The sequence below is a fragment of the Glycine max genome, chromosome 7, assembly GCF_000004515.6.
Source record: "Glycine max cultivar Williams 82 chromosome 7, Glycine_max_v4.0, whole genome shotgun sequence".
NCBI lineage: Eukaryota > Viridiplantae > Streptophyta > Magnoliopsida > Fabales > Fabaceae > Glycine > Glycine max.
In genome coordinates, this window is record NC_038243.2 from 2,200,371 (window position 1) to 2,310,485 (window position 110,115).

Sequence of the window (110,115 nt, forward strand, 5' to 3'; positions counted from 1 at the left end):
TAAGAACTATATGAATTATATTTTATATCACTTTCCCTCAATCGAACTAATAGTATGTTTGAATGGAGTAATTCAATAGGAAAATTTATTTTTTCAAGAAATTTAAAATGATTCATGATAAAATAGTTTGTTTGGATAGAGTATTTGAAAGAAGATTTAATTTTTGGTATTTTTATGAATCATTTTGATTAACTAAAACAGTGGAATTTCAAATTCTCTCAAAAAATATAGAATTTGAAATTCTTTTTTCGGAGATGCTCACTCTAACTCACGTTCTTGCTCACGACTTTTTCTCGCTCAACACTAACAATTACGGGTGACCAAAGTTTTTACGGCCGATATCGACATAAGTTGTTTTTCATTGATGTTGGTTGAGATTTTTTCGGTCAGAATTTTTTTATATGATGTCAACCAAAGCTATTTTTTGTCGATATCGGCTAAGATTTCTTTTAGATGATGTTGGTTAGGGTTATTTTCTAACTAACGTCAGTCATGAGAAATTTTTGCTAACGTCGGCCAAAGATTTTTCAGTTCATGTTGACCAATGATTTTTTTTGTCGACGTTGACTAGATTTTTTTTACTAACATCGGTCATGACTAACTTTTGAGTAGACACCTGTTAGGGTTTTTTAGCCGACATCAGCTAGGTTTTTCTAGCCAACATCAGTCAAAGCTATTTTTTAGCCAATATCGGATAGGGTTATTTTTTAGCCGATGTTAGCTAGGGTGTTTTGGCTGATGTCAACTAAACTTTTTTTGCCGACGTTAGTTAGAATTTTTTTGCTGACATCGGCTAGGGTTTTCTGGCTGACATCAGCCAAAACTATTTCTTAACCACATTAGCTAAGTTTTTTAGTTGATGTTGGCTAGGGTTTTTTTTGCTAACACCAACTAGGTATTTTTTCCTGACATCGGACATGACTATTTTTAGTCAACATCAACTAAGTTCTTAGAGTCGACATCTACTAGAGTTTTTTCAGTGGACATCAGTTAAAGTTATTTTTTAGCCAACATCAGCCAATGCTATTTTATAACCGATGTTGGGTAGGGTTTTTTGTCCGACATAGGTCAGGACTATTTTTTAGCCTACTTTGACTAGGGATTTTTCAGCCGACATCGAGTAGGTTTTATTGGTCGGCATCGACCAAGCTATTTTTTAGTCGATATTGGGTAGATTTTTTTGTCAATGTCTACTAGGATTTTTTAGGCCGACGTTGGCTAAAAATAGCCTTGGTCATTGTCATTCGAAAAGACCTTAGCCGATGTCAGCCAAACAAATCCTAGCTGACGTTGGTAAAAAAATTTAGTCAACATAGGCTGAAAAATAGACTCAACCAACATTAGCCAAAACATATCCCCGACTGACGTCAACTGACAAATATTTCAGGCATATTTTTACAAAAAAATCCTATTTGATGTCAATCGAAGAATAGCTTTGGTTGATGTCGATTTTAAAACATCACTGATTGTGGTCAGGTAAAACAACCCTAGTTAAAATTATCAATATTTTGTATTTATAAATTATTAAAAATTGAAAATATTTTTTAATTAATATTTCAAAATTAGATTGTGTTTACTTTCTAAAAAGTTTAATATTAAAATTTCATCGATTTAAAATATAAAATTAAAATTTTGCATATGGAGGAAATTGAATTGCTTTATCCAAACAAAGAATTTACAATGGAAGAAATTTGAATTGATTTATCCAAACCAAGTATTTGAAAAATGAAAGAAATTAAAATCAAAACAATTCAAATTTTAGACATTTTAAATTCTTTGAAATTTCTGATCCCAACACAAGATAAATGTTTTTCTCGTGCTTGATTGTGATGGTCATTTCCCACCGATAAGGTTGGAATAACAATATTTGTTGAAATTTTAAGTCGCTTTAACTTAGAAATGTGGTTCTAGCAAGTGTTAATTTACCTTCCTTTGACAATTCATATAATATTTAAGATTGCTAATGAATGAGAAACAAAGTACTTTCGTTTTGCATTTTTTTTTCACAAGAAGTCAAAGAACCTTTTTTTTGGAAGGCAAAAAACTTGTATTAATAGAAAACAATTACAAGTTGTAAAAAAATTAATGGAAGTATTTGATAAATTTAGACTTTATTTGGTAGAGATAAAAAAAAGAAGTAAAAATAGGTAATAAAATAATAAGTAATAGAATTGTTTAACAGAAAAGAAATAGAAAATATAAGAGAAAAGATTGAGAGATCAAATATGAATGAAAATTAATAAATAAAGTAATACAAAATGAATTTCATTATTTTTAAACTTATTTATTCCTCATTAGATGATGTTGGATTATTTTCCTCTATTTAACTTTAATTTTGTTCTTTAAAATACACAAGGCAAGGTGTAAATGAATATTTTCTTTCCTATAACGTGTTCGGAAGAAAAGATAGAAATAATATTAAAAAAATTTTACTTTTTTATGGAACCTACTCTTATTTTTAAGTTGTAATTTAATTAAAAAAATTCATTCACTAAATAAATAAATAAGTCATTCTGTGCGAAAAAGACAAACGAGTTGAAATTACTTTAGAATTTATTTTAATTTAATTCATTAACATTATAAGAATCTAAGTATGCGATGATATCTATCTATGCAGTGATAATTTTGGACAATTTTGCCTAGGTTTGGTTTCGGTAAGAGCAGTGTTAATCTCTGAACCTCAAGGTTAGAATTGGACAAGCAATCTCTAATAAAAATATAAATATTTAGATTCTGTGATTTGAGTGTATTTAGCGTGAAGATTGATTTCACAATTAGGCTGAGAAAACCTCACTACTCTGAAAGCTCCAATTTGGAGGAGGCGTCGCCTGAAGAGTCCTCTCTCCGCCTTCGTCCGTCGTCGTCGATCATCGCTTATGACTGTACCGTCTCTCTGTTTCTGTCTCTGGTTTATTCGATTCGATTCGATTCTGTGAATCCATTGAAATATAGAATTCTCTCTCTCTCTCTCTCTCTCTCTTTGATTATCGCTGATTTTGATTGACGGCCTCGCTCTGTGTAAGGTTTTTGCATCTCAAACTCGATTTTTTTTTGGACGCAAACGATAGTGTTTGTGAATGATAATGACGATGATGGAATTGAAATTTCTGACCAGTGTTGAATTGCCTGATGTATGTGTTTTTGAAAATAAACGGAGAATCTGCATGGAAATGATAGTTAAAGTGTAATAGATTATGAGGAAGAAGCTGAGGTTTGATGAATTGATTAAGGGAATTGGAGTAGAGTTAGTTACTTGAGATGATACAATAAGTGCAAATTGACCTAATGTATTTATATGATAAAATAAGTGCAAATGAGTTCTGTGGAAACTCTTCCAAATGTGCCCCATGTCTTTTGAATCTATAGCAGTTTTTATTGATTAACTTTAGAGGTTTTGGAAATTGGAAGGAGCAAGGATGCCAAAACTTTATGCTTGTAGTTCGTTTGTGTGCTCATAGTTGTTACTAGCAAGCCATAGCCACAATGGAGATATAATGTCTCTGGTATGTATATGTGCCCCCTTTACATCCTCTTAAAATCTGATTTGATTCAAACATTCTTGTACACGTGCTTCAGGTAATTTGAAATTGATGGATTCCAACAATTGGAGACCTAATCAAGGTACTAACCCCACTATGGATACAAGTGATTGGAGAGCTCAACTACCAATTGATTCACGCCAAAGAATTGTCAACAAAATGTAAGCTTCAATTTCAATACTGTATCCTTGAGGTTATTTGAATAGTTCTTTTACCAGTTGTTGCTTATCAAAAATAAAATTAATAAATGAATATTTAATCCCAGTTGTATGATTTCATCAACTTTTTACAGCTAATCATATTGTGTCTTTTAAGGATTGGCCAATATTATTAACACCTCCATCCTTGCATTATCTAATTATGAAACTGTTGATCTTCATTTTGTAGAATGAAGACACTAAAAAAACATCTTGCTGTTTCTGGTCCTGATGGATTGCATGAACTTCGGAAGATTGCTCAAAGGTTTGAAGACAAGATTTTTACTGCTGCAACAAGCCAGGTACTTTCATTGTTAAAATTGAGGAGCCTCCATTTCATTTATTGTTACCTTTTGCAAATATATACGATAAAAAAGATTGATGGTTTGACACAGCACTGGTGTTCTCTCTTTTCAGACTGATTACCTACGGAAAATATCTTTGAAGATGCTTACAATGGAGACTAAATCCCAAAACACCTTGGCTAACAATATGCCACCAAATCAAGTTGGCCCTAGCCATAAACCTCCTGATCAAGGTTAGCATTTAATAGCCTTTTGTTTGGTGATTATATTCTGATGTAGTGATGTGGTACCAAAGTGTCTCAAATCTTAATTATTTATGTATAAATATTGGGAACGGTGCATTCAGCTCTCCTAAACTTTGGGGCATTTGCAAAGTTCTACTACAATCTTTAAAGATGTCTCAATCAATTATCCCCTAAACTTTAGTTGTTGCTCTAACAAATTCCTTTGTTTAACCTTTATTAAATCCTTAACAGAGGTGCCATGTGGCAAATTTGAAGCCCTCCATTTCTATGTAATTTGTGCCCTTTATTAATGTATTTAAATTTATTTTTCTATGTACAAAATTACAACATACAAAGTTTGATAGCAAGATGTAGACCAATATGGTCAGCTCCTCAATTTGTATGACTTGCTGGAGGATCTCCATCTTCTTGTCAATGCTTCTCCACTTCACAATGAGAGTAAAATCCTCTTTCTCTTTCTATAACCGTACACCAGCTAGCAGGTTCATCCAATGCCACCTTGTGTAACTGAAGAATGTACCAGCAAATACAAATGATCACATAAGAAGCTAAAAAGCTAGTAATTATAACAAATTTTTGCTGAAACATGATGTTTTAGTTGTGACTAATTGTAGGGATTCAAGGCATGTAGATAAAACTTGATAAATCAGTTTTTGATGATGAGAAAAGGGAAAGTTAACTTTAATTTGACAATTTGGATCGATCAGTGTGGAAGATGTTCTCATTATAGTTATTTATTTATTATTTATTTGTTTTCAAATTTTGTACTACTTTTAGTTATGGAAATTACTGAAATTAGATAAAATTGAACTTAAATAATAAATCACAGCGATAGAAGGTTGAGATTTTGCCGCATGGAAATTTTGTTAAGTATCAAATGGAACTTACAAGTAGTTATCTATTGTTGTAATAGTAGTTAAAGTTTAAGAACTAATTGGGATGACTTTAAATTTCATGGTGTCACTTTACAATACCCCAAAGTTCAAGGGAGCCAAATACACTTTAGCCTTATACATTTGATTAAATTGTCATTCTGTTATTTTAGTAATTATTCTGATTTTCTGAACTGTTCATGTTTGTAAGCTGATGCTATTGAGACTATATAATATCCTTTTGCTTGAAATATATTAAGTGAATCAAGTTTTGACTTTATTGGCCATTCATATTATCCTTGTCATTTGTCTCCTTGTCCTTTGTCTTTTGAATTATTGTGTTGACCTTTTCCGTTTATTAAAATCCTAACATATTGATGGTATATTGTAATCATTATTTTATTTACTTCTCACCCAGGCAAATAAATTTTTTCATAGGACTTGTTTTGCAGTCTCAAGTTCATAATCTTGGGCAACAACATTCTATTCCTTTGCCTGGTCAGCTCCAGCCACATCAGCAGCTTCTATCTCAAAATGTTCAAAATAATGTTGCGTCGCAACCTAACCTTCCACCTGTATCTAGTCTAGCCCAGACTCCCAGCCAAAATATTGTCCAGAACTCCAATATACAAAATATAACTGGGCCAAATTCAGTTGGGACCACTATTAGCCAAAATTCCAACTTACAGAATATGTTTCCTGGTTCTCAGAGACAAATGCCAGGAAGGCAGCAGATTGTTCCCCCACAGAATTCACAGCAATATCTTTACCAACAGCAGTTTAAGCAGAAGCTCCAGCTTCAATCTCAGATGCAGCAGCAACAACAAAACCTTCTGCACCAAATCAGTTGCAATCTTTTCAGCAATCTATTATGCAAACTTCATCTTGTTATGCAGCCATCCATGATGCAAACATCTTCTCTATCTAGCATACCACAGAATCAGCAGTCTACTAATGTTCAACAGCCAATGCAGTCCATGCCACAGCAGCATTCACAAGTTATCAGGCATCAGCAACAAACAGCAGTCACTCATCAGCCAAGCTTACCTTCACAACAGCAACAACAACTTATGGGGCATCAGCCAAATACAACAAACATGCAACATGCACAGATGCTTGGGCAACAGAACAATGTTGGTGATATACAGCAACGAAAGTAAGTCAATTTCCCTTCACCGGTAAGGTTGGAATAACAATATTTGTTGAAATTTTAAGTCGCTTTAACTTAGAAATGTGGTTCTCGCAAGTGTTGATTTACCTTCCTTTGACAATTAATATAATATTTAAGATTGCCAATGAATGAGAAACACGAGCAAAGTAAGTACAAATACTTCATCAGGAAGGCTACAGTACGTGGAATGAACAAAAAAAAGTGAAGTTTGTTTTGCATGTTGAGCCTTACTTTCGTTTTGATTGTTTTATTAATTGAAAGATTTCTTTGACCAGAAGAAAAGGTACAATATGTAACCTCTCCCACTTCTTTTTTGATTCATATGTAACCTCCCATTTGCTTTTAAATAATGTATAAGGATGCTTGTTGCCTATAATTCTCGTAATTAAAGGGCCCGTTATTTCATGTCATAACCCATGATTAGCATTCCCACTTTCATGTTATTTCTTTGTTTAAAGAAGTATTGAACATTTCAACTATATCTTCTTTTCCCTAGCTCTGGGCTAAAGTTTCATAAAGGGTGCGTAAGATAAAGTTTTAAAAATGGTAAAATGTCGACTAGTAACCAATTTGACTAGGAATGTAGTATAATTGGCTGCACAAATAAGGATGCTTTATTGAAAGACAGTGATTGATATCACGTCGTTTGCTTCTTGACGATGATATACCAACACTAATTTTTTTTTTCAATAATTTTAATAAAATGTATTTCTTAAATTTTATTTTGGGAGGGGGGTCCTTTATTATTAGCTATTTAAACTCAAAGCATCATTCTTTAATCTTGTCGAACTCCAAGGTATGTTTTTAAAGTGATACATAAGATTATATTTCTTTCGTTTAAACTTTAACATTTCATTTTTTTTACATGTATTATTAATTTATTAGTTTTTATTTAAAAAAATTCAATTAAGAAAGTTATTATATTTATTAAGTGTGGTATTTTAATAAATGATTGAATATTATAAGTAATTTGATTTTTTTTCAATATGTTAATATGAAAATTGTATTTATATATAATATTTTTACATTTTCTTTTACAGTAAAGAGAGAATATATATATATATATATAAAGTAAGTTTATTGATTTAATACATAAAATGAAATTTTAAATTATTAGAAAATATTATATAAATACTACTAACTTTGTTGACATTGTTCTTTATTTTAATGGTGAAGTATAATAATTGGGATTTGCGAATGTGGATAGGTGCTTGTAATCGATCATTGCATAGCCGATTTGCTTTACTTGGATTCTTTTCCAACATTCACGCGGCTGCGAGGGCTGTAATCCTCAGGTGCCTAAATAATGTCATGTACGTGTAAAACTTAATTATGTGTATTTTATAGAGATTTTAGGTACAATTAATTTTTTAATCACAATACTATTTTGCAAACGACTATTGGTGTTAATTGATAACGCCCCCCATAAATTGTACCGAGTCAGAAAAGTAATAAAATAAAAGTAAAGGACTACTTTTTAAAGAGTGAATTTAATATATATTGTTTCACTAAGTCAAATTAATTGGATATAATTCAAATTGAAGAAGATTCTAAAATATAGGTTTGTTATCTTTGTCTTTAAACTTGTATGAATTTTTTTTAATTCTTAATCTAAATTTTGACCGATAAATTTCTTAAAATTTTTTCCATTATCACTTCTAGTTTCTCTTGTCAAGTAAGTTAAATTAATCAAAGACATAATTACAACGTATTAAGTGGAGTTTGTTAGGATAATCATGTTTAATTCTTTTCTATAAAAAAAATTTTAAAATTTTTCATTAATTAGTTTAACGTCTTCATTTTATTTTTCACTTGAACTTAAAATTATTAGCTATATATTATAAATGTGAAATCCCTTAGAGAAATATAAAGATAACTCAAATAAAATTTTACTTTCCCAAGAAAGTTTTCTCTTTACATAGAAAGTGGAATGATAATCCCTCCCATATTAATTTTAAAGTACTGATACGATTAGATTGCGGACTATATATGGTAACCAAAAACCGCGTCCTGTGGATTGGACTTCCGTTTACTGAACTTAAGACGTACGTTAGCAGATAATGTTGAGTTGTTCAGGAAATGGTATTTCTCTTGTTTTCTTTCTCCAGATTTCCTTGACACAATATCCTCTTCTCTCTATTGGAGAACATCTTTAACTTCATATGCATGAGACATGAATATATAGGCCCTCCTAAAGTTTTGCCATAAAAACACAACACACTTAACATTCATATATATATATATATATATATATATATATATATATATATATATATATATATATATATATATATATATATATATATATATACATATATATATATATATATATATATATGCATCCCAATTACAATTGCACCACCAATGTTGTGATTGGGAAGCTACCATCACTATCACGCTAATTGGCCATAATTTTGAAATTAACACAACTCTCCGTCTCAATATTAACCTCATTCCATCGCTTATTTCAATTTTTGTTGTCGTTATTTCATAGACTTTGTTCTCTCCCTGCCATGCAGACAATTTTTGGTTCCCAAAAGGTTCGTTTTTTTTTTTTAGATTAAAATTACATCTATTTTTTATTTTGTCCTATAGAAAGGGTTTTGATTGCGTTGTTCCTATGTTTACGTAGAGTGTTTGAATTTTAACTTTCTCTTTCCTCTTATTACTTTCCTGTTCTTTTCTTAATCATGATTATGGTTAATATATATGGGAAAATGTTTTTGTTTATCGTAGGATTCTTCCCAGCTAAGGGATCACAAAATAATGCAAATAACTCAACCATATAATTAGCAGCCGAAAGAACGCGCAGGATTGACCCTAGTACTGATTTCAATTACTATGAGGGTGGATGGGATATTACCAATACACATTATTTCCTGGTGTGAACCTCTTTTAGTGAGTAAAGTGCAACTTGCATCGGATGTAGTTTCTCTAATATGCAACTTGCACTTTAGTGAGTAAAGTGCCAAAGTCTTAACTATTGGTAAGATTGAATGGTAAATTATGATATCTTATTTAAACTAGGATGTAGCTCCTCCAAAGGGGTATTTTATACTCTAGAGAGTGAAGTGTGCTAATGTTAACAAGTATAATGGGTACGTTACTATTACAAAATGTCATTTAATTAATTCACCTTAGATTTTAAAAAATACAGTTAGGAAATTAAAAAGAAAAAAACTGCCCACTCCCAAATGCATGTCCTCTTTCTCTCGTATGTGATTTCCTACATATGTCTCTTAGGTTTTTAGTAAGTATATTAACTCACACAAATAATATAAAATAACAGTTTAAGTATTGTATCCACAGAAATTTATATAATTTACATAATATTCCATAAAATAATAATACTTACTAACTACGGTTATCAAAATGATGGTGATTTTATTTGGATTGGGAAAATGTAAATAACAATAGCATAAATAAACAAATTATTTTTAACATTTTTACAAATACATAGAGTGTGATAAAAAGATATAAAATAACAAGAAACAAAAGAGTTGAGCTTGATTTCACTAAACTAACTTCTCATGCAAACAAAGGTCATTCTTCTAATTCAAAATCCAATTATTATCATCAACTCACAAAAATATCTTACTCTCAATCCATTGGATGAAAAGAGCCTAAATCCCTCAATTAAACTATCAATCCCTTGAATTAGATTAGTCAAGTAACTTGCTTTAAGAATAAGAATTAAAAGATGACTAGCAAATCTTGTTTTATTCCTAGACACAAAACTCATTAGTTGTTCTATCCTATCTCTAAGTTTAAATGTATTTTTCAATGAACATTCAAACCACAAAATCAAACAACAAGTGATCAAGTCAATACAAGCATTAAGCATAAAAGAAAACACATAATAATAAATAATAAACATAGATGAATGTAAACATAAGAGTGAATTTAATTATATCAATTCCAACAAAGAGTAAACCTAATTACATAACTATAAGACGAAAAAAAGATGCAAAAAATGAAAAAAAAATTATGCACAAAATGATAAGAGTTGGTAGGAAAGTTATAGAGAGCGATTGACAGCTTCTCAATCCCTCACAATGTCCTAGTAGTTCCCCAAACTAAAACTCTCAAAATCGTAGGATCTTTTATCCTTTGTTTCCGCCTCACTTAAGTCACATCAACACTCTCATGTCCGGCTTCATTTTTCTTACGTCTAGCCTTAGGTGGATAACAAGCAAATGTGTTTTTCTAACACTCTCAGGCCTAGCCTCAAATCATTCGAGCCTGGCCTCAGCTAGCAAAGAGAAAAATGATGGCTTTATTTTAAAATATGCTCCCAAAGATATGAGATTTGAACTCTCAAAGTTATTTTTTTCAAAATCTTCCATTCTTCTTCTTTTCCTACAATAAAACATCAAAAGCTAATAAAATTTCTTAAAAATTATGGACATTAAACTTTCTCTTAATTAGTAGTTATATTAGCATAAAAGTGATTAAAACAAAATTCTAAGTAATGAAAAATATAAGATAAATACTAAAATATGTAAGCATATAAAGTATTTATCAACGCCCATCTTTGTTGCATACTCCAATCTCTCTACTTTAGAAACAGCACAAGTAATTTTTGAAGTTAAAAACAAAAGAGGACAATTTTGTGGTCGGAACTCAGAAAGTACATGGAAATTGGAATTATATTACAAAAAGGTTGAAAAATGCAAGATTGTGCAAAACAGAACCGAAGTTAGAATCCAAGCAGTAAAGACTGCCTTTTTATAATAAAAAAAACTAAGTTGAAAACCTGTCACAAAAAATAGCAGAAGTTACATTTTAATAGCTTAAACATTTAAATTAATAACCATATGCAAGCCACTCACCCCAACGTATGGAAGAAAACACACCATTTGTACGATAAGCGTTATTATAATTCCTAAAAATAACCCTAATTATTGAAGAATCAAAATGGACTTATAGAAATATTTGTAAATTATTAAGGAAAGATAAAAAAAATATGAGGGATATAAATTGAAAGTATGGTGATGATTATATTTATAATTTAACGTGAAACTTAATTAAAAACTTAAAAGTATTGGGATTAAAATAACAATAAGTAGTTAAGTTCAAAAATTAAAATGATAATAAGTTAAGTTTAGAGACTAAATGAAAAACTTTTAAACACATAAATGATACATGATAACTGTCAACTATTACGACATCATGAGATATTACATAAACACATATGTTAAGATTAATGGAGATGAGTTAACGACAAAATCAATCAGTTAAACTTTTTACACATTCAAAAATTAAATTTAAAATTTTTTATTTTTTAAAAATTAATTTATCAATAACATACTCATTACTAAAAAAAACACATTCTACAACGAGGGATCTACTATAGTTATGCAAAAAAAATCTTTAAAAAAAATGGTGATATTTTTCTAATTAATAAGAGTTGTTAATGATGATTTTTGGAATAAAATAAAGAAAATTTAACATTGTAAATAAAAAAATAACAAATTTTTTAAATCAAATACAAAATCACACTAAGAAGGCAATGACTTTTGACACTTTTTCTTTCATACAATCTTACAATACTACACAAGATTACTAAGGCTCTTTACAGTATTTTTAAACTCTGAAAATCCTTGCCAATAAATTGTATCCTACTTAATTAACACGTATTAAAAATAAATATGGTGTAAAAAAAGTTTGGATCGCTGGATTCTTTTTGGATACGATATTAAACCAAGACTATTTATAATTAAATTGTTTTTGCATTAAATATATTACAAAATTGTGTAATAAAAGATTTAAAATGTAAGATTCCTTAACTCCAGTTGATCTAAGTCTTATTACCAAAGTTCAAACGCGAGGAATATATTATAATTATTGAATTCAGCAAAAAAAAATATAATTATTGGATAACCACTAAAAAATATTACAAGTCAACGGATCTAAATCAATTAATTAAATAGGATGTATAAAATTATACAAAAGGGACCACAAGAAGCATTATTGGTAAACGTACAAGAATAAAGTGTCCTTTGGTGTTAATGATTTGGCATCAAAATCTAGTACAGGTTCGTTTTGCTGACAACATATTACAATTATTCGGTTTGTAGTTAATGATTTTCCCGCTATCATGGATAGAATCTTCTAAAATTATGTAATACAGGAATAGTATTAAAATTTTCAATTATATTTACTTCCATTTTCTACGTAAATTTTTATATCAACAAACAAATCCTAAAGTAAAATATGAAAAAAAAAAGTATATGATGGATCATGGATGAAGTAAGAATTACGTATTAAATATCTATTTATTTTCTTTTTTTTACTGAAATCTATTTATTTTCTTTTTTTTAGGGAAATCTATTTATTTTCTTTTATTTTCTAATTAACTAAATAAATGAAGAGAAATATTCATAACTTTTATATTTTTTTAGTTTTTTATTTTTTTCACAGTCTAAATTATCAAAAAAATAATTTAATTTCGAGTCGTTTGCTCTTCTCTGATACTTTTTCTTTCTATGAATGTTTCCAAATATCTCTATTGAAAATCAAAGAATCATACCTATAACCTTTGTCAAAGCAAGGAGAGGTTAGCCATTCTTTGCCCTCTAAGCATCCTCCACAAGTTTATGGTATTGGTTATAGACAATCCAAACAACTTCAAATCTTTTGGGAACACCATTCCCCATTGAACATTTGCCAAAGGCCTTATTACGTTTTTTTTTTTTTAATATGATTTGATTCCCCCCATAGATCCTATGCCAAGTGAATTCCATTTAGTGATATGCAGATCCATTAGCCCACACTAGTAATCCAAAGTTTTAGCAAAAGCCTCTACTTTGGAAGAAGAAAAAAGACTACCTCTCTGCTCATTTGGAGGGATATATAGTCTTATTAAAATCTTATATTAAAAGATAGGGACGAGAAATGCTCTAATGTTGCAAAGATACTTCCGGAAAGAGAAACAAGCTAGTTGTTGGTGTAGGACTCATAAGACCCAGTATCAGACCCTTCTTGTTTCGAGTATAATCACAAAGGTGACAAAAACTGATTAATATGCGATACTGAAAATTATTGTTGTTATCACTCCTTGTAATAAGCACCCAAAGGCCCTCTCATATGCCCAATTTGCTCCACAATAGGAACAAGAGTGTACCCCAACTACTTTCAGAAAATGTTTTTTTTCATATTGGGCATGGATTTCCATTATAAGCAGAAAAAGGTAGAATATTTTCTGACCAAATCTCACAAATGTCTTTTAGCTCTGTTAATATTAGCACCCCGCATGTTCCAAGAAAAAGCATTGTAATATCACATAATTCTTTCATCATGATGATATGGATAGAAAAAATCGATAGCAAATATTGTAATGCTATTTGGTGGATGTTTTCATTGCGACAGCCTAATAACACAAAGCATCATTAACTCTTACTATAATGTCATTAGTGAATCTATAACAAACATTAACATACATGATCTATATATTAACCCAAAGCAAATTATTCTTTATTTTCCTTTTAAAATTGTTATTACTTAATAATATATTTTTTATTGGTAAAAATAGAAGACATGTATTAAAAGATTTACAATAACTCATATATCATGCTTAATCAACCAAGTTAGACCCTTTAGTATTATTTATAATATTATGGCATACATTTAATTATATATATCCATATCCTATATATTAATGTAGCATTTGTGCTAAATTATCATTAAATTATGTAATATAATAAATTTATTGATTTTTATAATAATTATTTTTAAAAATATATCAAAGATGATTTTTAATTAATTGATAATATAAAAAAATTTAAACTTAGAGTGCATGTCTAGTAAATTAATAGAAGTATTTGATAAATTTAGGCTTTGTTTGGTAGAGATAAAAAAAAGAGTAAAATCAGGTGATAAAATAATAAGTAATAGAATTGTTTAGTAGAAAAGAAATAGAAAAGATAAGAAAAAAGATGGAGGGATCAGATATGAATGAAAATAAATAAATAAAGTAATACAAAATGAATTTCATTATTTTTAAACTTATTTCTTCCTCATTAGATGATGTTGGGTTATTTTCCTCTATTTAACTTTAATTTTGTTTTTTAAAATACACAAGGCAAGGTGTAAATGGATATTTTCTTTCCTATAACGTGTTTGGAAGAAAACATAGAAATAATATTAAAAAAATTGTACTTTTTTATGGAACCTACTCTTACTTTTAAGTTCTAATTTAATTCAAAAAAAAATTCATTTACTAAATAAATAAATAAGTCATTCTGTGGGAAAAAGTCAAACGAGTTGAAATTACTTTAGAATTTATTTTAATTTAATTCATTAACATTATAAGAATCTAAGTATGCGATGATATCTATCTATGGAGTGATAATTTTGGACAATTTTGCCTAGGTTTGGTTTCGGTAAGAGCAGTGTTAATCTCTGAACCTGAAGGTTAGAATTGGACAAGCCCTCTCTAATAAATATAAATATTTAGATTCTGTGATTTGAGTGTATTTAGCGTGAAGATTGATTTCACAATTAGGCCGCTGAAAGCTCCGACTTGGAGGAGGCGTCGCCGGACGAGTCCTCTCTCCGCCTTCGTCCGTCGTCGTCGATCATCGCTTATGACTGTACAGTCTCTCTGTTTCTGTCTCTGGTTTATTCGATTCGATTCTGTGAATCCATAGAAATATAGAATTCTCTCTCTCTCTTTGATTATCGCTGATTTTGATTGACGGCCTCGCTCTGTGTAAGGTTTTTGCATCTCAAACTCGATTTATTTTCGACGCAAACGATAGTGTTTGTGAATGATAATGACGATGATGGAATTGAAATTTCTGACCAGTGTTGAATTGCCTGATGTATGTGTTTTTTAAAATAAACGGAGAATCTGCATGGAAATGATAGTTAAAGTGTAATAGATTATGAGGAAGAAGCTGAGGCCTGATGAATTGATTAAGGGAATTGGAGTAGAGTTAGTTACTTGAGATGATACAATAAGTGCAAATTGACCTAATGTATTTATATGATAAAATAAGTGCAAATGAGTTCTGTGGAAACTCTTCCAAATGTGCCCCATGTCTTTTGAATCTATAGCAGTTTTTATTGATTAACTTTAGAGGTTTTGGAAATTGGAAGGAGCAAGGATGCCAAAACTTTATGCTTGTAGTTCGTTTGTGTGCTCATAGTTGTTACTAGCAAGCCATAGCCACAATGGAGATATAATGTCTCTGGTATGTTTATGTGCCCCCTTTACATCCTCTTAAAATCTGATTTGATTCGAACATTCTTGTACATGTGCTTCAGGTGATTTGAAATTGATGGATTCCAACAATTGGAGACCTAATCAAGGTACTAACCCCACTATGGATACAAGTGATTGGAGAGCTCAACTACCAATTGATTCACGCCAAAGAATTGTCAACAAAATGTAAGCTTCAATTTCAATACTGTATCCTTGAGGTTATTTGAATAGTTCTTTTACCAGTTGTTGCTTATCAAAAATAAAATTAATAAATGAATATTTAATCCCAGTTGTATGATTTCGTCAACTTTTTACAGCTAATCATATTGTGTCTTTTAAGGATTGGCCGATATTATTAACACCTCCATCCTTGCATTATCTAATTATGAAACTGTTGATCTTCATTTTGTAGAATGGAGACATTAAAAAAACATCTTCCTGTTTCTGGTCCTGATGGATTGCATGAACTTCGGAAGATTGCTCAAAGGTTTGAAGACAAGATTTTTACTGCTGCAACAAGCCAGGTACTTTCATTGTTAAAATTGAGGAGCCTCCATTTCATTTATTGTTACCTTTTGCAAATATATACAATAAAAAAGATTGATGGTTTGACACAGCACTGGTGTTCTCTCTTTTCAGCCTGATTACCTACGGAAAATATCTTTGAAGATGCTTACAATGGAGACTAAATCCCAAAACACCTTGGCTAACAATATGCCACCAAATCAAGTCGGCCCTAGCAATAAACCTCCTGATCAAGGTTAGCATTTAATAGCCTTTCGTTTGGTGATTATATTCTGATGTGGTACCAAAGTGTCTCAAATCCTAATTATTTATGTATAAATATTGGGAACAGTGCATTCAGCTCTCCTAAAGTTTGGGGCATTTGCAAAGTACTACTACAATCTTTAAAGATGTCTCAATCAATTATCCCCTAAACTTTAGTCATTGCTCTAACAAATTCTTCTGCTTAACCTTTCTTAAATCCTTAACAGAGGTGCCATGTGGCAAATTTGAAGCCCTCCATTTCTATGTAATTTGTGCCCTTTATTAATATATTTAAATTCTATTTTTCTAACGTACAAAATTACAACATACAAAGTTTGATAGCAAGATGTAGACCAATATGGTCAGCTCCTCAATTTGTATGACTTGCTGGAGGATCTCCATCTTCTTGTCAATGCTTCTCCACTTCACAATGAGAGTAAAATCCCCTTTCTCTTTCTATAACCGTACACCAGCTAGCAGGTTCATCCAACACCTTGTGTCACTGAAGAATGTACCAGCAAATACAAATGATCACATAAGAAGCTAAAAAGCAAGTAATTATAACAAAATTTTGCTGCAACATGATGTTTTAGTTGTGACAAATTGTAGGGATTCAAGGCATGTAGATAAAACTTGATAAATCAGTTTTCGATGATGAGAAATGGGAAAGTTAACTTTAATTTGACAATTTGGATCAATCAGTGTGGAAGATGTTCTCATTATAGTTATTTATTTATTATTTATTTGTTTTCAAATTTTGTACTACTTTTAGTTATGGAAATTACTGAAATTAGATAAAATTGAACTTAAATAATAAATCACAGAGATAGAAGGTTGAGATTTTGCCGCATGGAAATTTTGTTAAGTATCAAATGGAACTTACAAGTAGTTATCTATTGTTGTAGTAGTAGTTAAAGTTTAAGAACTAATTGGGATGACTTTAAATTTCATGGTGTCACTTTACAATGCCCCAAAGTTCAAGGGAGCCAAATACACTTTAGCCTTATACATTTGATTAAATTGTCATTCTGTTATTTTAGTAATTATTCTGATTTTCTGAACTGTTCATGTTTGTAAGCTGATGCTATTGAGACTATATAATATCCTTTTGCTTGAAATATATTAAGTGAATCAAGTTTTGACTTTATTGGCCATTCATATTATCCTTGTCATTTGTCTCCTTGTCCTTTGTCTTTTGAATTATTGTGTTGACCTTTTCCGTTTATTAAAATCCTAACATATTGATGGTATATTGTAATCATTATTTTATTTACTTCTCACCCAGGCAAATAAATTTTTTCATAGGACTTGTTTTGCAGTCTCAAGTTCATAATCTTGGGCAACAACATTCTATTCCTTTGCCTGGTCAGCTCCAGCCACATCAGCAGCTTCTATCTCAAAATGTTCAAAATAATGTTGCGTCGCAACCTAACCTTCCACCTGTATCTAGTCTAGCCCAGACTCCCAGCCAAAATATTGTCCAGAACTCCAATATACAGAATATAACTGGGCCAAATTCAGTTGGGACCACTATTAGCCAAAATTCCAACTTACAGAATATGTTTCCTGGTTCTCAGAGACAAATGCCAGGAAGGCAGCAGATTGTTCCCCCACAGAATTCACAGCAATATCTTTACCAACAGCAGTTTAAGCAGAAGCTCCAGCTTCAATCTCAGATGCAGCAGCAACAACAAAACCTTCTGCAACCAAATCAGTTGCAATCTTCTCAGCAATCTATTATGCAAACTTCATCTGTTATGCAGCCATCCATGATGCAAACATCTTCTCTATCTAGCATACCACAGAATCAGCAGTCTACTAATGTTCAACAGCCAATGCAGTCCATGCCACAGCAGCATTCACAAGTTATCAGGCATCAGCAACAAACAGCAGTCACTCATCAGCCAAGCTTACCTTCACAACAGCAACAACAACTTATGGGGCATCAGCCAAATACAACAAACATGCAACATGCACAGATGCTTGGGCAACAGAACAATGTTGGTGATATACAGCAACCACAGAGGATGCTCTCACAACAGAGTAATCTTACAAACCTGCAACAGAGACAGCAGTTAATAAATCAGCAAAACAACCCAGCAAATATACATCAACAACAATTTGGAAATAATGGCCCTGGGTTACAGCAGCAACATTTGCTCGGACATGAATCTGGCAATGCTGACATGCAAACAAGTCATCACTCTACACACATGTTGCAGCAACCAAAGGTTCCAATGCAGCAACAATCACAACAAAATACATCAAATTTGTTGCTACCTCATTCACAGCAACCACAGCCACTGGGTTCACAACAGCAATTAATGCCACAGATTCACACTCAGTCTGCACAGTTGCAACAGCAATTGGGTTTGCAGCAGCAGCCAAATCCCTCACAACGAGATATGCAGCAAAGAATTCAAGCATCAGGGTCCTTACTTCAACAACAAAATGTTCTTGATCAGAAAAAGCAGTTGTATCAGACTCAAAGAACTCTTCCAGAAACATCAGCAAGTATGTACTTGCGATTTAGTATTTCTCTGTCATTATATTTTTTTGGGAGTCAATAGTAGCTTTATTAGCAAATGCAATTACTCTTCCACATTTTTTTAGCATTGTATGTTCATACATGTTTCATACTGTACCTATTGTAGCTTCTCTGGATTCTACAGCACAGACTGCACAACCAAGTGGGGCTGATTGGCAAGAAGAAGTATACCGGAAGGTACAATGCCATTTTTCTTATCACTTTTATTTCTTCACTGAATCTTTGCTAGGACAACAGAAATTAGTTAAGCAAACCATAATGTAAAATAAAAAAGTTATATCATGGCTTTTATTGTGAGAATTTTTAATTAATTGCAAAATCATGAACCCTTCACTAGTCTTAGTGGAAAAATCACTTTTTTTTAAAAAAATATCCATATTTCTGAAATCTTCTATTCATTTTGTGCAATGTATAAATGAATTATATGAAAAGATGTGAACTACAAGAATACAAACTCTTGCTGTTTGACAACCAAAAATAAATTCAGTGTTGTAGGTTTGCATAATTAGCATAGGGTTTTGATTCCGTTATTTCCTTTTATTTGCAGAGATATCTTTATGTAATTTCTTTAATTAGGATAGATTAGGACAGATTTGTTGTTGTTGTAGGATATATTAGGATAGATTTGTTTCCCTTCAAATCCTATCTATGTTAAATATTCTATATATATATATATATATAATTAGTAGTTGTACTATAAGTCTATAATCAATTAATATTCAGATATTTTCTCTTTCAAATTTGTATAAGAGCTTCGAATATTGGGACTGGGAGACACTATTTCCTCATCCCAGAACCCTAGAAAGCCTTCATTGCAGCTGCCTTCATAACTGCCACACCTTCGATAATTTTTTTGCTCTCACTGCCTTTTTTTCTCCCAATAATTCAATTGAACATAACTGCCACTTTTTGCTTCCAAAGTTGCTCTGATCAAATCAAAATCGCCACTAGAAGATCTACTAAGCATTTTTGGGCCAGATCTAGAAGCACCACTGCCCAACATACTCCGATGTGCCCTCACACACTTTCTCTGCGCAGGATTCATTTCTGTCTGCCATTAGTCCTATTCAACTTGTCTGGGCTCTCTACATGAATCTGACCTTACCTAGTCTAACCGGTTCTCATGGGTCCACCCTTCTTCCAAATAGATGTAATTTTTCAACTTGGAGTTAGTGTTTAGCCTTTTTTGTATGTAGAACTATCAAACTAATGCTATCATGTCTGACAAATCTCTCAAAAACTCTCAGTAATTTTTCAACTTGGAGTTAGTGTTTAGCCTTTTTTGATGACCTTAAAATATGAAACTCCTATAAATTTATTTAGCGATAACAAGTCAGCCATTAGTAATTTAGTATTGCACACAACTTAATCCAATATGATAGAATAAGGCACATAAAGATAGACTATTCATCAAGGAGAAGCTAGATAATGGCCTTACAATTATAGCATATGTGGGGTTACAATTGGCAAATACTGACCTATAGACTTCCTACAAAACAATTCCAATAACTCACTAGCAAATTAGGAATGATAGATATCCCATTCACTAGCTTGAGGGGAAGTGTTGTGTTGCATAATTAGCTCATTTATTGTTTCCTTGTAAACCATATTATCTTTATTAGGATCAGTCTATATATATTGTAAATAGCTGCTGTACTATAATCAATTCAGAAATAATACTTAGATATTTTCTCTTTCCAGTTTTAGTTTTATGTTGAATGAATTTTCTTTTGTCACTACCCTTTTTATCCTCTTTTAGTTTCTTCTGCCAGCCTGCCATTAAGAAAGACTCTTTGAAATTATTCATCTGATGCTATATTAATTTGAACGGTATTGTTATTGTTTAAAGATCTTGATTTAGGCACAAATGTGAAACTTGCGATTCATGAGGCCCTACAAAATGGGGAAATGTAACTTCTAGTTATCATCTTCGTTGTTGTTAATGCAATAGTAATATTGATGTTTTTACACGAGAGATCTCAGAGTTACTGATATTTTAATTATTTGATTTGATTCTGGTTTCAACCTCGACATCCAGACCATTCAAAATCTCAAGGTTACTAATGTTTTGATTACTTGATTTGCTGATTTCACTCTACAGCTCCAAACCATGAAAGAAAGTTACTTACCAGAGATGAATGAAATGTATCAAAAAATTGCTAATAAACTTCAGCAGGTATATTTTCAATTATTTTTTTACTTGTCAATTTTCTGTCTGTTATGTGCAAAAAACATTTTCCCAGCTAAAAGAATTGAGTTCAATAGTAGGTTTTCTTGGTAGTTTTTCATGTTGAATAAAAGGAAGTTTGCAGTAGAGATAGTTGATGTTGATGATTCTATATGTGGGATCCATAAAATATATTTATATTTACATTTCAAAAGTTATTCTACTTTGCCGTCCTAATAAAATCAGTTCTTTTAAACTCAATTATTTTTTTGAATCCCAATTTTTCTGAAATCAATTTTACCAAAATCTAAAAGAAATATACCCTTTAACAGATGCTATTGATAAAGCATCTTTTTTCCATGGCAAGCATCATGGCAAATACTAGAATTTGCAGCCTGTGTGAAGCAGTAAATACTATATGTATTTGCTTATAATTTATTAGTGATGCATGAATTCAAATAAAAAATATCAACAACAATGCAAAAGTATTTAATATCATGGGAATCGAAAAATCATTTAATATTTATGTTCTGTAATCTGCCTGTAATGAATTCTTCTAAAATCTTAATCAGTGGCTTCGAGGGCACTTTAGCAAATGTCATAATTTAATTTACATGTTTGCTTTTCATCTATTTTATCCTACATCTGCTTTTCTTTATCAGCATGATTCTCTTCCCCAACAGCCGAAGTCAGATCAGATTGATAAATTGAGGGCATATAAAACAATGTTGGAGCGTATGATGGCACTCCTACAGATTCCCAAGAACAACATTTTGCCTAATTTCAAGGAAAAACTGGGATCATATGAGAAGCAAATTATAAATCTCATAAATTCAAATAGACCCAGGAAAGGCATGAATTCAGTACAGGCAGGACAGCTCCCCCCAACTCATATGTCCTCCATGCAACAGCCACAATCCCAAGTTACTCAAGTACATTCTCATGAAAACCAAATGAACCCTCAATTGCAGTCAACAAATTTACAGGGTTCTGTACCAACCATGCAGCAGAATAATATTGCAAGCTTGCAGCACAATGCTTTGGCTGGTGTATCAACAGGACAACAGAATATGATGAATTCAATGCAACCTGTAACTAATTTAGATTCTGGACATGGAAATTCTATGAACTCCCTTCAACAGGTTCCAATGAGCTCCCTCCAACAAAACCCTGTTAGTACTCCTCAACAGACTAACATTAATTCCTTACCATCACAAGGTGGGGCAAATATGATTCAACCAAATGCCCTTCAGTCAGGTTCCAGTGCACTTCAACACCAACTGAAACATCAGCAAGAACAGCAGATGCTGCAGAGTCAACAATTCAAACAACAATATCAGCAGCGACAACAATTGATGCAGAGGCAGCAGCTCCTGCAGCAGCAGCAACTACACCATCCAGCAAAGCCACAGCTATCTTCACAATTGCAGACACATCAAATGCCCCAACTTCACCAAATGAATGATATAAATGATATAAAAATGCGACAAGGAATGGGTGTTAAGTCAGGTGTCTTTCAGCAGCATCTTACATCAGGTCAACACTCAACATATTCCCATCAACAGCTGAAACAAGGGAGTGCATTTCCTGTTTCTTCACCCCAACTCCTTCAGGCTGCATCTCCTCAGATTCAGCAACACTCATCTCCCCAGGTTGACCAACAAAATCATCTCCCATCCAAAGCAAAAGTCACAACTCCTCTGCAATCTTCTAATTCACCCTTTGTGGGACCTACCCCTTCACCTCCCTTGGCTCCATCTCCTATGCCAGGAGAATCTGAGAAGCCTATTCCTTGTGTTTCATCAATATCAAATGCTGCAAATATTGGACATCAACAAACAGGGGGTGCAATAGCACCAGCTCAATCCCTTGCCATTGGGACTCCTGGGATATCAGCCTCTCCTTTATTGGCAGAATTCAGTGCTCCTGATGGTGCGCATGGTAATGCTTTAGCTGCCACTTCTGGGAAGTCAACTGTTACAGAGCAGCCTCTTGAACGCCTAATTAATGCGGTCAGTATAGAAGTTTATCTGATGCTAGCTTGATTAGTTGTTTACCTGCATTTTATCTGGATTTGACAAGTTAAAGAGTGAAAAGGTCCCCTTAATTATTCTATTGCTATATGCTTGGAATTATAGATGACAAATTTATGTCTAAATTATGATTCTAGGTGAAATCAATGTCAAGTAAAGCATTAAGTGCTGCAGTCATGGATATTGGTTCAGTTGTCAGCATGAATGATAGAATTGCAGGATCAGCTCCAGGTAATGGATCCAGAGCGGCTGTTGTGAGGATTTGGTTCCATGACTAATTGTCGTATACAGGCTAGAAATTCCTTACTCAAGATGGTTCCAATGGAATTAAGAGGATGAAACGTTACACCAGTGCTATACCCTTGAATGTTGTACCCATCTGCTGGTAGCATGAATGATAGTATCAAAGCAGTTAACTGCTTCAGAGAACTTCTGATCTGGAGTCAACTGCAACATCCAGTGTCAAGAACCCAAAGATTGAGGTAATAAATTATATGTTTTCAACTTTATATTTTTATTCGTAATTGACATCTTTTACTATCAATTATCTTTGTTCCTTGACTGGACAGTGTGACTTAGAAATGGGTTTGTACACATGGATTATTGGTGAGTTTGTTTAAACTTAATAAAAGTAACTTTAGAATAAGCGCTTTTTATGTAAACACTTTTTAAGAAGCAAATAGGATTTGCTTCTTAAAATAAGCAGAAAATTGCTTTTTGTAAGCAGAAACAGTTTAGACAAACACATTAGAAAAACATAAAGCTACTTATATTATTAAAATAAGTGCTTATCTCAACAAATAAATTTAAACAAACTGGCCCTATAGATGCATTGACATGTTATCTACATTGCTTCTACACATTTTTTATTTAATATACTACCTTGCCCATCTGAAAGTTCCAAGTGCTTTTCCATTTTCTCACTATGAAAACCTGAAGTAAAAAAAAAGTCAGTTGAATTTAGCAGAGTGTACAAAGTTACAATTTCATTTTTCCTTTTAGACAGTGGACACAGAACTTGGAATTCATTTAGAAGTTGGAAAAGTTTTCAATTACTTAGAATTGGTTATTTCTAATGGTTTCACTCAAATTTTTGTCTTTCAGTCTACCCATTCATTTGATCCATTTTTCTACTAGAGCCTTTATTGGTCTTTTACCCCATTACAGAACCATCTTAGGCTAATTTGTCATTTTCTCCTCAGTAGATGTTACTCCAACTTTCTCCAAAAAACATGCACTCCTAGTCCTAATCTTATCAAATGTTAGTAAATGATGTAGAAATTACTAATTAGTAAAATAATAATAGCATCCATTCAAGATAAAGAAATATAGTAACTGTACTACACAAATAAGTTTATTGGTTAGCCCAATGCATGTATGACAATAGTTTGTCTCATGTTTACTTAGGTCTTTATCCACCTATTTGCCTATTGTTGGGGTGAGTAACTCATTTATGTATATTATTGAAAATGTTGATGTAGCACGTGGGCATTCCATTACATTCATCATATGATGATGATCTGGATACCTATTAAAATCTGTTTGTGTTTCATTAGAGCATGATGGTTAATCAGATAATAAGTTTTAAAAGACTTACAAAATTATTATTGTTAGGAAACTACATATAATTTCTGGATTTTCTCTAGAGGTAATGTGTAATTTATCTGCTGTATTGGTCTTATGATTTCTGATATGGAAGTTATTTGGTAGGTTAATCATGCCCTTTTGGAAGAAATAAGGGAGATTAACCACCAACTTATTGACACGGTAGTAGACATAAGCAATGAAGATGTTGATCCAACAGCTGCTGTTGCTGCTGCTGAAGGGGCAGAAGGGATCATTGTCAAATGCTCTTTCATTGCCGTGGCTCTCAGCCCTAGCTTAAAATCCCAATATGCTTCAGCACAGATGGTAGATTCCCACTTCTGAGATCTAGCAATTACTACAATTTTAAGTCTGTTTATTTTATTTTCTTTATTTATTTGCTATGTTAAGCCTTATTTGTGTTTTCTTACTGTACAGTCACCTATTCAGCCCCTGCGTTTGCTGGTTCCTGCAAATTATCCTAATTGTTCTCCCATACTCCTAGACAAATTTCCAGTTGAATCCAGGTGAGATTATGAGCAGCATTTAGGTATCTTGTTTTATAACTTTTTGAAGGCAATCATTTCGATGGTCACAAAAACTTAGGGACTATATGCAATTCAAAGATCAAATTAGAGTTGTTCATTTTACATTATTTAATGAATTAAATGTTTTATAATTTAAAATGGATAAGTATGGGCCGTCCTTGGTCCCTAAATTTTGGGAGCACTGTAAAAACCCTCAAACAAATTATGTGCTCTTCTCAAAGCAACAATGATAATGGTACATAGGTGTTTTGCTTTATCAACATAAAGGAGAAATATTCATATCCTGTAAAATACTTCCGAAATCACCATGACTCTAGTTATAGTTATTTTATGATGAAACAATTGTATGATTATATCAGACTGAGTAAAGTATTTAAAGCTGACCGAATGTTTGGTATGATATGAGGGTTAAAAATGGAGGTGAAAATTCATGGATTTTTTTTATAAAATTATTATATTAAAAACTCATCCATGAATATTTTTACTCCCAATTTTACCCCATTGCCAAATTGAGCCTGAAGATACCTCTCGATTAATATTGTTGAGTATCTATATGCGTTTATTGATGTACACGATCATTTCTCTATTCTGCTTTTTAAGTTACTCAATCACCAACTCGTATGCGTTAATATTTATTCAACGAGCATTTTCTGCATATATATATAATATAGATATAGATATAGAAATCATGCTCATACTGAATCCCGAAATCTTATGGTGAAGACATTGTTGAAATTATTTGCTGGGCTCCTTTCCAGTTATTTAAGCCAGTAGTAGTCTTGAATATCATTAATTCAATTTTGTTAATGTAGTTTCCGTTCCTTTACCCTCCACCCTGAATTTATTTTGCTCTTATGGATTAAAATTCTTAAATTGATCATTGTAATAATGACAGTAAAACATATATAAAGACTAAAAGCCTGTTTGTGTTTTATTTATTATGGTTTGATATGTATCGGAAAGAAAAATTGATTAACTTTGAAAAGAACTCTGCCTCTAATATCATGTACTGCTGAAAACTTTGATTTTCCTCTTTAAAAACCATGTGTAATTATCGAGCATGGAAGATGGCAAGAGAAATTTACCCTTTAGTAAATATAGAGCTGACGAATGAAAGTCTAATGTGCTAGTGAGAATTGGTATTTTTAATCTTAAGTGCTCTCCGGAATGTCTGTTTTCCCTTCTAAATAGTTTATCTTATATTTCCCCTTCTCCGTGTTTTATCTTATGTTTGATGAGAAATCTGTTCTTAATGCATCTGTTATTCTATTCTTACAGTAAGGAGAATGAAGATCTTTCAGTGAAAGCAAGGTCAAAGTTTAGCACATCTTTACGCAGTTTATCACAACCTATGTCACTTGGGGGAGATAGCAAGGACTTGGGATGTTTGTGCTCGCCGTGTTATTTCTGAGCATGCACAACAGAGTGGGGGAGGAAGCTTCAGCTCTAAGTATGGAACTTGGGAGAATTGCTTGACCACCAACTAATGTTCCTTATTGTTCCATGCAGACCTTTTTGTTTCGGCCCAAACATACTGTTTCGGTTAATATAAGTAATTTATTGGATGTAGATAAAAGCCTAGTTATGAAGTAGCAGACCATGGAGTTTGTCAATTTCTATATATTGTTTTTGCATTTTGCAAGGGAATAATCATTATTAGGCCGTAAGGGTGAAATTATATAAAGCATAACCACATATTAAGTGGAAAATTGTTTCAATAATTGTTTACCTTTTCTATTTCATTTTAGCTTTATAATGTATAAAATTTTGATGAGATTAATTTGATTTTTCTATAGGCAAAAGACCTTAATTTTTGTTGTAAATCACTTTCAATTATTGATCATTCCAGTATGCCGTATAGTATCTAATCCTATTGATTAGAAATGTGTTTGGTTATTAGTTGAAATTAATCAAACCTACGTTTAACGTGAATGACAAATGTATTTTTCCATTTCATGGATTGGAATGTGTGAATGTAGTTTATATAATTGGAAATGAATATTCAAACATGCTTTAGGTTATACAATCTCCTTTGTTCAGTGAAATTTTAGCTCTTAATTAAAAATAAAAGTGAAAACTTAAATAATGAAAAAAGGGGGGCATGGAGTTTTGATCGTATTCTCTTCTTAGGGAGCCGGGTGGGACAAAATATAAAAAGATGTGACATGACAAAAAGGTATACAACAAGTGGAGTGTCTAAAACATTTTTAGGAAGATATTATCTTTTCAATACTATTAAATTAGCTACTTTCACAGTACAAGTTTGCATGGGGCGCATTAGGCGAATCAAGGCTAAGATAGTGGATGCCAATCTCAACCTATAATAGGTCAAGCCTTGAGGGCTCTTATGACCTTAAGGCTCCTCGGACAAGATAGTAAGATTACCACATGTTCGGTCAATAACCTAGCAATTTCAAGAGTTTAGCTTGTAGGACCTACCTAAAAATTCAATTCAATAGGGAGTTAGCATACAATTTTATTTTTTTTGTATTCTATTATTTTTTTTAAACAATTTAATTCCAATTTAAGTTTCATTCATAACTTATTCAAGCAAGATTATTTTAGCACACCCAAAAATCTATTTGACACTTAGAAAGAGACAGATGAAAGAAAAAAAGTGTAAGTATAATAGGTTATATAATATAATAAGAAAAAAGATAAAAAGAAACGATAAGTGGTAAATGAAATGTTTAAAAAGTGGAGTATTTAAAGATCATTTCTCCTTACTCGATCCAGTGTAAGTGATAAAGAACTCTAATATATGTTAAAGTAATAGTTTGTCAAATATCATCAGACTTTGTTGATTGGAATGGCAAGAGCTTAATTCTTTTAACTAAATGTTGTTGAAGCAAAAAATATGCTCCGGAAGGCTTGTGATTAGTTGAATAAAATTTAGCAGTTACTTCTGTTTGCTTGAGCAGGCATTCATTGTAATTGCTAAGCCCGTGAGATTGCCGAGTTGTTAAAAAAAAGAAAAATAAAAAAAATAACCATTATATGGAATACATGCTAGACTAATAATAATTACACGAACAAAAATGGGGTCCTCACGGTTCAGGTCATGGTGTTTCTAAACAGTGAAGAGCTTGGCTGTGTTACTGAATTAATGCCACCATTTCAGAAGTCAGAATATAAGGTCACCACTTTGAGTAAGAAATGAACATCATCTTGTTACACATGCGTAGGGTGTGGGGCACCTCCATCTTTTTCCCTTCTTCTGCATGTTGATGGGTTCAGACGAGAATGAAGTAAAATAATCATTTGCTCATTGGGAAAAAGGCTCAATTAATCAAGAAATAATTCAAAGACAAGAATGCGAAGGTAGCAAGTATGTATTATATATTAACTATTAAATATACTTTGTTAGTGTGTGTATTGTCAACAATGACATTACATTGCACAAACCCAAGTCAAGCCAAACTGTTTGGGGCTTCAAAGTTGCTAAAGTAACATAACTTGTTAAAACATCTACCTCAAATCATTCTCCTCCCATAAACACGCTAATCCTGATGCAAATTTTCCCCTATCAAAAAAGCTAAAGGGCAATGACACGAACATACAAAAGCAAAGTAGACAATCTCATTACTGAAGCAGACAGGTGCATGCTAAAGTTACCCATCCGCGTGACCCACACCACTAATAAATAAAAAAAGAAAAAGGCAAACAAAAAGTATGGTGGAAGAACCAAAAAAACCCATCTCTCACCAAGTAATTAAAAATAAGGGATAATAGAAATCAACCCCTAAAAAAGGTCCAAAATAAGAAAAAGGAAAAGTATTCATCAATTTGGCTTTAGATCCTGGAACATGGTATCCCACCTGATTTCTTCAGTAGCAGCTGAGGACCAGTATCCATCATCATCATATCCTTCCATTTTTTCATCCTTTTGGAAATGATAAACCATAGGACTAGTAAAAGCATCAAGACCATGCACCACAGTATTAGGGCTTCCATTTGTGAGCAAGAGCCTCTCTTGCTTAGCCACCACCATCTTTTTGTTCCTCTTCATCACATGACTCTTCCATCTTGTACCATAATAAGGCCTTGTCCTTGATGATGACGGCACCACAACAAGTGCTGATGACTCTTCTTCACAGCTGATGAACGTGCGAATGTAATTGGCTAAGCACCTCTTTGTCCTCTTGATAGCCACCATGAGCCTTGCCACAGGGCGTGCCGGTGCCCTCTTTCCCTTCACTTTCCTTGCAAGCTTGAGAATCTCTAGCCTATGTTTGGCTATGGAGAGGCCCATGCTCATGAGAAACTCATGGTTGAAGTAGATTATGTCTTCTTCTTCAAGCTCATTGTGAGCAAAAGTAAGGCCATACTCATACACTAGGGTTGGCTCAAGGCCTGTTTTGGAAAGCCAGGAGAACCAATCCATGTTTTGAAGGAATGTGTGACCTTCAACTTCAAGAGTGGTGTATTTATATAAAGAATGGTATAGAGAAACTGAAAAGAGGGTGGTTAAGTCTGAGGAGTGACTTGGTCTTATAGGGTGGCTAGCTATGTGCTTTTCTTTTTGGGGGAAGTTAGTTATGTATTAGTTGAGTCTTGAGAGTGACTAAAGAAAAAGTAAGCATAGGTGTGTGTGGGGTATGTAACCCACCCATGTTAAAATGTGTTCCCTCCAAATATAGTCCCTGTGAGATCAAACTTTAAGAGTGAGTGAGACCTCAGAATAAGAATTTCTTGTGCAAATTTAATTCCATCAATCACGGGTTAAGGAAAAGTATCACCTTGTGGAACCACCCACTGCTTGTTTGGTGTTTAAGTAGTTGAGAGTGAAAGTAGCAAATGCAACAGTTAAAACTTGGTGTACGGATTCCAATGAGTGTAATGGATCAATTTACAATACACGTTGACTTTATAAAAAAAAATTGAATTTGAATTCTTATAAAATAATATAATTTTGAAAAGGAACGGAAAATTTTAAATATAACTAAATTTTGATTATTATTAATGTTAAAGCCCATTCAATAGATTAAAATTTATAAAAATATCTTAAGGTTCAGAAAGAAAAAAAAAAACTCTAATAACTGTGGTTAAAAAAATAAACAAACTTGTGTATGCCTGGCAAACCATTCAGGCGTTACGTACAACAATGACAATGGCTTTGATTAAACGAAAAGCAAGACCTTCCATTCTTTTGCTGTCAAATGAATTACATATGATTGAATAATATCTCCCATAACTCATGAAACTTGTCCCAAGAGTGACACTTGATTCCGGAGCTTCGTTTTCTTGTTGCACTTGCTTGTGGAATAAAGAGGATAACTCTCTAGTACTAGTACAATTTCCTCAACTTATTACTTGGATTAAGTCCCGTACTTCTCTCCTATTTGAGGCAAACAATAGAGCTTTCTTTGAAATGAAATAGAAAAAAAAAAGAGAAATAGGATTGAAAAATATAAAATTTAGAAATAAAAGAGAATTAAAATAAAAAGATATTAATGAATTAAAAAAAAGAAGTAAAAAAAACTATCACCTTATTTGGATCAATGAAGAGAAAAAGAAAAAAAATATATATATATATATAATATTCTTATATTAATTAAAAATAAATTTAACTTAAATAATAAACAGTTATTTTATTTTTTTCTTAACATAAAATTAATTACTATTTTTAAAATTTAATTTAATTTTTTAGAAACTTAAAAATGAAAAAAAATCCTCTTATTTCATATCAATTTAAGTAGAAAGGTTTTTCTTGTGAATTCCATAGAAAAAAATCCTTTGTCATATTTCTTCTCTCAAACAAATAATAAGTGGCATTTTTATTATAGCTCCATTCTTCTTATTTTGTTTCCTTTTTATTTTCCTTAAAACAAACTATACTTAAGGGATAGAGAGAGGACACTCAGGACAGGCAAGAGAGAGGTATAAGTTAGACTTTCATAAATTAAGGAAGCACTAACTGTAATGATTTCATTAATTAATCTTACCCAAACGGCTATCAGGGGGGGATGCTTTATTTTCTTTTGGTTGCATAAAATAAAATAAAAAAGTTTATTCAAGATCAGTATTGGAGTCTGTTTTGCTCGAGACGATACTTCAGGGAGAGAAATGGAGAGAAGAAAGTTTGGAAAATAGTATTTATCATTATCCGTGATGACTTTCTATGTAATGTTACATTGACTTTGGTTTTGCGTGCCATAACCACCCAATTAGTTTCTAATCTCTACGTATTTTCTAATTAGTTGGGCATAACATAATGACTGATTAGTTTGCACGTTTGAACTCTTGCAAGTGTCAAAGTTCTAAATTTGCAATAATGATGATGTTTTTCTCATCTGTAATATCATATTATCCTATGTCATCTATATCTATACGTTAAGTACAATTCTCATTTCTAATTTAATTCTTCTAAATATTACGCATTTTCCACTTAATATCTTTAATTACAAAAAACTTTCAGACATCAGTATTGGTATTGCCATGTGAAGTTCTTTTTCTTCTTGTCTATTTTTCTTTTTTTTAATTATAGTCAACTCATCAACTTGTTAACGCTGCTTCCGCAAAAATAAAATAAAAGGGAAGTTGAAAATAAGAACAAAAAGTAATCCATAACTTGTTTTGGCTACATGTCAATTTCCTTTTTCCCCGAATCAGAAGAGCTTGTCGTATTCCCTCAAAAAAAAAAAGAGCTTTTCACAACGCTTAATAAATGGCACAAACACTACCCATTGTATCCCAAGGCACCAAAAGATAGTTTCCCCCAGCTTGCCCTATGTTCACATGCTCCTATCCAATTATAATTAGAATTTGAATCTACACAGGTTCACACACAAATTGAAACATGATTTTGTACTATATATTCCATTGTGAATTACATAATTTTTACATTGAAATTTTTTTCATTCTTACTTTTATCTCTTCTTCAAACATGAAAATGTATATTAAATTAATAAAATTAAGAAAAATTTTAATAATATATTTGATAAATGGAAATAAATCAAGTTATAATCCAAATTCGAGCTTCATATTTTTCTAATAATATAAATTTGGAACTTTAATTTGTCTCATTTAAATAAATGAATCAAATTTGAGCACCATATTTTTTTCACAAGTCAAACTCTTGACTTATTCATTTGCATCCTTACTCACACATTGAATTTAAATATTAAATTAATAAGATTAAGTAAGACTTCAAGAATATATTTGATAAATAAAAAATAATTGTTATAAATTAATAAGTTTGATATTTTTTAATAATCGTATTTCAAATATTTAACTTGGCTGATTTAAATAGATGAGTCAAATGATATCATTTTTTTCACAAGTCAAATTAACTCTTGACTTGATTCATTTATATCCTTAATTACCCATATATTTAATTAATTTTATACGCACACTAGTCATTTATGAATAATAATGAGATTTTATTTTAGTTTTTTACTCGACTTAATTTACTTGAATCACTTCTACTTCTCAAGTCAGGTTTGATTTGAGACAGTTAATATGCTTCCAATTATAACTAGGTCTATTTTTTTCCGCTAAATCATATCAGTTAGATTTGAAGTTGTTGATACAAACATGGCTGAAAAGGTGCATGAATTAATTTTAACCCGCTTAAACTATTCCAAAGTTTAGATTTCACAACACTCCATATGCTAGTTACGTGGTACTTGCTGCTCATGAAAGCAATCTTTTTTTTTTGGCTTTTTATCTGTCTGGTTCAAAGGACCAGCCAATCCGATGTTTGCGTATCAACCTAATTAAGAGAAGGCAAAGATAATATACGTACGAATTTGAAGTTCATCTATAACCGTTTAATAATGAGAAATTAAACACAACTATGTGTAAGATATCATTTAAACACCATGCAAATTGCGTAAGCAAATGAATTTGTGGTTCCTCTGCCTTCAAACAGACACATAAAGCATAATTATATAAATTGAAATAATATGAGTATTAATAACGACGATTATCTAGTTATGTCAAAGTTATTTTGAAGATAAAATAGTAATAATTAGTTAATTGTATTTTGTTTGGTAACGGTGTGTTCGTTTGTGAACATCATAATTGAGTTTATGGGGTATCAACAAGCGTTAATCATCAGCTTGGCAAACCTAAAATTTCACTTTTAATTATCACAAGAACAAGCAAAGATGTTTAAGAAATGACTATTTGGTGCCATGTAAATTTCATAGGAATATTATATTATCCCAAATTTCGATCTTGCAAAGAGGGAGCAAGAAATTTGCATAAAAGAACTATATAATTAAATGTTATTACTTAATTATTTCTTTTATTGATCTCTAAATTTGTACATATAAAAGGACGTCTATTAAAAAAATATTAATCTTCATGTTTATGAGATTAATCTCTAAATTTTGTCTTAGTGATACGCTGGACAGCCAATAAAAAATTGAAAATGTAGAATAGTTTATCATTTTCTTGCAGAGCATATTCTATTTATGTCATACGCTGGATATGACAACATGGCTATAAATTACGGGCACGTGACTCGCGTGATGTGTGAGACCCACCTTTACTGTTGCATTATATAAATGGGCTAACCCATGTTACTTTATTTGTTTCTTCCTCCACATTTAAGATAGTGATTTTCTATACTAACACTGGAATACCAGATATGTCCTCCATATAATGTTCGAATAGCAGCCCAGCAAGAAATTGTTGACTTTATAAGAGGACAAAAACATAAAAATATAAAGCCAATTACCTAACTCCAAATTTCAATTGAATGTGTTTTCAATTTAGTAATGTTTTAGTACCATTAGCTATATAAGCCCATGAACCATTCATTTCCTTTCTAGTATAAAAGTGTTTTTTTCTTCTTGAAAATAATTTTGTTAAAAATGACTTTTAATTTTTTTAATGGCTTTGTTTAAGTTTTTGAAAAAAAAAAATACGATTTCTAATTATTAAAAAACTATTTTAAGTAATTTCTTTTTTTTAAGAGGCAGAGAAAAAACTGTTTCCTTTACTTTGTATAAAATCTCTAGAAACTTATCACCTTTTTATACATTTTTAAAAATGTTTTTGGATTAAACAACTTTTAATCTCTACAATATATAAGAATGCTTTGGTTTTCATTTTTCTTTTATTTTATTTCCATCCCTACTATATTTTTTTTCACTATGGTCATTTAGCCTTTGGGGAAAAGAATGGTTGATAAGCCCCTAGAAATTAGAAAGGAAAAAAAAAGGTTTATTTATCATATTTAAACTAATACAATCTGGAGTTACTTCAAAAAATTTAAATTGAAGTAATGAAGAAATACTAAGCTTAGTTAAACAATTGTTGTACGTCTGATTGGCCCTATGTTTAAGCATGAATACAAAGGAGATAAGCATATTTAATAGAATTGGATTCAACTATAATCTTCTTTAATCCTCGTTTCCAAGTCAAGTGGAGGCCATGATAAATCCTCCAAAGTTCCGCAATTGTGATAAAACAAATTTCAACTATCACCCAACCTAACAAATAGGAGTAGCTTTCATGGCTTTGTGATTAAGAGTCTGTCTGCATCTTTTTAATGGATTTGATGAGGTTATTGGATCGCTCAACATGTCATTCCAAACACCCACTAAGATTGAATTCAATTCCTCACTTAACTATTGATTTGCTACTTCACTAAACACATCCCTGCTCCCAAAATTATAAACATTTCTCAATCTCCAAAGGACATTCACTGAAAAGCCAAACAATAAGTCTGAGTGTGAAATTTACACAAATTTACATAGAACCTAATTTAATCTTACTAAATCAACTTGTAACATAAAAATTATTCTTTACTTATATACTTTGTTTTGGAAATATTTCTAATATGAGATTTTCATTTTTTTCATACATTCCTTCAGGCTCAAAACTAAGGGCTTAATGCATGAATAATATGATAAATGACTCATTAATAAATTTAATAATAAATTTTGATATTACTTTAAAATTTAAGTATGAATCTAACTAAGTTTCACAAAAATGACTTATTTGATAAGAATTATCCTCTATTTTTATATTATGTTTTGATCATACATTAGTTGGTGCAAAATTTCCAACAATACTAATCAGTTATCTTTTTAAGTATCATGGACGCAAACTACTGTTGTCTTATAAGTCCTTTATAAGTTCGATTAATTCAAACACTTTTTTAGGAACTTTCCTCATTAATAAAGTAGTTAGACATTTTTTTTAAGATATTAATATTACATTTGAAATACAACAAAAAGTTGATAGATCAAGTACTGTCAAACTAAATTTATCAATTAAAGTAAAATTGGAAGTTGGTGCAGTTTAAGTAAATATTTATGGCTCTTTTTTTCGAGACGAACACCCTTAGCTCAATGTATAGTTGCACACTAGTCAGAAAAAATCTCTTTTTTCTCTCTTGATTATATATGTAGAGAGAGAGAGAGAAAAGTGTTTAGTGAAATAAACTCATTAACTCTCCTTTGTCTGTGGTGAGAAATTAATCCGTAATTTCATTTTTACGTTCACTGAAAAAAAAATTCTCGAACGTTTTGGGCTCTTTTTGTGGCATATCCTCAAACAAAAATGAAACCTAATTAAAAGCATTTGAATAAATATTAACATACATTTACTTTGTTTCCCTCTTATTTTTTTCTCTTTATTTTCTATTACATCAATTATTATATTTATAACTTTTTATTTTCTTTTCATCTCTCTTGTATCCATCTCATCTACCTCAAAATGGGATGAATGTTACCCATTTTCCTTCAGGAAACTTTCAAGATGAGAGGTAGGTCATAATCCCTGTCCCTGAATACCATAATTGGTCAGATAAGATTCAACATAATTCCATGTAACCCAACCACTAATAGGCCCAATATCAATATGAATGCTAATTTCAAAATAATCGTTAACCACACGTGACTCGTCTTCATCAAAAACTCAATTTGATGGACATCGGAAGCAGCAAACTTTGACCCTTTTATAGACAACCAACAAAATAATCAATCAAATCTCCTCTTTTAATCATATTTTTTCATTTATAAAATTTTAATTTTAATGTATTGTTTTAGAAAATTGAACTCAAAATTACTTGAATCGATAAGTAAGATAAATGAGTAGACTAATTTGCTCTTTTCAACTTCAATTAATTCACTAGAGAGATTGTTATTTTATCGGTGCAAAAGGCTCGATCTTAATCCCAAGTCTTTTTCTTTTTTTTTTGGAAAACTCTTAATCCTAACTCCTAAGTCTTAACTTGACATAGTATTACCATCTTCGCTCGAGCATACAAAACTCATCTCACGTTCTTCGCATTTAAAAAAATTAAGGAGTTATTTTATTTGAAAAATATTTTTTTTTAATTTTTATGTGTATATATAAAAAAATATTTTATTACTTTTTATACTGAATTTTAAAATTAAAAGGAAAAATAAAAATAAAGTTCGTACAATTTTATTATAAAAAATAGTTCTTTAAATCAAGATAATTAACCGTCCTTTAATTTTCCATACCCATATTTTTCCCTGATCGGATAAAATATAATAATTGGTACACTTGCTGTCGGCATACTTTCTTGCACTTTTTTCATCCACTTTCTCAACATGCCTATATTTAGTGCTTTAAACAAGTGTTGGTGAGCTTTCGAAAAACACACACGCACACAAGTGTTGGTGGGTGGTGTTAGTTGTTTGCTAGCCTAATAGTTAGATATTTTAATATAAAGAGAGAATTTACAAATAATTATGTTAATTATACAAATTTAAAATTAAGTAAAAAATATTAAGAGATTATGATAGTGTGAATTAGCGAATAAAAAATTAAGTATATTAAATCATCCATGTCCGTACATAAACCATGTTCATATATATATATATAAGAATATAATACGTCTTTTCATGAACAAGATGTAAATGTATAATTGGGTATAAAATGGGAATATTTGATTGATAGTGGATGAATATGATTAAACTTTTAATATTGTTTTGATTTAAAAACTAGTGCCAGGTTAAATTAGTTGCAATGTCTTCATCAAATGAAAATACATTTTCTTACCTTTTACGTTAAATAGTCATTTTTTTTAATATGTATTTTGTTGATAAATGTATTCCTAAAAGATAAAAAATATAAAATTTAGTCTTTGAAAGTATAAAAAGTACAACAAATATATCCCGTTGTTAATTTCTGTTTGTCACTATTGATAAAATAGTCTACGTAACACAAAGAGACGAATTTGTAACTGAAATAATTGATAATGTGATCATCTCTAATTGTCAGTATAGGGACATATTTGTCATATGATATTATTTTTTGACTTTTTCGTCTTTTCACTCTGTTGACAAATACGTCCGTGAAAGATAAAAATACAAAATTTAATCCTCAAAAGTGTAAAAAATACAATAAATATATTCAGACGTTAATAGTAGATTGTGACTAATTATTATAATTTGGAAAAACTTATAATGATTATGATAAAATTTTGGAAGACTTATATCATATTGGTAAGTGTTTGTTTTCGTTATATAATTTTTAAGTTTCTTCAACAATTGAGACATACATAAAATATTATCAATGGAAGTAAATTTTTATTACTTTGGCGAATATTTCTTACTTCTCTTCAACTACAAAAAAAAAAATCAATCCTTTGGTTGTTAACTTTTGAATAAATGTTATCATCATAGATGAAAAAATTATTATAAAACAATAAGAAAATCATTATTTATGTTTAATCAAACACTATTTATTTAATTGTTTTTTTTATAAATTTTTCATAACAAAATATGAATGTCTATTAGTATATACAATGACATCAAATTACAAATTATAATAAAAGTTTGTTGATAATATTTTACAGAATAAGCATTTTTTTTACTTAAACCTTTCATCAAACATGGGAGTATAAAAAAATTATTATAAAACGAGTATTTTTTGTTCTTTTAGACTCAATTTAATTTACGAGTTTGTTAAAAAAAATTGTCATAATCATTATAAATTTTTTAAAATTATAATAATTAGTCACAATCTACTATTAATCTCCGGATGTATTTGTCGCCCTTTTTACATTTTCAGGAATTAAATTTTGTATTTTTATTTTTCAGGGATGCATTTGTCAATAGAGGGAGAGAGTAAAAGTCAAAAAAATATTATATGACAAATATGTTCTTATGTTAGCAATTAGAGATGTCTATGTTGACAATCATTTCAGTGACAAATTTGTCTCTCTATGTCTCAGAAGTTATATTTTATTAATGGTGATAGACAAAAGTTAACGATCGGATATATTTTTTGTATTTTTTATACTTTTGAGGATTAAATTTTATATTTTCATCTTTTAGGGACATATTTATCAACAAATTATATATTAAGGGACAAAAATGACTATTTAACCTAACTTTTTAAATACATGCTTGCACATCTATAGTAAAATAAAAATAAGTATAGTAAATAAAAGAGTAAACTAGCCCTCAAGTTTTACCAAATGATATCCACTCAAATTTATAGCTACAATTACCCTCCACTCCATTCACCTCTTTTTATTAATAGAATATGATAAAAGTATATACATAAATCCATGCATTAATTATAGGTACTTTTAAAAAAATCTATTTTTTTATTTTAAAAATATTTAATCGTTTTAATATCAATCTGCAGCAAATATTTAATCATATTTCAGCAGTATAAAACTTCAATCTACACCAAATATTTAGTATATTTAATCATTTTGAGTAATATTTATTTTTTAATCAACACTAAGTAGAATAAAAAAATTTTGTTTTTATATATTAATGTTTACATATATCATTAAAATAACTAAATATTTTAAAAAATAATAATTTTTTTGCGTTAATTAATAAATCGCACAATTTATAAAATAATTACTATTTATTGTCAAATACTGATAAATAATTCACTCAACCTTTTGCAGATAAACTAATAAAATTATGATTTATAAGTAGGATTACTTTCACAACACATTATACTCGGCAATGAAGAAAACATTCAAGAGGACTTATATACAAGTATATGCAGAGATGTAAATTAAGTGATAATTAGCCCAAATTAAATTCACAAATATTCCACTACTTAGCCTGAAATAGAAAATGATAATTCCACCCCAGATATTATATATCGGTAAACAGTTATTTCTAATTAAATTTTCGTAAATAAGATTTAATATTATTAAACAAGTGTAAAAAAAAAAAAGTAGATCATTTTCCGTTCAGAAGACGTCTCATTGAAAGAAAGTTGATTTCGTCATTGAATTGGTTTGTTGAGCGTGCTTGCTGACAAAGAAAAAACAGACCAACGCTAAACAAAATAATACTGACAGTAATGTACGTATTATATTCACAGGAGTAATACTGATAAGGATTATCTCAAATAGCATTATCAAAGATCACTCTCATCTGAAGAAAAACACTATATATATATATATATATATATATATATATATATATATATATATATATATATATATATATATATATGTGAGGATGATGCTCTCTCATGTGATAATAAAAATAATTATTTTTATTCGTTAAATTAAAATGAAAGATCAATACAAAAGATCAAATTAAAGTTTCATCTAAGCATATATATATAAAAATCAAAGATCAAAATTAATATGTCAGTGATGATAGTCATGTTGGTCACAATAACGGTGGTCAAAATAATGATCATGATAATGGTAATAACAGTAATAATGACGGTCATGTTGGTGACGACGATAGTGATGATGGCAGCGATCATGATATTGATCGTTGTGGAAATGATCTTGACATAAATTAAATATTTAAAATATTTGATTTTTTATTTGATAAATCTTATAAAAAATTTATGGTTAAATGAGACTTTAATTCAAATTTAAAATATTTTAATCTTGATCATTCATTTTAATTTAACTGATAAGAATGATCATTCTCATTCTCACATAAGAAGATTTATAAATTGTAAAAAAATAAAAATAATAAATATTGATTATTGATTATTTATTATAAAACAAATATATTATTTGATTTAAATAGTTAAGATTATAAAACAAATATATAATTTTTTTAAGTAATTATGTGATTTATTGAGGATTAACTTTTAATTTTCATTTCATGTAAGATTATATATATGATCATAATTTATTAGTATTTGCTAGTCTATATTGATGATATTATCATAGTAGGTCCACGTACTTCATTAATTTGCTAAGCATCAAGCCTTTTGCAACAACACATCATCAAGGTTTTTGGAGACTTTGAAGTATTTCCTTAATTTGGAAAAAGCTCAGTCCAAACAATCGAAGTAATCCAGTTTTGCCAACATAAGTATACTCTTCAAATCCTTGAAGATGTTGGTTTTTTCAAAGCCAATGTCCCTATGGATTCAAGTTCGAAGCTCAATGACAAAGTTGATGGGGAGCCCTTTAGCCGATGCATCTCAATGTTGAAGGCCTTTGGTAAGACTATATAATGTTCTTAATTAATCATTCTTAATTAGGTCAGACATTACTTATGCAATCAATAAGTTAAGTCGATTTATGTCTTAACCTCAAGCCACTCATCTCATTTCACCGCTCTTCATCAGATTTCATAGAGCAATGCATGCACTTGAAGTCAATGAATCATATTTCTTGTTGCATCAAATATAAAGCTTTTAGCTAGCCTTTGTTGATGCTGACTCGGGAGGGGTAGTTGTTCTTCTAATTGGTATGGCCCTAACCCTATCTATTCATAACTATCGTCACAATTTGGATATATAGTTAGGTATGATATTCAAGTGCCAACTCTCATTAGTTTTTTTTCTCTCAAATTTTATCTTATACTCCTATCCAACATAAATTGGTCACCTTACCTGATTAGTCCTTATATTACAGCCAATTCTCGGATAATTTAGCAAATGTCTAGCACGTTCCATCATTTCATATTAATTTGCCTTCTGTTAGTTTTTACTACAATTAACATCATCCCTATTCTATAATCCTTAACTCGAATTTTTTTGTCATTCAGGACACAGTGACACTGACTCATTTAGAATGATTGGTACGGATGATTTACACCAGGGCCTCTTAAGTGTTCACATAAGATAATAATGTGCAACCATCTACCACACGATCTAGTCCTAACTATTTATTTGCTCGATCATTTGAATAATTTTGCTGCCTATTATGTAGTAGATTCGAATGCTTGACAGACATTCTAGATTAGGTCATATTTGTAATAAAATTCTTAAAAATTTCCGTCATAGAATTGATCTTGCTCTTGATTCTGGTTACAATTCAATTTAATTGCAAATTAAAAATTCATTAGTTTAGTCTGACCTTTATGTGAATTGCGCGTCAAAGGGTATAACCTATTGGTCTATTTCTGAAAAAGATGAAATTTTAATCTCAAATTGTATTAGACATTAATTTTTTTGTCGTTGATGAACTAAATGTTTAAATTTAAGATTAAACATCCAAATTGTTGATTATTTTAAATTTTTGTTAAACTTAAACACAAATTAAGTCCAACTAAATTTAATAAGTTGAGAGTTAAACAAGTAAATAAGCAAATTTACAAGTGGATTTCCAACCCAAAACCCATTTCTATAACCCGTTAATAAAAGCTGCACAAAAATTGCTACATCTGCACTAAAATTTTATTGCTTCAAGTAATTTGAATATCAGATTAACTTTTTTTTTTTCAAAGTTAATTTATGCTTTTAAAGAGCTAAACAAGCAATTTAGCAAAATTATTTTATTTTAACAGTCTTAATTATCTCAAAATAAAAAGTATCAATTGAATGTTTATAGATTCTGGATGGATGTTCAAAAATTAGAGTCTATGATTGAAATTCTTTATTGGGCTGGGTACACACACTCATGAGAGAAGTGGAGAAGGAAAACCTTTGAAAATTTATGGGTATCACACACAACAAGACTAAAAAAAATGTTGAATTATTCCATGAAACGATGTTCGTACACTTTTACTGGCATGCCAGCTGACATCGCATTCGATGTACGCCACGCAAAAGCAGAACACGATTTTCTCAATTCATTTCATTTCTCACGCACCCTGCTTCAAAATCAAGCCTTCAACCACCGCTTTATATTTATCGCGCTATTTTCATTTTTTGCATTTCTCTCTTCTCTTCTCCTAGCTACTACTTGATCTCGTTCATTTTCAAGACAAAGTGACAAACAACACTATTAAATACTACTAATTAGCATAGTACTTGGACGCATGGATGTTACTACAATCATAAATAACATACTTTTTTTACAGAATCACAAGTTTAGGATCCTCGAGCCCAAATAATTGTACATGCAATCATTTAAAATACACTAATAATTGAACATATATGCAAACTTAGTCATTTCACATTAATATATAAAGAGAAAAATGTATTTTTAATTTTTGTACTTTTGGTCAGATGGGGTTAAGAAGACTAAATATATATATTTTTTAAGTTTAAGGATTAAATTCAACGATATAAAAGTATAGAAACCTTGGTCATGCTTGATAAAAAGTATAGATGTTCAAAACATGTTTTTTTTTTCTTTCATTTAAATAAAAAGAATCTCAAGCAAAAACTTTACTTTAGTAAAAGTATATTTAGATGGAACAATTTTCTCTTGCCATTTTTTTAGATTTTAATTTATATTGTATGTGGATATCAAATTTAAAATTTTATTTCATTGTTTATACTATTGTATAAAACCATTAATTATCTTATTGATAATTTTTTTAGTACGGTTTGATTTTACATTAGATTCTTTAAAACCACATTAAGATAACAATTAATATAATTTTAAATAAATTTTACATATTTAATTACACTTGTAAAAATTAATTTTGGATTTATAACTGATTATAAATTAATATTATCTTAGACAGTTTTGTGTTAAATAAAAAAATATACTAAATTTTACTATTTATAATAAAAATATTCAAATAAAATATATTACTTTAAAATTAAATTTAATCAAAATCTATTTTATAAAATCATTTTTATTCAAAATAAATTTTATCAAACACTCGTTCAAATACATAATTCACATTAAATAATTCATATAAGCAAGAGTCAATAATTGATTTCTATGTCCACTGGAAAATAGGAGAGTAAAGTAGTATATAATATTATTCCGATGTAATTGACTGGTTATAAATTCCTAATTTTTTTTAAGATATTATATGATAAAGTTGTGAGATGTAACTGAGACTTTTCTTTTCTTTCATTCTACGAAACTTTGCTACATAAACATGTAGAGAAAACACTGACAAAGTTTAGAATGACATTGACGGGCATACAAAGCAGGAAGCTCGACATCAATTGAAAAGATAATGGGTTGAATTCAATATTCATTATTCAATCAATCGGAAATGTTCCTTTTAACAACAAAAGTGGAAAACCATTTGTTTGTTAATTTTACAATATACTCTTAAGATATATATCACATGCAATGTTTTTTTTTATATTTAAATAAGAAAACTATTAAATCAATATTAATTACAGCCTGGACCAACGGCTTTAGTGAAAATGAAAATGTCAACGTACTCTATAATAGGAGAATATTTCAAGAAGAATGAATGTAAACTTGTCTAAATGGTTTGTTTGATATTGGGAAGAAAGTGAAACAAAAAAAAAAGAGAGATGATTTTGCAGGTTATTTAATAAATAAATAAAATGAAAGAAAGAATAAGGATATTTTGGTGTTTTATCATAACAACACTTTCTCCTCTATATTCCGTCCACTTTTAGATGAATTCTGAAAATTACATATCTCACGTATTTTCAATATTTTATTATCCTTTCTTCTATTCTTTATTGTTACCAAACAAAGGAAGGAAACTACTCCTTTATTTAGGAAAATGCTCTATATTTTACTTCAATTACAAATTTTTCTTAAGTCTTTTAAATTTCTAGACGCAACCTTATAAATGCTTTAAATATTTCTAACTATATTTTATGATATTTTCTTACTTATAATTTTATATTTTTTTACCAATACCAACCAAAATATAACAATTGTATGTTAATTTTTCTCTTATTATTTAAAAACATAATTTCTCTCTTATTATTTAATTTTTTATTATATGTTAATTTTAGATTAATTTTGTTTGATATATTACAGTCATGCTGCATCTCGTGATTTTTAAAACTTTTCATATCTCTATTATGTCATTTACTTATTTTGTATTCCTCCCACGTTATATTTAAACTAAGTCAAATTTTAGTTACTTTTATCCTTGACTCAAACATTTCTAAATCTACATGTTGTGGATATTTAAGCAGTTTTTTTGCACAAAAATGAGTTTAACATGCATGCATGGATCTTTCCCTAAAGAGGAAAAAGTATAAAAATTCCTTAATATTCTTTTTTTTTTTGTATAATTCGTTCCAAATGAACTTTAAAATACAAGTATTATTCCGACATATCTTCTTAGTAAGGGTTAAGGTCATGTTTGAAACGACAATTTTTTTAAACTATTCATAAGAGAAAAATGGTTAAAAAAATAAAATAAACTATTTTTTATTAGTTAAAATAAATTTATACACTTCAACTTATATAAATTTCCTCTCATCTAGCCTTTATATATATATATATATATATATATATATATATAAGATGGTCTTGTAGTCCATTCCATCTAAAACCAAGTCCAGCTGAAGCTAATTGAGGTTTTGAATTCTTAACATTTTTACTTTGTATTTGTGCTGCCCAGCCTTCCCCCAAACAGCTAGATCCTAGTTAACTGCTGCCTCCAACTTCTTTTCCTCAACCATTTACTGAAACTTCCACCTATATATTTTTCTCCTTCTATCAAAGAAGGCCACGCTAGCTTTCATCTTATATAATTTCTCCACCTTATAATTGATAAGCTATATATATATATGTAATAATAATAATTTTTTGACTGAATATATAATAAGACCAAATAGAAATGAAAAGTCAGATGTATCCTTAATTAATAATTGCATCAACATCAAGAGCGTGAATTCACGCTTCATATGGTGACAGTGGTGATGAGTGTAGAAATTTGTTCATTGATGTGTCGCTTTCGTTATATATTAGCAATAATTTTAATCATTAAAAAAATAATTTTTTATGACCAATTGGAGTCAATCCTTTTGTTCCGTCACCACCGATCCGATATTTATTAACCATTTTTCTATACCGTGATAAACCACGACATATTGACCCGCGAGAAATTCCTTTATTGAGAAAGTGAGGTTCATAATTTGCTTTCCATTCTCTCTCTTGTTTGCTTTGTGTTTTGTGGATACAGCGAGACTGCGAGACACAGACAGAGAGGAGAGAAGTTGCCTAATCTGAATGCGAGTAAAATTCTTTAATGGAAAATAATAAACCTACACCTAAGAATGACATATACATATAGGTGAAATGAATAGAGAAACAGAAAAAATAAATAACATGATGAAAAATTAAAAGAAAAATAATGTAAAAGTAAGTGTATTAAGTTTTTAGAAAAATATAGAAAATAATTATCATCATATAATATATAATATCTGATATTTCTATTTTTAAAAAAGAAAAACCAAAAATAAAATATAACAAATTATTACAAACTACTAAATAAAACATTTTTTAAAGATTATGAATAAGGTCAAACTTTTTAAGTAGTAAAAAAGAATTGAAAATGTTTGTCAAACGTAAACTTAATTGGAAAAGGCATGATTAAATTATGAGTTACCATGGCATATGTAATTCTTTAAAATATGGTGTTGAATTAATTTTTGTTATTGTGGTTAGACAGTGTCTTAGAGAGAAGATCTAAAAACATTGTGTAAAGTGTCAAAACTTATATGAGTGTATATCGTATCCGAACGATTCCGATGTTCCCAGGAAAATTCCAAACTTATCCAATCTAGTTTTTGTCCCAAGATTCTTGAACATGTATCACAAACAATTATGGTTACTTGTATGCTAAAGGTCTTACGATGTGCCTAACGAGATAATGGTTGATCGGATGTCAAACAGGTGGTCAAGAAGGACACCATGTGAGTGGGTCATTAATTAAGTTTATGTCCAACCAAGGTGGTCGAAAGGGTATGTAGCCCTCAAAGTCTCGAGTGTATAAGTAAAAAATATTAAATTCAAAAACTTAGTTGTCCATTGGTAGAAAAAGTATACGGTTTTATAATCTCAAGTGCATCAACACCAAGAGATTGAAGGAAGGGGTACAATTTATATATATATATATATATATATATATATATATATATATATATATATATATATATATATATATAAATAAATGCTTAATATTTTTGAAAGGCAATACAAATACTTAATTAAATTTTCATTCTGATTCTATATTTATATATATTAGGCTTGTTTTTCTAATTTATTCATTTGTGCTGATAGATTGATCGAATATATTCACTTTAATTCTTATATTACGATTTTATTTAGATATTTTGTTCAAAACTAACATGTCAAATAATTTTTCACATTATAGAAAAAAATATTTATTTTGATCCTTAAAATAATTGTTTAATCGAATTTAATCATTGAAAAAATTAAATAAGATTACAATATAGTCACTCGAAATTGCTTTTATATGATGCGTGTTAGTCTTTCTGTCACGACAAAAAAAATCAAACTTAATTAAGAAGATTCTTCATGTTTCCTTTTATGTATCCAGCATCCCATACGATCATTAAACCTATTCGAATAGATGTTTGTGTTGTGAGAATATCAGTAGCATGGCCAACATTTACCATATAAAACCTCAAAGTCCCTCTACGTACTAACATGTGACCAACCACCACGAGTTAACTGATCAAGCAAGAGTTGTCCATTATCTTATTATATTTGGTTAATATATACAGTGACCAGCTTAGAAATTTTATGCTATGTAGACATCACACATATAAATATGTAACATAAAAATAATATATTGTTGTGAGACACTTTGAATTGGAATTGAATCTCCTATCGTTCAATCAGCTCATGATTGAATTGCACACGGGGTTACAAGTCTTTTTTTTTATTTGTGAAATCAAAGGTAAAATTAGGATAAACATTAATATATATATATAAGGGGATAATAATAATAATAATAATAATAATAATAATGTTGTTGATGATGAAAGCATGAATAATATATATACATCATAACTATTTTCTAAAAGTTTTTATATGTTGTTTAAAAATTTATACACAATCAATAAAAAATTATTGTTGACATAATTATTAAAATAATAATTATAAAAATCAATAAATTTATTATTTATGATGGTTTGTGATTAATGCATAATTATTAGTGTATGATCTAATTTTTCTATATGTAATTATATAAGAATAAATATTTGTTCTCTGTGCCGTCCATATACTAAAATACTAGTAACGATAATAATGTTAAATAAAGGAAAGACGTTGTGATTTAGTGATGGTGGAAGGAAGAAAGTGTGGGAGATTGGGGTCAGACTTCATCTGCCTAAATATCTAGTCTAATTGAAAAATACTGAAGTTGCGAGTGTGATAGCTATTACCTTTTCAACGTTCTAGTCGCTCTTAGCCATACCTCTAGTTTAGTCGGAATGTGAACACGGGTTCAAAGAAAATCTTTATCAAGATAAGATATATTTAAACCAAGGGACAAGTCTCTTTACATTTCAATTTCTCAAATTCATATTCTTACATTTGATTTAATAAACTATTGAAATTTGATTTACAAGGATAAAAATAAATTGAATCTAGTTTGAAGTGACTAAGAGCGAAATATTTTGACTGGTTGTGAGAATAATATGTTACATGTATATTAAAAAAATAAAAAGATGAAATACTAAAAATATCTTATTAAGAGGGTAAGTTTATTTTTTAAAATTGTATATAAACGAAAGAAAAGTTTCATTCAGTTGGTCTCAGCTCCGAATTGGTATTAAGTTTGAACGGTTTGTAATTGTCAAATAGCCAAGAAAAAAAATAAAATAATAAAAAATAAGTGATTAATATATTAAAATTAAAGTTAAATCATTTACATTTTGATCTTAGAGAAATAATTTATAGTCTGATTTTATTTATTTTTTACTTGAATTTTAAGTTAATCAGAATTTTTTCTCCTCATAAATCAAAGGATTAAAATAAAAATATAACTTACTCGGAAAAAAACTAGCCAAGAAAAATTATATTTGGTGAAAAATTAAATAAAAAAGAGAAAAGTAATAGGAAAGGGTATCTTGTGCATTGTACTAGTGTTGTATGGCCAATGCGGGAAAAAGTAAAATGAATGGAAAAAATAAAAACATTGGAGGCAATTTAAACACATGCTACATGTATATCACATACTAGCATATATTAAAGACAAACCTTTTGCGGGCACTTGCCCCACTAGCCACTAAGTAGGTCCGTCATCGAAGAATATATAGAAAAATATTAAACGTACTTTTTATTTTTGGAGTGTATGGATAAAAGAAAAAGAGAAGGATAAAGATAATGATAAAAAAAAAGAGGACGACAAAGATAAAGAAAAAATAAAAGAAGAGCGATAAATTGATATTGATGTGTAATAAATTATGTTAATGGAATAAAAATAAATTGTAAGAAAAGTTGAATGTATTAATAAAAGAAGATAGAAGATGATATTGATATATAAGATAAATGAATCACGGGTCCTCTTTCAATTGAGAAAAAAATGGAGATTGTGCAGTTTATAAATCTCACCATTTAATACATTTTTTCAATCTTTTATATACTCATAAAATCAATCAAAGGCTAAGATTGCATCCAGTTTTCTAAGAACTGAAGCCAATAGTATATTTCAGTGAAAAATGATGTGATAGAAGATAAAATGAAATAAGAAAGCAAAAATAAAGGAAAAGTGAGTTGTGAGAAATTGAATGTATTTTTTTATCAGGGAAAAAGGTTAGCTGTATTAATTTAATAACTTTATACATAACGTTAAATTTTTTGTTCAATTTTGAATATCTTTTTACCGACGTTGTGAGTATTTACTTTTTAAAAATCATGTTAAAAGAAATATATTCAAACTTATATAGAATCCTTACGGTCCATGCATTTATGGAGAGATTGATGAAAGAAAAATAAAATAATAGTAGAAAACACAAATAATAAATTTGTAGGTGAGAAAATGAGGGTAAAACTTAACCAGGGCGATTCATTTATTACCTACGCGCAATTAAATTTTGCAGCGGAGACGGAAAGGAAATACAGTACTAGTAATAAGAGCGTATTTGACATAAGTAGAGTAGTTTGTAAAAAAGACAATCTCTAGAGTCTATAGTGCACCCATAAAGGCAATGCCTAAGGTGAATTCATAAATTCAAATATTAGTGCTGTTATTTAAAGTTTTATTTTTATTCAAACAATTGTTCTTTTAAATATATTAATTAGGGCTTGATTCATAATTATGGGCATGAAAAAACTTTATTTTCACTATTTTATGAGTAAATCTTTTAAAATAGATCAACAAAAGTTAGGTGTAGTAAAATAAATTAATACTTCTTCATTAACTATTTTTCAAATCCTTATTAGAAGAGACATTAACATTTAATGCTAGTGATGCCTCAAATAAATTTGATGATATTTGTGACAATAAAATAAAATATATTTTTGTATCTTTCAAAATATTTATCTAAAAAGAAATTTTAAAAAATAGTATTTCAACATATTGATTTTAACCCCTATAAAAAAATTTACATTGTTTTAATCAATTATATGTTAACAAAATCATGTTTGTTTAGTGTTTGACAAAAAACTAAAGTCACATCACTTTTGTTGGTGAATATTAGAACTAAACATATAAAATTTTATCCTAACTAAAATTAATATTTTGAAATTTGTATGACAAATAGTAAAAAAAAATCATTTTTATTTTTCATAAATAATTTTTTATTTTCAAAATTCATATACAAACTTTTTAAAATAGGAAATAAATTAAAATATAAAACGGTTTCTTAAATAAATCACGATGTTCATCTTATTATATTTCTTACCCTTTTGTCCCTTTTCAACTTCAATTAAGAACAATAATAAATTAGCATAAACGACGAGCAAATATTTTATTTATTTTCATAAACATTATAATTTTTTTAATTTAAACAACATTGTCCACCTTTTCATTTTTTTCAAAAACATCACCCTTGAACAGAGTAAAATACATCATCTTTTACCTTTAGTTGTGTATATATTCATATACTTTTGACCAAAAACAAATAAAATTAAAATGTTATTTATATAAACCTTTATTTATCTTTATATTTTATAAGATAAAATAAAATAAATGTGTTTCAATTTTCAACACAGTGATACACTTTCAACTCGAATACTTATTAAAAATATAAAATATAAAATATAAAATAAAAACAATATAATTCGTGCTAAAGATGCACGTGGTCGGTTTGAGCTGACAACAGAAGTGTCCCTCCCTCGACCTCGAGTAGCTACCAAGTCCAACAACTGTCGCAATCAGAACGACTGTAAATCTGTAATTGTGATAACGTTTTGATGTTAAAAAACTAGTTATTATACGCGTTTTAGTATAAGTTTATAATTTAAATTAAAATAACTTTTTATTTTATCATAGTTAGTTGTATATTATAAGCCATTTTAGACATAATATATCAATAAAAATAATTAATGCCAGTTAATTTTATTGATTTTTTAAATGTAATTAATATTTCAATTTTATTCTTATCAATAATCATTCATTTATTCTTTAATAATGTGAAAATATTAAAACTATCTTTCACCACTATTAATAAAAAATATAAATGCTTAGAGTCTTTTATAAGGACAACTAGTAAGAAAAAAAAAACAAATGCTGCATATGAACTATAAAATGTCTTGTAAAAAATTTTCCTTAAAAAAATGTCTTGTAAAAAAGGCCACCAATTTTTTTTAAACAATTTCTCATACATTATATTTAAAATTAATTAATTAGATGATTAAGTAATAATCACCAGCTAGGGAGTAGTTTAAAATTAAAATTTCAACTTTACCTTATTTTATTCAATCAAGAATCAGATTTTTCATAACATTGTATTTAATGAAATGTTTATTGGTTATCATTAACAAAATATTTTTATTAATTAATTAGTTTTTAAAGTTCTATGAAATTGATTTTTAAAAAATATTTTACACATTTTAAGTTGAATTTAATTCAAATTTACAAACAATATAAATTTTTATATTATTATCCAATTATAAATATCATATGATAAATTAGTTTTCTTTTATGAAAATTATTTTAATATATACAATAATTTTTAATTAGTTGAAAGTATAAAAAAAATATTTTAGATGTATATTCTTTTTTATAGATTATAGGTATTCTTTACTTGATGCAGTGTGTATTTGTTTTTTCGGTCAAATTGCGACGCCATAAAACTTGAGACCATTTCACAGCAAAAATAAACAGAAGTTAACACGTTCTCACCGGTAATCCAAAGGCAACTGTAATCTTTTTCAAATAGGATAAAATTATTATAAGTAATTTTTTTTTCTAATTATTTGACGTAATTACACTTTAAGACTTGAATAATTGAACAAGCTAAACAGTTACGTGTTAATTGAACAACTACTTAGTGGGTTGAATTTGATGTGTTTTAAAATCGAACTCTTTTAATTTATATTTATTATTGAAAATAATTTTTAATTAATGTTTTGAATGTATTTAATAATATTTGTACAAAATATTTAATAAATATAAGTATAAATAATCTTAATTTAAAAGTGGGGGCAAAAAACTGACTCAGGCGCCAGGAAGTGACTAGAAAGAAGAGGCAAGTAGAGAGAGACAGACACACAGTTTCTTATTTATTTAATTTAAATTCTGAGAAGAAAAGGTACCCCACAGCATGAAAGCAGATGCAATGTTGAAACTTTGAGAGAGAAGGTGGGACCCACCGTACCGTGTCAGCGTCAAACGTCAATAACCCATTCATTCTTCTTCTTTTCTTACCTTTTTTTCGATTACAATAAATTCTTTTCTTTATTTTAAATACTCTTCTTTTAGATTTTTATATTATTTTTAAAAGCTATAAATTAAAATGATTTATCAATGGATATAATCATCTAACATTTCTCTTAGGAAATATAGCCTATTACCCTTTTCTTTCTATTGTTTTTCTTTTTGTCAATTTGAATCCTTTTCCGTAAAACAACTTTTCGACATCCGTTGTTTCCATGGAGAATTTTCAAGGACTGGCCCCACCTTATTTGTTTCGTAACGGGAACATGTTAATAAGTAAATAGTTTCTTTTAATCAGAAATTTATTTTCTTTTTTTACTTGGTCAGTTAAATTTTGAAGACTCATCAAAGTTTAGATATGTCTCCAACATTAATAAGTACTTTAAGAAGATATTTGTAGATTGTTCAGCAATAAGATATGAATCGATCCTTATAATATAATTCACTTTTGCTGACTCAAAAGTATATTTTATAGAAAGTAATATTGTTTGAGTTGTCCCAATATTATTATTAGTGATAAAGTTATTTAAAAATATATAATGTTTTATCTAAAATTTAAACTTGAAATATTTGTTAAACTAAAATAATTCAACATCGGTTGAATTACATAATTGATGATTAATAAGTAAATGTTTTTTTTTATTACTATGTTATACTGTGAAGTATCGTATATTTTTGTTTTCTTATTACTATCATTTTGTCAATTTGATTTCTTTTTTTTTAAACTTAACCTCATTATTTTAATTATGCAATTTTGATTTATTTGTTAACTTTATTTTTTTTAATTGTTTATAAGTGTGAACTACCTACCAACTTAATTAATGACTAATACTTCTCAAAGAATATGATCGTTAAAATTTTCTTTGAATCACATTTTTAAAGACTCAAAATTTAAAAATTTATTTTTAAAGAATCAAAATTTATTGTATCATGTTGTTTTTTTTTTTACTGCAACATAATATTGGTTTTGGTAACTTGATATTTATCATTTGATAAAAATATTGTAGTAATGTAATAGAATGTGAAATCAGGATGAATTAATTGCGTGTTCGGTACACGTTTAGATGATCAATAGGATGAAGACATTGGATGATAAACTTTTATGATTTAACATTTTTCTAGACAACGTAGGAAAGAAAATAAACGAAAATGTAGGCGTGTTTGGTAAGGAAGAAAAGAAAGAGAGTATTGTTAGGGAGGCATTTCCAATTTTTTATAGCATCTTCCCTTGTGCCGTAATTGTTTCAAGCCCATACTTATTTTTAAACACTCTACCTATAGGGACGATTTTAGAAGGGCCATTCTTTAGATTTTTGTGTCCCTCAACGTGAAACATGTCATTTAGTGGCTATACTCTTTGCTCTTTCCTTCTCTCGTGCACAACTTTAGATATATATAACACATTCTTTTTAGTATGAATGGATTACTAAGTTAAATTATTAGTGTATTTTAAGACATTTTTTAATTATAATTTATTAACGTATTTATATTAAAAAGTAAGAAGTTCATATATATGTTAATAAATCCCGCAAGCATTTGATAATATACACTTTATTTTTTAATATAAATATGCTAATACGTTACATATTATCTATTTTAAAATACTATATAACTATAATTTATTGATGTACTCATACTTAAAAAAAATAAAGATATGTATGTTAACCAAACTAAGTGTGTGTCTATATATATAACCATTTTTTCAAAGTTTTAAATTTATTTTTCTATGACGAATATAGTATAACGTGTGATTTAGCTCTATTTCCATACTAGGAATTATAAAACCAAACCAAAATAACCGTGGAAATAATTATCGTGCCTAGGGATTGGGGTTATATTGTATATATTCATTGTAAATTTTCAAATCTAATGCTCGTGGCTGCTTTTGTTCGTCTAAGAAATTAAAGTTTTTATATGAAAAAGAAAACTGTTAGAAGAGACAAAATCGCTTTAATAATTTCTAAAGATATTAGTTTTTTACTGCTAGTTGGGATATTAGTGGGGAAAAAATCCCAAAAAATTAGGGTTTGTAATCAGAAATAAATAATTTATCTCCTAAAAATTGGAGATAAACTAAACTAAGGAATCTTTACAGGAAAGAGAGGAAGGAAATTAAATGTGAATTATGTAATGATTTTTAAATTATTTTTCAATGTTATATTCTTTTATTGATTTATGCCACAATCAAGTGCAACCCATTCCTATAATTTTAACTTTTTTTTTTATCGTCAAAATGATTATACTTTTTATAAAAGTAGTAAGTTAAGTACAAGGAGATATACCCCTATAGTTTGTAGTGTCCTATGCTCGTTTTTAGGAGTTGACACTTGTATTTTCCGGGGTATTTCTTATGCCCCTCTATCTATATAATATATATTTTGGCCGTTCAAAAAAATAAGTACAAGGAGATACCCAACATGAATACAATGAGTCTGTATAAATATTAATGCTGATCTTTGAAATATAATAGAACATTAACCACGACTATCTTCAATCAACAAAGGCAAACCTACAAACAAACCAACAAAAGTTTTAACGCATGATGCAATAATTGACTTATATCATGACAATGACATAGTTTGAAGCAAAGATTATTCAAACAACATGACACAAATATATGTTTTTTATAGAAAGCACTGGCATTACTTGAATGGGTGTTGATAATATCCCAATTATCTCATTTTACTTGATTTCACTCCCCCCTTTATATTTTGGTTAAGAGAGAATACTTCAAAAATATGTTATTTATTAATTATAACACATCATATTACTAAAAGATAAGATTTGTATATATATGTGAGAGAGTAAAAGATAAGACTTGTATATGTGTGAGAGAGAAAGAGAGAGTGTATTATTTAATTAAAATTATTTTTTTTAATATTTTGTTTGAATTTTAATATTGACTTATATTATATATTATTTTGGTCTCAAATATAAAAAGAAAAAAAATATTTTTTTCTTAATTTCAAATATAAAAAAGTGTAACTAACATTATTTCATTTATTACTATTATATTTAAAATATTTTTCATTTAATTAAGATTTTAGTTCCAATAATTTTTTTATTCTTAGTATTAAGTTTCAATAAAAAATAAATTGGAGAAAAACTCAATTCTTAACTAAGATTGATGTAATTAATTATTATTAACTAACTTTCTTAATGATAATAAATTGTTTTTTTCCTCATATTTGAGGTTGGAGGGAGTAAGTCATTAAGATGAAAATTTAATTTTACCTAAATTTTGTCTCATATAATTAAGGTAAATCTTTCATACATATGGACATGCATATAAGATATTTGACCACATACTTAATGCACACCTTATTCAGTGAATCATATCATGCTATTAAAAGGAAAGACTCAAATATATATGTATGTGTGTTATTATTTAATTAAAATTTTACTTTAATAATCTATGTTTATTTTTATTATATAAGTCATCAAGGAAAAAAATTCAATTTAAATTGAAGAATATCGTTAACATATGATATACCTATTTTTAACCAATATAATTAAGGTGAGAATATATGTTGACCAACTATGAGGAAGTCTTTAGTTTGGTCTCTAATATATATTTTCGTTGACCCAAATGAATAAATTTATGATTTTAAATAAAATATTTAATTTAGAAAATTAAGTTTTAAGTCATTAATTTTTTTTATCTTTATTAATATTTGGTGGTCCATGTATATGACTTAATTTTTCTTAAATAATATTTTTTTTTCTTAGATTAGAGATTATGAGTATCTTTCAACCCATTAGGTCATAGACTAATTTTTCTCGCGATGTGTGATTGTCGCTAATCCAATAAAATTTTACATAAAAAAAATTATACATAAATTTTTTCACTAAATAAATAATTCTTAATTATGTGAGTAAAATGATACCTTATACTATTACTTCAATCCTTTATGTTACAAGGTATTGAATTTTAGTTTCATAAATAAATAACAAATATTTAAAACATCAGTGTCATTTAATGGTTGCATTAGTTCCATTTGCATTAATACAAATTATAGTGACAAGTTTGTTAACCTTTGGTCCGAATATATGTTTTTATAAAATTTAGTTTCTCAGATAAATATGTCAACAAACATTAATGCAAAAACTAAAACAAGTAACTTTTGGTGGATTTAATTGTGTGAAAGAGAAAAAATATAATTAAAAAAATATTTGAATTAAACATAAAAAAATGTGAGATTCACGTATAATTTTGAATTTTTTTCTTTCTTTTTTCTTTTATTTCTTTACAATCAAACATACATTTATATTTTACAGATAAAATTATAAAAATATACACTTTAATAAACATCTTGTGACTTTCCCAAAGTAAATGGTGGGTTATTATTATTTTTTTAGTTTGATTTTCTATTTTTTTTTATAAATATTAATTATTCTCTATATTTTATTGTTACTACTGGGTGAAAAAGAACATCCAGATGTACACACCTGACAAAGACAATAACCTACACACCTCTCTCTCTGACCACACATTTAATTCACTTCACTTACTTTACTAACTTTCATCTCGCGCATTCGGCATCAATCAAACAAACCAAACCATCTCGTGTCGCAATCAAACCCGTATCCCACGGTGATAAAGCGCGCATCTCGCGATGGCACGCACCGTAATATTCCCCAAACTCCAGGGTCAAACATAATGGGACCCCCTTCCCAGAAACTTTGTCGTTACCGGTGGGATCTCCACCCAGTAAAAGTCGCTTTCTCAGAAGCTATACACGCCTTTCCCCTACCATCTCCACCCTCCGATCCTCCATGTCATCATCTCCACGAAGCTAACACCAACATCCAACCGTTAAAATCATAGACTCGCTCCAGGTCGCAGCAGCACGGGACAATTACCCTCGTTCTGGAGCTGAAGGACAGCTGTTAGCTCGAGATTCCGAGCCGATTGTTTAGACAAAACCGAAGCCGGCTTAGTGGGCCCCGCAATTAACTGCACTTGTAATATAAGCGCTCCCACTTTCCAGATAGCTTATCTCGTTAGATTGATAATTGCATTAGCTTATCACCTCCACTATCTGTCGCCTCCTATATAAAAAAACGCCCTATTTCTGCAAGTTCAAATGACCTCTTTCTCTCTCTATATATATTTTCGAGTTTCTAGAGAGAGAGCGAGTAGATTAGTCCATTTCCGCGAGGAGAGAGAAAGTGCAAGAATCGGAAGAGAGAGAGAGCGTTTGTTTAGTTTGTGATGTGGTAGCTTTGAAGGTTAGAGTTTCTCCCTTTCATGTCTCCGAATCTCTGGCTTTTTTCAATTTTTATTTTATTTTGTAATAAAAAATTTATGCTCTTTTTTTAGGGTGAAACTTTAGGTTCATGCATCTTAGATTAGAGTTGCTTTGTCGATCGTGTGGGATGTTAGATAGAGTCAAATCGTTTTCGTTTGGCCACCGAAACCGCATCGTTTTTTTTCTTTCTTTTCTTTCTTCTTAGGTTAATTTTGGAAATACGGAGGAGGGTTTTCTTCCATAAATAAATGCTTCTGGTTAGATGATTTCATTGACGGTGCGGATTTCGATTATTAGTATTTTTATTTTTATTTTTTTGTGGCTGACCCTAGCTGATTTTTTATTTTTATTTATTTTCTGTTTTTTTTTTGTTTTTGCAGATCTAGTTCACTGTTGCTCATTTTAGTGTGTATCTAATCGAAGACGAGGGAGGGGTTCGGATGTCGTCTCTCAGTAGGGAATTGGTGTTCTTGATCTTGCAGTTTCTCGATGAGGAAAAGTTCAAGGAGACTGTGCACAAGTGGGGCTAGTTTGTTATTTTGTTAGGTTATTTTTGGTGTGTTTTTTGTATTTTTATACCACATTCATTAATTAACTTGTTTTATTTTTGTTAAAAATAATAATAGGCTTGAGCAGGAGTCAGGGTTTTTCTTTAACATGAAATATTTTGAGGATGAAGTGCACAATGGCAATTGGGATGAGGTGGAGAAATACCTCTCTGGTTTCACAAAGGTGGATGATAACAGGTATTCTATGAAGATATTTTTTGAGATAAGGAAGCAGAAGTATCTGGAGGCTTTAGATAAGTAAGCTCATAACGAGTTCACATTTAGATTCTGTTGTTGACTCTCTCTCTTTCTCTGCATTCTAGTTCTAGGCTTCTACTACTAGCTGACAAGTTTAGTTGAACTGTTTTAAATTTTCGTAGGCATGACCGGTCCAAGGCTGTAGAAATATTAGTGAAGGATTTGAAAGTGTTTGCTACATTTAACGAAGAATTGTTCAAGGAAATCACGCAGCTTCTGACATTGGAAAATTTTAGGTACCAGTCCTAATATTTACTCCCGTTTTCAGTTTAGAAGTTATGTAAGATGCAGCTATTAGCTAATGAGTTAATGTTGAAATAGGGAAAATGAACAATTGTCAAAGTATGGTGATACAAAGTCTGCACGAGCAATCATGTTGGTTGAGCTCAAAAAGCTCATTGAAGCAAATCCCTTATTTCGTGACAAACTGCAATTTCCCAACCTTAAAAACTCAAGGTTACGGACTCTCATCAATCAAAGGTAATGTCCAAGCATACTTATTTCTCGATATTTGTGCTTTGAATATGAAATAACTTTCTGCTACTCAAATTCAATCATTTAGTATCTTTATTTACAATTGATAGAGATCATCTGCCATATTTGGATTTCTGTGTTTCTTGGTTTATGAATGCAATGTTACTGTTGTTAAATCATTCAGAATTTCCATTTATACGTAACAATTTTTTTTAACCAATAGTAGGATGGGATAACATTAGTTTCATCAATCTGTATCTGTAATTTTGTATCCAGTGCAATGTGCTGCAATATTTGACTGTGCATTATCTGCTTTTGTGCGTCTTTGCTGTTAAATTATATATCATTGTTATGCCAGTTGTGGTGCTAGGTTTTGCATTGAAGATACTCTTCTGTCAATTTGATTAAATTATATTCTATTAACAAAGAATACTTTTATTTTCTTTAAAAAAATTACAGCCTGAATTGGCAGCATCAACTTTGCAAGAATCCACGGCCAAATCCCGACATAAAAACTCTTTTTGTGGATCACTCATGTGGGCAACCAAATGGTGCTCGAGCTCCTTCACCTGCTAATAACCCGCTACTAGGTGCCTTACCAAAGGCTGGAGGATTTCCTCCACTTGGTGCACATGGGGTGGGCTCCTGAACTGATTATCTACCTTCTTTCAATATCATGAGCATCATTTTATATGTCTGTTATGTTTTTGGTTCTTATTTTTGTGCTGGACCTTGCTGCACTTCTTGTTTACAGCCTTTTCAGCCTACTCCAGCACCAGTGCCAACACCCCTGGCTGGTTGGATGTCAAATCCTACCACTGTAGCACATGCTGCAGTTTCTGGAGGTGGAGCTATAGGTCTTGGTGCTCCATCTATGCCTGGTATAATTCACCAATTCTTTAGGTGCAGTCATAATGTGATCATCAAAATTTATCTTTGACTTTTAACATGTTTCATTGCCTTGTTAAGCTGCTTTGAAGCATCCTAGGACCCCCCCAACTAATCCTTCTGTTGACTATCCATCTGGAGACTCAGATCATGTTGCTAAGAGAACAAGGCCAATGGGAATATCAGATGAGGTAATCTGTCTTTGCTTATGGACATACCATTAGCAGTTCATTGGTAGGCCTCGGTGGCAAAACCAATGAATTGCTTATGGTATAACACTATAGTGTAACTGTGAGTTTTAACCTCGTGCTTTCTGCTATTCATCACTTTATGCAGGTGAATCTTCCTGTCAATGTGTTGTCAGCAACATTCCCTGGTCATGGTCAACATAGTCAAGCTTTTAATGCACCTGATGACATACCTAAGACTGTCGTACGAACTCTTAATCAGGGTTCATCTCCTATGAGCATGGACTTTCATCCAATTCAACAATCTTTGCTTCTTGGTCTGCTGCTCTTCTAAAGGCTTTTTAATAACATTGATTTGTTTTTCAGTTGCATGTTTTTGCTATCAAGTTTCAATTTGACTTTTATTTGATGCAATATGTCAGTTGGTACAAATGTGGGGGACATTGCTTTGTGGGAGGTGGGTTCTAGGGAGCGGTTGGTCTCAAGGAATTTCAAAGTTTGGGATCTTAGTGCATGTTCAATGCCATTTCAGGTTTTCTCTTTACCTTAATGTATGAATGTTCTTTATAGGAATTTGTGCTGAACTGTGAGAGTTGTAATGTTGTCATGACTGAAGAAAACTAATTATGATCAATTCAGGCGGCTCTTGTCAAAGATCCGGGTGTTTCTGTGAATCGTGTGATTTGGAGTCCTGATGGTGCTTTGTTTGGTAAGTTGAGAATTTTTTAATTCTTCAATGTTTAAATGATATGATATAATATACCTTGAGAAGTCAACTGAAGCAATCGGTAACGTCTTTGAGTTTGTTCAATGGACAGGAGTCGCTTACTCAAGGCACATTGTTCAGATATACTCTTACCATGGTGGGGATGAAATACGACAGCACCTGGAGGTACACCCATGCATACATATACATGATACATATACATATGTGCATTATTGTATTTGTTTACTTATGAACCTATTTTCTAGATTGATGCTCATGTTGGTGGAGTAAATGATCTAGCATTTTCCCATCCAAATAAGCAACTATGTGTGATAACTTGTGGTGATGATAAAACCATTAAGGTAAGTTTTCAGAACATGAGCTTGGTTTGCTGAAGTGGAGGAGCTGAATATATTGCTAACTAAATTATGAAATTTAAGGTATGGGATGCTGCTTCGGGTGCAAAGCAGTATACTTTTGAAGGTCACGAGGCTCCTGTTTATTCTGTCTGCCCACATTATAAAGAAAACATTCAGGTACAAATTGACTTCTTTACTTGTTAGTTGAAATTGTAGGCATGTTTCCTTCAGCTGCATTAATATATACGAATATAATCCCCCCCCCCCCCCCTCCCAAAGTTTCCTTTGCCATTTTTTCTGGTTGGTTTTCTTACTGATGCTCATTGTCTTTGTGATGTTGTAGTTCATCTTTTCAACAGCGTTAGATGGGAAAATAAAAGCATGGTTGTATGACAATTTGGGATCTCGTGTTGATTATGAAGCTCCTGGTCGTTGGTGCACAACCATGGCTTATAGTGCTGATGGTACAAGGTATATATATTCTCAACCATGGCTCTTTGTATTGTTTTGAATCTTGCTGTGCAGTTAAACTATACTTTCTTTTCATTACCAATGTATAAATTTTTTTGGCTATGACTATACTACAGGCTCTTTTCCTGTGGGACAAGCAAAGATGGGGAATCATCCATTGTTGAGTGGAATGAAAGTGAAGGAGCTGTTAAAAGGACTTACCAAGGATTTCGTAAGCGATCTTTGGGTGTCGTGCAATTTGATACTACCAAAAATCGATTTTTGGCTGCTGGTGATGATTTCTCCATCAAATTCTGGGATATGGATAATGTTCAGCTTTTGACAACTGTTGATGCTGATGGGGGTCTCCCTGTAAGTTAATTATTTTATTGTTGGAGAGCTATACTCTAGAAATAGTAGTTGCTTGCTAATTGTTGCCTGATCTTAAACTTTAGGCAAGCCCGCGTATTCGCTTCAACAAGGATGGAACTCTTTTAGCTGTCTCTGCAAATGAGAATGGAATTAAAATTTTAGCCAATGGGGATGGTATTCGCTTGTCGCGCACACTAGAGAATTCTTTATATGATGCATCAAGAGCATCTGAAGCCTTGACAAAGGTAGACTTATAAATATAATACTGTCCTCCCTTCTTATTTATAAAACCTAATCTAACATAATGTTTGTGGCAGCCTATAATTAATCCAATTTCTGCTGCTGCCGCTGCTGCAACCAGTGCTGCACTGGCAGAGAGGGCTTCATCTGTAGTAGCTATTGCTGGAATGGTTCGTGATCTTGTCCTTGTATCAGTGGGACTTGTCATTTATTTGCATGTTACTTGTACCGTTCTTTTTAATGTTTATTTTATTGCTCAACATGTAACTCTTGTTAAATAACATAATTTATTCTTCCTTTATTCGGTAATAGGAATGGTTGTACTTATTATGGTGATTATTATTTATTAATATTTAACTATATGTCTATTTCATCTTGTTAGAATGGGGATACCCGAAACTTGGGTGATGTTAAACCTAGAATAAGTGAAGAATCTAATGACAAGTCAAAGATATGGAAGCTCACTGAAATCAACGAACAATCTCAATGTAGATCCTTGAAGCTACCGGAGAATGTAAGAGTAACCAAGGTATGTTATTTACTTCAAATGTATTGTATACCCTCCCATAGAAATTTTATCAACGAACTCTGATTGCAACTTTACAAAAGTTTCTGTGGTTAGATGTAGTGTTATCTCAAACCCTTGTAGTCCATAGTGATGATTTCCACTATAATTACCAAGGAAAAGGCTCCTTTGAAGTGAGTCTATCAACTCTTAATTTAATCTAAAGTGCTACTGGATCTTAATCACTAGATGGTTGGATACATCCTTACTTGCTTACTTTGAAGCAGCCTTTTCCTATTATCTGGTAACACTAGTCTCTTACGGACTTAGCTTTATGCACCTAAGGAGAATTGGGGGTTTCTTGCTTCTATTTACTTCAGTTTGTGTTTCCATTTATATTTAGATTTAGATAGAACCTGTTTTGTGTGTCTTGATGCATAAATGTGGGAGATGAAGTAGTCGAGCATTCGATTAGCATACTGTTTTTTCATGTAATTTTTGTCTCATCTGTGCTGATAATTGAAGTAATTATTGGACACCTTCATTCTTGCAAGGTTTCTCTGGTTCACTTCTCTCCATGACTGAAATTGTTGTGATGTTTTATTTTGACAGATATCAAGGTTGATATATACAAATTCAGGTAATGCTATTCTGGCATTAGCATCAAATGCCATTCACCTACTCTGGAAATGGCAGCGAAATGAGCGTAACTCATCTGGCAAGGTGTGAGAACATGTTAAGTTACTTCTGCAGATTACTTTTCTCTATTCAGAAATTGGCAATCAGAATTATACTCTCTTTTGATGTTGATATTTCATCCTGTAGGCCACTGCTACCTTGCAGCCTCAGTTGTGGCAACCATCGAGTGGCATCCTGATGACAAATGACATTGCTGATAGCAATCCTGAGGATGCTGTACCCTGCTTTGCGTTGTCCAAAAATGACTCATATGTAATGTCTGCATCAGGAGGGAAGATATCTCTGTTTAATATGATGACTTTTAAGGTAACCTATGAGCCTAATCATTACTAAAGACTAATATGTTTTGGAATTATGCCAATTAACCAATTTCAATCTTCTTGGCTAAGTGCAGACTATGACAACTTTCATGCCTCCACCACCTGCGGCAACCTTTCTTGCTTTCCATCCTCAGGATAACAATATTATTGCTATAGGCATGGATGATTCCTCTATTCAAATATATAATGTCCGTGTTGATGAGGTAACAGAGCTGTCTGCCTGTAAACAGTTTGTACTTATGATTTGAGATTTTTTGATGTTAATGCAAAGTTCTTTTGCAGGTTAAAAGTAAACTCAAAGGCCATAATAAAAGAATTACTGGTCTTGCTTTCTCTCATGTATTGAATGTATTAGTTTCATCTGGAGCAGATGCTCAGGTAATGATGGCTTAGTACAATACATCTGGCATTTCTATGATTAAATTGCACTAAAATAACTTCTAGTTTTGAATCTTTTAACTGTTTTTTTATCAAGTATTGTGCAGTATATAATATGGCAATGCAGTGACGATATGGATAGTTACTTTTGTGCCCTTTTTATTAATGCAGATTTGTGTCTGGAATACTGATGGATGGGAAAAGCAGAAGTCTAGATTCTTGCAGCTTCCTTCTGGGAGAACACCACCGGCACAGTCAGATACCCGTGTACAGTTTCATCAAGATCAAATACAGTTCTTGGTTGTACATGAAACTCAGCTCGCCATTTATGAAGCAACAAAACTAGAAGGTCTAAAGCAGGTAAGCCTCAGTTCATTGTGTTGTGTAAATAATTTCATTTATAATTTTTTTATCGGATACCAATGACATCAATTGTAGTGGTTCCCGCGAGACTCATCTGCACCAATATCCTATGCAACTTTCTCATGTGATAGCCAGCTGGTATATGCCAGCTTTTTAGACGCAACAATCTGTGTATTTAGTGCTTCAAACCTCAGATTACGTTGTCGGATCAATCCTTCTTCATATCTTCCTGCAAGTGTCAGGTAACCTTTTTGTTTAAGAATTAGTTGTCTGATTGTGTCAGCTGACATGGGGAAGAGAATTCTATGAATTTGAAGAAAAATATCTAACATGCTTTAGTTTCTATACTGCTTCTAAATCGAGAGTCAATCTAAAACTGAATCTAATTGTACCATTGCCTATAATTTAGTCATTTTTTAAAGTTACCCTGGATTATTCCAAATTTAGAATTTGCTCATAATCTTTCTTGTACTTTTTGTTGAATACTAACATTATCTTCATGCAACAGTTCCAACACACAACCACTTGTAATCGCTGCACACCCTCAAGAACCAAATCAGTTTGCTGTCGGACTGTCTGATGGTGGAGTTCATGTTTTTGAACCCCTTGAATCTGAAGGCAAGTGGGGTGTGCCTCCCCCGATTGAGAATGGGTCAGCAAGCAATGTGGCAGCTGCTTCAGTTGGACCTTCTCCAGATCAAGCTCAAAGATGATCCATGTCAGCCGAAGACAAGTTTCTTTTACATACTTGGCTTGCTGGCCATTTTAAGAACTAAATTTGTACTTAAGTTAATGCAGGGCACTCTCCAATTCAGTTGATCCAGCTAAGTTAAATCCATCAATCGTACATGCCAAAAGTTTGGAGCAACTTCTTTGGTTGAAGACCAAAATCACATTGTAATTTGCCAATAGATGTGAAAAATTCTTTTAAAGTTTAATGCTAAGATGATGTACAAGTCCTTTTGAGTACTTTCAAGTTGTTTTTGGCTATCTAATTAGATTGGTTGATCCTAACTTGTTGCCTTTTGTGAGTTCCATTTCAGCCTTACTGTACTATTCTTATCTGCATCTTCATGTTTCCCATATTTTCTATATAATTTTTGAAAAACAAATCGTCAATTTGGTTCCTAAAGTATAGTTCCCTCCTTAATAGTCCTTACCTTGGCATGATATTTTAGTTAATTTTTAGGTTTTTTATGAGCTAAAAAGCTTGTTTGATCTTATATGTTTGACAAAATTAGTTGAGAAATTAGTTGAATGTTGAAGAGTTTGTTAGAAGTTTAAAAGGTAGTTGGTAACTAAAATTTGTTGAACTAGCTTATTGAATTATAAGTATTTTATAAAATTATTTTTTAAAGTAGTTGAAAATGATAAAAATAGATATATTTAAATGATTTCTTTATATCAAATTTAATTCAATTTTATTGATACAAATATATATTTTGAATCCGTGTGTAATTTTATTTATATAACAATTATTTTTATTATATTGTTCAATTTTAATTATTATATATATATATATTATGTTAATCTTATACAATTGTCAAATATTTTTAATTAAGTTTGAAATTAATCTTACATAAATTATATTGTTCAAGTTCAATTTTAATTATTATATATTCTACAATTAATCTTAATCATTCTTAAAATATTTTCAATCAAGTTTCAAATGAAAATAACACATTTAAGTGGAGACATTATTGCTAATTCATGGGAAGCTTAATCAATTCTGGTAGGAGTATCATGTCATATATTTACTCCAGATTTATAGGATTTTTGAATACGTTTATAGCTTGAGATGGTGAAACACGAAAGAACATGTATCCCACTATATTGAAAATTTTAAATTTGTAATCAAAATTTGATTTCCCACCAGATTAAAATTTAAAGTAAAAGATTGGCGGTTTAGTATTTTAAAAAATGCATAAGGTATCCATAAATAAAAATCTGTAAATCAATATTGTTAACTGAAAGTGAAACCCACCTACTGTATGAACCAAATTTGAAATATTTTGCTTGGAGTAAGATATGTCAATTGGTATTGATTTAAACGTCACCCCCCACCCCCCAAATTCATACAATGAGGATAAGAACAACCATTGGATGAACCAGTTTTGTATCTTGATCATGTGGATTCAGAAAATGATAACAATGTAGAATCAGAAACAATCACTGATATTGTAGGTATTCCATTTATAAACCTTATTTATTCTCTTTCATTATACTTACGTTTTGAGTTTTTTTAACTTTTTTTTGTATCAATTGTATATGAATAGAACAAATGAGTGAAGAGGGTTTGGAAAACATTCAAGTAGAATAAGAAATAAGTGATGACGGGCTCAAAAAATAACATCAAAGTAGAATTTGAAACAAGTGAAGGGCATTCAGAATATAGCATAGAAGAGTCTAAAACAATTGCAAATATAACAGGTACTCCATTTATACATCTTGTTCATTCTTCTTTACTATACTTGTTTTGTTCTGAATTTGTTTATTTATGTTTAACAGAGCAAATAAGCGATGCATCAACTCATGAAAATTGCAAGCATCATAAGTTCTTCAACAATGAGAAACGTGTATCAATATGTCGTGTTTTTTTGCAATCCACACATCATGGAAGATTGAAAAAAGGCACAACAGTAATGGTGACTTCATTATACTCGGTGTCAACTAGGGTAGTTCTTGGCAACAAGTAAGGCAAGAAGGAAAAGTGTTTCATAAAAAGATCAAGAATTATGGACGCAAGAGAATTCTGTTTGACTTTGCTCGCTTTCGTGAGATTCCATTATCAAGCGGACTTGCATTTGATCATTAGCATGTGCAATGAGCATAAACAAGACATCACTTATTAGACTTAAAAAGGATGGAGCCATACATCGTCACTCAAGTGCCGTTAAGCCATTTTTGAAAAAAGAAAACAAATTGGCGCAATTGAAGTTTTACTTGTCAATGTTTGAAATAACTAGCATTCCTCACGATCCAACTTTTAAAACTATGCATAACATAGTTTATATTGATGAAAAGTGGTTCTACATATCTAAGAAATTTGTCTAGCATTATATTTTGCATGATGAGAAAGAGTCATATCGGACTTGTAAGAACAACAATTATATTACAAAGGTAATGTTTCTAACTGCTCAAGCATGCCCAAGATTTGATGCCCAAGGGAATGAAATATTTTCTGGAAAAATTGGCATATTTCCATTTGTGATTAAAGAACCAACAAAAATCGAGCTGCAGGTACATTACAAACAAAATCTGTCACTTCAGTTAAAAAGAAGTTGGTTAGAGAATTTCTCATTGAAAAAGTTTTAACAGCCATCAAAGCAAAATGACCAACAGATGAGTTACAAGATGTAATTTACATTTAACAAGATGTAATTTACATTTAACAAGATGAGGTATATCATGATCGATATGAAAATGGATCGAGTAATCCCTTCCTTTATACAAGAAAAAGCATTTCTAATTTGTATGTTCTAATCATTGATCCTGAAAATTTCTACAATAAGATTAGGTAGGTCACTCGCATAGTTTTGGGGAACCCTTTTTTTCATTTAAGGGGGTTAAAAAGAAGGGAAAAAGAAAATTTAGCTAAAAAACTTTAAATTAAAATTTGATAAGTGAATCATTTTGTCAGTCAATCATTCATTGAATGATAAATCACTACAAGTGATGGAGATATGCGATTTAAATAACGAAAAATCAAATATTTTAAAATTGTATCTAAAATGACTGGAAAAGTGGAAACAAGACCAGATATAATTTGATCATTTTGAGCAAATCCAAAATCTTTATAGACGAAACCAATGACTAGTTCCCATCCATGGGTTGAATGGAATCCTATACATAAATCAGTTAATAGAAGAATAGAAAAAGCTTTTATTGTGTCACTTAAATTATATATAAATTCTTGAACCAAAGAGTTAATAAGAACAAGTTCTTGATTACCAAGAATAGAATAACCGCTTAGAATAAAGAAACAAATTATATTTGTCGAGAAGTGCAAAATCGTATTCATACGATCTCGTTGTGCGTTTTGATTAATTGGATTGTTTCTTTATAGATTCCAGTACGCAGGTTTTGTAGATGTGTTTCCGGACATTCCTTTAACATGTCATCTAAGAAAAATAGTTCTTCAAATTCTATGAATTTTTTTAGAATACTCTTTTCTTTAATATCATTCAAGAAAATTTCGGATTGCCTAGTATTCCACCAATCAATAAACCAAGATTCGAGACTTTTCTTAAATGTGAAAGAGATACACCAGGGCAAAAAGACTATAGATGTAAGATATAGAAAAGGAATGAATGTTTTCTTTTTTGTCTTTATTTAATGAACTCAACTTCGTCTCATTCATCAACTTTATATGATAATAACCTTTCTATCAAGTATAAGTTCTATTACAAGTCATAGAGCTTATAGATAAATATATATTTTATTCTATCATTTTTTACTTGCAGTTTGTGCATTTTATTAAAAATTTGTAAATTATGGTTTAACATTTTATCTCCTCATTAAAAAGAATAATCCAAAATAAAATACACTAAAAGCATTTAGTAAGGACAAGTAAGTAAAAATAAATAAATGTGTCATGAAATGTATAGAATGTCTTATAAAAAGGATAAACAAAATCTTCTAGAAGGTGCCTTATAATAAGGACTAGAGAAAGTATAAAAAATTAAAAACTAACATTTTAAGTTAATGTGGAGCATCCTCCAATTCACTTGATCCAACTAAGTTAAATTCTTCCATCACTTTGTGCACAAAATCACACCACATTTGTAATATGAATATTTCTTTTTAAGTTTAATACTAAAGATGATGTACAAGTTCTTTTGAGTACTTTCAAGCTAGCTGCTTCTGACTATTTAATTTTTTGGAAAAATATATTTGGATACCCAAATGTTAATCAGAAAAGAGAAATAGAAAAAGAAAAGAAATATTAATGAGGTGTTCAATACAATGAGGTTTTGAAAATATCATTATTCTTAATTTTTAAATGGACACCTTGTAACTTGGGTCATATAGTTTACCGAAAAACGAGCGGTAAATCTATAGGTTTATACACATTTTATTTCAGGATTTATGCGCGAGTTATTTGCTTTCGTATTTTTAAAGTTTGGTCTTTTTGCATTTTTTTAATTTTTATTTATTCTTAAGGTTTACATATACCTTCGTTGAACATGAATTTAACAAATTTTTTCCTTACACGTTTAGGATGTGTTTGGTTTACATTTTCATTTTCTGTTCCTTGTTTTTATTTTCTGAAAATTACTTTTATTTTCAAAAGATTAAAATTCTGAAAATATGTTTGATTTAATTTTTTGTTTTCCGTTTTCAGGAAATAAAAATACTGAAAATTTATAATATATTGACTTCTTGTCTTTTTTGTATTTTTAGATTTGCTTATAATTATATTTTTTGTCACCGTATTTTCATTTTATCCAATGAGATTCCTGTCTTCAATTGAAAACACTAAAAACAAGATTTAATTATTTTCATTTTATTTTCTGTTTTCTTTTTCATTGAAAATGTTTTCAAAAATTCAACCAAACACATTTTCAGTATCATTTTTTGTTTTGAGTGAAAATGAAAATAGAAAACAACCAAATCAAACACCCTCTTAATTTCTTAGAAAAAGGAAATAGATGATAAAAGGATAAAAGAAACATGCTAACTTGTCGGTCAAGGTCAGAAAAAATTTACCGTTGACGTTTGTTTCAGAGGATGGTTTTCATTAATTCCATTTGAAATGATATATTGTTAGTGAAATTTTTTAATCAATCAACTAATTAAAAATTATCCTAGAAATAATTTTTAAAACAATAAATACAGAAAATTAACATGATGGTACCCATGACATCACAAGTTAAAAAAATATAAATCAAATCTTTGATACGGTGATATGGATATTCTGAAGAAAGTATCCATGACATCAGAAGTTTCAAAAATATTTTTTTTTTTGTAAAATAATGCCTATACTTTTTTTTCTTCTAAACTATGATTTGTAAAGCTTACGCATGAAATATCAATAAATAATTTTCTTATCAATAGCTGAGATTATTTACTTCATCTTGTAGAGTGAATTCTGCACTCATCCTTTTTATAGGATTTTACTTCTCTAAAGCAAATAACTCATTCTAGCGAATAAAATAAATAGATTTAATTTTTAATGAGAAAATTCACGCTTAATATTCTAATACGTCTATAAGGTATTATGTATATCCATGAAAATTTGATTGTTAATTTTCTTGTTAATGTCTAAGATTGTTTATTTTACCGTCTAAAGTAAGTTGCTCACTTTAGAAAAGACATATTTATAAAGTGAGCAACAAGTAAACAATATTATCTATTAACAAGAAAATCAATGCTTAGTATTCTAAAACATCATAAGTATTATTTATTATGTATGCATGAAATATTGACCATTATTTTTTTATGAGTGACTGAGATTACTTTATCATATAAAGTTAGTTGCTAATTTTATAAGAGACATAGCCTTTCTAATATATATTTTATTATTAAATGAATTTAATCTAATAATTTTAAAACAAATAGATAACATTTGTTTTAAGACTCAAGTTTTTGAACATCAAAGGTTGACATGATATCCCATAGGCATTATTAGTTATTAATAACATCTAAAGATAGTTACTGACCTTCAATAGTTAACCGATATCATATAAATAAAGAAAAAAAAATATTTTAAAAAAAAAACACCAATTTTTTTTTATGAAGAGCTAAATCAAAATTTACTCATTTTACAATAATAAAAACCCATTAGACAATTATAAACACTTTTATATCATCGAGAAATTCACTTGGGTTACAAAGCACTTGATTTTATATTTCAAACGTGGCAAACAAGTGAAATATTAATCTATTAAACATGTTGTTGATAAAAAGTTTATTCGCCCATTTTTCACCTTAAATACTAAAGGCTGGCAAACACGTCCTAGCATCATTCTTTTTCATCATATACATTTTACAATAAAACAAAAAGAAAGCTTCGCACCACAAGCAGAATTACCCCTTCCATAAAGTCATATTATTATAGCCTATGTACAATTTGAGGTTGTCTTTCCATTCTTCTGTAAGATACTTCAGTACCACTGACATATAATATATACATATACACATATCAGAATACCGCAATAACTACCCTGGCCGAAAGCTTACCAAATTAGGGAGGTATATCGATTTCAGTTTCTTGATGTCATTTGCTGTCACCTTACAGGACTCCAATGTCAGAGATCTCAAGTTCTTCAGTGTTTTCAAATGCTGCAGTCCAGCATTAGTGATACGAGAATTTGAAACATTCAAAGAAACCAACCCAGTAAGCCCTGAAATCACGAGCATAAACATGTGATCACAGACATATAGCTATAACTACAATCAGACAAGTTTCACGACTATACACAATGGAATAAATGCAAACCGTTTTCATTAAGAAAAAACAAATGCTAATAAATGTCTAAAGGCATTGGTTAAGAAACTTAAAGTAAAAATATTTTTAATAAGAGACAAAAAATTACCTGCCCATGCGCTCTTTTATAATTTACACAATAAATACTTTTTCCTCCTTAATCAATGTCTTAAAGACAATAGTTAGGAAGCCTCTTAAGAAAATACCAATGCAAAAGTAGGGGAAATTTATTGAAGCAATGATTCGAAGGACCTTCATGTCTAGAGCTTACTATCATCTATGGTCTTACGCTTTGAAAATACAAAATAAATACCAAGCTTTATGCAAGAAATAAAACAGCAAAAACATAAATAGCCCCGCTTTCCATCAAGAATCAGAAATGTAAACCACCCAGCAATCCCAACACAACATTGACTGTAAAAGAACTGGGTGCAATCCCAACACTATTTCGTTTGTATATTTTCATGTGGCCATTTAGGTTTTCAACTTGGTCAAGAGGAGATAAAACAAAGCAAACAAAATGAGACCACGTGCTTCTCAAAAAAAAAAAAGAACAGAAAAACAAAGGTCAGCAGAAGTACCAGAAATTAACTCCAGGGTTTTGTCTGTAAGGTTGCTGTTTTGAGATAAATTTAAGCACACTAGAGAAGAAAGCTCTTTGATATTTTTCACACCAGCATCAGTCAATACTCCACCGCATATTTCCAAGGACCTCAGGTTCTTAAATTCTGTTTCACCATAAACAAAGTAAGGCAAATCAATGAATTCAACATATAACTGATATGGGACAGAATAATGTTTCCTGTAAACTAAGCATTGCAAATTAAGAGACAAGCATTTTCCAATTACATTTCATATAAACTTAAGCTCATGTAATTTAACTGTAACAGTAAAGGCAAGACATCTATTTGTTATATAAAAATACGAAACAAAAACAAAATGTCAAAAGAATGTGAGAAAACCATATTGTTGGAAAAAGGTAAACAATATATCCACAAATAATCATGTTGGAAGTTAATATTCAGCAATAAATTACATACTTTTCAAATAGTTTGTCCCAAAATCTGTGATTCGTGCACCAAACAAATCTAGGTCAGTGAGGCCAGTTAAACCTGCATCAGCAAATTCAAAATTATGCATGCTGCAAAATTAAGCTTTAGGCGTAAAAAACAAATAGCCAGAATACTTTAAGCTTAAAATAAGAGTAACGAAATTTGTGTTTTGGGAAAGTAAAGGTATGACCAACTCAAGGAAAGACTAGTTGGAATTAATGGTAATATATTTCAAGAGTTTATTTATATCATGGTCAGTGTAAATTATTTTACAGACATTTAACAGGAATTCCACCACATTATATCAAAGAATAGGATGATGTGGTGATAGGGTGAATTCTTATTGGATGCATGTGTAAAAAAAATTTACATAGTGCATATAAATTAAATTCATATTCCAAACCTTTGTACAAAAAATATAGTAGGAAATCAATTGGATTGAACAGGACTAGAGCTCATGTATAAAACTCTACAGAAAAAAACAAACCATTCTTTGAATTCTAATTTTTCATAGAAACACGTACTTGTAAGGTTTGCCAGCCCAGCATCAGTAATTTGGTAAGCATCCAAATTAAGTGACTTCAAAGACGAGAGTCCACTCAATTTCCTTAAACTGCTATCACTAATCATGGTAAAAGACAGATTTATTTTCTGCAGACTAGACAAACCTACAAGAAATAAAATAAAACTCGTTTAACACTGAAGTACAAGCAGAAGTCAAACCAAAAAGCATACAAACATTAAAAGTTGTAAGGAACTGGCGTATCAAACCTGATAAATGGTGTAGCCCATTGCTTCCAACTTCTGTATCGGACAATTCCAAGCAGTTCAATTGCTCAAGGCCTAAAAGCATTGGGAAGAAAACGTGAATCACACATTGTCACATTCACCCAAGATAGAAATGTGCATTTCCAATGGCAAATCACATGGAACACAATCATCCTTCTAATAAATCATTTGCAACCAATTATGCCTAGATTAATGTGCTAAGTTATTTTTCTCATTTTCTTTATCCAAAATTTTTAGGCAACAATTTCATCTAGGAAGGCATAGAAAAAGAAACAAGGAAAAATGAGGAATTCAAGCATCTACCAGCCAAATTGACCAATCCTTCATCACCAATCTTACACGAATCAAGGTTCAAGCTCTCCAACTTTGTCAATCCTGCTTGAAAACATACATCACATTGTTAGATACAATCATTTTCTTTCATATATAATACATATTTTTCTTCTGTTCCAGCACAACTGCTTTATATTTTTCTGTTAATAATACAGGACTATCCTGCACACATGTTAATATAATGTTTGTGTGTACAAAATAAGTTAAAGTTATATCAAGAAAAATAATTGCAAGAGTAAAATATTGAAAGTGAAACTCCCCAAGATGGTAATATTTGGTGAACTAGGGATTAACCAGTCTATATCATTGCCAGAAAGGTGGTCTTGTTACAAAGTCAAAATATTATAGCAACTGTATATATCCCCAAAAATTGTTACAAAATTATTGCCTCGAATGATGAAATTTCCAAGTCAGCAGTATCACATCATCAAACCAATTTAAAAAGGTATATTTGAGGCCCACAAAAATGGCAATATCTACAAGAAATTATGTAACTTTGATTGTGGATAATTTTCTTTAATGGATGACACTCATGACAGAGACGACTTGGACAAAAATTCTTTAATTGGGGACAAAAATCTTAATGTTTTTTTTCTGGAGCATTTAGTATTAAATTCTTCATTCCACATCTTGCATTCATGGCAACTAAAAATTCCATTAGACAGAGAACAAATACAAGTGTCCACTTAAAAAGTTAAAAGATGGTTTGTATCTCCACAGTAGTCCAGGAAGAATAGGAAAATAAAAAGAGCAAGAGATTTGAAATCACCTTTCAAGTGAACTAAACATGCATCTGTTATGACATTAAATCCCAAGTTTAATACTTTCAAATTTTCCAGTCCTGTAAAAAAAAGGTAATGTTACAAATGTAATGCCCCCAATAATTCTTATGGTGTCAAAAAGAACAACCCAACAAGCTTACTATAAAATATAGAATTACAGCCTGAGAGAAGTAGCTATACAATTCTTAACAACTTACGTGAAATTTTTTTGCATCCATTGTCAGAGAGATTGCATCTATTAAGATTCAAGTTTGACAGTGCAGGAAGCTCTGACACAAAACATAACAACATCAAATCAAAACTTCAATGGACATTTCAGGTTCATTAAGTCATATTATATACTAGAAAGACACGATGAAGTTACACTTTTCACATTCAACAAAAAAAGCTCACTGATAATAAAAAAACTAATAGCAGCTGGTTAAAAAATATGCATGTTCAGATGAAATAATATCTGTTTAGTTGAGTCAAGCAGACATGCATAATATTAGAACCTCAAAGCTGCTGAACAACCAAAAATGTGAATACTGTGTTAACGTTATTAGAAACAAAAAATGGGTTCCTTAAGTGTAAAGGTACTAAGGTTTGGACCAAATACTCTCCCATCTGAGAAAACTAAGTTTAAATACTTGGAATCACATTCCACACCCCAAGTTTTTCTTTCTAAAGTTTCACAATTAATAGTCTTTCCCTGCTCAAATCAAAATCTGCTAGCAGTGGTATGCTCAAGGCATCCTAATAAACACACAATGTTTCAGCTTCAAGCTTTAAGCATTCATCCGTTTAAATAGAAGAAGAGCAGGATTAAAGCATTAATGAGCCAATAAGACATTAAGCAGAAAAGTTAGTTGACGCAGTTCTTTTTTTTTATCAGCAAAAGTATATATATTATATAGAACATTAAAATTAGTACAAGCGGTACTGTTGTATATACATCCTAGCATTTGCAAGGTGCAGAACTGTAGTTGACACAGTTCTAGTAAGCCTAGATATAATCATAACAAGATTAGTAAAATAAGCATAAAAGTCTATCAAGGAATTCAACCTGCAAGAGAATCCAAGCATGCAGCTGTTACAAGGCACCCTTCCAAATTTAAAAGGGCAAGCTTCTGTAACCCTGGAATGAACCAAGACAATGTTGAAAATAAATGAGACAGATGAATATGAAATGATGAAATTTCCTTTTAACCGGTAAGCTGGGGCGTCCATACATTGGCACTGGAATGCAGACAACTGTACAACTTCTCTATTTAACCAACTTAACAAAGACCAACTTTAGAAGGATAATTGACAAATTATTACATCATAAAAAGGAAGGCTTTCTATGAAAGGATTTTTAAAGCAGCATTCTGGCTTATACAAAATTAGAGTCTACATTTAAAATTGAAGCACAAATTAGAATTGAATATCTAACTAAATTGATCTTCAAAATAAAACATCAACTCTTTAAAAATGAATAGTTGGCATTTGCATACAGCACTATACAGTCCTGTAAAGCTTTTATTGATTGAATAAAATCATCTTGTTACATACAAATGTAGAAGCCGCCAGAAAAAAATCATCCATTGCATCTTCACACAGAACATGCATAGACAGACAGAATAGACACAAATTTAAATACTTTGAGAAAGATGAAAATGCTAGGTTGAACCTCACTTTCAAGTTTCACTCCCAAGAGAAAAATATCAACATCACAGATTTTTACAGACTACAGAGAAATATTAGCATACAAAAACCTGCAAGAGTACCAGGAATAAGATAATCATATAGCCCCTATTGCTCTGAAATGTTACAATAATAAATGGAAAGGCATGATACCTTTTAGAAAACTGATGCCAAAATCAGTGACTTTACTGGAAGAAATCTCTAGACTTTTCAGGCTTGCAAGCTCTGGAAGTAAATTGAATTAGACAATTGTACTGTTGATTATTGAATCATATGTCTAACAAGAAGATGGCAGTGAACACTTCTATAGTATAAACACAAAGGCACCCTGGCAATTATATGTTGTCAAATACAGCTATTGCAACATGTTCTTTTCAAGAGATATTAAACCATTCCACTCAAGGTAAATAAACTTAGGTGGAATATGAGTAAGAACTACTCTGTAGTAGAAAACACAATAATTGCATAAAAGAAAGTCGAGACAATTAATTTTGGGCAAAAGTTTCAGCCACTTTGCTAAAACAGAAAGCAAGATGCAACAAACCTGAAAGAGGTTTCATATCATAATCTGTTATGCAATTACACCACTTTAAATTGAGAGATTCCAACTTGGTCAAACCTGGAAAATATGGACCAAATCATAAGACAGAAGTTACATGGAAATCAAAAAATATTACTCCACTTGGTGCTCTGTAAATTGCATTCCACTTTATTCACAGCAAAATGTCAATTGTAAGTTGAAACAACTAACTACTGAGTAGACATTAGACAACAATACAACATCTAGGGATATGTGTGTGTGTATTAGCTGCCTTTTGAAATAAATAAGTTTAGCAGCAAGAGAATTCAAACACACTTTGAATATTTTATGATAACTGGGTTAGTAAAGCTTTACTTTCACACAAGAATTACATCTAAGAACCAACCTCGAAGATGAACAAGGCCTCCATGAATCCCAGGACATCTCTCCAAATCCAACTTGACCAAGTTAACAAGACCAGAAAAGGCACTCATTCCTTGAGCAGAAATTGAATCATTTCTTCTGAAACTCAAACTTGTCAAGTTTGACAGACCTGGAATATTTTATTACAGTTGTTGTAAACCTTCAGTAAAAGCATCGTATGGACAAAGGTTCTACACATAAGTAATTTCACATGAATATCAACACTGTATGGAAGAAACTATATGAGCGAAAGTAGGAAAATGTTATGTAACAAAAATGCTAAGGCAGATGGCAGAGGTAAACAGAAATACTGATAAATAATAAATAATATATTACACGTGAAATGCATAAAAACCACTTCAACCTCACTATGCAGAATTCATTATATCAAATTGGATTAACTGATAGGTGGGTGTTAAAAACATTTCCATTATTTGCAAGAAATCTCTATGGAGGGAAAATAATCATGTCAATTGCCCTTTGTAAGATTTCATTCTTTGAACATTATATATTAAAATACATAATACTACATTAAAAATAGAACAAATTTAAATGTCATAGCATGCCGATGATCAGTATAAGATTTCCATTTGCATATTTTTCAATATTAAATCGAGCAAATTAGAAATAGGTGTGCCAATAGGAAATAAATTTGCCAAAAAAAATAGAGAAAAGTAGAAAACTACAAGGGGATTCTTGGTAATCCAATTTGGGGAATTATCAACAGCAAGAGGTTTATGATATTCAAATATAATTATTGAGTAAATCATTTATCAAGAATTTCCTTATTGAATTTTTTCCAAGAACAAAGGTAACTATGAAAAGATATAACTATGGGTAATTATGAGTATGCAAGGCTAACTTTTAACAAGTTATCACACAGAATTAAAAATAAGGCAATATGTAACCCGTTTCCACACTAATGAATAGACACAGTTTAACCAAGATATATAATTAGGATATTTTTATTCTTTTTTTTTAAGATGAATAAAATATATAAGATGCCAAAGGACTAACACCCAAGTGCAAATATGGGAAATAAATTAATAACTGCACATGCATTTAGTGTGATGGCATAACAACAACACAAATACAAGAAAAGAAAGAATACCACTGATACACTCTAGTCCACGATCTGAAATTTGGTCACAGTAATTTAGATTTAAGGAAATGAGACTTTCACAATCTTTAAGGTATGTCAGCCCAAAATCAGTGACATCAGACCCAGAAAGATCTACAGAAAGCAAAGATGAACCCTGGGATGAGATGACACCCATCCAATTATCATTAACACCATCATACTCTCCCAAGTAAAGATCCTGTAAAAAAAAGTGATAAGACTCTAACTGCATCAAGAACACAATTAACTTGTTCATATTTGATTTAAAATTATTTACCTGGAGAGCACAATCTCGAAAAGCTTCAAGGGAAGCACTGGTTAGACGTCGGGAGTAAACCAAATTATTGAAAATTAGCTGACTTATATCTCGTGGTAGCATAGAAAATGTGTTATATTTATCAATATCCTGTTAGATAAAGATTGCAGTGATTAGATCAAAATAAAAAGGGTCTGGACAATGTAATGTAGCAATTTTTTATTTTTGTTAAAAAACAATACCTCATTTATTTTCTGTATGCACAAGTCCAACAGTGGTGGACATTCTCCTTTTCGTAGGTGAAAATCTACAGATGGATAAGAAAAAGAGGATGTCCACCATTTCAAAGTCCCGCTTTTGCAATATCTTCGTGATAGTCCTCTGGTAGGACTATCTTTGTTGTCCCGCTCTTGCTTCCTAGAACACGCTCCCCCCATCTAGGAAATATCCCGTCAACAATATATGTCAAAAAACTTGCAGTGGAACATTAGTGTGATCCAATCAATAACCAAATACGAACATACGCAACCAACTTCACCCTGTTAAAAACACACCGAAGTGTATAGCTCAATAAGATTTCAGCAGACTTAATTTTATACATGATTTCAACAGACGATCATTCGGGAGTTGACTTCTCTTGAATCCATTAATAGTTCTATTTACAACATCAACATCTAAAAGCTAAAGATCAAAACTGCCAAATCATCTTGAAAATATATAAGCAACCACACCACAATCAGCACTTACCATCTGTCTTAAGCAATACCAAACAGCATATTTCTATTAACATATATAACTACCAGCGCATGATATAAAAGGTCAAATGCATATGAACTAAGCCATAAGCCTAACAAAGCATACATACATCAACTTGACAAATAACAGGAAAAAGTATAATACACTCGGTACTCTCACTGTGCGCCAAAAAAAGGACATCTATATGCAAAACGGATTCATCCTTATAAAAATACACAAATTCAAAACACGACAAATAAAAATTACAGTAATTAAACAATAAAAACACCAGCAGGAAAAACTAGAATAAACACTCAGTACTCACTCTGCGCCAAAAAAGAAAAGGACATCTATATGCAAAATCAAACAAAAAACGGATTCATCCTTATAAAAATACACAAATTCAGAACACTAAAAAAATAACAGTTAAATAAAAATAATAAGAACGGCATAGTAGCAATAATAGTAATAATAAAGAAAGAATGAAACAACGGCATAGATATAAAATACACTAATATTAATAGTATAAAACTACACTACAAGTAAACATACGTAGTTAAATTTAATTATAATTATAATAATATAAAAGGAAACAACAGCACAGTAACTAGTAACGAGCGATAATCGAACTGCAGAGACCACAAACGGCACACAGTAACAAGTTACGAACGATGATCGAACTGCGGAGAACAGCAAAATCCACGGATTTTCTTCAAAGAAGGTTTTCAGATAGGAAAAAGAACAACAGAACGAAAGAAGATGGCGGAAACTGTGAAACGAAATAGCAGAGGCAGAGTTTGTAGCGAAAATAAACACAGAAGAAGTAACCGTAACCGTACCCTGACACAGAGAGATGATCCTTGATAAAGAAGAAGAGAAGCCTCACCGAGTGACTCGTGTTGCAGGTGAACTTGAAAACTTGGGAGTGAGTGAGAGAAAAAGTGGTGGGTGGGGACGTGGCTCGTAACCGAGCCTCGGTCCGAACCAGCCATCGGAAGACACGTGTCGAATACGTCAGGTGTGGATTTAAAAGGGTAAGGAAGGGACTGAGGGGGGGGTGGGATTTTCTTGACTTTATCCATTTGGAAGAGCAGGTGGGGCCCACTTGGGTTGCCTTGCGAACTTTGTGCACGCAAAATAATGATGCAATGCAAATTCAATCATCACGCTACTTAACTTAACCATTGCTTTATGTATTAATAATTAACAATCATGTTTCTACTTCCACCTTACTTAACCATATGTCCTTTACGCTATTGCACGAATCAATCCAACAAAATTCAAATTGTAAAATTGACGGGATTCTCTTAAGAGAATACTAAAACCTTTGAGTGATTGATATTATGTAAAATATATAATTAGTTGAGCATTGTACTGAATAACTGGAGTAGTTAATTTATTCGTTCAAAATGGTTATAATAAGTTTCATTTAAACACATCATATGTTTTTTTTTTCTTTCTTTGAAAGGGAAAAACAAACTGTTTGATCATTTGACAATGTAAAGGACGAAATCAACTTAGGAATAAAACTATTTATTTTTTTGGTAAAAAAATCAAAACTATTTACTCTTCGTATGATAGGCGTATATACATGTTTCAAGAAAACTTGAGTCCCTGTAAAAAAAATTGCAAACGCCATACTATCGAAATTACAGTACACATTCTGACAACTCAAATCTTCTCTACGAATTCTAATAACATTACATTTGACCTTCAGTCTCCACGCCTGTAGACGGTGGAGAAAGATGCATGAATTATTAGAGACATAATAATTGAGAGGAAAGTTCAAAAATATCAGATTTTTAACCCTGAATGGATAGCAACCACTCCCGCAACTAGATTCTCATACTCTACTTTCTGAAACCCTGCATCCGCAATCATCGATGCAAATTTTTCCTGCAATCCATCAATTACAATAGATAAGTCAACAATTGGCAATTCTTATGATGCCAAGCAAAGAAGCATATGTAAGCAAATTTTTCATCATTTATAGATATATTAAATAAAAACAACACAAGTAGAGAACAGACAAATTGCCGAGTAAAAACTATAAAATATTAATAACTTTGTTATAATTAACTGGATAAAGCGTGAGCCTAAAATCGAGTGTTTTTCTGTTCATGCTATTATGTAGCCAATTATATAGCTTCTCTTAAAACGAAAAGATAGTAGCTACTCCTACCAAATGTCCACCCAAATATCCTTCCTCATTAGGTTGAATGTAGGAGACTGAAGAGAGATAAGCAACACGTTAGTAAGCAAAGCCTCTAATTGCATGCTACTCTTGGGTTTCAATTAAACCATAAATAAGATATGAGATGGTCACCATCAACCGATTAGCCTAGGACTCATCTTCCTCACTCAAAACTTAGTTCAAATCTTTCACTAACATACTTGAGGGAAGTGATAATAAGTAGTAACCAGCCATCTTGAGAAGCATCTATAGGTCCATTCAAAAATGCAAGCCCTACCGGCCCTTTTCTTTGAGCAATAGAGAAGTAAGAAAATATGGACAGCTATCAATAGATGGAAACTGTGATAACCTGTGAGGGGAAACGGCGGATACTCTCAACTAAGTACTGATAGGATTCCCGGTCACTAGCAACCAGCTCACCCATGTATGGAATAACTGAGAAAGAATAATAGTCATACCTGCAAGAGAAGATGAGTAACATTAAACTGAAAGTTGAATTCAAGTATGAAAGGAGGCCATGATTCTATAGCAGTCGACAGTTTATGTAGTTTGGGATGATTTAGTTGGCAAGGAATGCCTGTATTTTCAAGGGTATCTATTCATGACTATCTCAGATTCCATTGTTGAATGTAAAAGGGTATTTTAGTTGTATTTTCTTTCTCAAATGTGATTAGAATGCATATCATCATTCCCTATCTTCCTTATCAAATGTCAACCCCCAATACTCATCATTTTTGCAAAATAAAGCAAATGATACTTACAAATCTTTAAATACAGGAATGCCAACATGACTCAGTTCAAGGCAAAGGAACCTGCCTCCCGGTTTCAATACCCTGTTCAAGAAAATAAGAATAACAATGATTCATCACACATTTTAATCGATTGCCATCAGCTGCTATGGCATACAAGTTATAGTAATCACTTGAAAAAGTGCAAATACCTATGAGCTTCACTGAGTACTTTCTCTATATGTGTAACATTTCTTATCCCGAATGCAATAGTATAACCATCCATTGAATCATTTTGGAAACTCAAGCTTTCAGCATTTCCCTCCACCCATACAAGGGAACCATCTTCTCCAAAACCTATTATAATAAGCAGAAAATTTTCATTCCTAGCAAATGAAGATATATCAAACCAAAATTCTTTATGAGAGCTTGAACAAATTGTTGACAGTTTAAAACATTCTCATTTACCCTTCTCTGAGGCCCGCCGTTTGCCAACATTTAACATCTTAGGGTTAATGTCACATACATATATCTGAGTTTCTGCCTCTAAAGTATCTTGAAAAGCACCTCGAAGTCCTCTCAGCTTAACTTTGTGTATGCTCTCCAAGATTCTAAAAGCAACATCCCCTGTAAAATAAAAAACCTTAAGCTTGATACTAAAACCCTTAAACTTTAAGCAACATCCCATGCAGCAGCAACATCACTTTAATTCCAGGAACATTATTGAGGAGAAGCAAACTTTATATTAAATAACACAAATACATCTTACAACTATATTCCTTAAAATAAACTTAAACGTATATGAAGCACATACAACTTACTTTTGAACAAGTTATGACTTCTGTAGCCTATGAACGTGATGATGCCTAAATATTGTTCAAACTGTATTTACTTTATGACTTCTATAGCCCAGAAACAAATTGTTCAACAATAACATAACCCAAAAATTAAATCTTAAAGAAAAAACTACTTCTTTTGATATTAGTACCCAGACATGCAACAACAAGAACATTAGACACTGACCATTACGCATTCAAAAGTGGAACAATTTGCACCAAATTAAAAGTTTTTATGAAAAATATAGCTAGATGAATCAGTAAAATTGGAGCAGGCAGACAATATGCTTCGTCAAGTAGCTTGTGAACTAAAATATCTCCCTCTAAGCAATCCTCAATTGCTTAATTTCTTCAAGGCACAAACATGTTTGGATAAGCTTTTCCATAAGCACTTATAGAAAAAGAAAACAAGAAGGAAAAATTTAATAAGTTTCTCCTATAAACTAAAAAAAAAAGCTTATGCACAAGTTAAAATCAATTTTTTAACTTATGCATAAGCTAATTTTAACTTACATGTAAATTAAAATTAGCTTATAGGAGAAGCTTATTTCATTTTTCCTTCTTCTATGAACGCTTATGAAGAAGCTTATCCAAACAGTGCCTTAACATATTTTTCCAGACTGCATCAATTTAACTCGCATTGCAATCTTCTAAAACCTATACACAGAAAGACAGTATAAAACATAGTGAAAATGTAACAGACCTGTGCCACCAGCAACATCAAGATGCTTCATTCCAGGAAATGGATTCAGCTTCGAAACTAACCTGAGCAGAAAATAATCACAGATTTAAGCAAAGTCCAAAGCAACAGTAATATGATTGAAACTATTATGAAAATGAGAATGTAATGTTGTAACCTATCCTTCCACAATCTATGCAATCCAACACTCATTAGGTCATTCATGAGATCGTAGCTTGAAGCAACACTCGTGAAGACATCACCAACCATGCGAGCCTTCTCATCTTCGTTTACTTGTTTGAACCCTGAAATTCTGTCATAATATCATTTATTTTTAATTGTGAATTGAAATTTGAATGCGGAGAGTGAAAACGAACCGAAACTGGTGGCGTGAGAATGTAGTAGCCTGGGAGTGGGAGATAACACGGTGAAGAGTTTATTCCCCAACCGTCGAGTCACCGTTCCCAAAGCCATGGTTTCTCGCTCCGATAAATGAGCGAAATTGAATCACAATCAGAATCAGAAAAATATTGATCGATTAATCGGTTAATAGCATAGAGAAAAGAGCATGGAAACATCACGCGAAGCTGAGACGAGAGCAACCGCCAGACCCGTCGCCTCAGGCACCCTATTGGGCTTGTACCGTTGCTCCATCGATATGGGCCAGCCCATATCTTTATAGTGTCTTTCGTTTATATATATAAACTTTTCATTCTTTTATCTTTATAAGAAAATAATATTGATCAATTTAATATATATTAACGTTAAAATTGTGTTGAATTTTAGTCTCTGTAGGAAGAAATTTTTCATTTCACTTTAACTCGTAAGTAAAAAAAAAATATCTACATTTTAATTTAAACATTAATTGACCAATAATTATCACACTATATGTGAACTTATCATTTATCTTAAATAAAAAAAAATCTAATTCAGATGTCACTTGCATTCATATTTTTACCCAAAATATTAATTCATCAACAAGTCATCGGTTTAAATGAAATGAAATTCAATTTTTTTAAATGATGTCTCAAGATTCAAACTTTATTAATAAAAAAGGTATATTTGAAAAGAAAATTTAATCAATCAAATTTTTCATCAAAAATTAACCATAAGCAAAATAAGTAAATATTTCATAAAGGTCGCTGTCGATATCGTCACTATCATCAATAAAAAAAAACCCTTAAGCTAACATAATTGTAAATAAAAAAACATTAATTACACTTATTTTCACTTAACAAAAACCCTTTATAACATATGGGTGTTTGACTACTCCAACCATACAATGAACACTCATGACTCAACTATCCAGATTTAAAGACTTAAAGATAGACTTTATGGTAGGTGTGATAACTAATTTTAAATTTGTAGATATGCATTCAATTTTGATGGAAACATTTCAAGTTTCAACTGAGGTTGAGTTTGAAATTTCCCCATTTTGTAGAAGTGAGGTTAGGTTACACACATGTACGAGAAAGAATACATTATATACTCTAATTTTTTAATTATTAAAACATAAATTATTTATTATAATAATTAAATAATAAAATTAAAATTGCATAATTTATTAAAATATTATTTTGTTCTTAAATTTATTATTTTTACAATTCATGTTGTTTATTTATTTTTATGTTATTGAATTAAAATATAAATAATTTTTTAAAAAAGGTAGCTAAGTTTTCCACGATTTTCTCTGAATTCGTCAGCAATCAAAATCAATGTTCATCTTGAAAACTTATGCTGATATTTAATGTAAAACATTTGCAGTATTATCCAAAAACTCCTCCAATTCTAACCATAGAACAATACTCTTAAAAAAATAGAATACTGCCAAAAGCACCTATGTACTAGCCATTAAAATTTTGTCCTTAACTTTTTATTTATTCGTTCTACTTCAATAAAAAGTTAAATCCTTTCTTTATATATTGCACTCACGGCTAACAGGATCTCTAATAGGAATTTTGAGTGAAAGAAATTATTTTTTTCCAATTGAAGTAAATCTATATGATAAAGACGAGTTTTTTCGGTAAGAAACTATAAAAAAAATTATATTTTAACAATAAAAAATAATATTGATTTGACACATAGTAATATTTATAATTAAGTAAAAATAAAAAATATATAAAAGTGTAAATTTATTAAAATTTCCTAAAATTTCTTATGTATGAATTTCTTTCAAATGTCAAAATTATAAATAAAAAAATAACTTCAAAAATCTCCATTTGAGATGCTCTAATTTGTGTGGAGAGAAAAAAAGAGTACACCTCATGCATACGCGTTTCAGTCATTCAATTGATACAAGCTGATCTGAACACCTAGCATTCCTTTACCCCGAATAATATAACGTGTAGAACAAAGTTGTAAACTTTTATAACATCTAAAATTAAATTACGAATTATCATATAAAATAAAATTAACTTATATATTAATAATTAATGATTGGTTAAAAAACTCGATGAAAAGTCCAAAAGCTGGTTAATTGAAAATTCACTTTGGCAAAAACTACTACTACATTTGGTAACAAATTTCAAGTCCTGATAATTTGAAGAGCTACCCCTAAAGGTGGAGAGGGTATTGATACAAAAGAAAAATGCCTGCAGGCTCCGACAAAAATAGGATAAATTGATAGAAAACTCTACCCTAAGTACGGTTGCATTCCCTCAAATCAAAAGATCTTGAAAAGCAGACCACCATGAGTGGCAAAAAATGGTGCGAAGACAAGCGACTCAACTGCCATGAGCTTGATGAGGATGTTGAGTGAAGGGCCTGAAGTATCTTTAAGAGGGTCTCCAATGGTATCCCCAATAACAGCTGCCTTGTGCGGTTCAGATCCTTTCGGGCCCAAGGTCCTTGCATGCTCGGACGCACCAGCCTGAAATTTGAACCCAACAAGGAATTTCATCAATCAACAAAAAACAAAAACGCAATCCTAATTTTATCAAGTGCCAGAAATTATTATTACGTACCTCAATGTACTTCTTAGCATTATCCCAAGCACCGCCAGTGTTGGATGCTGATATTGCAATCTAATGAGAACCAGTGCAGAGGGACAAAAAGATTCAGCACACTTCACATAATGTGATACTTAAGACCAAATTTCACGTAACGTGTGGCAAGAGTATCAGTATTACCTGTACGCCAGAAACTAGAGCCCCGGCAAGAACACCCGAAAGTGTTTCCACACCAAAGAAGATGCCAACAATGAGTGGTGTGAGCATGACAAGGGCACCTGGAGGAATCATCTCCTTGATGGATGCATCAGTAGAAATTTTGACGCAGGTGGCATAATCAGGCTTGGCATGACCCTCCATAAGTCCTGGAATAGTGTTGAACTGCCTACGAACCTCCTCAACCATCTTCAAAGCTGCACTTCCAACACTCTTCATGGTCATAGCGGAAAACCAGTAAGGAAGCATGGCACCAACTATGAGTCCAATAAAGACCTTGGGTGTCAAGACATCAACAGTTGAAATTCCAGCTCTGCTCACAAATGCACCAAATAGGGCCAAAGACACCAGAGCGGCAGACCCAATAGCAAATCCCTAGTACAAGACAGAGTAAATTCAGTAATTTAGTTATACATACATGGAGGAGCATAACTCATCCAAGTATAAGTATTCTATTACACCCAAATTACTTCACTGAATAGATATTTTACAGCTTTTATAATTTGGGACAGCAATCTATGTAGCATTCCATTTGAACCAGAAAATTAGATAGCCTGCTCAGAAATATAAGTGCATCATAGTACCTTGCCTATGGCAGCAGTAGTGTTGCCAGCAGCATCAAGGGCATCAGTTCTCTCACGAATACGATGGCTCATGCCTGCCATCTCAGCAATACCTCCTGCATTGTCACTGATTGGCCCATAGGCATCAATAGCCAACCCTGTCGCAATGGTGCTCAGCATCCCAAGGGCAGCCACAGCAATGCCATACATTGCAGCAAAAGTAAAACTCACAAAAATGCTGATTGCAATGGCAAAAATAGGAATAATGACAGACTTGTATCCCAGAGCAAGGCCAAAGATGACATTGGTTGCAGCTCCAGTCCGGCAGGAATCAGCAACATCTTGTACAGGACTGAAGACAATCAAACAATGATGGTCAAGACTGTTGACAGAGAAAGCATAGCAAAGATTGCACAAGTTTGTTAACATTTAATTACCTGTAAGCATTGCTTGTATAGTACTCAGTAACAAACCCAATAATAAGTCCAGCCCATAGACCAACACCCACACAGAGGAACAGCTGCCTGAAAATTTAAACCATGTTAGTAGCTGGATATCAATTGCCATTCACGATCAACAAAAACAACATTGGTCGTCTTGAAATTCAGACACTGTTCTGAATGATTTTCAAAAAATATGACCAACATTTAAATATAAGCCAACCTATTGTGTTTCCCTGGAGGAATTAGAAAGAAACTACTAGACATAAATGAAGATCAGAAACTTCAACATTGAGTGTTTTATAAACATTAAACAACTAACATCTTACCAGCTCTTTACTTCCTTCTGAGCACCAAAGTTGAAAATTGTGAAGGATGTTGGCAGAGCAATCCAACTAATAATTGCAATTCCAACAGTCATGAGTACTGTAGAGATGATAAGCTGCTTTTTTAGAGCTGGTTCAATTTCCTTGACAGCCTTGATCTCAAAGAAATCAGTTGCAAAGAGAGTAGTAATCAAACAGACAATAATGCCCATAGAACTGATGAGTAGGGGATATAACATTGCAGTGAACTCGTGGTTGATTCCAAATGAGGAAATGGAAGCAACAACTAAGGCAGCACAAGATGATTCAGCATATGAGCCAAAAAGATCAGAACCCATCCCTGCAATATCTCCAACATTATCACCAACATTGTCAGCAATCACCTGATCATAGGACCATAGAAAGGATCAGTAGTCAATACTAAATACCATTACAAGCTTTGAAAATAAAAGGCTAACATATTGATGGAAATGCACCCATTTTTAAATCATTTTGTTTTTCAAAATAGGAAGGAGAGAGAGGGAAATGAAAAGGGCAAATGTGACTTACAGCTGGATTTCTTGGATCATCCTCTGGGATATTTCTCTCAACTTTTCCAACCAGATCAGCACCAACATCAGCAGCCTTGGTATAGATACCACCACCAACTCTGCCAAACAGAGCCATGGAAGATCCACCCAAACCATAACCAGTTATAGCCTCAAAAAGACCTTCCCAATCATCACCATAATATAGCTTGAAGAGATTGATGGTAATGTAGAGCACCAAAAGACCATTTGCTGCAAGAAGGAAACCCATCACTGCACCAGACCTAAATGCAGTAATGAAAGCCTTGCCAACTCCCTTTCTGGCTTCCAAGGTTGTCCTTGCATTGGCATAGGTTGCAATTTTCATCCCAAGGAAACCAGATAGGACTGAAGTTATAGCACCAAGCAAGAAAGATACAGTGCTAAACAATGCAGTCGCAAGGGCTGGCTTGCATAGCTTGCTCTTATCATACGTGCAGGGCTGGCTCTTAGTACTGAAGCCCTCCACGGAGCCCAGGAAAAGGAAGATCAGTATTGCAAAAGCAACCATGAAGATCCCCACATATTGATATTCAGTGAAAAGAAAGGATGTTGCACCTGTAAATCCATGCACAACTTGTAAGTACAGCATTAATATTATTCTATTGAATTTAGAAATCACTTTTCACGTCCAGGGCTTACAAGGTAGGGTCCAAGGACATACAATAAGGGATAACAAAAACTAGCTAGTGCATATATTCTGGGTATTGAATACCGAGAAATCAGAAAGACACAAAATAACTACCAATCTATGACATGCTATGCAGAAAATGGAAAGAAGTACATTCGGTGTCAGCATTCCGGATTGAAGAATGAAATTATGAAAAGGTATCAACTTTATTATTGAAGTTATTATTATTCTCTCAGTAATTTAAAATTAGGGGACGAGACAGACGGTCGCCCCATCTCAAAGCAAAACAAACCTCAGAGCTCAAAGGAGCACTTACAGAACAAATTACATTCACTTCATAGTTGTAATATAAAACTACTAGCACATGTGCTAGACAAATTTCAGTTTAAGATCCATAACAGTTGAATATAATAATACAATCTGCAGTATTAAATCAAGTCATGGCGACGAGATTGACCGGTCTCGTCCTCACTAAATATATCACTGACCGTAGAATTTTACTAATTAGTAATAGTAATAGTTAACAATAAAGAACGTTCTAAATTAAATATTAACAATGCTGAATACTCTTAAAATTTAATAGAACTTATAACTAGAACAGTAGATCCATATAACTACCGACAGAACTTTACCGCTGTTAGAAAAAAAATAGCAGCAACAATAAGTCCAAAACGGAAACTACAGATATGTATAAATAAAACAGGAACTGTTTTGTTAATCTAGATTTTTGCCATTAAAGATAAAGTATTATTAGTAATAGGTAATAATTATCTGTAAATATAGTAAGTAAAGTAGCGAAACAAGCCCAACAAATTAGGAATATAATCATAATCAATAATTAATAAATTACGGCACCCAAGACGACAAAGGAGAAAGCATCACGTAAACTCGTTAAAAAACCTTTCTCAAGAATAGCCAACACATATCCAGAATCGAAGAACAAAATGCTGAGTTCGTTTAACGACAAACGCGAAGAAGAAACGCCGTTTCAAAACGACGTGTCAACATTTCAAGTTTCAGAAGCTGGAACACGCAAAGGCGCATAAGGAGATCTCAGAAGTATAAGCTCAGATCTAAAGCGGAGAGGTTAGGTTACCTTCGGAGATAGCGTTCTGTATCTCAGCGCATTTCACAACGACGCTGTGGTCGTTGATGCCTTCTTCCTCCTCAATGAGGAAGTCGCCGTAGCCGTTCTTGTTGTTGCGCGGCGACGACGTCGTTCCGTTTCGGTCGGGAGTGAGCTTGACGCGCGACACGAGGAACCACTGCACCAACGAGAACACGATCCCGATGACGGCGCAGGCCGGCACAACTATCTCCGTCGCAAGCTCAGACAGCAGAGCAGCACCCATCCTTGCCGGAAAACTAACTCCGCCGGTGGCCCGAACGGTGGGAAAATGCTGGGTTCGGCGGAACAGAGGCAGTCACAGAGAATGTGTGAGGGAAGCTCGAGTGCGGCGAAGCGAGGCATGGGGACATTTATATTGGGGGAGAGAGTGGTAGAGTGCGTTCGGTTTCTGAACGTTAAGTTGTACCTTATATTTCACCGTTGGATTGGCTGCATTGAGATTTTCAATCATCCAACGGTGGGTGCCAGCGAACACTCCAAAGAAATGTGAGATCTTACTTTACTTCTTAGTAAAAGTAAAAATAAATGAAAACCTTTATCTTAGGATTTTTTTTTAGTTAGGTCTTTTATTTTTTTAAAAATATATTTTGGTTATTAATTTTTTTTAGTTTAATCTTTTATCTTTTTAAAAAATCCATTTTGTTTTTTATGTTATTTTTTCAATTTAATTCTTTATTTTATTTTTTTCTACATCTTTCAATTTATTTAAAATAGACTTCATTAATCATTTAAAAATATTTTTTTTAGTTTTCTTTTATTTTCCTTCACTTCACTTTAATAAAAAAATTGTTCTTAGATGATGAATAATGTCAATTTTAAATAAATTGAATGATTAAATTGGATAGTAAAATAAAATTAATGAACAAAATATTTTTTTTAAGAAGATAAATAATTAAATTGGACTGAAAAAATAAAATAAATAATAAAATTAAAATTTTTAAGAGATAAAAAACTAAATTAAATTAAAATAAAATAAAAAACTAAATAAATCATTTGACCTGAATAAAATGAATCATTCATTTTTTAAGGATTTAATTATGCTAATTAAGAAAATTTATGCTTAATACTACTCTTTTTTAACTAAGATAATCATTTATTCAAGAGTCAAAGACTAATTTAAGAAGTAATTAAAGTCTATTTTACGATATTCACTTCTCTAAATAAATTAAGTACTTTCTATGCATATAGACTTAAGAATCTAATGATTAGTATTATATATGCATACATAATTTTAAATTATGAGCGTGTTAAAATATTTATTATTACTTTCTCGTCAATAAAATACATTGCTTATTATATTATTTAAAATAAATTGGTTGGTTTAAAGAGACTTACTCCTCATCCTACAAAAGAAAGCAAATAATTTTTTAGATGTTGATAAAAATATTTCGTGTTATGTGTAACAAATATTCAGGTATCACTATCACTATTAGAGTATTAATTGTTGAGTTTTCAACAATAACTAAAATGGAGAATTCATACCCATGTTGTTAAAAATGGAAGTGATTTGACTCACTGCTAAAATACTCTAAGGTATAAATTTTATATTTAAATAAAAAAATGAAGAATATTATAGTCACTTAAAAAAAATTACAATAGAATTTATTAAACATTTTTTTCTAACATACATTTTTGTTAACTTCTGGTATAACATATTTTTTAGACCAAAATCGTATGCGGTGAAGAACAATAAAACATTTGGACAAAGTCGTGTTTATAAGGTTTCGACAAGTGCTTTTGCAAGATTTTAATATAAGATTCGTATTTTAGCATAAAAAGTGTTTAACTTCTAGTCCAACATACCTTTTAGAACAAAAATACATGTGGTGAAGGAAAATTAAACCTGAGCTCTTTCACACAAAATTGCGTTTTTTTACTGCTACAAATGTAAATCTAAACATAACACTGTTAAAATTTTATATATATATATATATATATATATATATATATATATATATATGTGTGTGTGTGTGTGTGTGTGTGTTTGTGTGTTTTATAATTTAAATGTCACAATCCAAAATTAAATTTACTAGATGAGAAGTTAGTTGGAAAATAGATACACTAACTACAAAAACAATCTAATAAATTGGAAACTTTGCCAAGCAATTAACTATGAATTAAATTGATTGTAACTTTAAATTGTCCAAAACTTAATTAAATAAGCTATAGAGCTGGAGTGATGTAAATAACATTGAAAGTCTAAAAATTAGAGGTATATCGATAGTAATATCATATGATTTGTAAATAAAATGTTGTTTAATTCAACATTGTCATTTTTTATTTTATTATTTAATAAATTCTATCCAAACTTAAATTTGATTTAATTCAATTCAATTTAAAATGAAATTAGTTGAATCAAAGCTATATAAAGAAAATTCATTTCGATAATTTTATACTATAAAGTCATAGAAAAGGTAATTTTAATAATCATACTGATTAAATTTATTCTATTTTTATTGACGTTTTGGTGAAAATAATAATTTTTTATTTTAGTGTGTGTTTGAATAGGCACTAACAAGTTTTATTTAATAAGCGATTTATATTTAAAGATTTTAGCATAAAGTAAGATAGTAGTAAAAGTTAATATTTTTTTTTATCTAACACACAAGTTATATAAAAATACTTCAACAATCAAATTTAAATTCAATATCAAATTTTTAACATCAAACTAAACATTTACAAATTTTCCTAAAATCTCATTTATTAATATTTCAACAGAATTTTATAGAATACAACATGAAATAAAACATACACTTGATTGTTGTTTTATGGTAATGGATAATTAAATAGTAATTTTTAAGCTTTATCTTTGATAGGTAATTACTACCAACATTGTTACATTGATTATCAATAAAATTAGGTGAAAAACTAACTTAAAACTGAAAGTTGATAATTATTTGGTAAAATTAATTATTAAAATAGTTTAAAAAATATAAAATGATAAAACAATAATAAAATTATGATTTATTTAAAAAAATATAACTAAAAAATTGGATAAATATATTAAAGATAAAAAAATATAAAAATGTAAAAACTCCTGTAGTGTTTCAAAATGTGATGTTTGAAACTGAATGTAAAAGAATTATTAATCACTTTGATACTCTGAGTAAAGGAAACTCAGTTTTCCATACCTTCCTATCTAGTTGCAAACATTTTTTTTTCAAATTTTAGAAACTATAGGACGAGTTTAGTTCGAAATCAAGCAAATCTTATGGTTCAAACCTTTGTTAGGGCAGGAAAACCACATGCGGACATCCATAGTTATAGTTGTATTCATGCTCATTTTCATTTTATTATCATTGATGAAATGAAACAAGTTTATTTTCGAAAAAAAAGTAACTTTTAAAAAAATATTAGAAATTATTAAAAAATTTATTTATTGAACAATCAAATATTTTTTTTAATTAATACTAAATATAATCAAAATGATATTTACACATAACGTCAACTACAAAAACTACGTCAAGGCTTTAATGATCTAGAAGTTGAGTCTTATGGCTTTAAATGGATGTAGAGAGAGAATGGTGATTAAAGAAAAAAACCTAACAAAATACACTTAATATCTCTGTTTGACAAAAAAAATATTTAAGGAGAGAAAAGAAGAATTAATGCTCATTTTTTAATTTTAAATAATAAATGTTTAATAAAAAAAATGTCAATAATGACAATTTAACAAGGATGCATATAATAAACAGTTTTGTTAAAAAATATTTAATAAACTCTTATAACAAGGAACTACGGGAGTATAACTATCAAAACGCGTTAATCTCCCCACATGTGAAGCTAAAAAAATGTTAATTCACCACCTTAATTCTCAGCACATTTTTTATTTGCAGTTAAAAATATTATGACTTGTATTTTAATATAGATCGAACATGTAAAATAAATTTTTTGATAATTTATCATTTTACCTCAAAAGTCATTTTGTCTCCAAAGTCATTTTATACCACATTTCCAAACAGCACTCAATAAGTTAACTCGTTGGTTGACTCATTCGTGGAAACGTACGTTGGGCGATGTGTCTCTTTCGGGGTTCGCATCAAGGAATATCCTATGTGCGTTAGGTATTAAGTGGGACCAGGGACTCTAGCAATCGTTGGATGATATGGTGACGGTGATGCTTTTGATGGAAGCTCCTACGGTGTGTGATCGATGCTTTCAGTGTGCGCAATAGCAGAGGATTGTGACCTGTTTAGCTGAGGTGAGAGAATATCGTGGAGGAACGGCTTTATGGACACTGACGTAACATGTGTTGAATGGCGTGCAAAGCATCCTATCCCATCCAACAATAATCCTTTTCTTTCATTTTTTTTCTTTTGTCTTTTAATACTAGAATTTCGGCGTGGCCATTTCACAATATAATGTTTTTTATATAATTAAAAATCATAATAATACATATTTTAATATATAATTTATATTCTTTCAAAAAACATATACTTATATTATAATTAAAATTTATGATAAAGGATTTTTAATATATTCAAAGTATGAAGATAAAATATGGTAGATCGAAAGGGATTAATAATTTAAAGTAAAATAAAAAAACGGGATAGTTGCCAGAAAATTCTTTTAGCTTGTTATGGGGAGAGTGTGTAAAATTCACATATAAATGAGAGAATAAATAAATTAAAAATAATCAAACTTTTACTAACTAACTTGTTTATTATAATTTATAGTACAGAAGTAAATTATCTATTTCCTTCTTAATCAACCGGATAAAGTTTGTTGAAAACTTAATACCAACTACTTCTTTACACCAAATTAATTTTGTTTAAAGATGATTTTGTTAAGTTTGAGTTTTATAAATTAGATATGACTTGTTTTAAAGACACTTGAACTATACACTAAGTCATCATCATTTATTTTAGATGAACTTTGATATTTCCTGGTGAAAATTAGTTAGGAGCAAGTCTTTCAAAGTACTAAAATCTATTAAAGAATTAATCTTTTAATAAATGTTTTTTCAAAGGCATGAACATGAAAATTGAACCCTTGATATCATATATTTACGGGACATAATTATTTATTAAGCATAATGTACAATGTTGATTGGATCATTTTAATTTTGTATGATATCGTATGTTTTTTAAATTGTATTGTTTAAAATTATGACGAGTTAATAATATTTTTTTTCCATTTTAATGACTAATATTTTGTATAAAATAATATTATATTTAAATTTATATTAAAATATGTATTGTAAAATATATTTTAAGTATAAGTTTGTACTTATTTAATTTTATGGTTTATCTATTTGTAATATTAAGATTGATATTTTATATTAACAGATTGAAATGATGAAATCTTCTTCTTCTTTTGATACTGTGAATTGATCAAATCTTGATTCATACGTTATTTAAACTAATTAATTAAATTATGATTAAGTTTAAATAAATGATCGAACAAATATTTGGATCAATTATAAATAAAGAAAAATAGTTTTAACTCGTTCCAAAACAACTGTAACATAGCAATTCTTATATGTAATTAGGTTTTGTTCATTCTACAAGGAAAACGCTAATTGATGAAATCTAAGTTTTGCAGCCTTTGGAAACCCTAGCTAATCTAACATGTGCAAAACTTACCCCAATAAAAAAGTTGTTCTCCTATGTATTTATACTATCATTATCCTGTAGTGTGCAACATGTGTCCTTGTTGGGGTGTACGTGCTTCCCATTTTAGATGTTGTTTTCCCCCTCCGTGTCTCTAACATATTAGGGATAATGCATGCTATTTCGTTATGTTAGGAGACACTATTTTGGCTTGTGGGATGCTTGCTTCTTGAAAGGTACAATGATCCTCTTAGATATTCGATCAGTACTATACTGGACTTGAAGGTATTCTTGTATGCCAAAGTTAGTTTGCTAGGGTCTCGATATACGATTGGTTGGGGAAGCTTAATCGTTGAGATCGATCCGTACGGATTTTGACTTTGTAAAGAAAAGTGACTCTAGACGAGTTATATGAAGTGCCTCTCTGATCCATGCTAGTGTATCAAATTAACAATTTACAATTAATTAAGATGGTAGCTGGGATCGAAGAAAACTAATGGGCCAAACCAGATTCTCATTTATTTGGTTTGAAAATTTGGCCAAGGCCTCGTAGTATTTAGGCTATTTTCGTGTGTCAGCTCTCTAGGTCTAGAACAAGAAACCATCAAGCATGTACAGAGGAGTTCAACGCAAGAAATGGGGGAAATATGTAGCAGAAATTAAAGACCTTAAGGAGATTCGTAAACTTACCGGTACGATGATCTAAGCTGCGAAGACCATGGCGGGTCACAACAGCTACACTTCTAGGAGATGCCACACAGATCACAAGCATGGGCTCTCTCTCACGTACTCATAGCACGAGCTCCAGTGCACACAATGGGCGTTGCCGAGAGAGTGAGGTTTCGAGGAACTTTCAGGGGTATGGTGTTTAAGATAGGGAGAGATGGGTTTGAGGGAGAGCGAGGTTTGAGGAAAACTTAGGTAGAGACTTCGCGAAGGGCACAACAGAGAGAGGGGTTAGAGTTAGGGCACAACTGAGCTTCAGGAAGAGAGCGAGGTTCAGCTTTAATTGGAAAGGTCTCCAAGCGTGTATGAGCCACGCGCGTGAGGAACAAAGACGGACTTATCAGAGGACCGTCGTTGTCTTACATTAAGGTAACATTCTAAGGCGGTTATTTGTAACCGCCTTAGAATGTACGACTTTGAAAACAAAATTTCTCCCCCTAGTTACAAAAATGTCACCGAGTCCTATACTAAAGCGGTTCTTTAAGAACTGACGTAAATCTCGCGTCTTAAAAAGCTACTTTTGTAGTAGTGCGTGTCTATCAAGATTTAGGTTTCTCAAAATAAGCACTATATATACGAACTTGGCTTGTCACCGATCGGCTTTTCCAAAATGATATTCGACCACTCAAATGCTAAGTCTTGTGAGAATATGTACTTATTTACGTGAAGCACAATCAGAAATATATTAAGAACAAAGCAATGCAATAGATCAAAATCATAAGGGGGGGATCAAAACCAATACCCATAGGAATAACAACAAAACAAGCAAAGACTATCTAAATATGTATGAAGGAAGAGCTTGTCTATCATTTAAAAAAAAATGAATCGAGGGATGAATCCCACCAGCAAAAAAATGTGTCCGACCAGAAAATCCACGGACTTAGGTGTAAAAGTTTTTTGTTTTAAAAAGTTAAATTATTATATTAAAAAAATTTGTAAAGGGATTCAAGTAACATATGTAACAATTAAATTCACGATATGACATTTTTTTCTATCAAACTCAAATCCAATTTCTTATGGACATTGTCATAAGACAATTAACATAAAGATCAAGATTGTCTGTGGCGACGTGACATTAATTAATTAAACTCCAGCAGACACATACCATTAAATCGTTGACGTTTGAGTATGTCTTACTCCGGATAGCAAAATCTCCGGAGTCCGGTCCAATACAGCACATGTAAAGTTACGTTTAGTTTTGGATCACGAATCTTTATTTTCATCTAGGGACTTTTTTCCCATTCCACACCTTTTTAATTTTTTATGCTTTCCCAACCAGGGTTCACCCTTCTGCTGCAAGAATTTATACCCTTCCCGCTTTTTTGGGGACAGGGGCTGGCACTAAAGGATAAAAAGGAGAGTTTATACTAATAAACAAATAAAAAGAAAAGAAGAAGAATCTCATAAGTTGTTACTTGGTATTGTTAAGGATATCTTTTTTTAAATGCTTGATGTGAGAATATAATAAGTTGGCAATTGATTTACAGTACACTCATCCATACTTGGAGCGCACTAGAGAAATTTCCATAAAGTAGCCACTATTGGCATTGCACTTGACTCTTGTTACTGAATTAAAGCATTATAATTTCGAATTAGGAGTTATTAACAGGTAGAGGTTCTTTAGGTATATTTTATTGTTACAGAGAATCATGGTAACCATGTGGTTTCTGAAGATATGCTGGTGATGAAAGAATTAATTTAAACCATAGATATTATTAATTGAGTTGCGCCTCACTATACTGTCGGCTAATCTGAAGCACCGTTCCCAATCCTTAATTTCACTTACTGGAATTGGGTCATGCTATGTGCCCTTCCCATGCACGGACAATCTTAATCTTAAGAAATAACCATAAATATTTATCACATTAATTCTATTTTTTTAGAATATCATTATTATTTATTAACCTCTCTACTTTTTTTTTTTACTGTAAAAGAACTAATATGATTTCATTAATCTCTCTACTTCATATAGTAGTAAGTATTGAATATTTTTCATATTTTTTAAATATTAAATATCATCTTGACTTGTTATTGGAAATGGCTGGTTTTGGATTTCGGACTGGGCATGTGCACAACTGATTTTGGTCGTGACACTAACAAGTTGGGATGCAACACGCAATTTCGTTATCTGTTTTTCATCATCCAAAATATTCTGCCCCTCTAAACTTCACTTGATGACAGAAAATGAAATTTCATTCTTAACATCAAAGACAGACAAACAGACGAAGCAGATGATTTCTTTTAAACAATACTCTCTTCATTTCTTTTTATGTATTGTTTAAGATTGTTACGTAAAAATCAAGAAAGATAATAAATTTTCATAACTCTAATAAAATAGCCATGAGTTTTTCCTTTTTAGTCATTTTACTTTTCACTCCACAATAAATATACGTGTAAAATAATTAAATATTAAAAAACAAGAAAGAATATAATTGAAAAAAAATAATAAATATGATGTTGAACTTTGAAAATGATAAATAAATAGAAGTAATTTTTTTTCTTTAAAAAATATGATACTTAAAAAGAAGCAGAGAAAGTATATAGGATATCTAGAACTTTTTTTAGCTTAATGTGTCTTTTCTTGTAGAAAAGGCAATACAATTAGTATGTTAGTTTTTTTTTTCTTTTCTTTTTTATTAGAGATGGATAATGGATTAATGGTAGCGGGGGTATCTAATGACTAATGAGTATGAGAATAACTAAATAAGGAAGGAAGGGTACGGGAGTGTTAAATGGAAAATTAAACTGGCCTCTTATTCTTACAGATAAATTAGTGAAACTTGATTAACTTAAATTAAAAATTTCTATCCACTCTCCCCAATCAAACATGAAGCAAAGTTTAGTGGGCTTTGTAATGCTGGAGTGTTGATTTAAAAAATGTCCATTAAGGAGATGGGTCAAGTTGGATTTGGGATATGAGTCCATCGCTACTCCTAATACGCCCTCCAAACTCGAATATTGATGTGCCATAAAAAGATAACATTTTGAAGAAAAAACATGTAAGGAATCTTGGGAATTTTTCAAAGAAAAACATATTTTATTAAAAATGAATTGTATCCATCGGAGACCAAAACAAATAAACAACTTGTACAAAATAATCATAATAACACCTAACACTGAAGTTTAATAGTTCAAGTGCCAAAAACTTTGTCTTATGTAAGTAAGATTTTAAATTAATTTTTGTGAATGAAAAAAAAACATGTAAAAAGATTCCTCTCTCAGATAAGTTTACTTAATTCAATTTTTTAATAAAAAATGTTACACATTCTTTAAACATTTATTTAACCATGGACTAAAATTTATTAAAAACCATGGTTTTTATGAGATTCACTTCTTATTTAACGAGTTTTTCTCTTAATTTTATTATTTTTAATAAATTTTTTTATGTTTACAACCAATGAAAAATCTTCAACAATATGTTTTTAAAGATAATTATTATAAAAATTAAAAAAAAACTTATTATATATATAATTACTAATTTTCTTAAAAAAGATTATCTTCATCCACTAATAATGTCTGTATTAATCAGCCTTTTCTTTATTATACAATGGAAAGAAAAAAAATGCAGTCCGTAAGATCCATGAGAGCAGTGGAAATGGTTGAAGGCGAAAGGAAGGAAAGGTCAACAACTACCCCAACCATCGGAGAGGTTCATGTGTCAAGTCAACTAATATCGTCCACCTATAAAACTACGGAACCGTCACGCCATTCAATTCACATACATAGATACACGCCCATCAATTTTCACACATAATTGCTTTGACTACTTTATTATACTATCCATTAATTAATATTTCTTATTCATTTTATATCGTAAAAACAACTTATAGCTGTACCAAAAAAAACAACAGCTTATAGTACTGTACATTTTTTTTATTTTTTATACTCAGCTGTAATAAAATAATTTTCTTTGATTCTTGTTGGTCATAAAATAGCATATTATCAGTGAGAACATGAAAAGAGTTGGGTCTTGTGAGAGTTAGTAATATGCAAAAGGATTAAGGATTGAATGCTTAAAATAAGGTGAGTGACTGTGATGAAACTTTTTTATTTTTTATTTTTTTAAGATAACTCTGTCCAAAACTTGAATAAGACAATAACATTTTTTTTATTATCAGAACGATAATAACAATTTGGTACTACATAGCACTGGTATTATATTATTATATGGGTAGATAAACTCTCCAATCAATCAATCAATCAAGGATCCATTTTCCTAAATAGCTGACTGTGCATATATCTACTTGACCTTGCTATATGTCTATTTTTCATTGATTTTGTCACATTAGATCCAAAACATTGAATAAGACAATAACATTATTCTAATAAATGTTTTTAGGATATTTATTAAAAAAATTAAAATTAAAATATTTATTATAAAAATCATTAAAATTAAAAAATATACTTTTATGTATTTTAATAAAAATCATTCTCTTTATAATTCTTCCATCAGTATTCCAGGATTATCGATTAATTTTTTTTTATTAATTTATTGTTATTATTATTAGTCAAAAAAAGAGAAACTTCGTACTTTTAATTTTTATTTTTTAAAAATAAAAAAAAACAGTTATAGAAGATAGTGGATATGAGAAATAAAAACAAAAGAAATAATTGTTTTTATTAATAATTACAAAAAGATGGATAGATAAACTCTGAAATGAACGAATGATCGAAATTCCTAAAAAAAAGGGTTAGCATCGGCATTTCCGAGGAGTGCGCGTGCGTTTGGTGTGGTCAACGGAAGCGAGATAAATAAACAGAGAGAGAGAGAGAGAGAGAGAGAGGTGTGTTTGTTCTCTGAGTAGAAGAAGATCAAGATCAAGGAAGAGGATGTCGAAAGAGGATGTGTTTGTTGGCGCGATCGACCAAGGAACGAGCAGCAGCAGGTTCATAATATACGACGCGAAGACTGGAGTAGTAGGATGCCACCACGTGGAGTTCACCCAGTTCTACCCGCAAGCCGGGTGGGTGGAGCATGACCCCATGGAGATCTTGGAGAGTGTGAAGGTGTGCGTGGCCAAGGCCGTCGATAAGGCCACCGCTGATGGCTTCAACGTCGATAAAGGCTTGAAGGCCATTGGTCTCACCAATCAGAGAGAGACCACTCTCCTCTGGAGCAAATCCACCGGCCTCCCTCTTCACAACGCCATTGTTTGGATGGATGCTCGCACTTCTTCCATTTGCAGGTCAACTATTCATTTTCTCAACTTTGCATCAATGTTTTTTACTTTTGTTAGAAATCTCTATCCCAGAATTCAAACCCCAACATCTCCCTTCTCCTTCACCCTTTCCCTACCATCGGACCTACCTTATATCTCTAATGTTTAGAGAATTCATTTTGAATTTAATTGATTTTCGATCAAATTTTCTCTGAAGCAATGTGATTTATGCTTATATTTTATTTTTTAAAAAAAGCAAATAAGTAGTAAAACCTATTATAATATATTTTATTATCTAAGTATGTGTATGTGCTTTGATGAGTATAAAGTTGATTTTAAAGTTTTCTGATTTATGTTTGAATTTTTTTATTTACTTTTTGATACATAGAGTTTTTATTCTAAAGGCAGGTTCATAGTAAAATTTAATATAAAATTTGTTACCCAACTCACAAAAGCTAATGTTTCAACTTAAAATCAATTATGGGCCGGGATCACTTTTCCCGTATGGAACTAAACATGTAAACCTAAAATTATCTAAAACATCTTAATCAAAATCATTTTTTTTTTAAAGTGGAACCAACATGTTAGTATTTACCTCAATTTACCTTCATTGAAAACAACATGAGTTTTGTATGATCCAACATGAATCCAAACACATATGGATGTGTATACTTGTATAAACTGTTTAAGGCTTCAATTCACTTACTAATCATTTTGTGGGTGAGTATTTCATCATGGATCCGTTTGTATATTTTTATGGACCTATCGAATGCTATGTTTGTGTGTCCAACTTATGTTCCGTGTTTGGAATTGGTCACTATTTCCTTCCTGTGTTGTTGTTGTTTATTTTTTTTGCTAGAACTGTCATGGTCTCATAGATCAGATGTTATTGAATCGTTTTGAAACAGGAGATTGGAAAAGGAGTTATCTGGCGGTAGAAACCATTTTGTGGAGAGTTGTGGCTTGCCTATTAGCACATACTTCAGTGCTTTGAAGCTGCTGTGGTTGATGGAAAATGTAGATGCCGTAAAGGAGGCCATAAAGAAAAAGGATGCGCTGTTTGGAACTATTGACACTTGGTTGATATGGAATCTAACTGGTGGGGTGAATGGGGGATTGCATGTTACCGATGTTTCAAATGCATCTCGTACAATGCTCATGAATCTAAAAACCCTTGACTGGGATGCATCTACCTTAAAAACCCTTAATATTCCTGCTGAAATTTTGCCTAATATTGTTAGTAATGCCGAAATTATAGGAGAGGTTGGGTCTGGATGGCCAATTGCTGGTGTCCCTATTGCTGGATGTTTAGGGGATCAACATGCTGCAATGTTAGGACAATCATGCCGTAAAGGGGAGGCTAAGAGCACTTATGGCACAGGTGCTTTCATACTACTAAATACTGGTGAAGGGATAATTCAATCGAAGCACGGTCTTTTATCCACTATAGCTTTCAAGCTTGGCCCAAAAGCTCCAACCAATTATGCATTGGAAGGATCAGTTGCTATTGCTGGAGCTGCAGTGCAGTGGCTTAGAGACGGTCTTGGCATCATTTCTAGTGCTGCAGAGATAGAGGAGATGGCATTACAGGTTGAATCCACTGGTGGGGTTTACTTTGTTCCTGCTTTTAATGGATTGTTTGCCCCATGGTGGCGTGAGGATGCTCGCGGGGTTTGTATTGGAATAACAAGGTTTACAAGCAAGGGTCACATTGCCCGAGCTGTGCTTGAGAGCATGTGTTTCCAAGTGAAAGATGTCTTGGATTCAATGCATAAAGATTCAGGAGAAAGTGAATCCCAAAAAACAGAGTTTTTGCTTAGAGTGGATGGTGGGGCAACTGTAAACAACCTGCTGATGCAGATTCAGGTTTGGACTAATTGCATATTATTTTCTATGGATCTCTTTGTTTCATCTAATTGCATATAATTCTTTTAAAAAAAAATAAAATTTGTTAATGATCATGTTATTTTTTCCTTAACAATAACATTATATGATTTCTGGTTTGTTATGCTTCTTTAGTGTTAATAGTCACTGAAGTGTTCATGTTTGTTGAGAATCAGAATAGGATCAGTTTCAGATTGATGCAAAAGCTTTTTACTTTTCACATAACTGATAATTTTTTGTTACTAATGTTCTACAGGCAGATTTGGTGGGATGTCCAGTAATTAGACCTGCTGACATAGAGACAACAGCACTTGGAGCAGCCTATGCTGCCGGATTAGCTACTGGGATTTGGAAAGAAGATTTTATTTTCAATACTGAGGAGAAGTTGAAGAATGCTAGAGTTTTCCGTCCTGTAATGACTGAGGAAGTAAGGAAAAAGAAAGTTGACTCTTGGTGCAAAGCTGTTAGTAAAACTTTCGACTTAGCTGATCTTGCTCTTTGATGGTAAAACACAGTTTATGTTTCTTTTTATTTTTATTTTTTATGTCCTTTACTTCTGGGTATAACTTTATTTTTAGCCTTACTAAAATGAAGGGAGTAATTATGTCAACTCAAATAAATTTGACATTATGTTTCTGTATTGTTCCTTCTTTTCCTTGTATTTTGGAGAAGAAAAAAGCATCACATAAAATGGAAGAAATACATTAGTGGGAGTTTCTTATTAATTTTTTCGATATTGACATATGAGAATACTGGTACAGAGTACTATCTTGCAATTGAGTATTGTTATTGAGTGACCAGTATGTCAGAATTTTGCTTTTTAAGTCGAAGATGAGCTTGTGCTTATTTATTTGATATCTCGATTCTATCAAGAGAAATCACAATACATTGAATAGGCATTAGAAAGTCTAATTTTAATCGACAAAAAGTACACAGCACGGTGTTATACAGATTTATTGGACGTTTTCTAACATGAAGTTTTATTGAATCCAAGGATGCCTTGCCTACTGCTTAACCACGAACCAACTATAACGTCTCTAATACAATGCAACTTTCAGAAGCCAGTGAAAACATGTATGAACACATCGATCAATGAAATGAAGCCATACATCTTTCCAGAAAAGGGTTTATGCAAAAGAAAGATGATATTCATACACTAACTATAGGAAGAGAAGAGGTAGAAGTGAAAGATGTAATAATTAAAATGATTTAACAAAAAAGAGATAGATAAGGCGAATAATGAGATGTCATTTGTATGCAAATGATTATTACTAGAGCCAAGAAATTTTGCAGAATAACGTGTGAAAGGTCTACAAAGCCAGGTTCCAGAAGGAGTTGTTTTGTGGAATATTATCTTCTTCAAAGTTAGTAAAGCCAACCGGGAAGGGCACTTGAAAACTGGTTGTCAGAGACATCTAAACCAAGTAACTCAGTACTACTTCGAAGACCCACCGAAGTACTACTAGTTATTGACTGAAATGTGATCAATGTTTACTCTTGTATTGTCAGAGTTGTTGTCTAGCAGCCATTATGGAAACATTCCAACCAAATGATTACGAGAGAGATCAATGTTAAGCCATGTTGGTAGGAAAGAGCTAGGAGCCGTTCTCTTGTGTGTATTTACACTACAGCAGGGCAACCCGCAAGGTGTGGCACGAGTAGTTAGTAGCTTGAATTCTTTAAACATATGAAGGAGATTCGATTCTTGGATATATGAATACAGCAACATCTGTGGGGGAGAAGAGTTATTTCTTAACTGGTCCTCTATTTTCTTGCGGATTGATCTCATGACTTTCGCATATGGGGATACCTTGTTTTCAGAAAGAAAAAAGAAAAAAAGAAAGAAAAAAGAACACTTCAGTTGGGCATGTGGAGAACCTTTAACCTATGAAATGAAGGAAACCAGTAGTGGCTCTCAATCTCAACTTGAATTTTTTTTATATTTAATTTTACTAAGATTGTAAATCTTTTATAGCAAACACCAAGATTGCTCAGCCATTCGTGTAATGTAATTCAGATGAAACACAAAGGAAGACATAACGCAAGTTCTGCTGACAAAAGAAAGAAGCTTATGTTCGCGCATATGCAGCTTGTCCAATCTTTTTTTCTTCCAAGAGGAAGAAGCCAGTCTTGGGCCTTGGCCCTCTTTATGTACCCAAAAAGAAGATAAAGTCAACGAGTCTTTTTATGTTAATTAATAAAGTGAACGAGTCTGTTTAGCCATCTTTTTTAAAAAGAAACTAAATACTTTATGTTAAAATTAGCTTTTTATTTTAGTGTTTTTTTAAAAATTTAATTTAATTTTTCTTCAAGTTGAAATGTATAATTTAATTTTATAGCTAAAGATTAAAGCTATGTTTGTGTTACTGTTTGAAAGGTCTCCAACGTACATTTGGAGCAAAAAATACAAATAAGATGTTTCTCTCAGCACATTTCCAACATACATTTAGGAATTCTAAACGACCACTAGCTCATGTTATATATTTATTTTCTTTGCTATGAATACTTGTAGAGAAATTTAATACATTAAGTCTTTGTCTTCTTTTCTTTTTATACTGTATTTTGATAAAATAATTCTTTTATAGCTTTATGTGTAGCATGCAATGCTTTTTTTTTTTTTTATATATACCATTTTCTGTCATCTGAAGCATATTATATAAGCTTAGGTTATTCTTCACGGCTTCACCTTGAAAATCTTTAGAAAGGAGTGCTAGAAAGATGCTTTACCAAGAGTTTATATGTTTATTTAACAAGTGTACGCAATTCAAATAAAAAATATATATCGCCTTATCCTTAAATGTTAACCCTTCGTTCGTTCTAATTCCACTAAAATCCAAACGCCCATGATTTCATGCTTTGTCCTAGACACCCTCCACTTGTACCCAAAGCAAGAGCCATCAAGTAAAAGCATGTGATGCAAAAAAATAACAAGTATATGAAACTGGTTCCTGTTCATCAAATTGGCTATTATTATTTATATTTATTCACATCAATCTGGTGGTTTGTTTGGCAAGAATGTAATTAAAGTATTAAATTGAATGAGAGTCTCTTGGTTAGTTAACACAGCACTCTACATTTGCCTAGTTACCCAGTCTCCTTTGGCAATCATAATGTCCCTTATGATTGAATGCTCTCCCTTGGCATGATTCACATCCTATGAATGAAATTGAAAACAATGGTTTTCTATAAGTGCCCCTTTTGACTACAAAAAGAAGAGTGCTGTTAATTTTGTCAATTTCATGAATATATTTCGGGTATTATTTTGGATTATGAATCATAATACGTTGTTCACTTAATTTAAGCAATGGCAAAAGTTTCTCAATAAGTGGGCCATCGATCGGAAAATTCGAACAAACATATCAAATTGTCTGAAGGTTGTGAATTGTACACGTCTACACCTGATCGATGTTTAATTAAACATCATATTCTTATAAATTATGTATATAGCCAATGATAGGTAAGTTGATTCACAACATGCAGTTTTCAGACAAATACAGGGCAGCTTATTCTCAATTATTCTTTGTTCGTTCTGCTTAATTTGCGTTACTAAATTTAATGAAGCATATATTCTTGCACGTCCTTTCTTGATGATGAAGTGTTTTGGAGTAAGACAGTACAAAATCTTTCCAAAAAAAAAAAGAAAGTACAAAGTCTAAAGTCTAATTAAACCGCGACCCTCTGTATGATTTTTTTTTAAAAATAATACATAAAATTAATTTATGAAATTATAAATACAAGTAAAATTAATACTTGAAATTGCAAAGATATCATTTTAATCAGGCTGCGATACATTTTTAGTTTTTATAATTTAATATTTTTTTCTTGTAATTTGTTTTAATCTTTGCATATTATTATGTTTTTGTTTTTATTTTTATTTTATATCTTTAAAACAATTTAGATAACATTTTGAACTATAAAAAATAAACGTTATCTAGACTCAATATTTAGGGGTACAAGTCATTAACTAAAAAAATGTACAAAGTTTTCCCCGGTCTTTATGAATTTAGGATTCATATTATCATTAGTATGTTTCATGGCGTGGTAAACTCCCTATGCGAAAATGTTTCTTGCATAGATATGTACACAAGTTAATGATAAAAGCAGGTAGAAATGGAAGTGCTTACTAGTACTAGTTGAAAAATGAGAACAAAGGTGAAAAGGGAAGACTCGTGTAAAGGCAAGAAATTAAACAAAGATGTGAAAAAGGGTCACAAATCAGAAAAATCAAATCATCCAGCAAAGCAAAGCAATTAAAGAGTAAAGCAAAGAAACTGCGACGAACCACACCATACAAAGCCAAAAATTAAGAAGCCTTTGAGCTGAGACAACTTTTGTCCCCAATGTCAAAGTGCAATTCTTCACGCAAACTATTAAAAATACCAGAAAGAGAAAGCAGCTGGCGAATTTACGCGCACAGACCACTAGATATGCGCATAAATATACAGTAATTCCATGTATTGAATACTTTTTTTTTTATAAAAAATGTTTTTATTAAAGTCTAGTATTTCAGAATGATGTAAGTGAGAAAAACAATCCATCCATATTTGTAAGTTTTTTTCACAGAAATAGTTTTATACAAAAGTATTAATTTAAGAAAATTTAATATTTTAAACTAAATTAGTTGATTTTTAAATCTTAATAAATTAATTAATTGAATCCTATAATAAAATTAAACAGAGTGTACAATGGTAAAAAACAGTAGAAGAAATACAGAATAACAATGCATATTAGGATTTCTGAGACTCTGACCAGAACTCAGACTCTGCCTACCTCTGCTGCAAAAATAGTTTCTCTCTCTCTCTCTCTCTTTTTCTTTCTTGTTTCAATGCTCCGCTGACCCCACATGACTCGTCATTCATTCATTGCCCTTTTTTCAACCTGGACCAATTTCACTCCTCGTTTATTTATTTCCTACCAAGTAAAACACACAGTACAATTATTAAATCAAAAAATATTTGCCATTTATTATTATTGCATTTGGGGGAGACTTTTTATCAAGTCATCGTCTAACTGTAGCAACCAATCATGGCCCTTTTGCCTGCATGTGCTTAAACTATAATGGATTCCTTTCTTTCTTTCACGGAATTATTATTACTACTAATACTGATCAGTAATAGAAATGAAATTTAAAATTTCCACTACAAAGTTTTCACGTGATTTTTTGCGGGAAACTTGAATATTACTCACATTAAATAGGCAGCATAACTTGATGATGATGAATTTTCACTTGCAATGATAAAAGAAAGTTACAAAGTTCCACTCATGAGAAAAGCCCCCTCGTTTTTCAAAAAAGCTGTGTGTATTATGTTACTATGTTAATAGTAGTAATCAATGCTTTCATTCAACCTTTTCATTAGAAACAGCACAGTTGCTAGCTAGCTACAACTTACGTACATATAGTCAAAACTCAAAAGATTGTGGTGTGTGAAAGTGGTAACTCACTCAAGGTTAAACTATTCTTAGTTGTTATGTTTACTTAGTTTCAATCTTTACACATTTTATTGTAAAACATTTTCTTAGTTTTATGTAAGATAATTTTATTTGAATTAGATAAAATTATTATAATTAAATGATACTTTCTCTTGTCTTATATATTGGTCACTTTCAATCGAATCATCAAGATCAAAGACGAAAAATTAAACCATTAAATATGTTTAAAAATAAAACAAATTTCTAACTATATAATAACATAATTACACATCCAACTAATTTCACTAATAACTAATTAAATGTTTAGTATAAATTATCATCTCACATTCTCTCTCTTTCACCGTCATTAGTATTCACCCATTATTTTACTATTTCCATATCAATAGATATGGATCAATAGAAACCTTCAATTTTAATATTTATCTTCTCTACTAATGAAGTGTTGAAAATAATATAAAGGACAAAATTAAAAAATCATTATTAATAACTTAATTGGTGACTTATAAATAGGACTAAGTATTCTTTTTAGAATTTGGTCAATATATAGGATTGGAGGAGTAAATAGTTTTTCTAAATATTTAATATAACTTTATTTTCAAAATTATTTATTAATTTAAACAATCATTACTAATTGATTCATAAGTGATGTAATAATTTATTATGGTTAAAAAGTTTTAGCAAATATTAACTAGTATACTTAGATATTGATTAAAGAAATAACATTTTTTTCTTAAGAAACAAGCCAAGTGGTAAAGCGGGAGACTGCAAATCATTTTTTCCAGTTTAAATTTAGCATCATATCCATAATTAGCACATTCATTCATTGTAGTTTTGACTTTTTTGTTGTTGTAATGCATAAATGTGTTCTTCAATGATTTTAGAACATGTTTTCTTATGATTTTTAATAAAGAAAGTTTCTTTTTTAATTTCTTAACCCGTGTCTTTATTAAGATCCTTT

General features: G+C 30.8%; 8 protein-coding genes and 1 pseudogene across 20 annotated transcripts; 4 read left to right on the forward strand and 5 right to left on the reverse strand.

Moving 5' to 3' along the window:
* Window positions 1-2,611: 2,611 nt before the first annotated feature.
* On the forward strand, window positions 2,612-6,742 carry LOC102660079 (mediator of RNA polymerase II transcription subunit 15a). 4 transcript variants are annotated; one of them, XM_041017217.1, is made up of 5 exons: window positions 2,612-2,882; window positions 3,577-3,700; window positions 3,927-4,038; window positions 4,154-4,274; window positions 5,597-6,742. In XM_041017217.1, the coding sequence occupies exons 2-5, from the start codon at window positions 3,591-3,593 to the stop codon at window positions 6,316-6,318; spliced, it is 1,065 nt and encodes a 354-aa protein (XP_040873151.1). In that variant the 5' UTR covers window positions 2,612-2,882; window positions 3,577-3,590; the 3' UTR covers window positions 6,319-6,742. The 4 variants fall into 4 exon arrangements, with proteins under 4 accessions (XP_040873151.1, XP_040873148.1, XP_040873149.1 ...); XM_041017214.1 differs by having other exon boundaries at window positions 2,656-3,503; XM_041017215.1 differs by having other exon boundaries at window positions 2,656-3,023.
* Window positions 6,743-14,675: 7,933 nt separating this feature from the next.
* On the forward strand, window positions 14,676-26,965 carry LOC100782132 (mediator of RNA polymerase II transcription subunit 15a). 2 transcript variants are annotated; one of them, XM_041017185.1, is made up of 12 exons: window positions 14,676-14,923; window positions 15,600-15,723; window positions 15,950-16,061; window positions 16,177-16,297; window positions 17,611-18,819; window positions 18,960-19,030; window positions 20,955-21,029; window positions 21,683-23,032; window positions 23,191-23,535; window positions 24,764-24,964; window positions 25,076-25,164; window positions 26,464-26,965. In XM_041017185.1, the coding sequence occupies exons 2-9, from the start codon at window positions 15,614-15,616 to the stop codon at window positions 23,329-23,331; spliced, it is 3,189 nt and encodes a 1,062-aa protein (XP_040873119.1). In that variant the 5' UTR covers window positions 14,676-14,923; window positions 15,600-15,613; the 3' UTR covers window positions 23,332-23,535; window positions 24,764-24,964; window positions 25,076-25,164; window positions 26,464-26,965. The 2 variants fall into 2 exon arrangements, with proteins under 2 accessions (XP_040873119.1, XP_040873118.1); XM_041017184.1 differs by having other exon boundaries at window positions 14,686-15,042.
* An 829-nt stretch (window positions 26,966-27,794) lies between these two features.
* LOC100811351 (uncharacterized) lies at window positions 27,795-29,770 on the reverse strand. The gene is made up of 2 exons (XM_014777672.3): window positions 29,004-29,770; window positions 27,795-28,402 (listed from the first exon to the last, which is right to left on the reverse strand). The coding sequence occupies exons 1-2, from the start codon at window positions 29,567-29,569 to the stop codon at window positions 28,357-28,359; spliced, it is 612 nt and encodes a 203-aa protein (XP_014633158.1). The 5' UTR covers window positions 29,570-29,770; the 3' UTR covers window positions 27,795-28,356.
* Window positions 29,771-57,118: 27,348 nt separating this feature from the next.
* LOC100782671 (protein TOPLESS) lies at window positions 57,119-65,060 on the forward strand. Of its 2 annotated transcripts, XM_041017183.1 has the most exons (27): window positions 57,189-57,278; window positions 57,504-57,575; window positions 57,679-57,818; window positions 57,925-58,104; window positions 58,227-58,340; window positions 58,426-58,584; window positions 59,038-59,215; window positions 59,333-59,459; window positions 59,548-59,657; window positions 59,803-59,971; window positions 60,077-60,186; window positions 60,294-60,363; window positions 60,473-60,546; window positions 60,627-60,722; window positions 60,801-60,896; window positions 61,063-61,190; window positions 61,307-61,541; window positions 61,625-61,786; window positions 61,859-61,951; window positions 62,164-62,310; window positions 62,899-63,009; window positions 63,112-63,291; window positions 63,380-63,508; window positions 63,588-63,683; window positions 63,855-64,043; window positions 64,122-64,288; window positions 64,555-65,060. In XM_041017183.1, exons 3-27 carry the CDS (start codon window positions 57,739-57,741, stop codon window positions 64,757-64,759), a joined length of 3,405 nt encoding a protein of 1,134 aa, XP_040873117.1. In that variant the 5' UTR covers window positions 57,189-57,278; window positions 57,504-57,575; window positions 57,679-57,738; the 3' UTR covers window positions 64,760-65,060. The 2 variants fall into 2 exon arrangements, with proteins under 2 accessions (XP_040873116.1, XP_040873117.1); XM_041017182.1 differs by lacking the exon at window positions 57,504-57,575 and having other exon boundaries at window positions 57,119-57,278.
* Window positions 65,061-67,635: 2,575 nt separating this feature from the next.
* LOC121175143 (chloroplast envelope membrane protein-like) lies at window positions 67,636-68,378 on the reverse strand (annotated as a pseudogene).
* Window positions 68,379-71,075: 2,697 nt separating this feature from the next.
* On the reverse strand, window positions 71,076-80,157 carry LOC100800666 (internalin A). 7 transcript variants are annotated; one of them, XM_006583051.3, is made up of 16 exons: window positions 79,990-80,157; window positions 78,658-78,852; window positions 78,437-78,565; window positions 78,151-78,358; window positions 77,023-77,169; window positions 76,641-76,715; window positions 76,250-76,321; window positions 75,477-75,548; window positions 74,629-74,700; window positions 74,419-74,490; window positions 73,620-73,691; window positions 73,299-73,370; window positions 73,052-73,195; window positions 72,516-72,587; window positions 72,057-72,203; window positions 71,076-71,392 (listed from the first exon to the last, which is right to left on the reverse strand). In XM_006583051.3, exons 1-16 carry the CDS (start codon window positions 80,140-80,142, stop codon window positions 71,208-71,210), a joined length of 1,887 nt encoding a protein of 628 aa, XP_006583114.2. In that variant the 5' UTR covers window positions 80,143-80,157; the 3' UTR covers window positions 71,076-71,207. The 7 variants fall into 7 exon arrangements, with proteins under 7 accessions (XP_006583114.2, XP_003528299.1, XP_006583117.1 ...); XM_003528251.4 differs by having other exon boundaries at window positions 78,658-78,954; window positions 79,990-80,146; XM_006583054.4 differs by lacking the exon at window positions 79,990-80,157 and adding an exon at window positions 79,790-79,985.
* Window positions 80,158-80,767: 610 nt separating this feature from the next.
* LOC100802637 (2-methoxy-6-polyprenyl-1,4-benzoquinol methylase, mitochondrial) lies at window positions 80,768-84,251 on the reverse strand. Of its 2 annotated transcripts, none has more exons than XM_003528253.5 (8): window positions 83,965-84,251; window positions 83,766-83,892; window positions 83,612-83,673; window positions 82,541-82,699; window positions 82,285-82,429; window positions 82,106-82,177; window positions 81,694-81,802; window positions 80,768-81,046 (listed from the first exon to the last, which is right to left on the reverse strand). In XM_003528253.5, the coding sequence occupies exons 1-8, from the start codon at window positions 84,059-84,061 to the stop codon at window positions 80,945-80,947; spliced, it is 873 nt and encodes a 290-aa protein (XP_003528301.1). In that variant the 5' UTR covers window positions 84,062-84,251; the 3' UTR covers window positions 80,768-80,944. The 2 variants fall into 2 exon arrangements, with proteins under 2 accessions (XP_003528301.1, XP_014633162.1); XM_014777676.3 differs by having other exon boundaries at window positions 83,766-83,900; window positions 83,965-84,093.
* Window positions 84,252-86,075: 1,824 nt separating this feature from the next.
* Window positions 86,076-90,784, reverse strand: LOC100803691 (pyrophosphate-energized vacuolar membrane proton pump). The gene is made up of 8 exons (XM_003528254.5): window positions 90,374-90,784; window positions 88,630-89,204; window positions 88,084-88,463; window positions 87,752-87,838; window positions 87,336-87,666; window positions 86,716-87,126; window positions 86,551-86,610; window positions 86,076-86,456 (listed from the first exon to the last, which is right to left on the reverse strand). The coding sequence occupies exons 1-8, from the start codon at window positions 90,627-90,629 to the stop codon at window positions 86,250-86,252; spliced, it is 2,307 nt and encodes a 768-aa protein (XP_003528302.1). The 5' UTR covers window positions 90,630-90,784; the 3' UTR covers window positions 86,076-86,249.
* A 10,676-nt stretch (window positions 90,785-101,460) lies between these two features.
* On the forward strand, window positions 101,461-104,526 carry GK (glycerol kinase). The gene is made up of 3 exons (NM_001250374.2): window positions 101,461-101,870; window positions 102,752-103,709; window positions 103,984-104,526. The coding sequence occupies exons 1-3, from the start codon at window positions 101,515-101,517 to the stop codon at window positions 104,227-104,229; spliced, it is 1,560 nt and encodes a 519-aa protein (NP_001237303.2). The 5' UTR covers window positions 101,461-101,514; the 3' UTR covers window positions 104,230-104,526.
* The last annotated feature ends 5,589 nt before the right edge of the window (window positions 104,527-110,115 follow it).

Excerpts from the sequence above, each read along its gene's own strand:
- LOC102660079 (XM_041017217.1), top strand. The coding sequence starts at position 3,591 with ATGGATTCCAACAATTGGAGACCTAATCAAGGTACTAACCCCACTATG. Across the intron at positions 3,701-3,926 it reads CAAAGAATTGTCAACAAAAT|AATGAAGACACTAAAAAAAC; the intron begins GTAAGCTTCAAT and ends TTCATTTTGTAG. Across the intron at positions 4,275-5,596 it reads CCATAAACCTCCTGATCAAG|GACTTGTTTTGCAGTCTCAA; the intron begins GTTAGCATTTAA and ends ATTTTTTCATAG.
- LOC100782132 (XM_041017185.1), top strand. The coding sequence starts at position 15,614 with ATGGATTCCAACAATTGGAGACCTAATCAAGGTACTAACCCCACTATG. Across the intron at positions 15,724-15,949 it reads CAAAGAATTGTCAACAAAAT|AATGGAGACATTAAAAAAAC; the intron begins GTAAGCTTCAAT and ends TTCATTTTGTAG. Across the intron at positions 16,062-16,176 it reads TTACTGCTGCAACAAGCCAG|CCTGATTACCTACGGAAAAT; the intron begins GTACTTTCATTG and ends CTCTCTTTTCAG.
- LOC100811351 (XM_014777672.3), bottom strand. The coding sequence starts at position 29,569 with ATGGATTGGTTCTCCTGGCTTTCCAAAACAGGCCTTGAGCCAACCCTA. Across the intron at positions 28,403-29,003 it reads GCTGCTACTGAAGAAATCAG|AAGAAGGGAAAAAGATGGAG; the intron begins GTGGGATACCAT and ends ATCAACATGCAG.
- LOC100782671 (XM_041017182.1), top strand. The coding sequence starts at position 57,739 with ATGTCGTCTCTCAGTAGGGAATTGGTGTTCTTGATCTTGCAGTTTCTC. Across the intron at positions 61,191-61,306 it reads TATAGTGCTGATGGTACAAG|GCTCTTTTCCTGTGGGACAA; the intron begins GTATATATATTC and ends ACTATACTACAG. Across the intron at positions 64,044-64,121 it reads AACTAGAAGGTCTAAAGCAG|TGGTTCCCGCGAGACTCATC; the intron begins GTAAGCCTCAGT and ends CATCAATTGTAG.
- LOC100800666 (XM_006583051.3), bottom strand. The coding sequence starts at position 80,142 with ATGGCTGGTTCGGACCGAGGCTCGGTTACGAGCCACGTCCCCACCCAC. Across the intron at positions 73,371-73,619 it reads AGGATTGGTCAATTTGGCTG|GCCTTGAGCAATTGAACTGC; the intron begins GTAGATGCTTGA and ends CAATGCTTTTAG. Across the intron at positions 73,196-73,298 it reads TGGGCTACACCATTTATCAG|GTTTGTCTAGTCTGCAGAAA; the intron begins GTTTGATACGCC and ends TATTTCTTGTAG.
- LOC100802637 (XM_003528253.5), bottom strand. The coding sequence starts at position 84,061 with ATGGCTTTGGGAACGGTGACTCGACGGTTGGGGAATAAACTCTTCACC. Across the intron at positions 83,674-83,765 it reads CATAGATTGTGGAAGGATAG|GTTAGTTTCGAAGCTGAATC; the intron begins GTTACAACATTA and ends TTTTCTGCTCAG. Across the intron at positions 82,430-82,540 it reads ACGGCGGGCCTCAGAGAAGG|GTTTTGGAGAAGATGGTTCC; the intron begins GTAAATGAGAAT and ends TTATTATAATAG.
- LOC100803691 (XM_003528254.5), bottom strand. The coding sequence starts at position 90,629 with ATGGGTGCTGCTCTGCTGTCTGAGCTTGCGACGGAGATAGTTGTGCCG. Across the intron at positions 87,667-87,751 it reads TATACAAGCAATGCTTACAG|TCCTGTACAAGATGTTGCTG; the intron begins GTAATTAAATGT and ends GATTGTCTTCAG. Across the intron at positions 86,457-86,550 it reads ATGCTAAGAAGTACATTGAG|GCTGGTGCGTCCGAGCATGC; the intron begins GTACGTAATAAT and ends TTCAAATTTCAG.
- GK (NM_001250374.2), top strand. The coding sequence starts at position 101,515 with ATGTCGAAAGAGGATGTGTTTGTTGGCGCGATCGACCAAGGAACGAGC. Across the intron at positions 101,871-102,751 it reads CGCACTTCTTCCATTTGCAG|GAGATTGGAAAAGGAGTTAT; the intron begins GTCAACTATTCA and ends GTTTTGAAACAG. Across the intron at positions 103,710-103,983 it reads ACCTGCTGATGCAGATTCAG|GCAGATTTGGTGGGATGTCC; the intron begins GTTTGGACTAAT and ends AATGTTCTACAG.